At 37.9% G+C, this 144179-nt stretch overlaps 2 protein-coding genes and 1 pseudogene across 12 annotated transcripts in view; 2 read left to right on the top strand and 1 right to left on the bottom strand.

Moving 5' to 3' along the window:
* USP8 (ubiquitin specific peptidase 8) overlaps positions 1–33601 on the bottom strand; it is a 74273-nt gene extending 40672 nt beyond the window's left edge. For 4 of the 5 annotated variants that reach the window (XM_032417166.1, XM_032417169.1, XM_032417168.1 and 1 more), the window contains exons 1-6: positions 33457–33601; positions 12781–12949; positions 9771–9915; positions 4312–4397; positions 2848–3007; positions 583–625 (exon numbers count right to left, since the gene is read on the bottom strand). In XM_032417166.1, the coding sequence (XP_032273057.1) occupies positions 583–625; positions 2848–3007; positions 4312–4397; positions 9771–9915; positions 12781–12884 (538 nt within the window). In that variant the 5' untranslated portion in view covers positions 12885–12949; positions 33457–33601. Of the gene's footprint in view, positions 1–582; positions 626–2847; positions 3008–4311; positions 4398–9770; positions 9916–12780; positions 12950–30053; positions 30117–33456 lie in introns of those variants that run through there. The other variant, XM_032417167.1, reaches the window with a different exon arrangement.
* A 39850-nt stretch (positions 33602–73451) lies between these two features.
* On the top strand, positions 73452–138682 carry GABPB1 (GA binding protein transcription factor subunit beta 1). Of its 7 annotated transcripts, none has more exons than XM_032417334.1 (9): positions 73452–73869; positions 111864–111971; positions 115279–115446; positions 116757–116951; positions 118224–118335; positions 118720–118833; positions 125903–126088; positions 128929–129044; positions 135830–138682. In XM_032417334.1, exons 2-9 carry the CDS (start codon positions 111864–111866, stop codon positions 135980–135982), a joined length of 1152 nt encoding a protein of 383 aa, XP_032273225.1. In that variant the 5' UTR covers positions 73452–73869; the 3' UTR covers positions 135983–138682. The 7 variants fall into 7 exon arrangements, with proteins under 7 accessions (XP_032273225.1, XP_032273222.1, XP_032273224.1 ...); XM_032417331.1 differs by having other exon boundaries at positions 118224–118371; XM_032417333.1 differs by lacking the exon at positions 73452–73869 and adding an exon at positions 73880–73930 and having other exon boundaries at positions 125906–126088.
* Positions 92570–92953, top strand: LOC116640349 (annotated as a pseudogene).
* Positions 138683–144179: the final 5497 nt, after the last annotated feature.

Genomic DNA, 144179 nt, shown 5'->3' with positions numbered 1-144179 from the left:
AAATGGGGAAGACTTTTAAATAATTAGGTCTACAAACTAGAGTCATAAATCATAATAGCTAATACACATATCCTTTTATAAAGTTCACTTATATAAAGTCACTAAGAGTTTCACATATATTAACTTATTAAATCTTTACAGTAAGTTTATAAAATAGATACTATTAGCCTCACGTTGCAGATGGGGGTTAAGGTAGAGAGGTTAAGTAACATGCTCAAGATCACATGGAAATTCAAAGGAGGAGACAGTATTCAAAATCCAGGCAGTCTGACTTTGGGGAGTTGTGCTCTTAACCGTTATGCTAAACTACAGCTTGAAAAAAAAACCACTGAAAAGTACAAACCGTGGCTTTGATGTTTTTAATTACATATTACCATAAATATTCCCCACGATATATGCAGATTATAAACATGTTTTCAATATAATTGTACAGACTAAGAAAAATGATAAAGCTTACATACAAAATGTATGTAAACATTGTTTGCTTACATACAAACACAATGTAAAATCTGAAGCTTATTCAGATTAAAAGAAGATCTCAATAACAACCTACAAGGACTCCCTATTTCTGTATACACTTACCTTTCTCTGTGGTCTCATTTTTTTCACTCTTTTCACCATTTATCTGTTTCATAGAAAAAAAAAGTTTCAACTTTATAATAGAAGTAAAAATTTTCATAGAAACAGAAAGTTCAACTCTACTACTTCACTGAAACTGAAAGCCTAGAAAATCAAGTGTGTGGAGTACTGGCATTTTATTAAAATACAGATGAAGAGTCATGGCTTCATCAGGTTATCTGGCAGCAGAAAACAGCTAAAATAACTAGCAGCACATCAGAATCATGCAATACTTCCTTGAAATTTCCTTCAGTTAAAGGCTAAATATAATATAAAAGCACAGACTGTTACAGAAATTTAATATTTAATTTAATGACAGAATATTTCTTACAATGAAATAAAAATTCCGGCTATTCCTTTCAGAGTTCAGTAAAAATACAAATTTGTATTTTCTAACCAATACAACATGGGATATTTCTATAAGGTACTAACTCATTTTATAGATGAAAAAGCAATTACCCACTTGGCCTAGTGGTCAATTTTAGCTTCACTAAAATTAAAAAAGAAGTGTATATAATGTGCCTCCTAATACGATACAGTATGAAGTGCACAGGATCCCCTATGAAGCATTCGTGCCAAAAGCAAAAACTGAACCTGAATCCTATTAAGCTTCTAGGTTGAACTTCCAGCCTACAAGAAATATAGAAGACAGAATTATAGATTAAATGCTACAAGGAGGAAACAATCAGATAAGACAGAATGTGGTTGGTTCATTTCACAGACCTGATCTATATTAAAAAGTCAAATGCATGAAATAAAAAAAAAATGAAAGGGGGGACTCAAGCAGAGAGTACTACAGAGACTCAACTTAAGAGACAAACAATCAGAAGACTACAAGTAGACTTTGTCTGAATCCTAATTCAAACAAATCAACTGTAAAATATCATTATGAGACAGTGGGAAAATGTAAATATAGACTGGGTATTAGATTATATCAGGGAATTATTGTTAATTTTGTGAGGTGAAAAAATAACATTGTCATTATAAAGAATATGTCCCCTTCTTTGAGATGCACACTGAAATATTTAGGAGTAAAATGGTATGCCCTCTGGAACTTACTTTGAAATAATCTAGCAAAAGGGGAGAGGTGCAGATACAAAATGTGACAAATGTTAGTTGGTTATTGACACTGGATAAGAGTGTCTAATTACACTTTTTTTCAGTATAAACAGGCTAAACAAAAGTAAAAGTAGTAAAAAGTAGTTGACTCTCCTGCTGGAAAGGCAACAAAATGAAGAGATTTAAAAGTCCCTTTCATATAGTTCTTTGAAGTCTTGTCATTTACCTGTAACAGCCATTTGACCTACAAAAGAACATCCCCCTAAGGCAGTGTTATTTATCTTACATTATGAGTTCCTAAAATCAACAAACCATATTTCTTCACTTCTTTTTACATAGTGCCTAGTACAATGTCACAAGTATTTCAACAACTATTTCTTAATGAAACCGATGATGATTCACATACAAATGATAGCTGAAAGCTACAAAATCCTTAAGAAAAAGTAAAGCAGAAATCTTTCCATGAATTTTGACAGTGCATAAGAAATTATATTTTAGGAAACACACACACAAAAGAAAAGAAAGAAATTATATTTTAGGAAGAGTAGTTTCTCAGGAGGTGAAAGGAATGAGATACAGTGGTAGCTGGCAGGTACAGATTGAGTCACAGATTTGGCAAACAAATGATGTGGCTAGATTACAAGTAGTCACTGAATAAAATGCAACAAAAGAGGAAGAAGAAAGGGAAATGGTCAGAAAGGAAGAAAAAGTGAAGAAGAGAGTATGAGACCCTAGAAACAGATAAGGCTGGGCATCAAATTAGTAGTATACCAAATCTTTTTCAATGTAAATTACATTTATTAGAAAGAAGAGACCTTAAAGAAGATCTATTTCAAGATCTTTATTTGGCAATGAGGAAATGAAGTCCTAGAGGGTGAAGCAAGACTTGACATGGGACCGGAACTCAGCTCAAATGCTCTTTCTACTGCTCTAATCAAGTTGATAGTAATGGCAAAAAACTAATTAATGCACAGAACAGAGTTCTGTAAAGCTCCAAAAGAAACCTGGAATCAAATGAAACTAGAATATTTAATTCAATTTCTAATAAAAACACATTAAATTTTACCCTTGTTGCCTAAAAGTACATTGTAGTGGTAATCTCAACTTGCCTTAAGCAAATCATCTGAAAAAAGAACCAGTCTTTTTACTTCACGAGTATGTTTGAAATACCTTTTGGGTTTTGTCTCTGGAATCCATTACATTTTCCAAGGACCTTTTAGGTGATGTGCCACCATCCTCTCTTCCTGTTTCCTGCCTTTTCTGTTTCTGCAGCTGCTCTTCCTGTCTGTCCTTTTCTTCAAGTTTTTTCTGAACTTCGGCTTCTTCGTATCTAGTTAAGAAGTCAAGATGTCTTTCATTGACATGATCATGAAAAATAAAGAGTTCCAGTTCCATAAAATTAGTACCCTATTGTTGGGTATTTTATGGCAGCATACTTTCTCCCTCCAACTGAAATTTGACTCTGCCAGTGTTCTGTTACAAACCACAACTCATAAATTTGCCCTCTGTAGATTTATTTCAAATTGCCCAAAAATCTTGAAAAGAAACACTATGCTCTCAAGTTAAAGTTGTTTAATGCTCTTTTTGTTCTTTCCCTTCCACTAATTTCAACCTTTAAAAATTCCAAATCTCCTGCAATTTCTTTTTCAAAGGACTTACACTTTTAAAATGAACTCTAAAGACTCATTCACTTATAAAATAGTTCAAAATATAAAAAAGTAAAGACAACAAATAAGTGAGAAAATGGGCTTAATGACCAAAAGATAAAGGAGTATCTTTGGTAAATACAAGTAGGGAAAAACTTCTCTTTCCAAGAGAAACATCAATAAAGGGTAATCCAAAGATTAGGAGAAATTCTGTTCTACTCAGTTGATCAACTGGTGAAAGGAGGAAGAGAATGGTGATTCTAAATTGTACCAACCACCCTAACATATTCCAGCCCCAAAATTAGTAATTTCTGAAAAGGACAGAGGGAATATATTAATTCAAAAAGATAATTTCTAAGTAAAGACTATGATGTATATAACTAGAATAGTTCATTGATCCAACCGTGAAAAATCATTTAGAAAAACAGTTCCCTTTTTATTTTCGTTAAAGAATGACTAATAACTAAAAATTGAAATGTACTGTTTTTAACGTCTAATTACTTTATAAGCCTGGTAAGCCAGTCATGGGGTAAATACTAGAATTAGATCTGTTTTTAAACATTCATAGCTACTGCAAACTAGGCAGCCTATTTCAAAACTAACAGTAAATACTTCATTCCCATAAGACCAGTGTCCAGTAGCACATTACAACCTAGGGCATATGAGGAATTACATTTTTCTGAAGAATCCTGTCAGAGAATTAGAAAAAAATTGAACCTGAGCTCTGATATACTACATCAATGCTTACCTTAAAAATCTATCACTCTAAACATTTTTAGATTTTTAGTAAAAAATATGAATGGTAACACATGAACACAATAAAGGTAATATGGCAAAAGATTCTAATTTTTGTGCTCCAGTTAACATAAGATTTATTTCTAAGAATTGGGATTCATATGCATGGTCAGATATAAATGAACAAGTTCTAAATATTATTTTTATCTTCGAAATTTATGTTCTTTTAAAGATTTTATAATAATATCTGTACCTGAGTTTAAGGCTTTCAGAGAGTCTTTCAGCTTCTTCAATAGCTTTTTTGATGTTTCCAAGTCCAAGTATTGAATGAAAATAGTCCTAAAATTATAAGAAAACCATCCCATACTTTTAGTACTGGCCAGTGTACACAGCACTAATGCTAAAAACGTTAAAATCACGGTGCTATGTAAAGCAAAGATTGGATGAAAACATTATGATGATTGAATGAAGTATTTTTTTAAACTTTTAACCTACATCAACACACAACTTGTTCTCCAAATGTTTCAAAAACATCTCTTCATACCATTAGTTTGCAAAAAAAAAAAAAAAAACCAACCCTAAAAGGTAATAATTTTGTTTATTTGGAAGACGCCTTTAAGAAGTATAAATACTGGGGCACATGGGTGGCTCAGATGGTTAAGCGTCTGCCTTCGGCTCAGGTCATGATCTCAGGGTCCTGGGATCAAGCCCTGCATTGGGCTTCCTGCTCAGCAGAGAGTCTGCTTCTCCCTCTCCCTCTGCCTCTCCCCCTGCTTGTGCGCTCTTTCTCTCAAATGAAAAAAAAAAAAAAGAATAAATACTATTCCTATTATTTCTGAATAAGTTCCAAAAAGCAAAGCTTTCAGAAGCAAAATATATTTTCCTATTGTAAATATGTTACTTAGGGTTTTTTTCTCGAGAATCAGAAGCAGTCAAGCAAATTGTATATTGACGTACAGCATGGTATTTATTTTGTTTCCCTTGTTTTAAACTGAGATGTTTTTGCCTCCACCTTTATTTTATAATAGCGACCCACCTCTCAACTGGAGTCAAAACACTTTTGACATAAACCAAGTTTCACACTTGAGGAAACCTTGAGTAAAAATCAAATGGTAGAAATAAATCATTAATAATATAATCTTTTAAAAAAACACAAAAGGTTTGGCACATAACTTACTAACAAGCATAATAAAGTTAAGAAAAATAATTTCTCTAAGAGGTCATTCATTAGATCCTGCAATCAGAGATATTTTCAAATCAAGGTTGGTTGGACATGACAGTAGCACAGTGAGACGCAGCTAACTGATTTTTGGATCTAATTATCTAATTGGCCACAACCTGTCAGTGTGACTCTGAAACAGAACATAGTAGCACAGTTCATCACAAATGATATAGTAATAAAAAATTTATAAAAAGAAAGACCAAGAGGCTAGATATCCATCATTGGCTCTCTGAGAAGCAGTCACTAAGAGCTGGTGGAGTAAACCTATTGATAACAGCTATCATATGTCTATCTAGCCGAAAAGAAGATCATGTTTTGGGGTTCCTGGCTGGCTCAGTAGGTAGAACATGCAACTCTTGATCTCAGGGTCGGGTTGTGAGTTCGAGCCCCATGCTGGGTGTAGGGAATACTTAAAGTACATAAATGAAAGTACATCATGTTTTGGTAAGGCTTATTCTTCTAAATAAAGACTAAATAAATTAAAAGGCCCTTCACTATGTAATTTCAATAAAAATATATTGTTTTTTCAATATTGTATCAACTGAAAATTTCAGTTGCCACAATGTCCAGACTTTTGATGCAGTATGTTTCTTTTTTTAAGATTGTATGTATTTATTTGTCAGAGAGAGAGAGTGAGCACTAGGAGGAGCGGCAGGCAGAGGGAGAAGCAGGCTCCCCGCTGAGCAGGGAGTCCGATGAGGGGCTCAATCCCAGGACCCTGGGATCATGACCTGAGCCGAAGGCAGATGCTTAACTGACAGAGCCACCCAGGTGTCCTGATGCAATATGTTTTTAATAGAAAACAAAATTTAATCATTATGGTAAGATTTCTCTCATAAAAATAAAACACAAAAACAAAATTACTGTGACTTGTTTTATTAATTTTTTGACATGAAATCATTAAAAAGCCAGCCTGTAAGCCCTGTTTAAATCCTGAAAAAATTGTTTGTGTTTGGGCACGCCTGTCACAAACTTCCACAAGACACTCCCCTAATATTAGTGAGGTTTTTTATCAATAATTCTCTCTCTGTGTGTGCTCTTAAAGGAGCACAATTAATATTTTCAAGTTTACAATAGTATTGACAATTGGCAGAATAGAAAAATAACATCCAATTCTTACACAACTAAAAATGTTTTTCAGGTTTACCTAAGTAGAACTTTCTTATTCCTGAACATAAAAATTCAAACAAGTCTCATGATTTCCCAAATAAAAAGGCTTACCAATAATATTTAGGATTAATTATCATGTATTCCATGCAGATTTGAAAATATAATTCTATCTAGACTTTGCTACACTAATATTTTCAATATTTTCTCCCTTTCCAGATAACCCTGAAAATAACTGTTCATAAACAGATTTTTTCAATGACTAAGAAATATAATGTGTCCTTTACTAGTGACCTTGCTAAATTAACGTTTTATCTAAATCTTAAATATTCCCTCATGTAAAACAAAAGTGAAAGATACAAGTTTCTGAAGAAGACTAGTGACATTATATTCTGCCCCTACCCGATTTAAAGTGTAAAACCTAGAAAATGCCTAGTTAGTAAATTTAACACTTCACACATTTAAAGTGCACTGGAGATGTTGGGCTAAATAAAATAAAACAAAAAAACAGTTCTTTTTTTTTAAGATTTTATTTATTTGACAGAGAGAGACACAGCGAGAGAGGGAACACAAGCAGGGGGAGTGGGAGAGGGAGAAGCAGGCTTCCCGCTGAGCAGGGAGCCCGATGTGGGGCTCGATCCCAGGACCCTGAGATCATGACCTGAGCTGAAGGCAGACACTTAATGACTGAGCCACCCAGGTGCACCAACAAAAAAACAGTTCTAAGGCAGAAGCAGAAATGTACCCTGGACAGAGGAAAGAACAACTACAGTGTATGAAGTAACAGCCTGAGTTACCTGAGCCCTTGCAGAGAGCTTCCTATGCTGAACAACTCCTGCAACTTTCAACTATTCCCTTTGGAAATGTAATAGATACTCTGTGGAAATGGAAAAAAATTCTTACCGATTAAACTTCACTCCTAATCTTCTCAAGTTAAAAAAGTAGCTATAAAAACACTCCCAATCTTCTCAAAGAAAAAAAAGTAACCACTAACTTAGAAAACTTCAGCAAAAAGTCCAGGTGCCTGGGTGGCTCAGTCAGTTAAGCGTCTGCCTTCTGCTCAGGTCATGATCCCGGGTCCTGGGATCAAGTCCCGCATCTGGCTCCCTGCTCAGCAGGGATTCTGCTTCTCCCTCTGCTTCTGCCTGCTGCCCACCCCCTCCCCTCCGCCGCCCCGGTCAAATGAATAAAATCTTAAAAAAAAAAAAAAAAAAAAAGAAAGAAAACTACAGCAAAAAGTAAATACATAAAAAATTGGCCCTACCACAATAGACAAAGCAGCAGACACCAAAACTACCAAGTTATCCAAAGTTGCAAATCTTTCAAAAATATTTACTAAACACTTTTACACTTCTTTTAAAAGCAATTCCGCTTTGGGATGCCTGGGTGGCTCAGTTGGTTAAGCGTCTGCCTTTGGCTCAGGTCATGATCGAGTGACCGTGATCAAGTCCCACGTCAGGCTCCCTGCTCAGCGGGGAGCCTGCTTCTCCCTCTGCCTGCCACCCGCCCCTGCTTGTGCTCCCTCACTCTCTCTCTTTGACAAATAAATAAATAAAATCTTAAAAAAAAAAAGCAATTCCACTTTAACAGATACTATAAAAACCATCAAAGAGCATGCAGAAACTTGTTTGAATTTGGGCAGACCTCTGTATCTGCAGATAGGTATGCCCAAGAATGTTCTAAGGATAGGACCAATCTAGCCATCTGTGGACAGAAGGATGAACCTCCAAACGTAAGGGGTCACCTTTCCAAAGCTAGATCTAAATCCCTGTAACTATTATTAACATAACTTTGCTGGTGAAAAGAAATACCAGCAATGATTTATCCCTATTAAATAAAACACTAAAGTCATCCCTTAACCAACAACCAAAAGAAATTATATTGGTCACACTACTCTGAAAAAAGAAAAAAGTTATTTCAAAGAATAAGAGAACATTTTTCCCTTCTGTAAGTCAATTTAAATAAGGCAAGCCAATTCAGTGAACAACAACAACAACAACATTAATTCAAGAATGGTTTCTCAACCAGGTAAGAAATCTATAAGCAGTATAGGTTGCTGCTATTGTCTGGAAGCAAGATTGCTGGTGGAACCACCAACACAATACTCCTCCAATTTCTTTAACCTATTTGCTATGTTCTTCTTCTGCCCATTTCTGGTGCAGCTGATATGCAACCATTTTCTCTAGCAAGACTTACCCTAGTCATTAGTTCTCTTTATCCATTTATACCTCTCCCACCTTCCCTCCCCGCCCCATGGCTTCAGCAAAGTGGAAGAAAGGAACTTGCTCAAAGGATTAAAAGGAAAAGTAATAATAATAATAATAAATAAAAATGGAAGCAATCAATATTAACTGATTCTTTAATATGGCTACAATATCACTCAAATATAAAAAGCTGTCACATAAAAACAAGTGACTGACCAACCAGAGACTGACAAATGAAATAGGAAGATGTGTGTACACACACACACACACACACACACACACACACACACACGAGCATTACACAGCCATAAAAAGGATGAGACTGTGTAATTTGTGACAACATGGATGGACCTACAGGGTATTATGCTAAATGAAACAAGTCAGATTGAGAAAGACAAATACCATATGATTTCACTCACATGTGGAATCTAAAAAAAACTAAACAAATAAACAAACAAAATATAGAATCATACCTGTAAATTCAGAGAACAAACTGATGGTTGCCAGAGGGGAGGGGGTAGGGGATGGGGAAAATGGGTGAAGGAAAGTGGGAGATAGCCTTCCAGTTATGAAATGGATAAGTTCCAAGGATAAAAGGCACAACATAGGGAATGTAGTCAATGATATTACAAGAGTGCTGTAAGGTGACCCATGGTAGCTACACTTGTGGTGAGCACAGCATAATATATAAATTTGTCCAATCACTATGCTGTATACCTGAAACTAATGTACATTGTATGTCAACTACACTCAAATAAAAAAGTTAATAAAAACAACGAAACACACACACACACAAAATAAGTGACTAAATCTTGAATCCTGAGAAAGTATGATTGCAGTCACATTTTTCTTATTTAATGCATGAGTAAACTGAATCCTTCCACTTGACCTGGTGATCATTTATTGTAACAGAAAACTTATGTGTCTGTACATTGCTATACACTTGTACTAATCTAAGGCAAATTAGTTATGTGTATATAGTGTGATTACATCCACATATATACATTTACAAAAAAAGAAACTAAACATTTAGTTTGCTTTTTCTATCTGCATAAGAGTTTGAACTCGATGCTGCATAATGTGATCTAAACTTCAGTATCAGTTAAAACTTTCAGAGGAAATCAATAGCTCTACTGTGCAAAAATAAATTAGCAAATAAAAATGCAGAAATAAAGGTACCTGCTGTTGCTTGAAATCAGGCCTTTTTTTGATAAGATTATAAACAGTCACATATTTCATATATAGTACATAGGCCTTTTCCTCATCACGATCTAATCTGCATTCTTCTGCTGTCTTGAAGATCTTGAGGGCACTCTGTACATAACTTCAATCAGAGAAAAAAATCATTAAAACACCTGACATACAGGCGGGGGGAAATCATGTTTAAGGTCTACAGAGAATCTTGATAACATGAATTTTGTAATTTAGACTGCACGACTTTGTAACTAACACCAAGTTACATAGACATTTGGATGCAACCTGAAAATTCCCCTATCCTACATATATACTTCTGCTTCCTAATAGTTGTTTATATACCATCAAACTGTTCAAAATGCATTGAGCCCAGTTTTAAAAGATTTGCTATGATAATCCTGAGACAAGTGGTCCTTGGGCAGCCATATAATAGTCATACTCTACGATTAAAGAACATAACTCCATACCATTTGTACTGAAGTAAGGGGAGCTAAAATCTTTAGTTAATGTTTAATGTTAAGATACTCCTCAATTCTCTTCACCCCTTTCTAACTATGTTGTAAAAATCTCCCCACCTAAAAATCCAAGAAACTAGGGACAGGGAAAGAGACATGAGTTCAATCTTTTTACTTGGTTAAAGTTTTCTACAAAATGACCAAATTGCACCCTGGTGCTGGAAGGAAAAGAGATTTAAAGTCTAAAACAAGTCTAAAAACAAGTCATCTTAAAATTCCACTTTGGTAAAATATTTGAGGATTCTGTGGCATTCATTCTAAGGTCATGTGCCTGGTTAACAATCTTTAGAAAGCAAATTAATAAAATAGGCATTTCTGCAAGAGGAATTCAATCACTGAGGACTAAAGTTTTGGCAACCTGGTTATAGTACTAATGCTTATATATAATGTGCTTTATCAATAACATATATACAGAGCAGTATTTCTTGTTTTCTATAATTTTCAATCTGCTCCACAAAACATGGATTAATGATGAAGTTGGCCATGCTAAGAACACCACATAAAGGAACAGGGCCAAAGTTATATTTAGGACCAAAGATACACGCTGCCTAGCATATGTACACCCTGCCTAGCATGGCATCACGGTCCTAGGATAGAGATAAATCAAACCAAAGCTAGTAAGGAGATTCTCTAGAAGAGTTTAGGAGTAGGAGCAAGTTTTATCTAAACTTCTTTCTAAACTTTTATCTAAACTTCTTTCACTCTGATGCATGTGTATCTCATAAGCTTATATGTAGCAGATCAAGCTGAGATGGCCACAGTGCCACTGTGAGTATAGTGAAACAGCTAAAAATCCTAAAAGGATTCTATCATTCTTTAGAATAGTGCTATGCCATAGCAAGAACATGAGTTTGTGGTATATTCAGGGAGTCCTGCTGACACACCACTTCCTATGGGATCAGGGTGGTCCCAGAGCTAAACGAGACATTGCTAGAATGAACTGATTTGTCTCAAGATTAGATGAAGATCTCAGAAAGCTTCAAGAGGCTTTATCTTTCCCATTGTTTTCTATTTGAAAGTCATTCAGAAGTTTTTATTTTATTTATTTTTAAATTTTTATTTATTTTAGAGAGCACATGCACTCAAGAACGGGGGGGTGGGTGGAGAGAATCTTAAGCAGGCTCCACGGTGGGGGGGCCAACTCTCCACAGGGTCCAACATGGGGGTCAACCTCACGACCCAGAGATCATGACCTGAGCCAAAATTAAGAGTCGGACACTTAACGGACTGAGCCACCCAAGCGCCCCATCAACAGAAGTTAAACAGAACTGTTTCCTCTGTTATCCCATCAATATTACCAACTTAGCTCAAGAAGTAGGCCAATCCCTCTCTTATTCTTCCTGTCTCTGAAAAGATCTGTTTTTTAAAAGCCCATTTTGTTCACTGTAATACAAATGTCAGTTCATTTTGGGATTTTCTTTTCTGACTTTCTTTAAAGTTCCTACTATTCTCTCCTCTTCATCCCTGATGTTTTGTTTTCTTTCCACCTTCTATTTCCTTTAGAAAATGACTCATAAAGATGTCCCTGTGCATTCATAGGTCTCTTCAGATGCCTCTTCATAGGTTCATTTGGGATCATATATATCATTTTTTTAAGAGCCTCCCATTTATGGAGGAGCCATGGAATACCTCTTTTCTCTCTGATTTCTAAAATCTGTTTGCCCCAAGTCTGGGATATATGGCTGGCTAAATCCACCTTTTTTTCTGAAACTTTTATTTCCAACTCTATTAATAATATAGTTACTTATTTATCTCCAAATCTTCTCCTTTGTCAGTCAAAATTAATTTAGAGGAAAAGTTCCGCTATTGCTTTTTTGTCCCTTAACAGAGATAAAACTATCAACAAGTTAACAATTTTACTGATACCCCAATATTACTTTCAGTAAATACCAAAATTCCTCCCTATTATATTTTATCTCAGTAGATTTTGTAATCATTATCAGTGAAGTATCATCTCTAGCCTCTACCTCAGCAGGTAGATAGACTATGTCTTCAAAAATAAAAACACATAAAACAAATCATTAGATTGAAAGTTCATGTCAAATTGGCACAAATTAATGCTTTGCTAAATATTAGACAAAAAAATACATGTTTCTCCTCTTTTAATCAAAGAAAGACTACGCTAGGGTAATACCTTATATGTGAAATATACAAGGATAAAAATGATCTTTAATTAAGAAGTGTATCTATACTGTTTTAAGAAAAGACATTAATTGTGGCTGAATGAGTTTTGTAGAAACCTTGTAGTCTATACCTCTTAAACTTATAATCTGATACACTGTCCAGAGAACAGAAAATATGCATTTTAGCGAATATATTCTGCCAAGATAAAGTTAAGAACTTCTCTAAGGAGGTCTTACTTTATTCATGTGATGATGCCATTTTTCAAATAAACTTCAAACTGACTACTTACTAACACACTTAAGGAAATGAACTAAAAATTAATATATGATTCAGTGAAACTAGCAAAGGATACATACTTCCTCGTGCTTATTTTCTCTGGTTTAACTTCTGTCTTCTTATTGAGGTCTTTTAGTGAAGAACTGAGGTAGAGTTCTTTAGGAACTGAAGCCACAGCAGGCATGATGAATAATCTTTACTTTTCCACTTTCACAATGGATGGTATACTTCATTAAAAGCAGTTCTTTTCTGAAACAAAACGAACACAAATAATTCCTTGACAACAAAACAAGTGAACCGTGAAAAAGCATGAAAATCCTAAACTAAGGAGGGCACGTGTTGTAATGAGCATTGGGTGTTACACGCAAATAATGAATCATGGAACACTACATCAAAAACTAATGATGTAGTGTATGGTGACTAACATAACATAATACAAAAATAAAATAAAATCTGAAAAAAGAGAGTGAATTTTAAATTATCTTGTGTACCCATTTTGAGAATTCAAGACATTCAAGATATCAATAAATTAATTTTTTCAAATATTCATTAACTAAATGAATTATTTTATCACTTTGCCTTAAGTATTAAGAATTTTCCTGTCAAAGGAATTAACAGAATTAAGAGCTTTCATATTTTTCTACAGCTAAATCTGCATTAATGTATAGATCACAAATAGAAGTTTCATTTAGAAGTATTTCCCTTTCGGGGCACCTGGGTGGCTCAGTCGTTAAGCATCTGCCTTCGGCTCAGGTCATGATCCCAGGGTCCTGGGATCGAGCCCCACATCGGGCTCCCTGCTCAGCAGGGAGCCTGCTTCTCCTTCTCACTCTGCCTACTTGTGCTCTCTGTCAAATAAATAAAATCTTTAAAAAAAAAAAAGAAATATTTCCCTTTCTCATTGATAATACCAGTTAATAAAAAGAAGGGGAGGTGAGGGGGAGGCAGAGGGAGAAGGAGAGAGAAAATCCTAAACAGGCTCCATACTCAGATTGGAGCCCGATGCAGAGCTCAATCTCATGACCCTGAGATGATGACCTGAGGGGGTATCAAGAGTCAGATGCTTAACCAACTGAGCCACCCAGGCATTCCAAGATTTCATTCTTTTTATATGGTTGAATAATACTCCATTATATATATATACACACATATACCACCATCTTCCATTCACCTATCAATGGACACTGGGTTGATTCCATAATTTGGCTATTGTAAATAATGCTGCAATAAACAAAGAGGTGCATGTATCCCTTTCAATTATTGTTTTTGTATTTTGGGGGTAAATATCTAGTAGTGCAATTGCTGGATCACAGGGTAGTTCTATTTTTAACTTTTTGAGGAACCTCCAAACTGTTCTCCAGAGTGGCTGTACCAGTTTGCATTCCCCACCAACAGTGCATGAGGGTTCCTTTTTCTTCACATCCTTGCCAACACTTGTTTCTTGTGTTTTTGATTTTAGCCATTCTGACAGGTGTGAGGTGATATCTCATTGTAGTTTTGATTTGCATTTCCCTGAAAAGTGATACTGAGCATCTTTACATGTGTCTGTTGGCCATCTATGTCTTTGAAGAAAAGTCTGCTCATGTGTTCTACCCATTTTTTAATTGCATTAGTTTTCTGGGTGTGGGGTTGTAGGAGTTCTTTATATATTTTGGATACTAACCCTTTATTGGATATGTCATTTGCAAATATCTTCTGCCATTCAGTAGGTTGCCTTTGTTTCTTTACTTTGCAGCTTTTTACTTTGATGTAGTTTCAACAGTTTATTTTTGCTTTTTTCTCTCTTGCCTCACGAGACATAGAAAAATGTTGCTATGGCCAATATCAGAGAAATTACTGCCTGTGATCTCTCTAGGATTTTTATGGTTTCAGGTCTCACATTTAGATCTTTAATCCATTTTGAGTTTATTTTTGTGTATGGTTAGAGAAAGTGGCCCAGTTTCATTCTTTTGCATTTGGCTGTCCAGATAGTCCAAAACTATTTGATGAAGAGACTGTCTTTTTCCCACTGTATATTCTTGCCTCCTTTGTCAAAGATTGACCATGTAATTGTGGGTTGATTTCTGGATTTTCTATTCTGGTCCATTGATCTACTGTCAAAACAGTATCACACTGTCTTGATTACTACAGCTTTGTAACATAACTTGAAGCCTGGAATTCTGGTATCTCCAGTTTTGTTTTTTCTTTTTCAAGATTTCCTTGGTTATGTGGGGTCCTTTGTGTTACCATACAAATTTTAGGATTGTTTGCTCTAGTTCAATGGAAAATGTTGTTGGTATTTTGATAGAGATTGCATTAAATCTGTAGATTGCCTTGGGTAGTATAGACATTTTAACAGTATTTGTTCTTCTAACCTATGTGCATGGAATGTCTTTCCATTTCTTTTTGTCGTCCTCAATTTTTTTCATGAATGTTTAATAGTTTTCAGAGCACAGGTCTTTCACCTCCTTGGTTAAGCTTATTCCTAGATATTTCATTGGTTTTGGTGCAAATGTAAACGGAATTCTTTTCTTAATTTAATTTTCTGCTGCATCATTATTAGCATATAGGAATGCCAACAGATTTCTGTACAGATTTTGTATCCTGTCACTTTACTGACTTATCAGTTCGAGTTCTTTTTTGGTGAAATCTTTGGGGTATTCTATATATAGTATCATGTCATCTACAAATAGTGAAAGTTTTACTTCTTCCTTATCAATTTGGGTGCCTTTATTTCTTTTCGTTGTCTAATTTCTGTGGCTAGGACTTCCAGTACTAGGTTGAATAAAAGTGGTGAGAGTGGACATTCTTGTCTTGTTCCTGACCTTAGAGTAAAGCTCTGTTTTTGCCCATTAAGGATGGATATTAGCTATGTTTTTCATAGATGGCCTTTATTATGTTGAGGTATGTTTCCTCTAAACCTACTTCGTTGAGGGTTTTTATTATGAATGGATGTTGTACTTTGTCAAATGCTTTTGCCGCATTTATTGGAATGACCATATGGTTTCCATTCTTCTTTTTACTGATGTGATGCATCATGTTGATTGATTTGTGAATATTGAACCACCCTTGCATCCTGGGAATAAATCCACTGGATTGTGATGTATGATTTTTTTAATGTATTCTTGGATTCAGTTTGCTAATATTTTGTTGAGGATTTCTGCATCTATGTTCATTGGATATATTGGCCTGTAGTGCTTTTTTTTGTGGTGTCTTTATCTGGTTTTGGTATCAGGGTGGTACTGGCTTCACAGAATAAATTTCAAAGTTTTTCTCTCTTCAATTTTTTGGAATAGTCTGAGAAGAATGGAATTAACGTTTCTTTAAATGTTTGGTAGAGGGGCGCCTGGGTGGCTCAGTCGTTAACCGTCTGCCTTCGGCTCAGGTCATGATCCCACAGTCCTGGGATCGAGCCCCGCATTGGGCTCCCTGCTTGGTGGGAAGCCTGCTTCTCCCTCTCCCTCTCCCCTTGCTTGTGTTCCCTCTCTCGCTGTGTCTCTGTCAAATAAATAAATAAAAAATCTTAAAAAAATAAAAAAAATGTTTGGTAGAATTCTGTGAAGTCATCTGGTCCTGGACTTTTGTTGGGAGTTTTTCATTACTGACTCAATTTCCTTACTGGTAACTGGTCTGTTCAAATTTTCTATCTCTTCCTGCTTTAATTTTGGTAGCCTATATGCTTCTAGGATTTTATCCATTTCTTCTGGGTTGTCCAATTTGTTGGCATATAATTTTTCATAATATTCTCTACAATTGTATTTCTGTGGTGTTGTTATTTCTCCTCTTTCATTTATACTTTTATTTGAGTTCACTCTTTTTTTTTTTTTTGTCTGACCAGTTTACCAATTTTGTTATCTTTTCAAAGAGCCAGCTCCTCATTTCATTGATCTGTTCTATTGCTTTTTCTGCTCTTTATTTCCTTCCTTCTGCTGGTTTTAGGTATGTTTGTTCTTCTTTCTCTAGCTCCTTCTTTCTCTAGCTCCTCCTTTCTCTAGCTTCTCTAAGGTTAGGTTGTTTGAGATTATTCTTGCTTCTTGAGGTAGCCCTGTATTGCTATAAACTCCCCCCTTTGAACAGCTTTTGCTGCATCCCAAAGATTTTGGATCATTGTGTTTTCATTTTAATTTGTCTCCATGTAATTTTTTATTTCTTCTTTGATTTTTTTGGATGACCCACTCATTACGTAGTAGCATGTTATTTCACCTCCATATACTTGTGGTCTTTGCAGATTTTTTCTTGTGGTTGATTTCTAGTTTCACAATGTTGTGGTCAGAAAAGATGCATAGTATGACTCTGATCTTCCTGAATTTGTTAAGGCTTGTTTTGTGGATTTATATGTGATCTATTGTGGAGAATGTGTATTCTACTGTTTTAGGATGGAATGTTCTGAATATATCTGGTAAATACATCTGGTCCAGTGGTCATTTAAAGCTACTATTTCCAGGGTGTCTGGCTGGCTCAGTTGGAAGAGCAGGTGACTCTTGATCTCGGGGTCAAGAGTTTGAGCCTCACGTTGGGTGTAGAGATTAAATAGCTAAAAAAAAATAATAGTAATAATAATAACAAAACTACTATTTCTCTGCTGATTTTGTTTGGATGATCTGTCCACTGATGCAAATGGGATGTTAAAGTCCCTTATTGTTCCTGTATTACTACTGATTATTTCCTACAGTTTTATGCATTTGGAAGCTCCCACGTTGGGTGCGTAAGTATTTATAATTGTTATATCTTCTTGCTGGATTGTCCCCTTTGTGATTATTTAATGTCTCTGTCTCTGTTACAGTCTTGTCTTAAAGTCTATTTTGTCCAACATAAAGTACTGCTGCCCTGGCTTTCTTTTGGCATCCATCTGCATGGTAAATGTTTCTCCATCTCCTCACTTTTAATCTGCAAGTGTCTTTTGGTCTGAAATGAGTCTCTTGCAGGCAGCATCTAGATGTACCTTGTTTTATTAACCACTCTATCTATGACTTTTGATTAGAGTGTTTAGTCCATTTACATTCACAGTTAAGTATTGATAGATATGTAATTACTAACATTTTGTTACTTGTCTTGTGGTTGTTTTTATAGCTTTTTCTCTTATTCTTTCTTCTCTTGCTCTCTTTCATAGTTCGTTGGCTTTCTTTAGTGATATACTTGGATTCCTTTTCCTTTGTTCTTTGCGTATCTATTACTGGTTTTTGTTTTGTTTTTTAAGATTTTATTTATTTATTTGACAGAGAGAGACACAGTGAGAAAGGGAACACAAGCAGGGGGAGTGGGAGAGGGAGAAGTAGGCTTCCCGCAGAGCAGGGAGCCCGACGCAGGCCTTGATCCCAGGACCCTGGGATCATGACCTGAGCTGAAGGCAGATGCTTAACTGACTGAGCCACCCAGGTGCCCTATTACTGGTTTTTTATTTGTGGTTACCATTAGGTTTGTATATAACATCTGCATAGCAGTTCATATTAAGTTGATGACTGCTTAAGTTTGAACCTATCTATTCCGTACTCCTCTCCCACCCCAAGTTTCAGGTATATTGGTGTGACAATTTACATCCATTTATTTTATGAATCCCTTAACTGATTTTTAAAGAAATACTTATTTTTACTGCTTTTGTTTTTTACTTTTCATACTCTCATGGTCTTTCCTTTCCACTCAATGAGTTCCCTTTAATATTTCTTGTTGGGCTGGTTTAGTGCTCATGAACTCCTTCAGTTTTGTCTGAGAAACTCTATCTCTCCTCTTCTGAATGATAGTCTTGATGGATAGAGTATTGTTGGCTGCAGATTTTTTCCTTTCGGGACTTTGAATATATCATGCCACTCTCTTCTGGCCTGAAAAGTTTCTGCTGCAAAATATGCTGATAGCCTTATGGGGTTTCCCTTTTATCCCTTTTCTCTGCAGCTTTAAAATTTTTTCTTTATTACTACTCTTTGCTTTTTGATTTTTTTTTAAAAAGATTTATTTATTTGACAGAGACACAGCAAGACAGGGAACACAAGCAGGGGGAGCGGGAGAGGGAGAAGCAGGCTTCCCGCAGAGCAGGGAGCCCAATGCGGGGCTCGATCCCAGGACCCTGGGATCATGACCTCAGCCGAAGGCAAGTGCTTAAAGACTGAGCCACCCAGGCGCCCCTACTTTTTGCTTTTTTAATTACCATGTGTCTTGGGGTGGACCTCCTTGCACTGAATTTTTGGGGACAATCTCTGTGCCTCCTAGATCCGGATATATTTCCTTCCTCAGATTAGGGAAGTTTTCAGCTAGTATTTCTTCAAATAAATTTTCTGCCCCCTTACCTCTTCTTCTTCTGGGATCCCTATAATGTGAATGTTATTACACTTTGATGGAGTCACCCAAGTTCTTAAGACTCATCTCAATTTACAAAATTTTCTTTCCTCTACTTTGCTCAGCTTGATTACTTTCCATTATTCTGTCTTCCAGGTCATTAATTCATTTCTCTGCTTCATCTATCCTGCTACTTATTCCATCAAGTGTATTTTTTTTTTTTTTTAAAGATTTTATTTATTCATTTGGCAGAGAAAGAGACAGCGAGAGAGGGAACACAAGCAGGGGGAGTGGGAAAGGGAGAAGCAGGCTTCCTGCCGAGCCGGGAGCCCGATGTGGGACTCGATCCCGGGACTCCAGGATCATGACCTGAGCCGAAGGCAGTCGCTTAACCAACTGAGCCACCCAGGCGCCCCAATCATCAAGTGTATTTTTAATTTCATTTATTATGTTCTTGATATCTGATTTTTTTCTCTCTTTAAGGGTCTCACTGATGTCCTCCACTCTTTTCTCAAGTCCAGTGAGTATCTCTGTGATAATTACTTTAAAGATTTTATTTATTTATTTAATTGACAGAGAGAGAGAGAGACAGCGAGAGAGGAAACACAAGCAGGGGGAGTGGGAGAGGGAGAAGCAGGCTTCCCGCGGAGCAGGGAGCCCAATGCGGGGCTCGATCCCAGGACCCTGGGATCATGACCTGAGCCGAAGGCAGTCGCTTAACCCACTGAGCCACCCAGGCGCCCCCTGTGATAATTACTTTAAATTTTCTTTTTCCTTTTTTTAAAGATTTTATTTATTTATTTGACAGAGAGAGCGAGAGAGCACAAGCAGGGGGAACAGTAGAGGGAGAGGGAGAGGCAGGCTCCCTGCCAAGCAGGGAGCCCAATGCAGGGCTCAATCCCAGGACCCTGGGATCATGACCTGAGCTGAAGGCAGATGCTCCATCTGAGCCACCCAGGCGCCCCTACTTTAAATTTTCTATCAGGCATATTACTTAGGTCTCTTGGTGTGGTTTGGTCTTGTTCTTTCATTTGGGACATATTTCTCTATCTCCTCATTTTGTTTAACTCTCTGTGTTTGCTTCTGTGTTTTCGAAAAGTCAGCTACATCTCTTGCTCTTCACAGTAACGGCCTTATGAAGAAGAGGTCCTGTAGTGCCCTATGTGCAATGTCCCCTGTTCCCCAGGGCCTGGTGCTTCAGAAGTGTCTCCTATGTGTTATATGTGCTCTATTGTTGAAAACTAGCCTCTTTTTCCTTCAGTCCAGTTGTCAGCAGAGGCTCTTTGCCTGTTGTAGGCAGGGCTTGGTCCAGGCTGGGTGGGGTGTGTTTTAACAAGGTGTGTGGTGGTCTGCTTGCAAAATGAGATGTACCACTGCTGCTGGCAGAACTGAGGTCCCACAAAATGCGAGGGTCAAGAGACAAAGTGTTGGTGGGGTCTGCACCAGTATTCTAGGGCAGGGGGACTGCAGTGCCCAGACTGAGCCAAGTATGACTGGGAAGGGCAGATCTGCCGAAGCATGGGGCTGGGGCTTGGTGTATGCAAGTTAAGTAGTGAATGTTGGTGCTGTGCTGGTTCCTGCAGCTGGCAGTGTGTTTATACTGGGTGGTAGGGGAAGGAAATGGCATGTACCAGCTCCTTTGTTCCTGATGCGGTCTCCCCGTGATCCCCTGCCTCTCCAGGCCACACTCTGAGATGAGCAAATTACTCTCCCTCCTGTTTGCCCCCAATATTTTTCACTACTGCTTCCAGTCTGTATCTCTGCAGGCTGATTGTTGTGCTGTCTCTTCAAGGTTGGGGACTCACTTCCTAATGCCCTCCTGGCTCTTCCAGAACCAAGCCTGCTGATTTTTAAAATTCCAGGCTGAGGGGGTGCCTGGGTGGCTCAGTCGTTAAGCATCTGCCTTCGGCTCAGGTCATGATCCCAGGGTCCTGGGATCGAGCCCTGCATCAGGCTGCCTGCTCTGCAGGAAGCCTGCTTCTCCCTCTCCCACTCTCCCTGCTTGTGTTCCCTCTCTCGCTGTGTCTCTGTCAAATAAATAAATAAAATCTTTAAAAAATAAAAAATAAATAAAATAAAATTCCAGACTGTAAGTCCCACTGGTTGTAGGAACTCTGAAAATGCAGCTCCTCTCACTTTCAAAGCAAATGGTTATGGGGAATCATCTTCCCTGTGGGCTCCCTGGTGTGAAAGTCTGTTTTTCACCCTTCTCACCACCAGTTCCCTCCCCAACACAGACAGCTGCAGGCCATTTTGCTCTCAAACCGTGTCTTTGCCCTTCCTACCATCTTTGATGTGGCCTCTTCTCTATCTTTAGTTGTGGAGTTTGTTCTGCCAGTCTTCAAATTGTTTTCTGTGTTATTTATGCTGATGTGAGCATTATCTAGTACTACCCCTGGGACAAGGTGCGCTTAGGGTCCTCCTACTCCACCATCTCCCCAGGCAGCAATAAAGTATTTTTTTAATTAAGGACTGTACATTTTTTTTAGACATAATGCTATCACACACTAACTAGACTACAGTACAGTGTTAACATAACTTTTATATACACTGCAGAACAAAAAAATTCATTTGATTCTTTTTATTGTGATATTTCTTCTATTGCAGTGGTCTGGAACTGAACTCATAATGCCTCCAAGGTATGCCTGTAGTTACATAAATGCATTTAAGAGATTATAACTTTTTTTCCCTATCACTTCACTATCTTAATGCTCTTTATTTTACCAATTCACTTTTATTAGATGAATGGTCATCCATAAATATCTAATCCTGAAAAGCTAAGGTACAACTTCGGGGGGGGGAAGGCATCTGTTCACTTACGTGAAACTCCAAAGGTGCCCTGATTTGCTTTGATTTGAGTCATGTTTTATACTAATACTTTGTGATTTGAAACTCATCCCTTCTAACCCTGTGAAATTAACCCACTCTTAGTCACCAAACCTAGCTGTCTATTTTTCTCTATATGTTACATTTTTAAAATGTTCATTTTTTTCGGGGCGCCTGGGTGGCTCAGTCGTTAAGCGTCTGCCTTCGGCTCAGGTCATGGTCCCGGGGTCCTGGGATCGAGCCCCGCATCGGGCTCTCCTGCTCAGCGGGAAGCCTGCTTCTCCCTCTCCCACTCCCCCTGCTTGTGTTCCCTCTCACTGTCTCTCTGTCAAATAAATAAATAAAATTAAAAAAAAAAAAAAATGTTCATTTTTTTCCATCTATACTTGCTCTATGTGTCTACAAACATGTTTAGCCACTTTATTTAGTAGTTTCAGATCTATGCATTTAGAGACAATGATTTCATACATAAGTACTTTCTACACTTTTCACTCCCGGCTGTGTTCTGTGTCTAAAGCTATAGTGATAGGAGAGGAAAAAAACTTCTGGACCACACCATTACACCCAAATGGATCAACAAACACTAAATATGTCCTTCTAGTTAGATATCTAATTCATTAACAATTCATCACCAAACCAGCTAAGAGCACCCATTAAGTAAAGAGTATGATAGGGATCCCTTGGATTTCCTCACAATTACAGAGACAACAGCATCATCTGAGTATCTTAATTTGCAAAAAACACTAAGCTATGTGTTAAAGATACAACAAGTATATAAGACATGGTCCTTGACGTCACAGGATAAACAGTTTAACCAGAGAACACCCTCTCCTCCCCACACCCACCATATTCTCACCTCCTGCTTATCCCCTCAACTCTGAGTGAAAAAACAGGAATACATATGGTGTGTATGGCATATACACCATTTGTATAAAGTTTAAAAACAAACTAAATTGAACAGTGTATTGCCTAAGGATACAAATAAAGTAAACCTATAAAGGCAGATAGGAAATGATAAACAGAAAATTCTATTTCTGGGGAGGCAGAGGATGTAATCAGGAGGCACATAAAAGGAGCTTTAGGGATACCAATAAGGTTTTATTCCTCAAGTTGGGTGGCACACTCAAAGGTGATCACAGGGTAATCATTTTACTATAATGCTTTATAACATATAAAAAAATATAAGTAACATACTTATTATATTTCATAAAAATTTTTAAAGAAAACTATTAACTATATTGTATAACAATGCAAATACGAATAAAAATGTGCAATTGTTTATAAACATGAAAATACCCAGACACATGTGAAAGTTAGAAGTATGGGTAAAACAAGCAAACACAAAATATGTATGTTTTTAAATATTTTTATTTAAATATTTAAATATTGATTTAAAAAATATATTTGGAATATTGGAAGAGCCTGATACATAAAACTTTTGGAGTACAGACAGCTTCCATACAGTGGTGTGAATGGAAGCAAGAACATGAGCATTAAGGAATGAAGAAATGGAAGCAGGCTGTAGATAACTTAAAACAACAACAACAACAACAAACTGGCAATAAAAAAGAGAATGCTGGGATAGAGTGGGATGGTTCTCCAGAAACATGATTTCTACTGAAATAATAAGAAGCAACAGTTGAGGAGAAATACATTTGACTAAGGGAAAGCAAAGTACGGTCAAGAAACTAACTCTTTGGGAAGGTGTTTAAGGAAACCTGTGGTATGCGCAGGGGACATTGGAGTTGGGAATATTATTGAGGGCCAGAAGACAGTAAGATAACAGTAACAAGAGCTACTCTTGACTTTTTTGCCCTCAACTAGTTCAGCTAAGATCTGAAGCTTACTTAACCAAGAGAAAGCCAATATTTGCTCCCCTGATACAAGCTACCTCTTGAAATGTAATTCCCCAAAAGCCCAATCACTTTTTGTTGGTGATACTACTAAGTGTACTAAGAAAGGGACTGAAGCCAGAATTAGGCAGATTAGCCAGGTACCAGTCTGAAAGTATCTGTTTTTCCAATTCTATCCTCTATCTGGGTCACAAGTGATAGTGGTCTAACCACAGAATGTATGTTCAAAAAGTTAAGAGTCTATTTTGTTGATTCATGACAATTAGGTTTCTTGGCTGGGGAAAGAAAGCTATTGATTTGAACCTTCTAAAATAAAGGTCTAGAATATATTCTCAGGTGAATCTGTTTCTCATGTTTACCTTTAAAGCTTGGCTCTTGGAAAAACTAATATAAAAACTACATGTGCTACCTAGGTAACTTAAAATTGTAAACCATTACCTATCTCAAGGTTAATTCAATTCAAACATTCACAGATATCCTGCTGTATAGAAGACATTGTGCTTCCAGGAACTCAAAGATTAGATGTGATACCTTTCCCCAAAAAGTTTAAAAAAACTAATGTGAAAGAAAAAGTTGTAAGCAGTGGTAATACAACACAGTAAGATATCTAACTCTAAAGAGTTATAAATAACATACAATAAGACAAATTAAGAAGAAAGATTAAGTATGACTAGAGGGATCTTGGAAAAGACAACATTTACATGAATCTTGGTAGGAGAAGGTTTTTAATAGAGAAGAGGTACTGTATGAGGGGAAAAAACCAAGAGAGTAAAGAACATCTTTAGGAACTGGCCAATACAGAGAATGAGCAAGGATCTACTAGACAGGAAAGCCTGAAAAAATAGTCTGGGAACAGAAAATACAAGACCTTAAATGTCACAATAAAGCATTTACTTTGTTTTCTAAATGTAATAGAAAACCATAAGGTTCTGAAGAAGAGTTATGTGTTCCAAACTGAAATGCTACAGAGTTAGGCTTTAAAAGACAAGACAAGAAAGACACTAGTAATCTATGATAATGATCCTAAGGAAAGATGATGAAGGTCAGAACTAGGGCAGGAGAGATGGAAATGAAGGAGGCAGATACATGAGACACTGCAAAGATAGAGGACTTGGCTAACGATTAGACACATGGAGGGAAGGTATAAGATTATAGTGACAAAGTTTTTACTGACAGTTTAAAGTTAACTTTTCTATCCTTAGTTGATTTTTTTAAAGATTTTTTTTTTTAAGATTTTTATTTATTTATTTTAGAGAGAGAGAGGGAGAGAGGAAGCACGAGCAGAGGGAAGGAGCAGAGAGAGGGACAAACAGACTCCATGCTGAGTGCGGAGCCCGATACAGGGCTTTATCTCACAACCGTGAAATCATGACCTGAGCTGAAATCAAGAGTCAGAAGCTCAACTGACTGAGCCACCCAGGTGCCCCTCAGTAATCTCTACATCCAATGTGAAGCTCAAACTTACAATGCTGAGATCAAGAGCAGCACGCTCTACTGACCTGAACCAGTCAGGCTCTCCTGTCCTTATATGCTTTTTGAGAACAGCTGAAATAAGTAACAATTTTCTCTGATAATGTCATCAAAGGACTACAGTTGTTTTCATTTTCATTTACAAAATTATATAAGTTACACTGTCAAATAAGATGCCTGGTGTTAAAAATACTTACAGCCTTACTTTAATTGCTGTTTCAGCCTCTACAATCACAGATTTCTGTAGAAGTCAAAGTACAATGTACAGGGTATTTTCCCCTAATCAAATGAGAAAGCAAAGAAGGATACACATGCACTTAAATTTATGTGAAATAGGGGCGCCTGGGTGGCTCAGCCGTTAAGCGTCTGCCTTCGGCTCAGGTCGTGATCCCAGGGTCCTGGGATCGAGCCCCACATTGGGCTCCCTGCACCGTGGGGAAGCCTGCTTCTCCCTCTCCCACTCCCCCTGCTTGTGTTCCCTCTCTTGCTGTCTCTCTCTGTCAAATAAATAAATAAAATCTTTAAAAAAAAAAAAAACTATGTGAAATATAATGTGTTAAATTCTCGATCATTCTGCTGCACTTTGCCTTTAAAAAGATTTCAAAATAGGTTGACATAAAATATATGACTGAATGAATTCACAATTTCTCTATTTTGGCTGCAACAGTAAAAACAAGGAAAAGAGCAGCCGCAGTTTTTTGTTGTTGTAACAATCCTGATACTTATAAAAGAATGTTCAATAAGTATAGAACTCAAATAATTTATAGAACCTACTTGTTTATATCTAGAACTAAATATAACATACAATCTATTAAAACTATATTATGCTTCAAAAAGGATTGTGCGTTAAAAAATAAAAACAAAGTATATGTGAGAAAAATTAAAGTTCTTCTAAAAAAATAATTTTCTTAAGATGTGTAAATCTGATAAAGATTAAATACTTTGGCTTTAGTCACACAGCAATGCTCCAAAAGTGAAATCCAGACAGTGCTGAAAATTAGTTAACAAAATGGGGCGGGGGGTGGGGGGAGGAAGGCGTATGTATCCCCCTCTCTGTTTATGACAGCCTTCTGATTCTTCCAAAGAGAAAGAGTAAAGATAGATGACTTGAACCAGAGTGAAGACTAAAAAGTAAAAAGGTGAAGACTGAGGTTTGTGGTCATTCAAACTGGTCCTGATATCTTAACTAGGGCTTCACACCAGCCACTGCCTAGGTCCTTGGCAATGCTCAAAGTAGAGCAAAGTTTGTCTCCATTGGGCATCCATCATCTCAGTCCATCTCTCCCCTTAAACAGCAACAGCACTCATTATATCTTCTGATTGCCTTAAATTTCATATAATGCAATCTATACTCATTCTAGTTTAAATGCCACAGACAAGTAAGTAATCATGAACTATTTTAAAGTAATCCTAAAGTATTAAGAAGGCTCAACCCTTTTAAGAATTAGTCACTGCTAAAACTTCTGGTATTTTCTGAGTATCTACTATATGTCTAGCACTGAGCTAGTAACTGTGTGAGAGCAGTGTTTTTTTGTTTTTTAAGATTTATTTATTTATTTGAGAGGGACAGGGAGGCAGAGAAAGAGAGAGGGAGGGAGGGGGAGAAGGAACAGATGGAGAGAGAGAGAGGGAGAGAATCCCAAGCAGAATCCCCACTGAGCACAGAGCTCCACACGGAGGCTGGATCCCACCACCCTGAGATCATGACCTGAGCTGAAACCAAGAGTCTGATGCTTAACCGAGTGAGCCACCCAGGTGCCCCAAGGGCAGTGTTTCCAAATCCATACGGTCACAAGCAGCATTTAAAAAAATAAAATTGAAGAGAAAATATCAGAGCATGTCACATATAGTAAGGTTAAGTATTGTTTCATGAAACTTCAGTTTGGGTTGTGTATGTGTATGCATATAACACTGGATTGAAATGTAAAATGTTATTTCTTACTATAGGTTACAACTGAAAAAGTGTAAAAGTTCTGCAGAGCAATGCTACTTCAAGTGTGGCCCACAGACCAGAGACAGCTGGGGAACTGTTACCAGTCTGTGATAAAATAAGAAATCTATGACAGATGTAAATTAATTAAGCACACTAGTAGCAAGACCTTCTCTGTGAAGAAAGCAATCCACTAATTTATACTGTGGTACAAGCTTCAAGACTAACACAGAGCTTCTGATCCAAATGTCTTAGTTTAGTTACCAAGACCAAACTAATACCTATTAAATAATAAGCCAACAATTAATTGCTACACTGTATATTAATATGTGACTCCAGTCACTGGGAAGTCAGAAAAAGCAGAACATTTTTTTTTTTAAGATTTTTATTTATTCAGGGATGCCTGGGTGGCTCAGTCGGTTAAGCGTCTGCCTTCGGCTCAGGTCATGATCCCAGGGTCCTGGGATCGAGTCCTGCATTGGGCTCCTTGCTCAGTAGGGAGCCTACTTCTCCCTCTGCTGCTCTTCCTGCTTGTGCTCTCTCTATGTCAAATAAATAAATAAAAATCTTAAAAAAAAAAAGATTTTTATTTATTTATTTGACAGAAAGAGACACAGCGAGAGAGGGAACACAAGCAGGGAGAGTGGGAGAGGGAGAAGCAGGCTTCCCGCAGAGCAGGCAGCCTGATGTGGGGCTCGATCCCAGGACCCTGGGATCATGACCTGAGCCGAAGGCAGACGCTTAACCGACTGAGCCACCCAGGTGCCCCAAAAGAAGAAGAAAATTTGGTGTAGCTTCATCCAGCCTAGAGTGCACTCTCTTTGGTGCTGGTCCCTCTTCCTTCAAGGACCAACTTAAGTTCCACTTCTTTCATCCTTGATGGTCCCAGCTATTGGGAGTTCATTTCTTGGTCTAAATTCTATAGTATGTACAATCTATGTCATTGCCTTAGTATACTATTTCAACCAAATGACAATTATGACTAGGTTTTAAGACCCTCATAAGTATGAAGTGCTCATGATGATGTGATGAGGCAGAGACAAGAACTAGCCCTAAGGATAAGATTTAGCTATGAATTGAGTGAGAAAGGAGGGTATTCCAGAAAAGGAAACCAACATGAACAAAGACACAAAATGAGGAATTAAGTATGGAAAGGCAATGAGAAAAATAAGGAATACTATAGGGATTACAAATCCTTCTCAATTCATGAAGGGGTTATGTCCCAATAAATCCATAAGAAGTTGAAAATACCATTAAGTCAAAAATACATTAATACACCTAATCCAACAAACATCATAGCTTAGCCTAGCCTACCTTAAACATGCTCAGGACACTTCCTTAGCCAATAGTTGGGCAAAACCATCTATCACAAAGCTATTTTATTACAAAGTGTTAATATTTCATGTAATTTATTGAGTACTATACTGAAAATGAAAAACAGAATAGCTGGAAGTCTATCAGTTGCTCACCTCCACCACCACATGGCTGACTGGGCACTGTGGCTCACTGTCACTGCCCAGTACCACACTGCCCAGTACCACATATTGCTGCCTGGGAAAAGATCAAAATTCAAAATCTGAAGTACAGTTTCTACTGAACGTGTATCACTTTTACACCATCATAAAGTTGAAAAATCCTAGGTCAAACCACTGTAAATTGGGGACCATGAGTACAGGGAAATAATCAATTTGATCAAGGGATTACGAGTACATATCTTCTTTACATGTCACCACTCTGACATGCTAGATCCCCAGCACTGACCTCAGTCCTTACTGTCAACACTTAATAACTGTTGGCTAACAATAAATTATATTAGGTAAGGAGATGGAGTCATATTATGGAGGGCTTCTGAAGCCATCAAGAATTGTTTATAATTTATTCAACAGGCAACAAGCCAGTTCTTGAAGGGGAAAATGATACCTGAGGTCGGGTCAAAGTGGGGATATGCAAGACGGATTTGAAGGAAATAGGAACAAGGAATAATACTTTGGATAAGAACAACCAGCAGGCCATTGCAAAAGAGAACACAAAAAGGGAGAAATATGCTTTTGTAACAGAAGACTGACTGAATGAAACAGAAAATCTTGTGTGTACACACACACAGAATGGTAGTGCTGTTTAACAACAACAACAACAACAACAACAAACCAACACTAGTTTAAAAACTGATCAGTGTACAAGCAGCATTTCTCAACCTGGGCATTATTCTTATTTTGAACCCAAAACTTTGTTATAGGAGGCTGCCCTGTGCATTGCAGGATATTTAGCAGCATCCCTGGCCTCTACCCACTAGATGCCAGTAGTAATTCATCCCCTCCAGCTGTGACAACCAAAAATGTCTCCAGACATTGCTGAATGTCCCCTGGTGGGCAAATTACTCCCAAACAAGGATCACTGATTCACAGGAAATGTTAAACATGTATGCAAAAGGAACATCTAAAGATGCCTTGATAGAGATGTAAATATGTAAGTAGAGATCAGGTCCACAGAGAGACCAGACAAATATTAAACCAACTATTAAGGCATTAACGTTAATTTTGATAATCCCTATTGTTTTGGGAGGTAACAAAGCATTGATGCTTAAATGATATATTATCTGGGATATGACTTAAAATAATCTGATTTTCTTGGCTTTTATGTATATTTTTAAAAACACAGACATTATTTATACTAGTAACTAAAAGCAGGAGAATGAATCAACAAGAAAATGAAATCTTGTTTCTCTACAACTGACAAGATACTTGAAGGGCTTGGTGGGGAGGAGGATGAAGGGGAATGTTCCCCAAAGAGGAAGAAACAGATTGAAGAAAAACCAGGAAAGTGTGATACTTTGGAAACCATAGAAAAAGAACTTCAAAGAATTTTCATAAAGTTCTTACAAAACTAAAAAAAAAAAAAAAAAGGACAATAACTAGTCCTAGTTCTGAAGATTGACTATATAAACTATCTTCTACTTGGCAAACATTTAGAGTATCTACATCTATTCAAGGTGTAGTGTCAGGAGCTATAGGGAATATAAAGAATATACCTCCTGGGGTGCCCGGGTGACTCAGTAGGTTAAGTGTCTGACTTGATCTCAGCTCAGGTCTTGATCTCAGGGTCGTGAGTTCAAGCCCCGTGTGGGGCTCCACGCTGGGCATGGAGTCTACTTTAAAAAAAAAAAAAAATATATATATATATATATATACCTCCTAACAAAGTTTCTACCTCTTAAGATGAAAGATAAGTTAACAATGTTAATAAAAAGCAAAGTACCATCATAGAGGTACTAACAAACCATGCCAAAATCTGTAGCTTTTATTAAGACTATCCCAGAAAAAAACCTGAAGGGTAACTGTTTTCCATAACAGGTGTCTACTTATATTTATAACCATAACCCATTTCATACATTCTCTCCCTCCTTATCGCCTTAATTTTTTTAGCATACGCAAAATAAATGAGTAGGGAACCAGATCATACTTAGTATGTAGAAAAAAAAAAAAAAGACATGGTTCTCATTCTTAGCCATATATTAGAATCACCTTCAGAACAACAAAATAACGATGCTCAGAACCTACTCCTAAACGGTTAAATCAGAATCTCAGAGCATGGGACTTGCACCTAGATATTTTTTAAAAGCTCCTCAGGTAAATTCTACCATGCAGTTAAGACAGAGATCCATGGACATAAAAAATGGATATAAACATGTTACTAGAAGTAGTGAAACGGTATGAAGATGACAATTAGGTTCTAGCTGAAATCAACATTTTAAGTCATATAATTTCCAAGGTATAAAAATTATGAGAAATCATTTTCATTTTTAAAATTCTGTAACTGAGAAAATAAAGCGTTCAAGATTCCTAGACCCATAACTGTTTAAGGTCTTTGTTTTGAAATTGGTATTATAATATGTAACAATTTCATTTCACTATATTAGAAAGACATACAGGTTCACATCATTATTTGTATGTTTCAGAGAATTTAGGACCATGAAAAACTGAACTGTAATGTGTTAGAGACACTGACTTTATTCACTACACCTGAGTACGATTTTACTTGAATTAGTATGGTGATAAATATGGAATTCCAAATAAGCTTAATTATAACATTTCAACATTTACTATAAGCTTTATATTATGAAAGCATTGTAGGTCTTAGTCTCACTTTCCATTATCACATGACTCTGAGCAAATTCCTTAAATCCTCCCCCCAACACCCACTGCCACTCCTCAGTTTACCTCCATCTGCAAATGGGAATGAGTCACCTGCTTCTACAGAGTTCTCATAGGTATCAAATGAAAAAGTACATACAGAAAAATGCTCTGAAAATTATAATGTGCCATGAAAATACAAAATATTATGGTTAAAGAAATCAGAAGTGTACCTTGTTCCGCATCTATTAAATCCAAAATTACTTTAATACAACTTTATCAATAAAATTATGGTAGGCTAAAGATGGCCACAAACTCTTTGATATTCTTCTCTCCAAAATATGTAGGGGTCTATCATCTGTGGGACGGAGGACTCTGGCTGCTCTAACAGAGAATGTTGGAAGTAATGCTATGCCAATTTCTGGGTTCAAGCTAAGAGACAGCTTCCACTTCTGTTTCTTCAAATACTTGCTTTTGAAACTCAAACTCATGCTACGAGAAGTCCAAGCCCCATGAAGAGGCCATGCACAGGCGCTCCAGATGACATCCCTAGCTGAACTACCAGCCAACATCAACTGCCATTCATGCAAATGAGCCATCTTGGATGTCCAACTCAGTTAAGCTTTCAGATGACTTCAACCCTGGCTGCCTATCTGACCACAAATGCATGAAACTCTAAGTGAGAACCAACCAGCTGACTCCAGTTAGCCCAGAGAAATATAAAAGTTTGAAGCTACTTTGTTTGGAGTGATTTGTTATATATCAATAGGTAATTGGGACAATAACCAAGATTTAAAAAAAAAAATGTTTCCTTAAGTATATCCAATATGATTAACAACTCATATTTGATGGGCACATTTTTCTTTTAATCTCTACAAAAATAACTGTATCTTCATGTAGAAAAATTCATAATGAAAATATAATGCTAGACATTTTATGGAAAAAAATTTGATGTGCTGGATTTATTTTCAAACTGTCTTACTTTACAAAAGCCATTTTGGATCTTTCCCAATATGTTCATATTAATAAACAAATAGTTATAATGATTATTAATCAGGTAAATATATAAAGTTAAATACTAAAAAGACATCTTTAAAATGTTTTTGTTAGTTTTTCTCATGCATTGTTTTCTCAAAGAATACAATACATACCTACACACTTATGTGCAATTAATGCATATTTATGTCATTAATAACAAGTTGTTGTTTTACTAAGGTTCCTACTATCTAATTTTAAAGATGTACTCAATGTGTCACAAGAAAAAGAATACACATTTCAAGGCAGCCACTGCAATAGGATAAAGGCATAGCACAACCTACATCACCTTTCAGATAAAATGGCCCAGTACTGTGGAGTCACGACAAACTATCTAAATCCATCAGGAAAGACATTCATCAGTGAACCTTAAGCAGAATGTTGAAATGCAAAATCTGCTTACATAGCAAAGCCACAGAGCAAGCCTAGAACAGGTACAGTTCCTTAACAAATACCACTTGACATTTTTAATGGCTTCAGCAAAAGATATACAAAACTAACACTGCTGGCAGATTCAGAAACAGTAACATCCCTTTCATCTGAAACCCTCAGGGTGCTTAAGAAATATTAAATTCCTTCAGGTAAATATTTTGTTAGTGATTAAGTGACTTGCTTCAAGGTCACAGAATGAACTGGAGAAAAGAATTAAACCCAAAGTGTAGTCTGCAGCTTTATGTATAAATGAACATCACTCCGATTCAGGGTTCTGAAATTTCCAAGGTGGAGTGGAGGTGAAATTTACTTGTCCCACAACTAGGAGAGGCCACATTTTAGCAAAGAAAAGCTTTTATTTACGGAAGTCACAGTTTTAACTGATGAGCTTATAGGTTCTTTAAACTCATACTTGGACTGCACTAAAACTAAGTTTGACTGAGACAAAGAAGGTACTGGGAAACACTGTGAGGGGCTGTATTAAAGGCCTGGGACTGTAGCTCGATAGCAGAAAATCAGAAAACGGAGGCCAGAGGAAGGAGGTCAAAGTCGGGTTTAAGTGTTGAAGAAGAACGAGGGATGGTCAAGGCCACCTTCTAAGACCGGAAAACCTGAAAAAACTACACGAAACTCACTGGACAACCCTGGGGAGGCAGCGGGAAAGACTCGAGGTTGGGCCCTTCCTCTAAAAGCCGATTCTATGTTCGGGGCTGTACCATCCCTCTCGGCGGACAGGACCTGTCTCCCCGGTGACGAGCAGGTTGTGAAAAGAAAAGCTGTTCAATGCAGACGGCTTCCCGAGGAACAAAGGCCAGGACCCAGACCTACACTCACCGTGGCGCCAGGCGCGCTTGACTAACGCCGGCCTCCTCTCCAAAGGCCCATCTTCCACCAACTCGAAGAAGAATTAGCCTTCGCTAGCCCGACGGAAACCAGCCCACCTCATCCCCTTTTCCCAGTTTTCACTGCGTTACGACGCGTCGCGTCTTTGACGTCACGGAGAGGAGGGGCTGCGCCCGCGCGCCCCCGCCCGCCCGCCCGCCCGTGACTACTTCCTCTTCCGCAGTCTTGCTCACACCAGGGAGGTGGGAGGGTTAAAAAGGACGTTTTGGGTGGGCGGCGAGGGCAGGGCCCAGGCTAGACTAAGCTTCCGTGCGCTTTCCCGCCGGTCGCGTTGGCCCAGTGTTTGTCCGGGCCTGTTCGATCACCCTGGTGTTATTCGCATCCTGGCCTTTGCCGCGGAGGAAGCAGGGACTCTTGTGCCTGTTACCTACTACGTATTTTACTTTTCAGAGTGGAGATTTAGGACTAGAAGAGGGATTTCAAGCCCCTCAAATTCTGGCTAAAAGTTAACATTCTCCGAAGCCACGCCTCTAGTCAAAGAGGGAACATGATCCTAAAACACATTATATATACACATTTTAACACCAGTTAAAGGCCCAGTCTTACAAAAAAACAAAACAAGAGGTCTGAACTTTCTCGCAAGGTGATCTTTGTACTGTCTTAGAGAAAAGTGATTGGATGCTCCAATTATCTGTAAACATTAAGTTGCGTGGATGGAGTTGCTGACCATGGTCACAAAGTCCCCAGGGACAGTGCAGGTGTCTCATGGTTGGGAAAACTGGAGGGTGAGGTCTAGTAAGTGCCTTAAGTAAAAGTGTCTGCCAGATAGGGGTCCAGTAAATTTGTAATTTATAAATATAGTGCTTCACATATAGTAGTCTTTCAATAAATGTTAATTTCCTTTCTGTTACAATGAAATACCCGCAAAAATATGGTAGTTCTTTTATACCTAAGCTATGCACTGTTTTCCCAAAAGATTTAAGACTGATAACGATATGAAATATACTGTACTGCTTAGAACTACTAACCTTAGCAAACTTTTCATAACTAAGAAAACAATTGCATCTCCTTTGAAGATGTATCTTAAGAAAGGAAGTTGGTTGTTGGAGGTTTTTTGTGTGTTTTGTTTTTTTCTGCTGAGTACCTTGATGAATTTGAGTATTAAAAAACAAACAAAAACACCAACCCAGAGCTGAGTTTGGGAGTAGGAACCAAAGACAGGGAGAAAAATGTGAAGTTCTCTGGAGACCATCTCAGAGAGAGGACACCAGGAATGTGAGGTGATGGAGAAAAAGAGAAACCATAAGAATGAATTAACCAATCAAGAGTTTCTTATGGTGGGGTAGCAGAAAGAGTTTAAGAAACAAGACTCTTTAGGGGCGCCTGGGTGGCTCAGTTGTTAAGTGTCTGCTTTCGGCTCAGGTCATGATCCCAGGGTCCTGGGATGGAGCCCGCATCAGGCTCCCTGCTCAGTGGGGAGTCTGCTTCTCCCTCTCCCACTCCCCCTGCTTGTGTTCCCTCTCTCGCTGTGTCTCTCTCTGTCAAATAAATAAATAAATAAATCTTAAAAAAAAACAAACAGTTGTGCAGAAAGCTCTAGATGTCAACCTTCCCTTTAAAAAAAAAAAGAAACAAGACTCTTTAACATTCACTTAAAGTTGTTTTTGTTGTTCTAACTGCTCCAATTGCCCTGCCCCCCATAAGTGGAATTTCTCCCACTTCCTTAAAGTGTCAGTCAAATTTGCTTGAGCTTTTTTGAAAACTAGGGAGAAGTTCCACATGTGATTCAACAGGTGCAGAAGACAAACCAGGCACAAGATGATGAGATGACTACAAAACTGAACGAAGGTGGTGAAAGCAGGAAAAAAATCAGAATCTTCCTAGGAAATTCACAGAAATCTGGGGGTGGGCTTTGGATTTTTCAGTATTAGCTGATGAGAGTGCTTAAGGGGCAGGGTTACCTTGATGAAACTGTTTATTGAATTGAATCATAAACCCTAGCTCTTCTTCAGATTTGTTTTGTAACAAGCAGAGCAACAGTATCTATGTTACCCAGAATCTAAGTAGTAGGTCATTAGCTGTTTAGAAGGCATTTGTATTTGACGATACCTTTAATTCCTTTGCCATCCATCATAAGCAGTAGTCCAAAATTTACTGAACCTGGTTCATCCTCCACATTCAACAAGTATTTACTGAATGCATGAATGCATGTTCTATGCCGGGCATTGTTTTGGACTTGGGATATAAAGTCCCTCCTCAACACAGAGCTGACTTACATTCTAGTGGGGGAGACACAAAAGCAAATACATATATATTATATCAGGTATTGTTAAGTCCTAAAGGAAAAAAAAAAAAAAAAAAAAAAACAGGGGAAAGGACCAGCAAAGACAGTGGTATTTTTGATGGGAAAGTCGGGGAATAGCTTTCTGACAAAGTGAGATTTCCATACAACCTTTGGTGAAGAAAGGGAGCAAGCCATGGCTAAGTGTGGAAAAAGAGCATCCAGGCAATGAGGGCAGCACAGGTGAAGGCAGTGAGGCGGGAAAAGGTGAGTGTGCTGGAGAAACAGCAAGGAGGACAGTGATAGATGATAATCTCAGAGGGGTGGGGGAGGGAATGATGCACAGATTACATAGGACCTATAGGTCTATAGGACATGTTTATCCCACAATAGTGCAAAAAGTGAATCACATGCTAATATTATATGAAAAAATTAACTTTCATATGTATGATAAAATTTACAAATTATGTACAAATGTTCATTTCAGTTGTTTGCACAAGTATCCTGTGGTTCTTTTACTAGTTACTTATTTTTCTCTATTCTTCTGGTTTTTATTTTCTAAAATCAGAATGATTACCACATTGACTGATTGCGTGGGCCATCAAACATTTTTTATCTCTAGGGTTTGCATCACTAGACAAGGGGTGGCCAGTCTTGGCTATCCTCTTGGATATCAACTTCTGAGTTTAGGAACTCACCACTCTTTGCACCTCACTAAGACTCTATCAGCCATTGGTTTATCTTAAGTTGTAAATAATCAACTATATCACCACTTAGAGTAATTTGAGTTCTATTTTTTTACATGAGTTATACTTCTATCTAGTTAGCCTAAATTTACCTCAATAAAGTTTTAGAGATGCACTCTCATTCTATGATTTCAGGATTTAGTGAACAACTATGCTTACCTTTTTCATCCCTTTATGATTTCACACATAAGTCTTCTCTCCTTTCTGCCTTTGTTTTTCTGAAGAGTTTTAATCTGATTATTATGTACTCCTTCAGTGGTTCCCCATTCAAGTTGTTATTTTGTCTTCTTCTGGATCTTCCCTCCTTTAGTTTTCCTTACAGATGTAACACTCAGAATACAATATTACAAATGGTGATGCACATGGTTTTATCCCAACAAGAGACAGTTTTCAATCTATTGACCCTATTACAAAATTTTCACCTACTTGACTGAGGTCATCAAAGAGTTACTTACACTTCTTAAGAATTGCCTCTGCAATTTTGTCATGCTAACATTAACTGGCAAAAGGAGAATCTTATTCAATAGACACAGGAACTGTTGAGCTATAAATGTATTGAACTGATACCATAGAATCAACACCCATGCTTAAGAATTCACTACATTTTTCCAAAAAGTAACTATCAAGTTTTAGCTTAAGGAAGCATCTAAGTTAAAGCAGATACTTCTTTAAGTAAAATTTCCAAAAAATATTTCTGCTATTTATTTATTTATATGCAATTTATTTCACTTATATGACTTCTAACTATCTAATATGAGTCATCTACAGGGGCGCTTGGGTGGCTCAGTCGTTAAGCATCTGCCTTCAGCTCAGGTCATGATCCCAGGGTCCTGGGATTGAGCCCCACATTGGGCTCTGCTCTGTGGGAAGCCTGCTTCTCCCTCTCCCACTCCCCCTGCTTATGTTCCTTCTCTCACTGTGTCTCTCTCTGTCAAATAAATCAATAAAATCTTTTTAAAAAAATAATCTAAGTCATCTATGGGCGTAAGGGTATGATTTTTGATGGGCTGTTTTCTTCTTCCAAATCATAGGTAAATATATTAAATAATACATACATAGTGGTTTTCAAACTTTGGTATTATCAAACAATATGTGGCCTGAATAAATACAAAAACACACAGTGCAGGCCCCAAACAAAAATTTACAGAATCAGAGCTAACCAAATGCACAGGATCCCCTAGCTGCTCACCAACTGGTGGAGAGCTGTGCCTGGCCTGGCGCAACTGGATGAACTTGGGGAAATGTTCCAGAAGAGGAATCCTGACTCCCTGCTACCTCACATATTTATGGAGGAGTAGGGCGGGAGCAGGGATCACCTAGTCGATTTGGAAAACTTTGTGCTTTTCTTTTGGGGTTACAACCTTATTTGTTTAAAAAACAAGCTTTTGACACCACTTGCCTGAAGAGTTTTTCTTATCGACTCGTTTCTGTCTGCAGACCTCACAGCCTCTCTACCGAGCCAGCTTGTTGCTAGACTGCAGGAGAAGAGTGAGCACCCAAGCACCGGGGTCATCCAGAGACAGACTAGTGTGTCTTTCCTCAAGTGTGCATAAAAACTAACCTCGAATTTGCATTCAGTAGATAAAGGGAGGGAGCCACTAATTTGCATTTTAAGATGTCCATGATGATTCTGATGCTGGTGGTCATGGACTCCACCTGAAGAAATGTTATTTCGCCCAGTCATAAGAAAACATTCTCTTCAATCTGAATTTATTTTTTATTTATTTTTTTATTAAAGATTTTTATTTATTTATTTGAGAGAGAGAGAGTGAAAGAGAGAGAGACTGAGAAAGGGGAGGGCCAGAGGGAGAAGCAGACCCCCCGCTGAGCAGGGAGCCCGACGACGACGCGGGACTCGATCCCCACACTCCAGGATCATGACCTGAGCTGAAGGCAGTCGCTTAACCAATTGAGCCACCCAGGCGCCCCCAATCTGAATTTATTTTTTAAATGGCTGTCTGTGCAGACGTCTGGGTCCTGGGATCGAGTCCTGCATTGGGCTTCTTGCTCAGCAGGGAGCCTGCTTCTCCCTCTCCCTCTGCCGCTCCCCTGCTTGCACTCTCTAATTTGCTCTCTCTCAAATAAATAAATAAAATCTTAAAATAAATAAATAAATAGCTGTCTGTGAGAAACCTTGTGGAAGATTTTTGCAATTTTAATTAGATAATGAGATTCTTGATATAGTTACTGGGGAGTTTATAATCTTATCTCTGGAATATTTTAACATTCCAAATCCATCAGAATGTCATTCTATAATCTACCAAGTGCAGAGGTACAAGGCTCCAGTGATCTTCAATGGTTCTTCTTGTGTGAAATCAGTTGCCATTGTTCTGGTTGATGTTTCTTCCAATGCCTCCTCCCAGCAGGTCATATTAGTCTGTAAACAGAGTACGTACCTCAGTGAATATGCAGTATCTCTACAGAGAAGTGAGGGTATTTCAGAATATAATAGAGTGAGTGTCTCTGTGTCTGTCTTTGTATAGTATATTCATGAATAAAAATGGGATGACTGGATGAGCCTATTTATCTATGTGTGTTTAGGAATGTGATGATTTGGGATAGGGGAAATGCATAATTAGATTTTTTTTCACTGCTTCATGATTGGGCTATATGGAAAAGATATAGCAGTCAAGTGATTATTTTCTTCCTATGCAGGATAAATGTGCATAATGTCATTCATAGATTATATAGATAATTCCTAGTGTTACAACTTATGTTTCAATATAGATAAACGCAAGACTTTCATATGACCTTGCATATGAAAAAAAAATCCTGTATTTATGTCACAAAAGATTTAACAAATGCCTGGCATGTTACAGGTGTTCAATAAATATGTTCCTGACTGCAAAGGTTTCTGGCATCTAGGAGGGAAAATTGAGGAGTGGTTTAACACTTTTCAATAACAGCAACCCCCCCCCATTCTTTAATGGGGTCAGTTAACATTTTTATCAATTTTGTTTTGTGAAGTACTCTGTGAAAGCAACTCCAAGCCTGCCATTCGAAAGAGGCATTTCTATATACAAACTACGGAATTGGCAATGGCTCTCTGACCCACTGATGTGTGTCTACCTTTGAAATAATCTTGCTTTCCATGATTTATTTGTTTTCCACAATTTGAAATAATCTTGCTTTCTTTTGGGGTTTTGAAATAATCTTGCTTTCTTTCCATGATTTATTTGTTTTCCACAATTAATTTGTTCTTCTGTTTAGTAGCAAGACCAGGCAGACAAAGTCGTTTTTAATCCCTGTATCTGCAAATCTCTTCCTTTGACTTATCATGGAATCTGAAATGCCATCATTAAAGACTCACCCCTTCATATGAAAATGTTATTATATCCCTGAGAAAACCTTCTATCTCCTAGCATTAAGCTATTATCCAAAATCAGGCAGCTTTCTACTAACAAGAAAGGATTAATCACTGGGCAGGTAAATTCTGATAGGATTTGGAAGGTAAAAATAAGGAAGATGGGAGTGTTGTGAGAACCAAGGTTTCAGAAGGAGGCTTTGGGCAGCTGAGAGGCAGCATGAAGGGATTTGCATATATGAACTCCTCCCTACCAGAGGAGAACACAGGGGAGCACGAGGGAAAGTACCTGTGCTAAAGGTCTCCCAGGTTTTTGTTTTGTTTTGCTTTTGCTTACAACCAATTTATTCAGTTTATTACTTGCCCATAATAAACTGAATAAGTTCCCAGCGAAATGCAAAGATACAAGCTATGCATTTCTGGGTTAATGCAGGAGCCAGTGGGAGACATGGGGACTGGGCACTGAGGGCAAGGAGAGAGCACGAGATTTCAGAGTCAGACCTGGTCAGAGCCCCTGAGCCCAGGGTGGGCTAATGTCCCAGCATGGACAGCTGCTTTCTTATCACAGCTGGGCATACTACAAGGCATGTCTTCAAAATCACAGCATTTCAGTGATGTCAGGAGAACAGATACTAAAGAAATGGGGACCGTGTCCTGGTGCACCTCAGCTGTTGTTGCTTTGTAAGTCACACACTAGCAAGTTAACAAGAATTTTATAATATTCTAGGAGCAATGTGCCACAGAGCAGTAGAACCTCTGTGTTTCCCTCTCAGTGCCTCCTTGCTTGTTTTTATTCCTACCTGAACCCCCATCCTTAAGCCACATACCCTGATGTTGAAAGTCTCTGGTAAACAACAAAAGTCTGTTGGATGACAGATGCTTTCTTCAAAGCAGCACCTTGTGTAGAAAAGTCTATGACATTGAAGAAAGAATGTTTCTTTGGTTGGCCGTCCTCTGTGAAGTCATCCATCCCTGACCAATGTCTAATTGAAAGTATAATTTAGAAGACAGATTTAGATAGTGGAATGTGGGTAAAAATAGGAAACAAACTCCAAAAAACTATAGTCTATGAGGGCTGGGCAGGATAATGATCAATTCACAAATGGCCTCACTTGAAGGTTATGTAATTGTTGCTTACACAATCATTAGGAACATATTAGAGTCCACAGCGGATAATCTGATAATCTGCAATTTTCTGGGTAAAACTCCTTGTCTATCAGCATGAGATGGTCAGAGTCTAGCTCAAAACTTCTCTAACCCCCATGAAAAATGCTGAATTGGAAGGGGAGTCACACCACCGATAGTATTTTAAAGGGAATTAAGTCCTGTTAGAAAGTATACATACAATATTACAATTTCAATTTTGAAGGGCACCTTGAGTTCCACTTGTCACTTTTCTGAATTTATCTGTCAGGAACAGACTTAAGGACATTTTAACTTTTTGGAAGAGTAGAGACTTTGGTCATAGCCATGGTTCTATAAAAGTGTTTTAAAAGGGTTATTATTTTTTATTAAAATAATATTTTTAACAAGTGATACATAACAGTAACAAGAAAGTAAACATCTTCACGTCTAATGTGAGAGCAAAAACTCTTTACTAGATTCTTATTTTATTTTAAAGATTTTATTTATTTATTTGAGAAAAAGAGAGAGAGAAAAAGAGAGGGTGGGGGGAAGAGCAGAGGGGAAGGGAGAGGGACAAGCAGACCCTGTGCTGAGTGCAGAGCCCGTAGCAGGGCTCGATCCCAGGACCTGAGATCATGACCTGAGCCAAAACCAAGAGTCAGACACTTAACTGACTGAGCCACCCAAGTGCAACTAGACTCTTACTTTATATACTGCCAAAGAGTCAGTAGTGCTTATAAGTAGTAGTGGGTTCTCTTACAGAGAATTGGAAAAATAGCAAAATAAGGCATAGCCTGTTATTTTCACAGATTTGTGTTAGGCAGTATTGTTCTTTCTGGAAGGCAAAATTGGAAATCTTATTACCCAAAGGTTTAAAATATGGTTCTGGGGGTGCCTGGGTGGCTCAGTCAGTTAAGCATCCGACACTGATCTCAGCTCAGGTCTTGATCTCAGGGTCATGAGTTCAAGCCCTGTGGTGGGCTCCATGCTGGGTGTGGAGCCTACTTAAAATTAGAAAAATAAAATTAAATACAGTTCTGAAGATAATATCATATGAGTAGGCAAACTATGGACTCTTGGCCACAGCCATCTTATTTATCAAGTGGAGACATTAGCGCACTACTTGACTAAGTAAGATATTCTAAAGTCCACTCCAACTTCAGGATTTATTATTCTACTACGGTCATAGAACCCTGCCTTTCTATGAGAATTGTTATGTATCACCACCCATCTTATAGTCCTAGGATATTTGTGTTCTAGATCTCATCCCCTCTTGCCTTATCCAGGACCCTGCTTTGTCAACTAGCCCCCTTTCCCCCTTGTAACTTCTATCTCTGTCTCTGTTATTGCCCTTTCCTCTCTGAACATGAACATGTTATTCTACCTTAACCCCACCCCCACCCCACATACACACAACACAAAACCCAAGCTTTTCCATCCCACATCCCCCTTTACCATCACTGTCTCACCCTCCTTCTGTTCATAGCCAACCTTCCTAGAAAAATGCCTAAGTTCAGGCAATCTCTTTTCTCACCTCTCTCTCAGGAGTAACTCTTCTTGCTGAAGTTGCCAGGACCTCCTAAATGCAAGATCCAGTGGAGACATTTCAGTCCTTATCTCCCTTGGTCTTTCTCTAGCAGCTGTTGTAACTCTTTCCTCTCTTGATTTCTGTGACTTCGTGCTCCCTTGGTACCCCTCCAGCTTTGTGGACAGTTCCTTCTTGGTCTCCTTCAAAGACATCACTTTTCCTCATCTACCCCATCCCTAAGATGTTGATGTCTTCTACCATCCATCCTTAGTGCTCTCCTTATCTCACACTATTATTCTTTATAGTGTATTTCATTCATCTCATAACTTCAACTACCACTTATTCACTTGGCTGCCAAGTTATTCAGCCCGCTACTCCTTCCAGATCTCCAGATACATAAACAAATATATAAACTTACCACTAGTCATCTATGGCCATATGTTTCCCCATTGTGGTGTTTACTTTTCTTTTTTCAGATATAATTAACACACAATGTTATATTAGTTTCAGGTGTACAATATAGTGATTCAACAAATCTATACATTACTCAGTGCTCATCATAGGTGTACTCCTAATCCCCTTCACCTATTTCACCATCCCCGCACCTACCTCCCCTCTGGCAACTACCAGTTTGTTCTCAATATTTAAGAGCTTGTTTTTCTGGTCTCTTTTTTTTCCTTAAATTCCATATATGAGTGAAATCATATGGTATTTGTCTTTCTCTGACTGACTTATTTCACTTAGCATTATGCCCTCTAGGTTCATCCATGTTATTGCAGATGGCTGGATTTCATTCTTTCTTATGGCTGAGTAATAGTCCATTGTATATATATGCCACATCTTCTTTGTCCATTGTGATGCTTAATTTTATGTATTACTTTGGTTAGATTATGAGTGTTTTAGATGTGATTCACATTTTTTATTTTTATTTTTTGAACAACTTGACTGAAGTATGATTGGCATACAAAAAGCTATACATATTTAATGTATACAGCCTGTTGAGTTTGGAGAGAAGTATATACCTGTGAAACTATCACCACAATCTATGCCATAACCATACCCATCACCTCAAAAAGTCTCTTGTCCTCTTTATTTATTAATTTTTTGTATGTGATAACATTTATAAGATTTACCCTCTTAGCAAAATTTTAAGTTTATGATGCTATATCGTTAACTACAGGCTCTATGCTATGCAGTAGATCTCTAGGACTCCCTCATCTTCTGTAACTAAAACCTTGTACCTTTTGACTAAAGGAGTACAAGGTACTCTGTACCTCTTTTTTTTTTCTCCCTTCGCAAACCCCTGGTAACCACCATTCTATTCTCTGCTTCTATGACTTTGACTATTTTAGATTCCTTATAGAAGTGGAATCATGCAGTATTTGTCCAGATGTGATTAACATTTAAGTATAACAGATTATATCTATAATGTGGGTTGGCTTTATCCAATCATTTGAAGGCCTTAAATGCAGAAGATTGAGGTTCCCCAAAGAATTTCAAAGGAATTCTGCCTCCAGATTGCAGCATAGAAATTCTGCCTGAGTTTCCAACTTTCAGACTCAAGACTACAATATCAAATCTATCAAATCTGACCTGAATCTCCAGTCTGCCAGCTGGTCCTATGGCTTTTGGATTGCCAGCCCCCACAATTGCATGACCCAATTCCTTAAAATCTATCTATCTATCTATCTATCTATCTATCTATCTATCTATCTAATCATCTCCTATTGGTTCTGTTTTTCTGGAGGACCCTGACAAATACACCCGTCATCTGCACATCATGTCCAAATCCCTTAGCATACTCACAAGGACCTTCATGAACTGGCTGTCATCAATTTATCCAGCCTCACCTGCCTTTTTTAGACACCTATCCTCCCGTCCTTTCATACTAACTCCTTGGTCATTCCCAGAGCTTGCCACACTCTTTTGTACCTCTGCCATTTGCACTACCTGTACACCTAGAAAATTTTTCGTCCTTCAGAACACAGCTCAAGCTTCACCCTGGGCTTTGTGAAGGAGGATGGCAGAAAAAGCCGCTTCTTCTATGACCCTATTGCTCCTTGCACGCATGCTTCCTTTAAGCATGAGTCATATTTATGGAATTATTCCTTATAAATCTTTTCTCACCTCTGTTAACACTCTTGATTTCTAGCATCTAGTGTTGAATCTGGCACATGGTAGACAACTGGCAATCAAGAAAAATTTGATTGGAGCACCTGGGTGGCTCAGTTGGTTGAGCGTCTGACTCTTGATTTTGCCTCAGGTCATGGTCTCAGGGTCATGGGATTGTCAGGCTCTGCACTCATCAGGGAGTTTGCTGGAGATTCTCTCTCCCCATCTCCCTCTGCCCCTCCGCCTTGTCTCTCTCTCAAAATAAATAAATAAATATTTCTTTAAAAAGAAAGAAAATTTTGATTAGTTGACAAGTAAAGCCTCTCTGCTTAGGATATTAAATAGCTGCCCATCACTTTCAAGATAGTCTCCTCAGTGCAGCATATAGGGTTCTCATGTTCTCCTCTCCAGTCTCATCTCCTAGCAGGTTTCCACAGCACCTGAATTTCTAGTCATGCTGAACTAGTTGTATGCAGTTCTTTCAACAAGCTTAGCTTCCTTGCATTTACTTCTGTACCCACTGATCACCTGAAACATCCCCCTGTCCAACCATTTGGCAATTTCCATTGTCCTTTTAATCTTTTTTTTTTTTTTAAGATTTTATTTATTTATTTGACAGAGAAAGACACAGTGAGAGAGAGAATACAAGCAGGGGGAGTGGGAGAGGGAGAAGCAGGCTCCTGGCTGAGCAGGGAGCCAGACGTGGGGCTCAATCCCAGGACCCTGGGATCATGACCTGAGCCGAAGGCAGATGCTTAACGACTGAGCCCACCCAGGTGCCCCATTGTCCTTTTAATCTTCACCTCAAGTTTTCTCTCTCCCGTGAACTCTATTCTCATCCCTGCCTTAGTTTTTCCTCTGTGTTCCCTTAGCCCTGTGTACTTATCCTACTTAGTGTATGACTTGCTTCTTAGTCTATCAACTGCAGAATATAAATCGCAGTCTGTCTTTCCCTCCTCTTCTGCAGCTCCTTGAGGATTAATTGTAACCCCACTGCTGCCACTGTGTTGCATGTGAACTGATTTGGGGGGCGAGGGGTTACCAAGAGTAGAAGGGAGAAAGCAAAGTGGAAGCGTTCTGCTGAAGACAGTTCCCTTACTATACAGCGTGCCCAAATCTTGCCTTGGCAGCCATTAGTCTGAAGACGAGATACTTGCCTTAAGAAGTACTCAGCAAATGTTGTTTTCCAAGTGTTGGTTATCTTGCAATGATCCCGCAAGGTTTGGCAAGTTCCAGCGATTCAGAAACAATTCTCTACTGTAATCTAAGTAAACATATATAGAAAGATTAAAAAGCCACAGAATGTCTCTGAAAGATTTTAATTTAAACTTGACATGGGGGAAGCAATGAAGGGACTGAAATCATTCCTTCTCCTTCTTTTCCCCTCCCACAGGTACTTTCTGCCTTCATGCTGCCACCCTGTCATTCCCAGCTCACCCAGCCTCCTTTCTTACTCTCCGCCCCCAGGGCCTTTCCTCTTCACGGACCTTTTAGAATCCAGACTCTCCACCAAAATGAATCTCTGTATCCTAGTCTATCAGCCAGATGATCTGATGATCTTTATAAAATATTAATAGATGATCCTCTGAAAATCTTCCAAAACATAGCCTTTGAATCAGACCCTTCTGTTAGTAATGTCTGTGTTTTACCACGAGGTACATGTTTCCCCATTGGGACACAGAAGTGCTCTAGATTGTCTGTAAGAGTTTCATAACATTTACTAAAAATGCCTTCAAATTAAATGTATCCCTGCCAATTATTTCTTGCCACATACTAGTATCTTGTACACTCAGTGTTTCTTCTTATGCCCCTAGGCCTTTCAGGAAACATCTTCCCTGTGCAAATGGTGTCAAACCGGGGGCGCCTGGGTGGCTCAGTCCGTTAAGCATCTGCCTTCGGCTCAGGTCGTGATCTTGGGGTCCTGGGATCGAGCCCCATGTCCAGCTCCCTGCTCAGCAGGGAGTCTGCGTCTCTCTCTCTCTCTCCCCCTCTGCCCCTCCCCCACCCCACTCACTCACACTCTCTCTCCTTCATTAATAATTAAAATCTTTTTTAAAAATGGTGTCAAACTGAGGAAGCTAAACCTTTGGCCAATCCTAAGAGAAAATCTCAAACTTGGAAGACAGAAATCAACTAGACTGTGCAATTTGACATGCATAGGCAAAGAAGCTCTTTCACTTTTTTTTTTTTTGCCTCTTTTTTCTCTTTCCTCCCTTCTTTCTTCCTGCCATTGATTCAACAGGTATATTTTGAGGTCTGCAGCAAAGATTTCCTGGATCAAGTGGCAGACCTGTATAGGGTAATATTTAAGGCACAGGCTCTGGAACCAGATGCCTGTTTTTGAATCCTGGCTCTGCCAGCTAGTAGTTATGTGACCTTGGCCAAGCTTTTTCACTTCTCTGTACCTCACTTTGGTCATTTGTCAAATGGAAATGATAATAATAGTATCCACTTCCTGGAGTGGTTGTGAGGACTAAATTATTCATTAACTAAGAAGTACTTAACATACAAGTGCTCCCTGCAAATATTAGCTACTGTTAGCTGCTGCTTAATTCTAGATGACTAATGGGAATTAATTAGGAGTACAGTGGAGTGGAGTGAGGAGAGAGCTTTCTGCATAGAGGAAACATTGTATTTACAGTCCCTGAGGCAGGAAGGAGGTGCTGGGTATTTGGGGAACCAGTAGGAGCTAAGAATGGCTAGAGAGGTGGACGGTGCCAGGTCATTCTGGACCTGGAGATATTGGATTTAGGATTTAGTTTTTATCCTAAAAGCCATGAGAAGTCCCTTGAGGATTTTAAGCAAGGGATAATGTGATCCAATTTGCTTTTATAAAGATAAACCCTGCTGCTGTGAGAGAGAATAGTTGGGAGGCAGGTGAGAGGAAATGGGGGGGGTCAAGGGGAAGGAAACAACATGATGATCCTGAAGACTCTCACTTGTGCCATGGGGTAGATGATGGAGATATTCGTTAAGGACACTAGGGATGCCTGGGTGGCTCAGTCGGTTAAGCGTCTGCCTTAGGCTCAGGTTGTGATCCCGGGGTCCTGGGATCAAGTTCCTCATTGGGCTCCTTGCTCAGCGGGGAGCCTGCTTCTCCCTCTGCCTGCCACTTCCCTTACTTGTGTTCTCTCTCTGACAAATAAATAAAGAAAATCTTAAAAAAGAAAAGATGGGGACACTAGAAGAGGATCAGGTCGAGGGAGAAGAGGAGAGATCTCAATACTGAATGTGCAGATTAGAAGTGGCTAGCCGACCTCCAAATGGAGTTAGATATTTAGAGAAGTTGGATATATGGGTCCAGGGCTTAGCAATAAAGTGTGACTTGGTCTCTCTTAAATTGATAGAATCAAGGTTGAAAAGGAAATTCTCATTCAAGTTAAAATAGACAACTTCAGTTAGTTAGCAATGGAACAGTGATGAGCAAATAAATACATTTGGTAAGGGGGGAAAACATTCCCATGGCTATTGGTTGAAGCAGGAGGGACAATTAATGTAGAAAGGCTGAATCTCAAGCAAGCATTTCAGAAAGTGACAATTTAGCCTTTGATAACTGTCAAATAAACAGCTTATCAATTTAAGGAATATTTTATTTACTTGAAGAAGAACAAAGGGGGCAAATGGAGAGTTTCTGTGTCTAGTTTTGAAACAAGTTTTATGCTGCAGGTCAGAACTTACCAACCAAGAACTGTTGCAAGATCTTTTGCAAATTGAAAACTCCCACAGTCTTACATTTTAAGTGGGTACTTGAGGTAAGGTTCTGGAATCTGAAAGGTCTCTAGTAATCTTGCTTAAACATTCCAGGTTAAATGAGCAGAGGCTGGTATTTATTGTATAACTTTGAAGTCAATCTTTTAGAGACTCTTCAGGCATTGGACTAAGTCTTTCAGAGATCTTGAGAACAAAGCACCAATTATGGTGAAAGACATGGATTCATTTCAAGACAGAGCAAGCTATATAAAATATTGCGTCCATAAGGGTGTCAGAAAAGATACATTTATTATAGAAAATCTCAAACACAAAAAAGGAGAGTAGTACAATACCCCTGTATCCATCCCCTAGCTTCAACTACCATCAACTGTCTGCTTGTAAAAAGATATATTTTAGAAATAATTGTTTTTTTTCTTTTGCAAAAGTAATGCTTACTCATTGATGAAAATATAGAAAAAACGGGGACGGCTGCGTGGCTCAGTTGGTTAAGTGTCTGCCTTCGGCTCAGGTCATGATCCCAGGGTCCCAGCCGGGAGCCTGTTTCCCCCTCTGCCTGCAACTCCCTCTGCTCATTCTTTCTCCCTCTCTCTCTCTCTCTGTCAAATAAATAAAATCTTAAAAAAAAAAAAAAAAGAAAATATAGGAAATACAGACTGGGCAGAAGAAAGTATGTACCGGTCACAATCTCAGTCCTTCTGGTAGGGCTCTCAGTAGTCCAACTGATGCTTTCGAACAATTCAGAAAAAGGTTCCTCTTCCCTTGCAGCCCTGCGCATATTACATATGATAAAAACCACTGAATATAAAAATACATATCCTTCTGTATTTGTCACATAAATATTAGTGCACATCCATGATTAAATTTCTTAGAATAAATTTTCAGATGTGAAATTCCTGGGACAAATGGCATGGCAAATCCCAAGCTTGTTTTATACCTGTCACCAAACTGCCTTCAGTGAGGTTGAACTAGCTCATACCCTGACAGGCTTTTGCTCACTTTTCCAAAGCTTCATAACATTAAATGTGATGATGAAAGATATAGATTCATATTTTAAAAATAAAAAAACCCTAACATTTTGTCACTTTGAGTATTGAAAAATAGTACCCCATGTTGCTTTGTGTGAGTTTCTTTTTGAGTGGCAAAGTGAAAAATATTTTTATATGTATATTTGTCATTCTTCCTGAATTTCCCACATGTATTGTTTATCCTATAGCGCTTTTCTACTGCTATATTTTTCTGATTTGAGAAATCTTTTTTGGATAAAAGTTGAATATATGTGTCGTACTTACCCAGACATTACTAAATGTATAAAAAGGCAATTTTTAAGAATTTTTTTAAGAAGCAACGCATACCATATTTAAAGAGATATATTTATTTGATTTGTTGGCAATGAATATCTTGAGGGAGGAGTCGTATATTAGATTGAACCATCTGAAATTGCCAACCCTGTGCGGTACTGATTCTCAAATTGTGGTCTGGGATCCCAGGAGGTTCCCAGTTCTGTTTTTTGGGGGGGCCACAAGGTCAAAATTATTTTCACAATAGTGTTAAGACATCATTTGCACTTCCACTTTCGTTTTCTTAACAAAAGTACAGTGGAACTTTCCAGAGGCTGTTTGATGTGTGATAGTCTAACAAATTGAATGTAGAAGCAGATGAGAATCCATCTGTCTTCTATTAAGCCAGACATTGAGGAGATTTGCAAAAATGTAAAACAATGTCACTCTTTTTTTTTTTTGAAAATAGAATTATTTTTCATAAAAATGTATTATTTGTATTAACATGCAATGGGTTTATTACTTCTAAATGACTTAATAAGTATTTTTTTCAGTGTTTAAACATTTATTTTATTATTATTTTTTAAGATTTTATTTATTTATTTGAGAGAGAGAGAGCAAGGGGAGGAGCAGAGGGAGGAGGACAAACAGACTCCGTGCTGAGTGTGGATCCCGACACAGGGCTTGATCCCACCACCCCGAGATCATGACCTGAGCAGAAATCAAGAGTCAGATGCTTAACCAACCGAGCCATGCAGGCACCCCTGTTTTACTGTTTTGTTTCAATTTAGATTTCAGTGAATGTCGACAGATGTAACTTACATAAACAAAAGCTCTTTAGGGCCCTCAATTTTTAAGTGTGAAGGGGTCTTGAGAACCTCTGCTTTGTGGCATCTGAACAAAGTGGCCCTTTGTTTCAGAGACAGAACTCGAGATGTGAAATACTTCCCTGGGAGCTAAATGAGTTTAATTATGGGACTGGTTGTTGAGGGTTTCATCCAGTTCTGAGTGTCAGAGGCACCTCTGTGTTCTTTAGTAAAATTTTTTTTTTTTTTTGTGGTTGGGAGAATATGGGGCCCTCTGCTGCATGGAACACACAGCAGAGACCCCTGTTTCCTGGATCTAAAGGTGGTGCTATAGAAGAGCAATAATAATGAGAAAATTAGTTGATTAGAGATATTAATATTTTCCCCCCAACCACAAAAGTGGTAAAACACAACCATGGGTTCCTTCTTGCCTTTGCCCCAGTCAAAATAAAAATACAGATTTATCTGAGGTTATATGAGTAGGAAGAGTTTGTTCCTTCCTGAATTGTACTAGGAGATGCACAATTTGAAGAGGAAAAAGGAAAAAATAAAATAAAGAGGAAAAAGGACTCACTCTCCGCCCACTCAGGCTCCTTTGGGAGCAGAGTTCTAGGAATCTCAAAGTCTTCACTTAGGTTGACTTAGAAATTAATTATCCTAATGAGAAATAGGCAGGGTCTAAATGAGAAATCCTTAAAACTTCACATAAAAGGACAGGAGAATAAATGAAAAGACACACCATGTTGCTGGATTAGAGAATGGAACATTATTTAAAAGGCCTATTTTAAAAAAAGATTTTCTAGGGGCACCTGGGTGGCTCAGTCGTTGGGCGTCTGCCTTCGGCTTGGATCATGGTCCCAGAATGCTGGGATCGAGCCCCGCATCGGGCTCCCTGCTCGGCAGGGGGCCTGCTTCTCCCTCTCCCACTCCCCCTGCTTGTGTTCCCTCTCTCACTGTGTGTCTCTCTCTCTGTCAAATAAATAAATAAATCTTAAAAAAAAATAAAATAAAAGATTTTCTATTTATTTATTTGAGAGAGAGAGTGCGTGTGTGAGAGAGCACGAGCAGGGGTGAGGAGCAGAGGGAGAAGGAGAAGCAGACTCCCTGCTGAGTAGACTCTAACGCAGGGCTTGATCTCAGGACTCAGAGATCATGACCTGAGCTGAAGGCAGACACTCAACTGACTGAACCACCTAGACACCCCTAAAATGCCTATTCTCTCCAAATCACGTTTTGGGTGAAATGCAAGACCAATCAAAATTTGCATACCTTCTGAACCAGCAATGTACTGTTTAAGAAATCAAACCCCCATGATGTTAAGCTTATTTTTACTCTTAAAAACTTTGTTCTCATTTCTTTTTTTCTTATTTCTTTTTTTCTCTTGTACCCAGATGTCCATATTGAAGGTATTTTTGTATAATTGTCTGCTGAATGGTGAGTAATTTATCAAAAAGGATGCTTCCAAAACAAGGAATTCTTGACTTCAATCCTCCTTCCACTATCATTACATCCTCTTGAACTTGATGATAATGCCCGAATGTCCTCAAGGAGCCTGGAAGACTAGAATGTGGCAGCAAAGCACTGAGGTACTGACCAAATGTGGATGTCTCTAATTAGAGTAGTGCTGGAGTGTGAACTTGAAACTAAATGGATGTTATTATCCATCTAGTTATCTGAGCAATTTCATTGGTGTTGTGGATTTTAAGGGAGATACCCTGTGCTCTATCACACAAAAGCGAAGACCACAAATTACAGAACCTGCTGTAATACTCTTCTTGTGTAGAAATCACTAAAGAGTTACAAGATGTGAGGAACTGCGCAGTGAGAGATTTGGAAGGTAGAAACTAATGAGAAGCAAGGACAGTTCTAATAAATAGATAAATCAGAGGGAAATTACAATCTTGGTCTTGTCTTGATTAAAACCTATTACAAAAACCTGTTATGACAGACTTCAGACCTCTGACTTAAAAAAAATCTTGAGGGGGCACCTGGGTGGCTAAGTCAGTTAAGCGTCTGCCTTCGACTCAGGTCATGGTCTCTGGGTCCTGGGATTGAGCCCTGCGTCAGGCTTCCTGCTCAGTGGGGAGTCTGCTTCACCCTCTCCCCCTGTATGCGTGCTCTCTCTCTCAATTAAATAAAATCTTTAAAAAAAATCTTGAGGTATAACATGCATACAGAAAAGTGAACAAATCACGAATGTACATCTCAACAAATTTTCACAAATTGAATACACTTGTGTAACGATCAAGAACGATAATGTTACTATACCCCAGATACCTCTCTTGCTCCCCTTTCTAGTTACTACATTGCATATACCAAAGATAACCACTATTCTCTTTTCTGACAGAATAGATTATCTTTGCTTATTTTTGAAATTTATACAAATGGATTCTATGGTATGAACTCTTTAGTCACTGACTTCTTTTGCTCATCATGTGGTATAATTCATCCATATTGTTATGTGTAGTTGTGGTTCATTAATTCTCATTGTAGAGTCATATTACATTGTATGAATATACCACACTTACTCATGTATTCTACTGTAGGACATTGGGATAGAATCCAATTGTTTCTGCTGGGTATGTACCTAGGATTGGAATTGCTGGGAATAGAGTATGTGTTATTTGTTCAGCTTTAGTAGATACAACCAGTTTTCTAAGGTGATTGTAACAGTTTATACTTTTACCAGCTAAGTATGAGAGTTTTATTTGCTTCAAATACTTGTCAACACTTGATATTTTCTGTTTTCATTCTAGCCATTTTGATGGCTAAAATATCTTGTGGTTTTAACATACATTTCTTTGATGACTAATGAAATTGAATACATTTTAAGATGTTTATTGGTCCTTTGAATCGTCTCTTTTATGAAATGCCTATTCAAATTCTTTGCTCATTTTATGATTGTGCTATCTTTTTCTTATTGATCTGTAGAAATTCTATATATATTCTGGCAATCAGTCTTTTTTATTTACATATTGAGAACATTTTTTTCCCCCTCTGTCTCGTCTTTTTTTTTTTGTCTTATTGGTGTCTTTGGACAAAAAATTTATAATTGTTTAATAGTTCAATTGATCACATTCCCCACCCCTCTTTATGGCTAGTATTTTTTATGTCCTATTTAGGAACTCTTTGGTCAAGAAGCTATTCCTGTGTGTTTTCTTCTAGAGGCTTATTGTTTTACTCCTGACTTTTAAAATGTCTGAGTTGGGAAAGTTATGAAAATCAACATCTATCCAAATTGAAGAGCTATTTTTGAAGAGCCAGTCACAGAGTACTGTGATATCAAATCTGAAGTAGTTGAACAAGCAGCTCTCTGCAGCAGGAATACTAGGGAAAGCAATTACACAACTCCCACTCTACTTCAGCGAAGTGTCTCTTATTAACTAGGCCATGTTGCAAGCTAGTCAGAAATTCGTTTAATTGCCAAGGGACTGGAAAAAAAAAAATAAAACAGGGTGAGATTTTCCACACAGGAAAAGAAAAAAAAACCACTTTGAGATCATCTGAGGTAGAATCTGAGATCCTTTACCTCTTATGCCTGGAAATTCTTGTCATGGAGGTATTTCATATCTTTCCCTCCACTAATATCTCTCATACTATGACCTCGCTCTATCACTTATCCTCTCCTCTTTTCCCTTCAGTTTCCACTCTGCTATTTGTTTTCCCTTTACATCTACAAACTCAGTCTCCCCAGTCATACACTGGAAACCCTTGACCCCTCTCCTCATTCAGGCTTTTCCTTCATTGCCAAAGTTTGCAAAAATCAGTCACATTTGCTGCCGCTGTTTTCTCACTTCCCCTTTCCCCTTAACAACTTGTACCATGTTGTCTATTGTTTCTACCAGTCAGACAGCTCTCTTGAATACTCTCAAAATTAGTGTGTCCAAGTTGAATGTTTTCACTTTCCCCAAGCCTTATCTTTTATGTTTTTTAAAAGATTATTTATTTATTTGAGAGAGAGAGAGAGTGAGAGAGAGCAGGAGCGGGGCGGGGGGTGGGGGAAGGAGACTTCCCGCTGAGCAGGGAGCCCAGCGCAGGACTTGGTCCCAGGACCCCAAGATCACGACCTGAGCCAAAAGTCAGATGCTTAACCGACTGAGCCACCCAGGCACTGCACGCCCCCCCCCCCACACACACACAGCTATCTTAATGGTTTGACTGCTTTCCTTGTTCCTAATGTGCCCTTATCCAAACTCTCCTGTACAAAACTGGGATTAATCTTCTTAAATCAAAGTTCTAACCTTATGTCCTAGTTTGAAGATCTTTAATAGTTTTTCTCATTGTCTTAAATCCCACCACAAACTGGATCAAATTCATTAATTCTTCTTATTCACCAATACTATAGTCAGAACTATTTCACTTCATGCTTTCTTCTGATTTTGCTACCTTTGTGGATGCAGTTCTAGATTTCCCTCACTTCTGAATGTCTAAATTCTTCCCCTTTTTTCAAGATAGAAAGGCAACTCATTAATGACTATCCTTTCCCATCTTCTCTGTTTGATAAACTCTTTACACTTCAAGACACAGTTCAAACATAGTTTCTTCCTTATACTATCCATATAACTGAGTTAGTCACTCTTGATCTCTGTTTCCAAAGCAAACCGAACATACCACTATAAAAACAAAACAGTCCCTACCACATAGTACTGCAATTATTTTATCATTAAACTCCTGAGCTCTTAGCTTCTCAAAAGCAAGTATAATCTTAATCTTTGCATTCCTAGTGCCTAACCTAGTACCTTGCACAGAGACATCTATGATCAATCTCTATTGACTGAATGAGTGCAATTTTTCCTTATTAAACCGAAATGGCATTTTTATATACATTTCTTTTATGTCATATCATCACTTTCTACCATGTGTAATTGTTATCTATGTAGGTAGCTTATATTCTGTGATAGATGGTTATCATCGAAAGGCCAGAGACTCTGCCTTGTCATATCCAAAGGCCTCATGGAGCCTAGTAAGAGGAATCATTACATACCTACATCATTGTCACAACTAGACTTGGCTTTTGATCAGGACATACTATGACACACCTGAAGAACACAATGCTAGAGACAGGCCAAGAAAAGCTACTAAGAGACCCGATTTGCCCCTGTCTTCAGAAACAGGTAGTGCAGGTTTCTATAAATAAGGTGAGTGTTGCTGCTTGGGAAAGCCATTCATTTGTTTTTTCATTAATTTGTAAACCACTTTGTGGAAAAGAAGGGAGTGTGTCCAGAACAGTAATTATATGCCAGAGATTTTCACATACTTAATCACTGTAATGACATTATGAGATGATCATTATTATTCTGAATTTATAAATAAGGAAAACAAGACTCAAAAGTGCTTTAGTGACTTAATTCAGTATCATGGAGCTGGTGAGTGACAGAACTAAGATTTGAAAGCAGGCACATGAGACACTCAAGGGTAAGCTCTTTTCCACCTCATCATGCAATATACTCAGGTTTCTGGAGAAACATCTGGAGAAACCCTTGAACTAAGGGGGATCATAACCTGTCAGCACCAAGGGTCAGGCTTGTATCAAACCTTGTATTGAGGAAATTCTGAGAAACACAAATAAACTTGCCAGATTTTATTTTGAGAACCGGGGAAATACCTGCTTCCCAATAGGCCTAAGGTTAGAGAATGGGAATATTCCCAGAAGGGATAGAGGCAAGATGGTAGTTATGGTTGTGGGAAAAGGAAATGGAGGCTATAGGATTTATAACTGGGAATCAGAAACTTTAGAACAGATGGGAAATCAGGCAAAACTCTCTCACATTGGAGGGGACACATCTGGACCTTAAGTATAGTGCGTGCGTGGCCTTAGACATGTTTGGTTCAGTTCAGTTAACATTAAATGTGCTGCGTACTGTAGCATGTGCTAGGAATACAAAGAGACAAATGGTTCATGCCTTCCAGACACTAACAGTCTGGGCCGGGGCAGTCTGTTGATAGAAATATGAGACAGGGTGCCAGGAGAGAGTCTTTTCTAGAAGGTTCCTGAAGACCCAGATTGATTCCCATCTCCAGAAGGTTATCTATGGGTTATAAAGAGCAGGAAGGCCAACATTTCTCTCAGTTTACCTAAAACTGGGATTGATAATCAGTACTCTTGTCCACCTAACATCTATATACGAGCCACAGGATGTATGTCACCTCCTGCTTAGGCCTTACCCCAAGAAAAATAATTAAGAGAGTAAATTTAAATATGGCTGTAGGTGAATGAATTAGAGGCTTTATTGCCTTTATGTTTAATGTTTTTTATTTATTTATTTATTTTTAAAGATTTTATTTATTTACCTGAGAGAGAGAGACAAAGATAGCGACAGAGAGCACAAAAGAGCACAAGCAGGGAGGAGAGGGGGAAGAAGGCTCCCTGCTGAGCAGGGAGCCCCACGTGGGGCTCGATCACAGGACCCTGGGATCATGACCTGAGCCAAAGGCAAGTGCTTAACCGACTGAGCCACTTTGGCGTCCCATATATTCAATGTTAAGAACAAGGATTAAAACTTCTACTTCCGCTTCCAATATTCTCATCAACAGCTATGCATTCATGAAACCCAACAGCGTACCTGGAATTTAGTGTGCATTCGATATATTGTTGAACAAATGAACAAAGCAATTATGGGCCACTGTGTGAAGTGCTACAGAAAATACAAAGAGATACTTGGAAGATGTAAACATTTATGAGAAGAAATTAAGATACATGAAATAATCAGCAAACAAGGTAAGACATCGGTGAGTTAATAAAAAGGGAGATCAGCAAGGGTTAGAGTAGACAACATCTATCAAGAGATCGAAGAGAAAGAAACAGAGACAGAAGGAAAAGTGCTCATCAGGAGACCTGTATTCTAGTTCTGTCATAAACTAGCTATGTCACCTCATGCAGAACATTTCCCCCTTATTTTCCTTCCTTTTCTCACTTTCACAATGAGGAAACTTTCAGGTGATCTCTGAAGGCCTTCCCAACTCTTAATTTTTATGTTTCTACTTATAGATAGGGACTCCCCATCCCTTTTTAAAGGAAATGCATTTATGTGGTTTAAAAAAACCAATTATCAATAGATACATTGAAAAGTTCTGCTCCCATCACTGTCCAATGCGCTAACCTTTATGGGTAATCAGTTTTATTATCATCTCAGGGATCCTTTGAGGGTTTTCAAAATACAAATATAAACAAATACATATTTATATCTTTCCCCCCCTTTTTTTTTTTTAAAGATTTTAGATTTATTTATTTGACAGAGAAAGAGAGACACAGCGGGAGAGGGAACACAAGCAGGGGGAGTGGGGAAAGGAGAAGCAGACTCTCAGCCGAGTAGGAAGCCCCATGTGGGACTTGATCCCAGGACCCGGGGATCATGACCTGAGCTGAAGGCAGACGCTTAACCGACTGAGCCACCCAGGCGTCCCTTCTTCTCCCTTTTTTAAGAGGTAGTGCACTATATACACTTTCTGCACTTTCCTTTTTAAACTTAATGATATAGGGACGCCTGGGTGGCTCAGTCGGTTAAGCGTCTGCCTTCAGCTCAGGTCATGATCTCGGGGTTCTGGGATTGAGTCCCGCACTGGCTTCTTGCTCAGTGGGGAGCCTGATTTTCCCTCTGCCTGCCACTCCCCCTGCTTGTTCTCTCTCTCTTTTTTTTTTTAAAGATTTTATTTATTTATTCATAAGAGACAGAGACAGAGAGAGAGAGAGAGAGAGGCAGAGGGAGAAGCAGGCTCCCCGCTGAGCAGGGAGCCCGATGCGGGACTCGATCCCAGGAGTCTGGGATCATGACCTGAGCCGAAGGCAGATGCTTAACCATCTGAGCCACCCAGGCGCCCTGCTTGTTCTCTCTTTAAAAAAAATTAGCTTAATGACATATATATTTAAAGATTTTATTTATTTGACAGAGAGAGCAAGAGAGCACAAGCAGGGGGAGGTGTAGAGGGAGAAGCAGGCTCCCCGCTGAGCAGGGAGCCCGATGTGGGACTCAATCCTAGGGTCCCGGGATCATGACCTGAGCCAAGGCAGACACCCAACCGACTGAGCCACCCAGGCACCCTAAACTCAATGATATATTAAGTTTATATTGAGTTGGAGATGTTTCCCTATCAGTGCTTATAGATGTTTTCCCCCCATAGATGGACTATACACTAAATATATTGCCCCAAAATTCATGTTGAAACATAATCCCCAAAGTGTAGGTATTTGGAGGGTCCTCTGGAAGGTGTTTAGGTTATGAGGGCAGATTAGTGCCCTTATTGGGGCTTTATCATCTACTATCTAGCAGATGCCAGTCTCTTTACCACTATTTTTTGCCAGGGCTTTCTGGTCATTTTTAAAAAAATATTTTATTCATTTATTTGAGAGAGAGAGTGAGTGCACCCACAAACGGGGGAAGGGGCAGAGGGAGAGGGCAAGGGATAAACAGACTCCCCAATGAGTGCAGAGCCTGATGTGGGCTCGATCCCAGGACCCTGAGATCATGACCCAAACCGAAGTCAGCCACTTAACCAACTGAGCCACCCAGGCACCACTTTCTGGCCATTTTTACATTATGTTTTTCCCGTATGACCTTGAGAATCAGCTTGGCTACCTCCCCTCCTCCCATTTCCTTTGCTTCCCAAAAAGCCTTGTTAGTATTTTGACAGGTTAAATATAGAAACAATATTTTTATGATGCTGGATTTCTTAGCCAAGAACAAAGTATGGTTTCTACTTGTTCTTAATCTTCTGCCCTTGAAGACTGTGTTAAAATTTGAAGGTTTTTTTGGAGGCAGAATAATCTGAGGCAGGTATGATCATTGGTAGTTTTGGGGGTAGTAACTTGGTAAGAGGAGGGAAAAGAAGCTAACAGTGTCTGCTATGCGCCAGGAATTAAGCTAGGTGTTTTTCACATTCTATCATACTTAACGGCCAACCTGCCCAAACCTAGGACCGGATGGGGCCAGATCAAGGATTAGCCTAGATGTCCTCCTAGATACTCTGTAGGGTAATGCTCAGAGGAGTATCAAGATGAAAGCAATATTTGAGGATGATCATAGTGGTAGTGAGACAGAATAGTCTGGGAGTGGGTAGGAAAGGTTAAATTCAGAGTGCAACAAGATTCAGCAATCTAAAAGAAAAGTGATAAAAGCTTATTAGGATTAAGTCCTTATCTGTGGAGATAAATGTATAAATACAAAGGCGATTTCTTTCCAGGGAGGACAAGCAATTTGGACTGAAGAATTAATAAAGTTTGGCTTTGTAGATGCCCATGCCGCCCAGACAGTCAACTCCACTGTGTTCTTCGACATCACTGTCTATGGCAAGTCCTTGGGCTATGTCTCCATTGAGCTGTTTGCACACAAAGTTTCAAAGACAGTGGAAAACTTTCATGCTCTGAGCACTGAAGAGAAAGGATTTGTTTATTTGTTTATTATTCTGGGGCTCATGTGACTTCATACACCAAAATGGCACTGGTGACAAGTTCACCTGAAGGGAGAAATTTGATGATGAATTTCATCCTGAAGCATATGGGTCTGGGCATCTTGTCCGTGGCAAATGCTGGACCCAACACAACTGGTTTCCAGATTCTCAGGTACGCTGCCAAGACTGAGTGGTTGGGATAGCAAATGTGATCTTTGGCAAAGTGGAGGAGGGAATAAATATTGTGGAAGCTGTGGAGTGCTTGGGTCCAGGAATGGCAGGACCACCAAGAAGCTCACTATAGCCGACTTTGGACAACTCCAATGAATTTGACTTGTGTTTTACCTTGACCTCCAGCCCATTCCTTCTGAGCTCAGGAGAACATCTTCCTACCCTCATCTGCTCATTACATTCTATAATATTTGTGCTCTGACTTCATTTCTTTGGGTCCCATATTTTTCTTATTCCCCTCCAAGTCTAGCTGAATTGTAGCATTAAGTTTATGTATGAAAGAAAAACTAAAGAAAAATAAAGAACATTTTGAGCCTGGACTTTTGGAGAAGGGTGGTACCTTGTTAAAGATAAAGAAGTTGGGGAGGGAGAAAGCAAAACGAGTTTCATCTGAAGAGCTTAAAGGGAAGTGGGATACTCAAGTTCCTTCTTCTAGGTCCTGTATGCAAGTGAAGTGCGTGCAGAGGACAAATCAATTTTTAGTACAAAAATCTAGATTTAAACCAAAACTTTGGGCTTCACCATTTTGCTAAATAACATATTACTCCACCTATTGTTGCCTGCTGCTGGGAGTGGGGAGGGGGTTGGGTTAGCCAAGGGGAAAAAAGCAGCTCTCAGCTTTCCATCCTACTGGAAGCCTTCTCAGAGGGTTGGACAGTAGCATTTTAAAATTTATGCCCTTAAGTACTCCATAGGTATTCTCTTGCTCAAACCTGAAACTCAGTTTCTCATTTTCTAGTTTTTCTATCTCTTTGGGATCAAGTATTAAATCTTTTTTTTTATAATCAAACACGATATAGCTTCTCCAGGGATTCAGTGTTTTTGCCTCATCAAAGAACATCTCTGGATAAAAGTGTGGAGTTTGTGCTGTTAATCAACTCAGTCATTTTATCTTTCCCTGGCCTAGAGATGCAGCAATCCAGGGCCAGGGCAAGTATACCATGGAGCTGCAAGTCTATCCCATATGACCCACCCTGTGGGCTAGTCAACAAGGAATTTTTTAAAGCATAGTTGAGTCTAGATTTACCTAAGTATGGTGCTTTTTATTTGAGGGGATAGATGGGTGAGGGGAATATAAATACCCAAATCCCACAGAAGGCCTCAATGAATAGACCCTTTTCTTGGACTCGAGTCTTGCTTTAGCCATCAGTGCTTATAAAACCTGGTCTCTTTCCTCCACACACTTCAGGATGGGACTTTTGTTAAGCTCTGCCATACTATACATAAGTATTTTTTTTAAAAAGATTTACTTACCCATTTGAGAGAGAGGGAGAGAGAGAGAGAATCTAAGAGGGAGGAGGAGCAGAGGGAGAGAGAAAATCCTCAGACTCCCCACTTGAGCAGGGTGCCTGACATGGGGCTTGACGCAGGGCTCAATCCCAGGACCGAGATCAGGACCTGACTGAAATCAAGAGTTGGCTGCTCAACCAACTGAGCCACCCAGGCGCCCCGTACCTAAGTATTTTATTTTTAAAGATTTTATTTATTTGACAGAGAGAGACACAGCGAGAGAGGGAACACAAGAAGGCGGAGTGGGAGAGGGAGAAGCAGGCTTCCTGCTGAGCAGGGAGCCCGATGTGGGGCTCGATCCCAGGACCCTGGGATCATGACCTGAGCCGAAGGCAGACGCTTAACGACTGAGCCACCCAGGCGCCCCTGTACCTAAGTATTTTAAAAGCTCCAGTGTTATAACCAGCTTGGGAGTAAGGGGTTGTCCCAAGCACCCTTAGATTGCAAACTTGGCATGTCCTTAGGAAGAGAAAGGAGAGAGGACTGGCTGGGCTGCTCAATATTAGCTGGGCGATGTTTCTACCTTGCACTTACTTCATTTCCTGAGCTGCTTAGGCATGGCTTCTAATTGAGGGGATGTAGTTGAGAGTGGGATGTAGGAGGGAAGACAGGGTTAAGTGTGTCAGGACTGAGCCTCACCCCTAACCCCTCAGCTTTTTTGAGATATAACTGACATATAATATTGTATAAGATCTACAACATGATGATTTACTATACATCTATATTTCAAAATGATTACTACAATAAGGATAGTTAACAAACACATCCATCACCCTAAATTTTTTTTTTTTTTTTTGTGGTGAGAACTTTTAAGATCTACTCTTCTAGGAAGTTTCAACTATATGAGATTATTAATTATAGTCACCATACTGTACATTAGACCACCAGAATTATTCATTCTTATAACTAGAAGTTTGTGTCCTTTGACAACTTTCACCCATTCCCCTGCCTCTTCTCCACTCCAACCCTGGCAACCACCAATCTCTTTCTATGAGGTTGTTTTTTTTTAGATTTATGTGAGATCATATAGTACTTGCCTTTTTTGTCTGACTTGTTTTATTTAGCGTAATGTCCTCAAGGTTAGCGTAAAGCTCTCAAGGTTGAGCTCTTAATTTATGTTCTGAAAGTGAGACGAGACTATCAGTGAGGTATCTTAAACAGTGACCAACACAAATACATGTAATAATAGTCAAATGAATTCTTTTTTTTTAAGATTTTATTTATTTTGACAGAGAGAGAGAGACAGCGAGACAGTGAACACAAGCAGGGGGAGTGGGAGAGGGAGACGCAGGCTCCTCGCTGAGCAGGGAGCCCGATGCGGGGCTCGATCCTAGCACCCTGGGACTGACCTGAGCCGAAGGCAGACACCTAACGACTGAGCCACCCAAGTGCCCCTGGTCAAATGAATTCTTGGAGAACCAATGCTTGGTGAGTTAGGTCTAGAATTTTATCAGCTTAGTGTTCCATGGTTTCCTTAAGGTGTAGGACACCTTTAACTCCTGAGTTGGGACTCTAGTCGCCTTAACAGGAGAGGACAAAGACCCCAGAAATCTTTCACATTTTCACATGTGAGTTTGTCTACCTGCCATGTTACGCTTTCACTCTTAAAACAGCATGGAAAAAAGGGTAGTCAGTCATGTCTGAGAAGCAGCATGGCAGAGAGGAAATAAAACATGAATTTTGGGAGGTAGACCAATTGGGGGGAAAAAAAATCTGAGTTCTTCTATTTTCTACCTGTGCATCACTAAAGTCTGTATTTTCTCATTTGTAAAGCGGGGATAGCACCTATCTTTAAATTTTTTTAATTTAAATTCAATTTAATTAACATGTACTGTATTATTAGTTTCAGAGGTAGAATTCAGTGATTCATCAGTTGCCTATAACACCCAGTATTACTTCAAGTGCCCTCCTTAATGCCCATCACCCAGTTACCCCATGCCCCCACCCTCCCCTCCAGCAACCCTGTTTTTTCCCTATATCTAAGAGTCTGTTATGGTTTGCCTCCCTGTTTTCCTCTTTATTTTTCCTTCCCTTCTCCTATGTTCCTCTGTTTTGTTTCTTAAACTCCACATATGAGTGAAATCATATGGTATTTGTCTTTCTCCGACTTATTTTGCCTAGCATAGTACCCTCTAGTTCCATCCATGTTGTTGTAAATAGCAAGGTTTCATTCTTTTTGATGGCTGAGTAATATTCCATCGTGTGTGTGTGTGTGTGTGTGTGTGTGTGTGTGTGTGTGTATACACACTATATCCTCTTTATCCATTCATCTGTCAATGGACATCTGGGCTCTTTCCATATTTTGGCAATTATGGACATGGGATAGCACCTATCTTTGCAGAGATTAAATGAGAAAACCTACTTGAATGCATTTAATAGTTACTAAATAAATGCATGGTAAGTGAAGTCCAATGTGTACTAATGCCTAGCATTTTAATTTATATGCTTGGTAAGTTGAAGATTCTTTAATGTTAATTTTAGCAGATATCATCAGAATCACTCAGGATAATGGAAGGTAAGAAAATGAAAGCATAATTGCAGTCATTAGTTATACAAAATCAAAACTATTTTAACAATCTTTTTAGTATAAAACATATACAAAAGTAGAATATAAAGATCCTCCATGTATCCATCATCTAGCTTAATTATCATCCTTTGACTACTTGTTTCCTTGATACCGCCAACAATTTATACCCTGTTGCAACTCCAGATTATTTTGAAATCCCAGATAAAATAGCATTTCCTCTTAAATTTCAATGTCTCTCTGCAAGATTGTTTAAAAAACTTAATCACAACACTAATCATAACAAAACATCATAACTCAACAAAAGTAATCTGATTCTTTGGTACCATCAAATATCCAATCATCGCTGTGCAACACGTAATGCCATTAAGTGAATGAATTTACATCTGCATTATATACCTCTTATTTCAACTCAAGAGACAAAAAGATTCCAAATTCCAAGCCACTCCTGAGATGCAAATTAAAATTTAGGGATATTAAATTGAAGGATTTCCCAATAGTTACTTGCCATGCCTAAAGGTGTCAGTTTCCAAATTGCACAGGAACTACACAAACAATATGTTGGTTGTCGATAATTTGAAGAAAGAACACTATTAATAGTTATGACAATTTTTTTAATGAACCTTTATAGATCTGCGGAAAACTAGAGATACATTCTTTCCCAGGTTGGGCTACCATAACAAACTACCATAGACTGGGTGGTTTAAACAGGAGAAATTTGTTCCTCATAGTTCTAGAGGCTGGCAAGTCCAAGATCAAGGTGCTGGCTAATTTGGTGAGAGTTCTCTTCCTGGCCTCCTCACTGTGTCCTCCCATGGCCTTTCCTTTGTGCCCAAGCTGAGATCTCTTTCTTCCTCTTCTTCTAAGGCTACTAATTCCATCATGACAACTCCACTCTCAGGGCCTAATTTAACCCTAATTACCTCTCAAAGGCACAATCTCCAAATACCTTCACATTAGGGGTTAGGAGACATGGATTTTGGGGGGACACAAACATTCAGTCCATAACAAATGTACACATTTATAAAATGATTACTAAGTTTGAAAAGTCAGTAAGCTAGCATGCTACATCTCTTTTCCTCTCCCTAAGTTACTTTGGCTCTAAGAATCTGAGCTCATCATTCCTGGAAATCTTTCTTCACACCCTAACGTGACCCTCAGGGCAGGTGGAACCCATAGGCTAACTTTCTCCATGTGCCACCTCAGCACCAAAGCAAATGTAAGTAAAAATCATTTTTAGCTCCTATCAGGGTAAGTTTTTCATGCAATGAACATTTTTTACTCTCTTCCTAGGTTCTCTGTAATTCAAAGGCTGAAGGATCTTTTTAAATCCTGCTAAGCTTGCAAATTTGCCAAAAAAAAAAAAAGTGTGGATGGAGCTGTTTGTAGTCATACTTGGCCCTTCTCCAGGTTTGCTAGCTGCGCTGACTGCATAAGCAACCATGTTTTTACTAGTTATGTGTGTCACTGCAGGAGCGGCAGCAAAGGATTTCAGTATCCTGAAGAAATCCTGTAAACCAAACCCCATTTCCCCCAGTTGAACCAAATGATTTTGTTGTTGGTCCTGAAAATATCAGGACTTGAAATAATCTGCCCTTCAAAAGTTGGCAGGGAAAGATCCAAAAATTTGCTAACACTCTAATCTATTGACAATGCTGTGGAGAAACATCTGGTACACAGAGGGCAATAGGGCAGAACCGATCAAAATTAAAAATACATACATGCCCTTTTGCAGAACAATTCCACTCTGAGAACGGAGATGAGACATACTTGAATATACAAGAAAAGATGGTGTGTGTACAAAGATATTCATCTAAGCACTAATTAGAATATAATAATTTAGAAATTCAATGTCTCTCAATTGGATGATGACTGGTTAAATAGTCTGCAGGGGTAAGAAAAAAATGATGTATCTTATGCATTGATATGAAAAAGTCCAAGATGTCTTAAGTGTAAAATGCAGAAAAATATATGTGGCATCCTCCCTTTTATATAAAAATTGGGAAAAATAAGAATATTCTTTCTTACATGTATAGGCATGAAAAAAATTCTGGAAGAATACACAAGAAAGTAAGAGTGGAGGTTACCCTGGGGGTAGGAAAAGTATGAATGGAAGACAGTGATGATGTTTAAAAAGTTTTCTGTACTAGTGGATGGATTATCTATTCAAATAATTTTTGAATTATCTGGCTGGAAACCATAACCAACCAACAATTATTAAATGTCCACTGTCTTACAATATGGTAAGACATAAAAGTTGCCCAAATGCAAAATATATGTAAAATACAAGGTTGAGTGAAGTGGCTGTACCTAACCAATTCCTGGAAATAAAGTTTTTGGTCCTTCTGGGGAATTCTGAAATCAGTGACTTTCCCATAGGACTTTACTTGCTTACTGGAGGTCTTCTCCACCACTCAGAAAGAGGGGGTACAGAAAGACAGAAGACATCATGCTTTTGCACTCAATTTAAAATTCTTCAGCAGTCTGCCAAAAAAGCACATTATTCATCTGTAAATCTAAAAACATGCAGGAAGAAGCCAGTAATTGTACTGATAGGACATTTTGTTCTCTTACTTTTCTTAATGTTAAAATATTATCTTAAGAGTAAATAAAGTTTTAGTAAACCTAGTAGGGGAAAGTCTTCCTTGTCGATTACAGTAGATAACTCAATTTTGAGGAGATACTCCTTCTTTCCAAAAGACATGTGTTCACCACCAGCCTTAATTATCTTTCATTCCAAGTTTTAATGACCTTAACTGACAAAGCCATCTTGATCTTTACCCTTAGAATTTCAGGTGACTAAAAAATGTACAATAAACAGTGAACACCATTATATAACATTCCAGTGTTTCCCAACGTGAATTACCTGTACCACTGGTGATACTCCTGGGTCTAGGCAGTACATGAAGAAAGCAGCAAACAATGTCACATCATATAGTGAGTTACTCCTGTTTCGCTTTTTCAAGCCTTCAGAATCAAAGCACTTGGCTGGCAAGAGTGTTTAGCTAGGCCTTAAAAATTGACTTTGTTTTCATTATACTAATTTTTAGATCTTTTTTCTCATTGCCAGAGGTGTAGGGCACAAACGTTTGCCTGGATTACCCATGTTCACAGAAGCACAACAAACAGGAAGTGCAGGTGTTGCTACATGTGTTTCAGGAACCCCTTGGTCACAAATCACAAAAACCAAAGGTCTTTTCTCAGGGCTTATCCTTCCTTGACTCAAATTCTCCCCATAGGCTTCATAAAACACTTGGCTCTTCAGGAATGGTGTAGTGTACCAGATAAATCGGAGTCAGGCTGGTTTTATTTTATTTTTTAATGCAGGCTCCACACGCCGCATGGAGTCCCATGCAGGGTTTGAGCTCACAATCCTGAGATCAAGGCCTGAGCTGAAATCAAGAGTTGGATACTTAACCAACTGAGCCACCCAGGCGCTCCTCAAGCTGGTTTCAGATGCTGCTTCTTTATAGTGCTTTGAGTCTATAGTCCTCTACCAAATGAGGACAAACTGGCTACCTTGGACTTGGAGGCGAATAAATGATACCACATGTAGAACAGCTGGCATGCAGTTTAAATGCTGATTTCCTGTCCTCTTTACTTCTCTCCTTCTCTATTTTCTGTATTCTCTCCCAGTGAGCTCATTCACTCCCATAGCTTCAATTATTACCCTGATGTGGATAACTTCTAATTTTCTATCAGCAATTCTGAATTTGTTTTCAGAGAACCAAGCATTAAGTTCTGTATCTGTTTAATAATACCACCCTGATATTCTGGCATGATGTTAAACTCAATACACATAAAACAGAGCATCTTTCTCCCAATCTACTCCTTCTCTTGGTTTTCTCATTTTGTTCATGTTATCACTATTACCTCCTTTGCTCAGGCTTAAAATCTGAATCATTCTAACTCTTCCCCCTTTCCCATTACATTGAATCAGGCATCAACAAAAATCATATAAGGCATTTTAATAGCTTAGGGGGTTATAAAAAAGTCTGTTTCATGAAACTTGCCTCCCCTGCCAGGTGAGAAAAAGGAAATTAAGGCAAGTTAGGAGATATGCTCAGGTTACATGCCTAGAGTGGTTAGAGCCTAGACTAAAAGCCAGTTAAGACTTGAACTTAGAGCTCCTCACTCCCAACTGCCAGGGTCTTTCACCTTCCCCTACTGCCTCAAGTTCTGCATTTTTGCATCTGTCTCTCCTCTTACCGTGGCCATTCCCAGAATTCAGGCCCACCTTATGTTTCACGTTTATAATGTACAGATAGAAAGATCGGCTCAGTCAGTGAGGTAATAATTGGTAATATGTATCCAGCATTGCCCATGAAAATTTTTCCCTACTTGTTAATTCCAATAAATTTTTAAAAACCATTAAATATATAATACACATACTGAAAAGTCACCTACCCCCAAAACTACAGCTCAATGAATCACCAAGTGAATACCCACGTAACCAGCACTTACATCAAGAAACCAAACATTGCCAGCACCCCAGAGGTCCCTTTGTGCCCTCCTCCCAAACATCACTCCCCAACCCAAACTATTTCTTTTATTTACAGTTTTTACTACCTAAACATATACCCCTAAATCTAGTTTGGTTTTGCCTGTTTTTCGAACTTTGAACTTTCCAAAGTGGCTATACTAATATACATTCCCACTAGCAATATAGTTTCAGTTGTTCCAATTCTTGGCCACATTTGGCATTTACTGTAATGTAAATTTTAGCCACTATTGTGGATGTGCAGCCATATCTCATTGTGGTTTTAATTTGCATTTCCCTAATGATTATAAAAGTTGGGCGACTTTACATGCTTATTGTCCATTTAGATACCCTTTTTTGGTAAAGTGTTCAAGTCTCCTACTCATTTTTCTATTGGGTTGTCTTTTTATTTTGTATTGATCTGTGGGAGATTATAAATTCTAGATAGGAGCAAAACAGATATATTTCTACTGTAGAACACATTTGCCTGGGTCATTAGAATACCACCATCTCCCTTTACTCTGGCCCCAAATTCCCTAATGAATCCTCTGGGAGGTAATGTAGTCAACTTCATGTATTCTAAAACAAAGTAGAACCATTGTGCCAGGGAATTTGCTAGCTACTGGGAATATAATGGCAAAAAAAAAAAAAAGTGATAAAAACAATACTTTTGAATGAGACCTGTATTGGAATCCTATCTAATGTTTATCAGCTTCATGACGTTAGGCAAGTTATTTAGCTTATTCCGGCCTCTGTTTACTTGCTGAAAAAAATGGGGCTAAAAATACCTATTTTTTAGCATTGCTGTGAGGGTTAACTGAGACAATATATATAATAGATTTTGCACAGTGGCTGGCAAACAGGAACATTTAATAAGTGGTAGCTATTATAGCTATTATAAATTTGGTTATATCCTTGCAGTCTTCCATTTCTGTCTGAAGGGAGAAACTGAGTAGATGTCCATTCCTCTCTTAGCTGCTATATTATAAAGTAAAAAAAAAAAAAGCATTTGTTTTAGGTAATCTTCTGAGAACTTGGTCCTTGTGACTCCCTTCACCTCAGTGCCTCTAGAGCAGTGCTTCAAAAATTACCTGTGGCGCAGTGTAGAAGATCAGACAACTGTTGCACGACAAACTGAGGGACCATGAGAAGAAAAAAAATATGGGTAATGTAGTTTGTGAACTTATATTTAAACCTGGACAACCAGGAGGTGCTGGGGCTGATAGTGATGGCCTGGAGTGTGCTCAGGAGCACGTGGTGCAGATGGAAGGTCTCCTCATCATCCTATTCATACAGAAAAATGTCTAACATTTGAAGTCACTCTGAAAATCCAATAAATCAAACAGGTCTGGAGACAACAAACATAGTACAGTGAAGAGCATAACTATGTGGACAAGGGCCAAATGACATGTGATCACGTCAGTGAGCTTAAACCTGTGATTCAGAAGTGTGCAGATGTGAAAAGTAAATAAAGGAGTTGGCTGAGATTTCACTGACAGCTTGAAAAAAGGCACTATTTAATAGTAACATAAGAGAAAAAAAGATGACCTTAATGGCTTAGAGGATATATAGTTTGTATATCTGGGTGAAAAAAAACAAACCCAAAACCTCTCATCATAAAAAAAAAATATTATCGCTGGTGAAAGATCACAGACACTTCTATAAAATATGAATTACTAGTAAAGGAAAATAAAAAGAAGACATATACAACAATACAGATCCATAAACATGAAATTTGTCTTAAGTAATTGCAAGCTTCTAAATTCTTACTCAATTTCTATAAATGCCTTCTCTAGGACCAGTAACAAAGGGTTTGCAGACTGGCACTGGCCTGTGGACCATACTTTGGTGGCACTGCTCTGAAGCACTGAAAAAAAAAAAAAATCACACTTCTGAATCTGAAGGGTTGAGGTTAGAGCCTGGAACGTGGGGACTGAACTGAAGGGTTGCTCTTGGTCCTGAGCCACCAGCTGGCCACCTACTGGTCTTTTTCTAGCCTTAAGCACAACCTTGAGTCACTCCCTAGCTCAAAAATCATTTATTGTTCCCTTGTATCTAGGATAAAATCCCAACCCTTTAACATGGTATCCAGGGCCTTCCAGGCTGGTTCCACACTTTAGTCTGATTTTCCACTAGACCGCACTGTCCAATATAGCAGCAGCTAGCCACATGTGGCTATTGAGCATTTAAAATGTGACTAGTTCAGGAATTAAAATTTTAATCTTTAAAATTAAATAACAAATCCGATACATAATTCAATTACTGCAAAACTTTTAAGTATGTTTGGAATGACCTGGGTATGTTAATCTGGTTTTTCAACTGTAAATTTTATGGAATCAAGTACTGAGATATGCTCACAGTATAAAATACACACCAGATTTTGAACACATACTTGGTAATGAGAAAAAGACTGTAAAACATTTAAAAACATTTACTATTGATCACATATAAAATGATACTATTTTGGCTATGTTGGGTTAAATAAACATTAGAATTAACTTTTTACTTTTTTAATGTGGCTACTATAAACTTACCTATGTGGCTGGTGTTGTATTTATATTGGACAGTGCTAGCCTCGACATCATGCCCAAACCTAGGAATCACTCTTGATTCCTCCCTTTCCTTCACTCATGTCGACTCATTAGCAATACAGGTCAGGTCTAATCACCAAATATATCTTCAGTTCATCCACTTTTTCTCTGCTGCTACTATTCATGTTACTCCCTTCCCTCAATGGCTTCTATAGCACTTAAACTTACCAAAGCAGCACACTTTTACCATTCCTTTCTTTGGTCTCTAAACAAACTCTCACCTTAGGATTCTGCTCTGTTATTCCCTTTGGTCTCAAATACTGCTCTTAACTTACTCCCATTCAGGTCTTAGTTCAGAGAATACCTTCTCCGTGAGGCCATCTCTGATCAACCTCCAAAATTTTGCCTGTTCTCTCCCCCAAAGAAATGCTTTATTCCAATACCCTTTTATTTTCTTAATGGAGCATATTATATTATCTTTCCTCTTTTTTTTTTTTTTTTAAAGATTTTATTTATTTGAGAGAGAGCATGAGCAGGGCAGGGGGGTGGGTAGCGGGGAAAGGGAGAGGGAGAAGCAGACTCCCCTCTGAGCAGGGAGTCCGACCAGTCCACTTGTCTCGGAGCTCGATCCCAGGACCCCGGGGATCATGAACCTGAGCTGAAGGCAGACGCTTAACTGACTGAGCTACCCAGGTGCCCCTTATCTTTCCTTTCATAAAACTTTTTTCTGGTTTGTTCCCTCCACTAGCAACAGGAACAGGGACCTTATTGGTTTTGTTGCTGCTTAATCTATTCCAGTATTTACAACAGTGCCAGTTACAGACAGGTGCTCATGAAACTTTATTAATACCTAATTAATTTCATTAGGTATTAATTAATACCTAACTTAAATTAATACCTAATTGTCTGCCAGACATATCTGCTTAGTTGGCTCACAAGTACTTCAAATTTAACAAGGTGAAAGAGGTCAAAGATGACTTCCTCTCAGTCATTCCCTTACCGGCTCAGCCAAATGACCAAACTCTCAATAACTACTTTGGTCATATTCTTCACACTATTTGCCACTATCTCAGTCCAAGGCATTACTCTCTCACAGATTACTGTTTTTTCCAAACTGTTTTCCATGCCTCTGAGTTTTGCATAACAGTCTGTCTAAAATGCAAATCCAATCCTGTAACACTTCTACTTATGGCCCTTCAACAGTTTCCTCTTAGCTCTCAAAAGCTAATTTCTGCACATGGCATTCAAGGTTTTCATGATTAAACCTCTTCAGGAACATCTCTAGGCACTCCTGAAACAGCATTATCTTCTTTACTCAATAATCTCTCCAAAGTTTGCCTCCTAACCTTTGCAGGTATTGCTGCTTCTCTCTAGAAGGCTCTTCCCCAATTCCCTTATTAAAGCTAATTGCTTCTCCAGTCCCATTTCATTCCTCCAACCCAGGTGAGTAAGGGATTTCTCCTGTATGAGATTTCGCAGTATTCAGCAGTTTACCCTCATTATACTACTGATGATACCTATTTGTCTGCAATCTACAGTGTAAGATCAATGAGGGCAAGGATTCCATAGCAACCATTAGCTCAATGTTTACTCAAATAAATTCAGTGTGAAAAAAAAAGCATGTGATATAAAAAATTTGACAAATTTTTATCAACCGAAGCACTGAAAATATTATATTAAAAGAAAATAATATGGCTCCTATAACATTTACTTTGCTTCCGTTTTAGGCAAAATGCTTTAATAAGTCTTTACCACCTCAATATCACAAAAGGATAAATGGAAAGAGAAAAATTACTTATCTGAGGCCTCACAAAATCAATGGGTAATACGGATTTCACTTAAGCTTGTAAACACTCCTGGATTAAACTCTTGGCGCTGTCTCAGATATTCCCAACTCCTAACTATAGGAAGCCAGAAGCTGCAGGTTAGCAGCTTTCCCACGTGGGAAAGTTATTCCCAGGCTCACCTGTTAAAAACATACCAGTGTGTTGGGTTTCTTAGCAAATCATCACAAGTAAATTAACTTCCAAAGATTATCTCCAAATAAACTTTTGCGCCTTAATACAACACAACAGAAATCTTGACACTGCAGCCACGAAGAAACAGACCTCCACCTCTGAGGTGACAGAAATCCAAGGCAATTCAGGGCGCAGTTACTGGGGTCTATTAAGTATGAGACACCTGTGACACCACCGGCATGTTGAAAAAAAAGGCTACAGGAATAACTACATCTTCGTCATGAACCTGACAGCTCAGTTTCAGCGAAGAGAAGGACCATCCTTCGTTCCTCCCCTTGCACCTCAACCGCCACTCCTGTCCCAGTCGGCCTAGTTGAATCTAGGGTCACTTTAAGTTAAATCCTAGCTTCCCGGCTGCCCTTCCGTCTCCCAGGAATCTGCTACGCGGCTCAGCTTAACCTCGGAGTTCGTATTCCCCCTCTCTCAGCGGTCATGTCGCAGAGATACGAACGGAGGAACACGGACTTTAGTTTCCCAACTGCCAGCCCCCGCAGAAATAGGCGGGAAGGCTCGGCCACCAGCCGGGCTGCTCCGCCGCGCACATGGCCGGCCGCAGCTCCCACCCCCGTGCCGCGCAGGCGCCGGGCGAGCCGGGACTTGCGGTCGCCGAGAGCGGATCATTCCGCCGCTTTCTTTGTGTGGCTCAGGCTCTACAAATGGCATATTTCCTTTCCATCGGTTAAAAACAAAAATCAGATTCTGTTGCCCCTTTCCTCTCGCCGGAATGGGGTTGGGGAGGGAGTGGGAGAGCGATCTGCTGCCGAGGGCAGGGGCGGAAAGGCTCAGGCGCGGGCTTGACAGGGGCCGGGTCCGGGAGGGATGCTGGGAGCTTTGACTCACTCGCACACCATGTGTCCCTCCGCGCGCAGCACGGGGGACTTTTCGGTGGGGATTTTGGGCGCCGACCAGACGCGGCATTTTCGGAAAATAGCGCCCTGTGCAGCTGAAGCGCTTTGTGTGTAGCGGGGCCGCGTCAGCCCGGCCGGGTACGAGGCGCCTCGGGTCCCCGCACCACCTCCTGCTGCTCCCCCGTCGCCGCTCCCGAAGCTTTTCCAGGTCAGTGCGGGTCTGTGTAGGGCCCTGTTACCACCGGATGTGGAAGTTGATCTCTTCGCTGGTAAAAAATAATTCCACTTCCCCCGGAACCCAGATCATCCCCGCGATTTCCTGTTTATTGCATTAAGGCGCCGGGTTTCCGGGGCTCCTGGCCCCGCTTATTCCGCGGGGGTCGGCGGGGTCGGCCTGGGCGCCCGCTCCGCCCGCGCCGCCGCCGCGCTTTGTCCGCTGGGCACCCCGCTTCTGGGAGGGGCGGGCAGACATGGTGGCGGCCGCCGCCCCCTCCTCGGCCCCGGCGCGCCGTGGCCTCCGCGCCGGCCCTGGCCCGAGCGGCGGCCCCGGGGCGGGGATGGGGTCGAGCAGGGGCGGCGGGGGCTCTGCGGGCGCCGGGAGGCGGGAGGTGGGCGGGCGAGGGAGGGAGACGGGCTGGCGCGGCCCGGCCCGGCCCCGGCGCACCGCCATCCCGGGAACTGCCGGCCTCTTTGTTTGGGCGGCCGGGCGGCCCCACCGGGCTCGCCGGAACCGCGAAGAGGCGGCGGGGGCGGCCGCCCCGGGGCGCGCTGTGTTGCGGGGCCTGCGCGGCCGGGAAGCGCTCGGGCCGCGGCGGGAGCGACTGGCCCGGACAGGGTTAACTGGAGGGCCGGGCCCGGCCCGGCCCGCGCGGGGCCGATCGCGGCTACTGCCACGACCTCGGGGACTCAAGTCCCTGAGGGGACAAAGCCCGCCGCTCTGGATGCTCGGGACTTCTGCTCTTGGGACTTGGCCGCCGGGATCTGCGGGTGCACGGCTTAGGAAAAAAGTTGAGAATTTTGCCAGGTCATTTCTGCCTGGACACAGTTAATCAGTGTGTATTTAGTGTGCTTCGTTGAAGCTGTCCTGCCGTGTAGAATCAGCGTGTATAGCCTCGGGTGCATCGTGAAAACTGAAACCAAAGGAATTATATAGGCCTGCTTTGTGTGTGTTTTCCCACTTTAAGCTTGTTTTCAGTACACATACTCTTGCTTTAAACCTGATTGGATTGTGGCGAGCAGACATCTGTTCAAAGGAGGGGTAGCGACCACAACAGTACTTTTGAAGGGGGCTTGGTAATGTGGAAATATTTTAAGTGCTCTCTCCGAACACTGATTTGCTGTCTCGATTCAGGCAAGTTACTTTCTGAAGTACAGTTTTTATCTGGAAAATGTTTTGATGTAGTCAGTAAATGATCCTTGTAAAGTAATTTTCCATTCCAGAATTAAAGATGCATTATAATTTATTATGCAGATGTTAGTGGTCAAAAATTATTTTTGCAGATAGTTATTTCACGTACAGACCCACCCAGCTTGATTTAAATTTCTTCGCGCTGACCTATAACCATCAGCCTTGACACTTCCACTTTCAGGTTCAGACTCTGAATTTAAGGAAATTAAAAATGGCTTTATGCTTTTTTTCTTAATTTTTCTCTTTTTAAATATTTCCCCCCAAATAACAGCGGAAACAAAAATTCATTACACGTTAATACAAGTGACATATTAGGTAAGAATAACATTGTTTTGCATTTCTTCAAGTCTTTTAAATGTCTGGTTTAATAGAAGATACCTAGATTCTTAAGTCTACTGCATTAAGTCTGTTGTGGTATCACACCATGTAACCTCTGGAAAACTCCCAAAACTCCATTGTATGTTCATTTTTTTTTTTTTTTTAAACTGAGATTTGTCATTTCCATCCTCTCCCCATACAAGTCAAATAGGATAATACAAGACACATTTAAAAAATATGGATAGGAGCGTTGATTTCTATACTTTTTTCTTGCACTCTTTTTTTCAGTTTGGGATTTAGTTGCATAAACAGTATGAAAAGTAAGGATTGTGTAATCTGCATATGATCCTGGAGACTCAGGAACATTTGCAAATATTTTAAGTGACTAAACTTAATTTTTAATTTCACAACTTAATTATGTATGCAAGTAAAATGTGAATTTCATATTAGATGTGCTTGTGAAAACTAGTGTGTAAAAGCAGTATTTGAAGATAGGACACTGTCAAAGCACTGCAGGAGCTCCAGATTTGAAAGGAATCCTGCAGTGAAACATTTGGTCAAACAATACTTTTGTAATGCATATACATACCTTTAGAGTTAACTCTCCTAACTTAGAGTTTGAGTTCTCTCTTTCAGTCAATCTGGGTATTTTAGGTTGGAGGCCAGTTATATTGTAAATGTGTGAAAATGTTAAGGCCATACTTTGGATTAATGGTTTTGAAATGAAGCTAAATTCATTTCCAGTTGTTTCTGTGAACTCTACTTTGATTCTCTCAGACTATAGTTCTCTACTGTTCCATCAACAGGAAGCATCTGGTCATTCTTGACATAATTGTTTGAAAATGCCAGGTATATTTTTGATGTTTGCTATGCAAATGAAAATAAATATCAGATTGGTTCTTGGTTAATTTTACTTGTCTCCCTTTGACCCAGCATCTCTAAGATTTATTTATGATGGACCTCATCTGTAGAATGCCCCCCTCCTTTTTTCCCCCTGTCTTGAGTACCTCCTAAGTTAGGAATAGTAACAGGTAAAGCAAACAAGTCAGGAATTCAGAAGTCATTACATGAAATTTTGAATCATGAATTTATTTTGAGGGTGTATTTTTGAGGGTGCAAGTTCCCTTTGCAAGTAGCCTGAGTGTGGGTGAATTCACCGATGGGTCCATCTCCTCCCTCTCTCATAAATGTTAAAAAGCAAAGGGAAACAAAACCTTAAAGATGAGGGTAACTTAGTTTTCTAATGACTATCATTTCTTTGGCCCCAGAGCTTTCCAACTAGTAATCGTAGGTTTCTATAGTATGATGTCTCTATCTTGGTATTATACTATTTTGAAGGTGTTTGTTCCATCATGCTTCCTAGAAGGTCTGTCTACTAGTATTAAGGACTGTGTTTCCCCACTGTGTGGACGACAGTGCTTTGCATAGAGAAGATGTGTTGGTGCAGTTGCCTGTCAGTTCAGTTGTTGGTGGGCTAGTATATTTTCATTTAAGCTAAGTATGTCCATGAGGTAAGTGTAGAGGCTAAAGCGTGAAATGATTTCTCTACTGAAGGTAAATCATATGTAGAGCCGTTGATATATTTAGAAATAGGAATTTGAAACTCTTTGTCCTGGTTCTCTTACATTTTAATGGGAATAGTTGGAAAGGAAGGCAGATAGGGCCCAAGACGCTAAAGCACAAATACAGAATGTGCAAAAGACTCGATCATTTTAACTGTACATTTAATGTGAATCAACACTATGGTATAATTTTTTAAAAAGTAAATGTCATTTTTGAATTTGGTAGAACAACATAGAACAGGTATTGGGGCGCGTGGTGGCTCAGTCGGTTAAGCGTTTGACTTTTCATCTTGGCTCAGGTCATAACCTGAGGGTCGTGAGATGGAACCACCGGTCTGGCTCTGTGCTCATCATGGAGTTGGCTTGAGATTCTCCTCCTCCCTCTGCCGCTCCTGCTCCCTTGCTTGCGCTCTCTCTCTGGAAAGAAAGAGCAGGTATTAGCCACACTTTACTTTGTACTTGTATTATACCTGGGATACTTATATTGTGTCAGCTTTTTAGGTAGCATACTGTCACATTATGAGTGGGCCCTTAGATCAGTTCTCAGACTTTATATCAGAATCACCTGCAAAGCAAAAACACGGAGGCCCAAGCTTAAGTGGGATAGGACCTGGGCTGCTGTATTTTTCTCAAGTTCCCCAGGTGATAGACACCTGTTTGGCTCAAAGAAGAGAAAGAAGCTCATCCAAGGAATGATAGCTATCTTTAAATATTTAGAGGTCTGTCACACAGAAAGATCAGGTTTGATCTGACTAGAAAGAACTAGGTAGGATCAATGAGTAGTAGTTAGAAGGAGGATTTCAACATTCTTTCAAGATAAAATTTCTACAAAACCGTAAAAATGTAATGGGTTGTGTGGGTGGTAGGCGCTCTGCTTTCACTGATAATGTTCAAGTTAGGGATTCTAGGGTGCAGAAATTGATATGCTGAATGAGGAATTGGGCCAGGTGTCCTAAAGTTCCCTACAAACTTTTGAGATTTTATGATATATGTCTAGGTTTGCAGGTACAAAAGTAGAAGAGCAAAAGTCACGAGTGAAACAAGCTGGTTAGCTTAACTGGATCATAGTTTTCACCTTCTTGGATAAAGAGAAATGAGTATTAAGTGAGAGAGCTATTTGATGAGGGCTTTAAACCCAGCTGTAGGGGCACCTAGGTGGCTCAGTCGGTTAAATGTCTGCCTTCGGCTCAGGTCATGATCCGGGAGTCCCAGGATCGAGCCCCATGTCGGGCTCCCTGCTGGGCAGGGAGTCTGCTTCTCTCTCTCTGCCCCTTTCCCCTCCCCCCTGCTCCTTCTCTCTCTCTCTCTCTCTCTCTCTTGCTCACTCTCTCAAATAAAGAAATAAAATCTAAAAAAATAAATAAATAAACCCATCTGTAATTTGGGAGACTCAAAGCCTTAAAAATGGGCATATCTTCTGACATGGAAATTCTCTTTTAAGGGAATTTATCTTGTTGTAATAAGGATGTGTGCAGAGATTTAGCTGTGAGCATCCTGATTGCAGTGCTGTTGATAGTAAAAGCTGTGTATTAACATTTGACCCCACTCCCACATTAATCATATGAAGTAGATAATATTCTCCATTTTTCAGCAGAGAAAACAGGCGTAGGGAAATGAGGTAGCTTGCCTAAGGTAGCAGAGTTAGCATGTGGTAGAGCCAGGACTTGCATCCAAGCTGTTTGACTTTAGAGTCAGTAACTCTTGATCACTGTGCCGTACATAACCTAAATATTTCACAGTGATTGTTAGGATATGTATTCACAGTGGGGTGAACCGTGCCTAGCTGTTAAAATGATGTTAGAAGAACGTGAAGACATGAAGAGATGTCTTGGTATATGTTAAGTAAAAAAAGTAGTTTTAAAAACACAATTCCATTTTGGTTAAAAAACAAATATACAGTTGATCCTTGAACAATAGGGCTTTGAACTGCACGGGTCCACTTATACACAGGCTTTTTTTTGACAAATACAGTATAGTACTGTAAATGTATTTTCTCTTATGATTTTCTCAACATTTCCTGTAGCTTGCTTTACTGTAAGAATACAGTGTATAACACACAAAATATGTATTAATCCACTGTTTATGTTATTGGTAAAGCTTCTAGTTGGCAGTAGGCTATTAATAGTTAAATTTCTGGGGAGAGAAAAGTTATGGTCAAAATTTTCAACTGTGTGTCTGGGAGTGTGTGGGGTGTCTGTACCCCTCAGCCCTGCATTGTTCAAGGGAAAATTGTATTGACCTCTGGAAGGATATGTGCCAAATTGTTAAGTGGTTATTTCTGAGTGTAGTTTTATAAGTGATTATTTTCTCTTTGCTTATCCAAATTTTCTGACTTCTACAATGAATATATATTTTTGTGTATTATTTGTAACTAAAAGCATATTAAAATGTCATATTTCAATAAGAAATTAAAGATTAACATAAACTGAGGAGCTTGGATTTTATACTGTGCAGTTTATGCACTTTGACTTAGAAATTGCACATAAATGAGAATTTGTAAGCACATGAAGTGTTTTGTATTTTTTTAAGTTTGATTCCTTACCATTCTAGAAGTAATATGTTAATTGCATAGAGAACAATCGTGGACTCCTACCATTCTGTCATAATCAGTTCTCAATTTTGTGTTTTCTTCCTCTTATGTGTAATATTTTAAATGTTGTATTCATCTCAGCTTGGTCACTCTCTGGCTTTCTGACATTAGGCAATTTACTTTAATCTCTCTGCCTCAGTTTCCTCCTTTGTAAAATTGGGATAATTATAATACCTATGTTGCGGTGGTTGGGAGGATTAGATGAGTTACTGCATATAAAGTGATCAGAACAGTGTCTGACACACATTTAATAGCTCAGCAAATGTTAGCAATTATTATTATAGGATCATAGCCCACTAAAACCCTTGGGTCTAATAGGTTTTGGAATTAAGAATTTTTTTGATATAGGCAAAGTAATAATGTAACCTTTCAACAGAGTCCAGTCCTCTTCAAACACATTACTATTTCTGCAGCAAAACATATGAAGGTTTACACCAAATGGGGTAAATAAAGGCTATAAATAGCTTTATGTCAGGTAAGGTTTTGCCACCAAAAGAGTTTTTGTGTTTTGGAATTGCAATTAAGGAACTTGTAGAATATTTATTTAGCTTTGAGTCCTATTTTATTTTAATGTTTCAACACATACCTTTTCATGTTGTTATATAGCTTTATAATCCATGATAATTTAAAAATTAAAAAAATAACAGAATGTTCACTTCTATTTCCTTTTATTATAAAATATGCTAAACCTCCGCCAATATTGTTGATTCTGTTACATAGTGTAGAATCTTTTCTAGAAGAGGCTTGAGAGTTCCTCTAACCCAGTTAGCTTTCTTTCTGTCTCATTACACTTGAGGAATAAGACATTTCTTGTTTTTTTCTATTTTATTTAAGTTTTTAATTCCAGTTAACATACAGTGTGTTACAATAGTTTCGGGTGTACAATAGTAATTTAATAGTTCCATACATCACCCTGTGCTCATGAAAACAAATGCGCTCTTTAATCTGTATCACTGATTTAACCCATCCCCCCATCCGCCTCTCCTCTGGTAACCATCAGATTGTTCTCTATAATTAAGAGTCTGTTTCTTGGTTTGTCTCTCGCTTTCCCTTCGCTTGCTTGTTTTGTTTCTTAAATTCCACATAGGAGTGAAATCGTATGGTATTTGTCTTTTCTCTGACTTATTTCACTTAGTATTACACTCTTTAGCTCCATCCATGTTATTGCAAATAGCAAGATTTCATTCTTTTTTTATGGCTGAATAATATTCCATTGTGCATACACACACACACACACACACACACACACATACACATCTTTATCCATTCATCAATCGATGGACACATGGACGTGGATACTTCCATAATTTGGCTATTGTAAATAATGCTGCTATAAACATAGGGGTGCATATATCCTTTTGAATTAGTGTTTTGTATTCTTTGGGTAAATATGCAGTAGTACCATTGCTGTATGGTAACTTGTTTTACTACAGCAGTAGTTCTTTATAGGAGGTGAGTAGAGGCTACTATGGTACCTCTCTTTAACGTGCTCTCCCATTCTGTAGATGTGGGCACTGAGGTGGATATTTATCCTAAGTCATAGTATTAATTATAGAACTGAACATTGGAATTAGGTCACTTCCTCTCATGATAAAATTATGGGCTGTGCAGCCCTTCTGATTCCTGTACTCCTTTGTGTCTATAGCACTTACCATGTATCCAAACAGAGGGAAAAAATTTAAACAGTGCAAGCTGCTATAATAAAAAAACAGTCCAAGCTGCTATAATAAAAAAACTGGAGGCTTCGACAGATGAATGGATAAAGAAAATGTGGTATATATACAATGGAATATTATGCAGCCATCAAAAGGAATGAGATCTTGCCATTTGCAACGACGTGGATGGAACTGGAGGGTATTATGCTGAGCGAAATAAGTCAAACAGAGAAAGACATGTATCATATGACCTCACTGATATGAGGAATTCTTAATCTCAGGAAACAAACAGGGTTGCTGGAGTCGGGGGTGGGGTGGGAGGGATGGGGTGACTGGGTGATAGACACTGGGGAGGGTATGTGCTCTGGTAAGCACTGTGAATTGTCCAAGACTGTTGAATCTCAGATCTGTACCTCTGAAACAAATAATGCAATATATGTTAAGAAAAAAAAAAAAAGGTAGCAGGAGGGGAAGAATGAAAGGGGGGAAATCGGAGGGGTAGACGAACCGTGAGAGACGATGGACTCTGAAAAACAAACTGAGGGTTCTAGAGGGGAGGGGGGCGGGAGGATGGGTTAGCCTGGTGATGGGTATTGAGGAGGGCATGTTCTGCATGGAGCACTGGGTGTTATGCACAAACAATGAATCATGGAACACTACATATAAAACTAATGATGTAATGTATGGGGATTAACATAACAATAAAAAATTAAAAAACAAAACAAAACTGGAGGCTTGGTAGCTTATAAACAACAGAAATCGATTTCTCGCAATTCTGAAGGCTAGGAGGTCCACGATCAAGGTGCAAGCATGGTTGGGGTCTGGTGAGGACCCTCTTCCAGTTGCAGACTTCTCTGTTGTATCCTCACATGGAGGAAGGGGCATGGGAACTCTCTGGGGTTTCTTTTTATAAGGGCATAAATCTTAATGATCCTTCCTCATGACCTAATCATCTCCCAAATATCCCACCTCCTAATACCATCACTTTGGCCATTAGGAGTTCAACATACAAATTTGAGGGGTTGGGGAGAGACACACAAGCATTCGGACCATAGCAAACAGTATGTTGTTAAAATGAACTGAAAAATTTCCCTTACATCCTAACTGGCTTAGATGAACTCTTATATCTTTGCCCATGTGATTACTCCACCTGTGCCTTTAGCCATTCCTTTCATACAGACTCAGTTTCTCTCCCTTCGTTTATTGCTATATGCATTAGATGTAGCCTTGACAGAACTTTTGACACCCACCACTTCTTTCATATTTACCTGTTGTCAAATCTTTCCACCATCTATCTCCTGTTTTTTTTCACAGGTCACAGCATATTTATGGAGGAAGGTGGGTAATTTAGAAGATTTCTTGGCCATTATGAATTTATGCTGAACAGTTCCCAGTGGGCCCTTGCTACTCTTGGCAATTATTTTATTAATCTCACATTTTTCTGTTTTCTCATACATCTTCTTCCTCTCTCGCAAAAGATGCCGTTGATTTCTTCTTAACTGAGAAAGCAAATAGAGTACAAGCTTGCTTACATTTTTTTTTCGTCACCACGACGAGTCTATTCTTTCATCTTATTTTGTGAACTGAATGGAAGGAAGAGGATTTTTTTGCTTTTCTAGGAATCTTGCTGCCACACTTACTTTTCCTCTCTGATCACTTTGATCATTATCTACAATGGTTGGGTAATAATCGTCATATTTAAATTGTAAAATTTTTGTAATACATGTTTCTCTTTTATTATTTATATCCATCAGCACAGTTCTTCAGATTACTCTTTACTGGGTCTCAGTTTGTCCTGAGGCTCTGCAGTGCCTATTTCCCATCCTCACTTTGGAGTCTGTTCTTCCAGTCCATCCTGCATATGGCTGCCAGAATATTTTCCTAAAACTTCTTTTGAACCCACTGCTTTTAAACCTGAACAGCCGGAGGAGAGAACATGTGCTATTGACCTTTGCGCTCTCCATCATGCCAAGCAAAGTGAATTGAACTTGTACTGAATAAATGTTTGAGTGGATCACCGTTTGCTCAAAACATTGAATGACTTCCAGTTGTCTGCAGAATAAAGTCCAAACTCTGCTTTCTGACTTTCAAACCTTTTCATATTCTGCTTCTTCAACCTTACTTCAGTCTTGTTTCCTCCGTAATATACTATGCTCAGGCACGACTCCGTCTTCTTCCTTTTCCTTTTCCTTGATAGGCCTGTCACAGACTATTCAGAAGTGTTTGCTTCGTGCCAGCACTGTCCTGATCTCGGGATACAGTAGACAGAGTCTCTGTTTTCTTGGGGCTGACATTCAGGATGAGGGGGGAGGAAACGCACAGTAAATAAATATCAGGTGGTAACGAGTGGCATGAAAAGGAATAAAACTGGATAACGGGTTGGGATGGTGGGAGGTGGTTGCTATTTTAGGTGGTGAGGGAAAGATCTTTTTGGGTGTCCTGGAATGAGGGAGTAAACAATGAAGTTACATAAGTGAAGAGCTTTCTGGGCCAAAGAAACGTGTTGAAGACCCTGAGGTGGAAGCATGTTTGGCTTGTTCAAATAATTCCCAAGGCTTGTGTACCTCAAGCAGAATGAATAAGGGGGAGTAATAGGTGAGATTAGAGAGGTAGTGAGGAGCTAGAGTATGCTCCAAATATTGTCTTTCATTGAAGAAGCCTTCCTTGACAACATCATTTTGTTTGTTGATTTAAAGCTTCTCTGAACCCATATAGCAACAATGGAAGTAGCTTTCAAGGTATTTTTTTATTGTGACCTACAGTAAGAAATGTATTTTGCATCAATACCGTACATACACATTGTTGTATGTGTATGTGTGTGTGTGCATGTGTATAACTGGAACAAAGGTTTCATGAAATGATATACCTTTGATATATGCCGATATTTTAAAAAATGTTGACTTTAGCCTACTAAATGATTTCACAGTTAAAAACTTAATACTTAAAAAAAAAACCTACGGACTGCTTTTATTATAATCCACATATTCTTCCAGGTTGTGAAATATCTTCAGTTAAAGATCATGATTTCAGGGCGCCTGGGTGGCTCAGTTGGTTGAGCAACTGCCTTCAGCTCAGGTCATGATTCCGGAGTCCTGGGATCGAGTCCCACGTCGGGCTCCCGGCTCAGCGGGGAGCCTGCTTCTCCCTCTGACCCTCTCCCCTCTCATGCTGTTTCTCTGTCTCTCTCTCTTTCTCTCAAATAAATAAATAAAATCTTAAAAAAAAAAAAATCATGATTTCAATTATTTTGGTATAGGTTTTTAGTGTTTACTGCTGAATAGAGAGGACTTGTTTAATTTGGCAAATAGCTATTGAATTGGATACTAGAAACTGCTGAATACTAAATACATAAGAATAAGATAAACTCAGCCTGACTTCCTGAGACTTATAGGAGAGGAGAGCTTGTAAACAATTCTGTAACAGAGTGGAATCCACATATTAATGAAAGTAGGTTCAGGCCACAATGAGAAAATAGAGAAATCATTAATTCTTTTTGCTGAAAAGGTCAGCGGGAGCTTGTTGGAGGAGGTAATGTCTGAACCGAGTTTTGGAGGAAGAATGTGAGTATGTGGTGAGGTAACTTGGGGTAAGGAGAAGACTTCTCAGGCAGAATAACACATAAAGGAATGGTATCACAAAACAGAATAGTATGTGGGGGTAATTATAGGTCACTGTGTATTGTTGGAGCATAAATGCAAGTGGGAAGTGGTGAGTTGATGAGGCTTGAGGGAGGCACGGGCCAGATCCAAAAAGGTCTGAAATGCATTGTAGGAAGTTGCTACATGGGAAGTAGAGATACCGTCTCTCAGTAAGTCCAATACAGCCAGTTTTTCCTCAAGTGATGAAATACATTGCTGTTTCCTCAATTGTGCCCTAGAGAAAGTTGGCTTACATTTATGGGCTCTGTTGTACCAAAAAATGTTTTTTAAACATTAAACTTGCACCCATTGCAAAGTTAAGTTTACTCTAGAAGAAGTAATTGAGATGTACTGAGGAAATGGGAGATTCACATTTCAGGGTAATTCTGGGATCTATGTTTATGAAATAGAATGGTAGGGGGCCAACTAAATTATTTTTCACTTCAAGTTAAATATACATATGGTTAAATTCTGTATTCTGTAGGTGACTGGAATACATGATTGTATGTTTTAGGAAGATATTTTGATAAAATGGATCAAACCACAGTGTAAGACTTTATGACAATGTTCAAAATATATAAATTTCAAATAGACTGGGAGGAATATTTGCAACACATATAACAAATAAGATATATGTATGATGTACTTCTACAAAGAAACAGTGACAGAAAAACAAGTGAAGTATACAAACAGGTAGTTTCAGGCAAGGAAACGTAAGTGGCCAACAAATACTTGATAAGTTATGCAGTCTCATTAGTAATTTGAGAGATACATATTAAAGCAGAAAGTTAATAGAGGCAAAATTTTAAAAGCTTGCTAATATTAAAATTGGCTGTATTATGAGGAAATAATAAACATTATAAACTGTTGTTGGGAGTATAAATTGGTTTGGGGGTGTAAATTGATATGGGCAGTTTGTTAGTATCTATTAATTTGAAATGGTATTCCCAGCAAATCTGCCCATTTTCTGCACTAAAGGAACACTAGTGTATGTACATAAGGAGGCACGTACAACTCTGTTAATTGCAGCAGTTTATGTAGTAAAAAAACCTGGAAAAATAAGTAAAACTGGTCACAATACTAAAATGACCAAGTAGATTGGTATATTCATACTATGGAATAACATGTAATAATTCGAAGAAATGAATATGACATATCTTGAGTACTTAGAGCAGTGTATACAGTATGATACTATTTATATACATAAGGAAAAAAACCCAGAACAGTGCTGTGTTTTGGAGGGGCAGGTATACAAACATGCATGCAAATGCAAAGAATATGGTCTGGTAGGGTAATCCTGAACTGATAATAGTGCTTATCTCTTGGGTGGTGGATAGAGGATTGGGTTTTGGGAGCAGAGATAGGGATGATTAGAGGGAACTGGCTTTTTCAGTAATCTTTGGAATTTTAAAATTAGAATATTATAGTGTATATTTACAAATTCATTAAAATAATAATGACCAGTTGACAATAGGATGGACAATAGTTGGGGAAGGAAGGAAGCCAGGTAAGGAGGTACTTCATTAATATAGGCATGAAAATGCAGTGGCAAAGGCGGTGAGAAGAGGACTAATTTATAAATGGCATGAGGGTAGTTTCGCAATATATATCAAAATTAGAATTGTATTTACTTTTGTCTCAGCAGTCCTTCAGGGAATTTATCCTACAGTTATATGAAACAAAATGATACATTTACACAGTTATTAGTTGCAGTGTTGTATATAATAGTGATAGTGTCCATCCATAATAAACCAAGACCTATCTACACAGTAGCATACTAAGCAGCTATACAGAAAATGAGGAAGTTGTCTATGAACTAATAGGAAAGATCTCCAGGATGTGTTAAGAAAAGCAAATGGAGAACAGTGTATGTAGTAATGCTATCTTTTGGTAATAATAGAAATAGTGGAAGGTTACCCATGAAACCAGCAAAGGTGATTACTTGTGTCTGGGGGGAGTGGTAATAGTGTAAATGCTTCCACTGAGACTTTTCCGTGTATGCATTTCTGGGTTTGGATTTTTGAGCTATACAAAACTATTGCCTATTGAGAAAAAAGAATGTAAGATAAAAAGAGATGCGAAGTAGACCTTACAGTATTTGATGACCAACTGTATGTAAAGACAGGGAGAGGAGAAAGTTAAGGATAGCTCTCAGGTTTCTAATTTGGGAGGTAAAAAGGGTGGTAGCAACATCAGGGAGGATAGGAGGAAGATTAAGTTTTGGCAGGTGCATGGGAAGTTCTAGACATGCTAATTGATGAATCCTTAGCCCTGTTTAGTGTTTTTGTGTGTGTAGGTATATGTGTGTGTAATTTATGTGCTTTAGATATGGAACTTGAGCTTATTTTATTTATTAATTCATTTATTTATTTATTTATAAAGATTTTGAGAGAGAGCATGAGTGAGGTGTAGGGGCAGAGGGAAAGGGAGAAGCAGACTCCCCCCTGAGCAGGGAGCCCAACATGCAGCTCAATCTCAGGCGCATGGCACTCTGGAACTTGAGATTATTTTAAACATTACTGTTAAATAGTCATCAATAGGGGTGCCTGGATGGCTCAGTTGGTTAAGTGTCTGCCTTCTGCTTGGGTCATGATCCTAGGGTCGTGGGATCGAGCCCCACGTTGGGCTCCCTGCTCAGTGGAGAGTCTGCTTCTCCGTCTCCCTCTGCCCCTCCTCCCCATGTGCGTGGTCTCCCTCTCTCTCTCAAATAAAAAATATAGTCATCAATAAATATTTTTTATCCCAGATCACAGCCATTTATAGTCTAGGTTTTATGGAGAACAGCTTTGTAATGATGTCATAATTTTACAGTTAAATAGGGACATTGGTATACACAGAATGTAGATAGAGAAATAAAGAGTGTATATCTGATAAATACATAGCTTATGTGGGGATCAGGAACTTAATTTATTAGCATGGTTCCAATTTAATTACATCTTTTGGTACCTGAAATTCAAAGAAATAAAAATAGCTTTGTATGAGGATGTGATCTTTAGAGTAGCTGAGATTATACTGTAATATTTAAAACAATATTAAAACTGGTTTAGAGAAGTTTATAGTAGAGCATGAAAATTATTTTTTCATATATACTCGTCACTGTATATTATACAAGACAAGGAAGTTTAACATAATGGAGGAGTCCCAGCATTCTGGGTGCTGCCTAAAATAAGCTCTTGCTATATAGTTTGGGATTTAAAATTTATTTGAATGAGTTTTATTTCAGAATCTGATTTTGAGGCCTTAATGTATCCATACAACTTTTATCTGATTTTTATTTGGCTAGAGTAAAAAAAAAAAAAGAAGAAGAAAAAAGGAGGGGAGCACAGATAAAGCACATACATGCCAGGACTTGCAGGTGAATTTAGTAAATCTTTTCTAGGTTTATGTTAATAAGGATTTGGGTGTGGAATAGCAATAAAATAAAGCTGTTAAGTAATTCTTGCTGGAGATTTAAAATTTTAACCGTTTCATATCTGAAGAAAAGACATTTTGCTGGCAGTAGCTTTCTTTTAAAAATTATAATTTATATATATAATCCTGTAACAGTTGGAGATGGTCTTGCTTTAGTGAGGGTGAAACTGTTTTGTCACCTCCAACCTATGCTTACCCATTTACCCACTGTCTTTCTCAGTACTGCAGTCCTCCGGTGCTTTGGGAAACATAATTTGAGAAATGCTGGTTTGGGGTGGGCTATAGTTTGGGCTTAGATAGATTTTTACCTCTTGTGTATCTTTGTTGTGTCCAGTTGAGTGAAAGGATGGTATATAAATTAACTTTAAGAAGTGTTAGTGGTTCTCAGTCAGGGATATTTTACCTCTAGGGGACATTCAGCAATATCTAGAGACATTTTTTTTTGATGTCATAAAATGGGGGACAGGATGGTGCCACTGGCATCTAATGGGTGGAGACCAGGGATGCTGCCAATATCCTACAATGCATAGAAAAATCTCCTATAACAAAGAATTGTCAGGCCCGATATGTCAGTAGTACTGAAGTAGAGAAATCTTTAGTTTGTTGAATACCAACTATGTGTGCAACACTGTTATAAAGTACTTATGGGTGTGAATGGCACTAAAAGAAAACCTTGTCCATACCTATAAGAAACTTATAATCTAGCTAAGGCATCTCAAACTTAGGTCTGTGACTAAACTCTTTACACCTGACCTACCATATCCCACTTTGCCATCTTAATTTTGGCACTTTTCACCAAGTTATTCAGGCCAAAAACCTGGATGTCATTTCTGACCCCTCTTTTTCTTGTACCCTGATATCTAATACATGAGGAAGTTCTGTTAGCTCAACTTCAAAATAGATGTTACATCTGGGTAATGGTGGGCTAGAGTATTTAGACCAGTCTCTTTTTGAAAAGAATTGCAAATGCTGGATAAGATCTATAAACACCACCTTAAGAGTTTTGAAGAACTGGAAAGATAAGGGAATCTGGTAAGCCAAATTCTGGAAGAAAGCCTAAACCAAGAGAGGTTAGCAGAATATCTGGAGAACTGAAGCCACTGTTGGCCTGAGTATGTTTGCAGATTTTAAGAAATTTAGGTTTCTTTTCATTACACTTGTGGGGAAAGGTGGACAGAAACCAAGATTCAAAATCTACCCAACATGTGGACATGTGTCTATACCTGTGGGAGAAGGATAAATCAGAGCTAATCCCTGTTCCCCTTTCATTGCTTACTTTCCAGCCAAATATCAAGGGACTTCAAGGCAAGTCATCTTGGCACTGAGCAGAGCAGGAAAAAAAAAAGAGAAAAGAAATAAGTCTCTATAAAGTTGTGGCCATAGCCTAGCAAGGTAAGGGAAATTTAAACCATGACTTAATTTAGGGCAGTCCCTGATTTGTCGTGTCCCGTAGGTGCTTGGCAGAAGCAAATGCAAATGTTCCCTGGAAGAACACTTCTTCATTTTAGACGTCTCTACAAATAATTTTTTTAAGGACACTGACCAGCACATAGTCAAAGATAAGCTGGCATACAAGGAGACAAAGGAAACATGAACAGAAACAACAGCAGAAACAGATATTCATAGGCATCATATATTAGAATTAAAAGATACATGATAAAACAACCATGCTTACTGTATTCACAGAAATAAATGGCAAATTCGAAGACAGGAAACATGAAACTACAAAATAAAAAAGTGGCATCATAGATTTGAAAATACCAAACCCAACTGCTGGAAATAAAAAAAATATGATAACTGGATTAAAAACTTAACGATGCAATTTACAGCAGATTGCACATCAGAAGAATTAGTGAACTGGAATATAGATCAGACAGAATTATCCAGGATGTAATTTAGAGGCAAAAAGATAGAAAATATAAGTGACAGTGTAAGAGATATGGAGGATAGAGTAAGAATGTCTTAATTGGAATTCCAGAAGAAGAGGAGAGAGAAAAGGGGCATTTAAAGACATGATGGCTGATATTTTCCAGAACCAACAAAAGATATCAAACCAGGATACAAGAATTCTGGTGAATCCTAAGGATAAAAATAAATCCATACCTAGACACATCATGAAGAAATTGCAAAAAACAGTGACATAGAGAAAAATCTTAAAAGTATCTGGAGAAAAAGAAGATAACCACCAAAGGAGTGAGAATTAGACAAACGTGGTGACTTTTCAATAGGAGCAATGGAAGTCAAAAGATCGTAAAAATGATGCCTGCAATATGAAATGAAAAAAACCTTGCCAACCTAGAATTTTATATCCAGTGAAAATATCTTTTAAAAATGATGGTGAAATAAAGATATTTTGGAGAAAAACAGTTGTCACCAGCATCTCACTCGTTAAAGATAATTTAAACCAACACTGTTCAGTAGAAGTTTCTGTGATGATGGAAATTTCTTTATCTGTGCTGTCCAATATTGTAGTCATAAGCCACATAGGGCTGTTGAGCAGTTGAAATGTGGCTAGTGTGATTGAGATACTGAAGTTTTAATTTTAAATAACCAATGCACCGTATTAGTGCAGTTCTGTAGGATATACTTTGGGAAGAATGAAATTGATTACCACATGGAAGGAAAGAAATGTATGAAGGGCTGAAAAGTAAAGAAAGTAATACATATTTGGAAAATGAAAGTGAATCTTGACTGCATATAATAGTAAGACTCTCCAATGGATTAAAAGACAAGGCAATAGCAGAAGAGGAATAAGTGGGGGTCTAGGTTTTAAGGTCTTTGTATTGTCTAGAAGGAGGGTAAGTTTAAAAAAACCCTTTGTAGGGCGCCTGGGTGGCTCAGTCATTGGACGTCTGCCTTCGGCTCAGGTCATGATCTCAGGGTCCTGGGATCGAGCCCCACATCGGGCTCCTTGCTTGGTGGGAAGCCTGCTTCTCCTTTTCCCACTCCCCCTGCTTGTTTTCCCTCTCTCGCTGTCTCTCTCTCTGTCAAATAAATAAAATCTTTAAAAAAAATTAAATAAAAAAACCCTTTGTATGGAAAACTTTAAATATGTAAAAGCAAAGAAGAGTATAATGAACTCCCATGTATTCATTACCCGGTTTCAACAATGATCAACTCAAGACTACAATGGTTTCTTACATATTCCTCATTATTTTAAAACAGATCTCAAGTATCAATTATTTAATCCATAAATATATTGTTTTTATCTCTAAAAATATATAAGCTTAAACTGTAATTATTATATCCAGAAAAAAATAAACATAATTCCTTAATATCACTACATATTTAGGCAGCATTCACTTTCCTTAATTATCTGCAAAATGACTTTTTTTTTTTTAAATAAATGCAACATTCACCTTTATTGAAATGTCTTATGGAACCAAAAAAGGGAAGTACTGAACATCTAACAGCTGGGAACTTTCTCAAGTATTTCCTTAACTATCCAAAATGGTTTTTTTTTTTATTATGTTAATCACCATATATTACATCATTAGTTTTTGATGTCAAAATGTTTTTTTTTTTAACATTTTTTTTTTTTAAGGCAGTTTTAGGTTCACAGCAAACTTGAGGAGAAAGCACAGAGATTTCCCATACACCATCTGCCCCCATACATGCATAACCTCTCCCATTATCAGTATCGTCCACCAGAGTGGTACATTTGTTACAATTGATGAACCTACACTGGCACATTGTAATCACCCAAAGTCTGTAGTTTACAGTATGATTCATTATTGGTGTACATTCTCTGAGTTTGGGCAAATACATGATGACATGTGTCCATCATTATGGTATCATACCAAATATTTTCACTGCCCTAAGGAAAGTTTTTAAAAAATTTACATTTAGTTTCTTCAAATTGGAATCCAGACAGGGTCCACACATTGTCATTGGTTGATGCTTGCTTAGTCTTTTAAAACAAGATTTTCATTAACTTTGGACTTTAATGCATGGTGTAATTTCTAGGGAACATCTACAAGAACAAAAATAGAGAATATAACTTCCAAATCAGTAAAAGAAATAGATAAAATGTTAAAAAAGAATCAGTCCAAAAGAAGGCAAGAGAGAAAAGAACCTGAACAAGTAACGAATAGAGAGCACAAAATTAGATGCTAGATTTAAGCTTAGATATATAATAATTAAAAGTAAAAAGTCTAAATGATTACGTACGTATCATCCTAGCCTAAGGCACTATCAGCTCTTGCCTGGAATAATTTCCCAACTAGTATTCCTGCCTCAATTCTTGCTTTTCTCTATGGACTACCCATATAAAACAGGAGTAGTTTTTAAAAAATATAAATCAGATCTTTCTACCATCTTTCCATAATGGTGCACATGAATGTCCTGGCAGATTCTCTCAAGAGCATTAACAATGCCAAAAAGAGAGGCAAACACCAGGTTCTTATTAGGCCATGCCCCCAAGTCATGTCTGGTTTCTAACTGTGATGATGAAGCATGGTTACATGGGTGAATTTGAAATCATTGATGATGACAGAGCTGGGAAAATTGTTGTGAGCCTCATGGGTGGGTTAAACAAGTGTGGAGTGATCAGCCCCAGATTTGATGTGCAACTCAAAGATCTAGAAAAATGACAGAATAATCTGCTCCTATCCTGCCAGTGTGGTTTCATTGTACTAAGCTGGCATCATGGACCACAAAGAAGCAAGACAAAAACATGCAGGTCGGAAAATCCTGGGATTCTTTTTCTAGGGATGTAATACATATGTGCAAATAAAATGCCTCAATGGACAAAATATACATACACACACACACACACACACATATAACATATAAATCATATCACAACACTCTCCTGTTTAAAACGTTCCAGCAACTTCCTAGTAAATGAAATCCATACTTCTTACCAGTGCCAAAAGCCCTATGTAATGTGATTGCATATCCTGCTCTCCTTTTTCCCTCTAGCCCAGGGCCTTATACTTGCTGTTCCATCTCCCTGGATCACCAGGAACAGTCAGAATTCTTAGTTCTTAAAAAAAAAGGGGGGGTGCTTAATTCTAAAAACTGGGAACCACGTCTGGTTAATTTAGCAGAAAAGGAATTGTCACAGAAGAAACCACTACCACTACTGTCATTGGAATCTGCTTCCACTCTTGCCATAATGGATTCTGTATACTTCCTGCTTTTTTATGCAGTATCTTCTAAGTTAAAGTCCATCATGGATGCTTTGTTGGAAGGAGGTCATAAGACTGTACCCTAGCTGCATGGGAGGCTGGGAAAGCAAATACTTAGCTTCACTAGTAGGTGGAGGTTCTGGTTTCTTTCAGGACTCATCAGAGGGGAATTCCCTGGGCATATGAAGATGTTCTGATGCTGAGCAGCCAAAAGAGTGACCTGTCCTTCATGACGCTTTTCTTTGGAATCCTACCTTGCTCTCCTTTCTCTCTTAATTCACGTTTCTACTCAAATGTCTCTCCTCAAAGAGGCCTTTCCCTAGACTTTGTCTAAAATGGCAATTCCCCATCTCTAATCCAGTATTCTCTTTTATTAACCTGCCTTACATTTTCTTCATAGCATTTATCCTTACCAGTACTACTATTATTGATTGATTGATTGATTGCTATGCTCCCCCCAAGAACACAAGCTCTGTGAGGGTAGGGACTTCTTTTTGTTCACTTTCTGTTGGCACATATATGCTCAGTAAACATTTGTTTAATGAATGAAGGGGAAACATAGATTATGGTATAAATCCCTGAGAAAATTTAAAGGGAAGCATTATAGAGGAATTAGCTCATTTAAGGAAGGATTATTGGAGAAGAGTAATTTTTGAAATGGGCTTTGATTAAAGTATCAGATTTGGAGAGAAGATATGTAGCCATCTAAACTGGGCAAATAGTACGAGGGAAGAAGGTATTGGGTCTGGAATAAGGTGAGCACATATCGAATAAGGAAGAATTGTTTAAAATCTGATGGCTGGGGCGCCTGGGTGGCTCAGTCGTTAAGTGTCTGCCTTCGGCTCAGGTCATGATCCCAGGGTCCTGGGATCGAGCCCCGCATCGGGCTCCCTGCTCGGCGGGAAGCCTGCTTCTCCCTCTCTGACTCCCCCTGCTTGTGTTCCCTCTCTTGCTGTGTCTCTCTCTGTCAAATGGATAAATAAAATCTTAAAAAATAAAAAAATAAAAAAAATAAAATCTGATGGCTGTTGGGTCCTTTATGAAGTGGGAGTTGAGAAAAATGGATGAGGTGAAGGTGCAAGGTTGGAGCAGTTGATAGAGGGCCTTGAACTGTAAGGTGGTCTTTTGACTTGATTGCTAGAGAGTAAAAGATTACTAGTGTTTTTTTTTTTTTTTTTTAATTAAAAATAGACTGGTATTTTCTCATAGTACTCTACAGGTATAAAACAGAATGAGGTAAATCTCTATGGAGAATTTTCCAGGATATATATTAAATGGAAAAAAAAAGTACAGAACAGTGTATGTAGTATGCTCTTTTGGTGTAAGAAGTGTGTGCATGGGAGTAAGAATACATACACCAATTTGTTTCTGTTGCAGAAAGAAAAACTGAGAAGACAGACCAGAAACTAATAAAATGGTTACCTTGTGGTGGGGGGAGAGGGTGAGTAGGAAAGGTGTGAAGGAAACAGGAATGGGAGTGAGATTTCTGAGTTTATTTAGTTTTGACTTTTGAATTATGTAAATATTTCACACATCAAAAATTGTAATGAAATGAAAATAAAAATCTCTAAAATTGAGAACAAACTTAAACAAATGATCCTATGTGTATATCAAAATAGTTACTTAAATACGTGGAGGAAAACACAATTTCAAGTGACTTTTGAGCTCAATATCAAATGGCATATATGCTAAGGACAAAAAGAACTAAAAGAAATCTTAAACTTCATTCGTTTTATTGCTAGTTGTAATATTGGTATTTTTATTTTGATATCATTTGGTACCTGTTGTTGGTTAAAGCCAGTAAGTTTTTATGCTTATATGTTAGAAACCGATAGAAATACAAGTATAAAATCAAAGAAGCTAAGCAAAAAGAATATTTATAATGATGAACTTGAATTATAGATGTCAGTTTGAATTCAGGATTTAATATATATATTAATTCCATCCAAATATATATATTTCTTTCTTAGCTCTGTACACTGAAAGGATTTAGAAGCAGTATGTTACTTTGGTAGATGTATTTGTATTACCCCAATTTTGGTCTTTCAGTACTTTCATTTAGAATCCAGGGCTCCTTGAAGAAATGACTGATTGCAGGACTGGGGCAGGGAACATACCTAGTGAACCTGGAACATCTTGTGTCAGAAGCAAGAAAGCTTTCACAGACCCAACTAAAGCCTACCTGAAGAGGCTCTTGTTGGCCGAAATTGGGACAGTTTGAACATAAAAGAGAATAAGGAGAGCAATTTGAAACCATATATAACAATAAAAAAACCAGACAAATGGAGATGGCTGTTACACCTATCCTTTACTCTGAAAATTGGTAATTTAACATTTGAACTGCTTTTTTAGTAGAAATGTATTACAGTTAGTGAGGAATGCCAGATAATAAATATAGAAAGAATTATAGAATTAGAAAGTCACAATTTGTTACATCCTTTTATGAAATATTTGACTTGGGCCAGGATCATTAATGGATGCTAAAATTGTTAGGCAAAAGGTTCATTGGGAATTGGATATTTGCATGGTGTCAAAGTACTCCACAGAGTACTAGTTGGTCTCAGAGCAATAAAACTTTACAGTGGAAGGATCAGGCGATTACCAGCCTAGTTATTAATCCTAGTATCACTAAAAATGAACCAAAAAAAAATACGTGCTTCCTGATGGGATTCAGTATCAAGTATAGTGCATCAACTGAAGGTTCTTTGTGCCAAATTTAAAATCTGAATTTAGTCAAACTTTTCAGACTGACTTTCAGTTTATAAGAGATACGGGAGATGAAAGAAATTAAGTACTACCTTGGATGAAGCAACCAGAAAAATACAGAATGTGAGATACAGATGAACTGGCCATTTAATGTCATGGGAAAGGAAAACAAGGGTGGGTGTGGGGGGAAGGGAAGCTGTCCTAGAATATAATTAATCTAGAGATATAACAACCAAATGCAGCATGTGCCAGCTGTAAAGTACATTTTTTTTTAGAAAGGAGTAGGATGAAGCAAGATGGCCAACTTTTAATTTAGAATGTGGGTGATGGGCATATGGGTGTATGTGTTTGTGTATACACACATATATTCATTTATATGCATACACATACACTTTTCTATATTTGAAAGATTTTATAATAAAAACTTAATATTTTTCTGTTGATGGACACTTAGGTTTCTTTTTTTTTTTTTTCTATTACAAATAATGTTTCTGTAAACGTTTCTATATGTGTTTCCTCTCTTTGTGTGTGTGTTAAGGAGATACGGCAGCTTCCTAGTAGTGGAATTCCTGGATCGAAGGGTAGGCATACTTCAGCTCCACTAGATACTGGTAAATTGTTCTTCAAATGGTTGTACTGAGGAGGATTTTAGAAAAGGGAATTATGAGATATATGTCTTCTCTACTAGGTGATGAATTCTTTGAGGGTAGGGACCATGTAGAGATTCATACAGAAATGTTTGAGTTGAATGAAAGTGTATTGTAGTGGGATTGCCTGGCAGTAGAATGGAGGAATTAGAGTTAGGTCAGCCAAAAGGCTATTGTGATGTTTAAGATATGAGGCAATGAATGTGTAAGACTAGAGGTAGTGGAGAGGAAGGGATGAATATGAGAAGGTTTGGAGAGAAAGGATCAAAGTGTATGTGTTCTTATTGTTGGGGAGGATATTGATGATTCACTGTTATGGCTTATAACACCCCGTAGTTTGTTGGCTTCATTTTATAGTAAGTAAGTAAGTTATGCTTCCCTATTAAGTCAAAACCATCTACTGGCCTAGTTCCAGCAGAGTTCTAGCCTTGTCTTCATCTTCTGCTTGTATTCTTTTTAAGCCTCAGTCTCTTCCTGGGATAAATCTGTGTGATTAGAAGAGAATAGTCGTTGATTGGGATAAAGGTGCAGTGGGTTGCAAAGAAGAGAAGAATTTATGTAGTAGTATGGGTAGGATTTATGGGTAACTTCATCACCAAGTGAGTTTTTGAAGTCTTCCAAGGACAAAAGATATCTTCCTATAGTTTTTAAAGGGAAAGTCTATCTAGTATTATAACAGGGATAATTCATCAGATGCAGTTTTTCTTAGAGAATGTCCGATATCTTATTTTCAAATGTTGCAACTTTTTGTAAATTCTAAAGTTGGTGCCTTCAAGAAGTTTTTGTTTGTTTGTTTGTTTTTTAAAGATTTTATTTATTTATTTGACAGAGAGAGCACAAGCAAGGGGAGTGGCAGGCAGAGGGAGAGGGAGAAGCAGGCTTCCTGCCGAGCAGGGAGCCCTATGTGGGGCTTGATCCCAGGATGCTGGGACCATGACCTGAGCTGAAGGCAGATGCTTAACCGACTGAGCCACCCAGGTGCCCCAAGAAGTTTTGATTAATGGTTCTAGAATAGCTCTGTCCAACGGAAATATAATGTGAGCTGCATATTTAAAGTTTTATAGTAGCCACACTTAAAAAAATTAATTTTAATAACATTTAAGCCCATATATCCAAAATACTACCATTTTAACATGTAATTGATATCAAAGTTATTAATGAGATATTTTACATTCTTTTTTGATACTGGTGTGTTACACTTAAAGCATGGCTCCATTTGGACTGGCCACATTTCAGTGCCTAATAGCATTATGGCTAGTGGCTACTGTATTGGACAGCTTAGTTCTAGAACATACTCAGTTGAAACCTTTGAATTCAGTTTGGTACTGATTTGACCCACAGTCACTGAGGGTGGCCATGAGCTGATCTTGCTTCATAGACCTGTTGCTGGTTATTAGATAAATTCTGGCTTCCTGTCCACATTTTTTATACTAATGTGCATGTGCAAGAGTGATTTTGAGGGTCCCAGACAAAGCCATTATCCAGATTTACTGATTATGTTCACAATTTTCCCTTTTGCCTCAGAAAACATAGAACTGACCTCAGATTTTTTTGGATCAACTCTGTCAATTTGAGTTGCTGCCAATAAAAAGAATATTCAGGCAAGTTCCAATCTCATTCATTTGTAAGGCCTTTAGTTACAACAAGGCTGCTAGGAATTCAGCGAGCATTTTATTAATTGTGACATTTCCTAGAATTTGTGAAGCTGTCAGCTTAATTTTCATTTAAAAAGTCAAATGTTATATGACTGGTGGTTATCCCAAGTATTTCTGGAGTTTCTGCTGTGTGTCTAATGTTTATTTATTCAATCAGTGTTTGTTGAGCCATTTACCAGGCCCCATAGTTCAGGCATAGTGACAACACGTAGCCAAGTAAACAGGCACATGTAGTGTGGTCTGATAAGTGCCAAGGTAGAGAGAAACTTAAGATGCTAGAAGAATACACAGGAAGGACACTTCATTTAATTTGGGGGGGGGGCGGGGATCAGGGAAGGCTTCTCTGAGGAGATAAGCTGAACTCTGAAGGGCAGGTAGGAATAAATATGGCAAAAGTGGGCATGGAGAGCAGAACATTCTTCCTGGCAGAGGGAATGTTTTGTATAGATGCCCAAAGGTGAGAAAAAGGGCTGAGTATGGCACATTGTCTGGAGTATAGAGTTTAGTGTGAGAGGTGGTGAGTGGTATAAATGGGGAGACGGTAACAGATGCCAAATGTGAAAGGCCTTGAATCTAATGGCAAAGAGTTCGACTTTATCCGAGGTAACTGACAAGAGGCATGATTTCTGTTTAAGAATGACTAAGAAGTTTAGTAGTAGAATGGAGAATAGATTAGAGGAAGGCAAGACAGGCACAGATACTAGTTTAGAGGTGCTCTAGGAGAGAAAGGATGGAGGCATGAACAAAGTTTGTGGCAGAGAAGAAAAGACTGTCAACATTTATTTATTTATTTAAAAGATTTTATTTATTTATTCATGAGAGACAGAGAGGCAGAGGCAGAAGCAGGATCCCCGTGGAGCAGGGAGTCCAACACAAGGCTGGATCCCAGCACTCCAGGATCACGACCTGAGCTGAAGGCAGAGCCTTAACCGATTGAGCCACCCAGGTGCCCCTATTTATTTATTTTTGAGAGACAGAGAGAGAGAGAGGGAGGGGGAGAGAGAGAGAGAGAGAGAGAGAGAGTTCGAGCGTGCACAAGCAGTGGGGGAGGGGCAGTGGGCGAGGGAGAAGCAGACTCCCTGTTGAGCAGGGAGCTCGATGCAGAGCTTGATGTGGGGCTTGATCTCAGGATCTTGGGATCATGACCTGAGCCGAAGGCAGACACTTAACCGACTGAGCCACCTAGGCGCCCGCAACATATATTTATTGAAGACCTACTCTCTATCACTGGAAAGAGGTAGAAGGATTTAAGAGACATTTAGGAGGTAAAAGTGACAGGTCTTGACTGATTGGAATCGAGGTGGGTGGAAGAAGGGGTCCAGGATGATTCCAAAGTTTCTGAACTATGGAACAAGCCACTACTTGGACAATTTGACTTTTGAAGTGCCTTGGCATCTACTGATGGAGGTATCTATCCAGTTGAATATTAGGGTCTAGTGCTTAGAGGGAGGCCTGGACTGAGATAGATTTGGAAGTCATCAGGTAATCATGGCTAAGAAAGATAAACTTGCTAGAAGAGAGAATGTAGGGAAAGAAAAAGAGGGCTGAAAGATGAAACACTGAGGGACCGCCAGTATTTAAGGGGAAGAGAAAAGGGATCCAGTTGAAAGACACATAAGCTACCATTCTTGCCTCCAAGCATTTTAGAATTTAAGTAAGACACATAAATATGAATCATTTGGTGACCATTGCAAATCAGAGTCTAATTTGGTGCCAAGTTTCATTGTACCACCTCTTGTATTTTATGTGAAATGAAGTTAGGTATGTAGAGATAGTGGTTAGTGTTTAGGCCAGGGAGCAGCATTGGTAGTGCATGCATTCAGTGGGGACATCTAGCCACTAGGAGGACTCAGACCATGGGGTATAGCATAGTGATTGTGACTTTGGACCCTGGAGCCAGACAGCCTTGGTTCAGATCTCCACTAGCAGTATGACCTTGGGCAGTGTAACCTTCTGTGCCTCAGTTTTCTCAACTGTACAATGATGATGATAATAATTCTGCCTTGATGGTGTTGTGAGATTGAATGAGTTAGTATGTGGAGATTCTTAGACTGTATCTGGCACAGTCTTTCTCTTGTTCTTTGCTGTCTCTCTGTGTACATACATACGTACATACACACACACACACACACACACACACAGCTGTGTTATACCCTACTATGTTATACCCACTATTGTGTATCGTAGTGTTATATAAATGTTAGGAATTACCATAATTTAATAATTGATGAGTCAAATGAGGGCTCATGTTTTGGACAGTATAGGTAGGACCCAGAGAAGGAAAAGTTTCCCAGAGAAGGAATGTTCCCTCTATGATAAACTTAATGTGAAAGCAGATGGTTTTAAGCAGGCTTTCACTGGTAAAGTGGGTGAAAAGGTGATATGAGAATCCCCATTCCCCCTGATTCCCAGTTGGAGGCAAAGAATGTCCTTTTAATAGAAAGCTTTAAAGATGTTAAAACAGTTGTGTGTGGTGCTCTCCCTGTGTGGTAGTGGGATTTCCTCAGGTCACGTTTTCTTAAAGTTATTTGAAAGGAAGTGTTTCATCAGCTTTGTGTGTATGAGTTCATTGGATCCTTGGCCTTGACTTTGGGAAGATCTAGATCTGGAATCAAGGTTCTGGCTTTGGGGATTGGGGATCTTGTGGAGAAGCAGTCATTGTATATCGATGGTGGGAGTGTAAATTGGTATAATCTTTTGGTAGATAATTTGGTAGTGTCTGTCACAATTATACTGTGATTTAAAAAATCTAGCAATTATACTTCTTAGAATAATTTTCATAAAAGTGCTAACCCAAGTGTATAGGTGTGTTGTAGCACTATTTGTAAAGATAAAGATAAAGGGATTGAATAATTAATGTACTCATACTCCATATGTTTCCTATTTCTATAGTGTAATAGTTTCCTATTTGCTGTAACAAATTGCCACAGATTTAGTGCCTTAAAACAACACAAATTTATTATTTTACAGTTATGGTGGTCAGAAAACTCAAAATCAAGATTTTAGCAGGGTTGTATTCCTTTTGGAGGTTCCAGGGAAGAATCTGTTTTCTTTCCTTTTCTAGTTTTTCAAGGTTGCCTGCATTTCTTGGCTGGTGCAGTACCCACTCCCCTAGCCCCCACCTTCAAGCTAGCAACTATAGGAACTTCAAATCTCTCTCTCTCTCCCTCCTCTGATCTCTGCCTCCTTCTCTCTGACCCTCACCCTCCTACATCTTCCTTATAAGGACCCTTGTGATTACATTAGGCCCATCTAGATTATCCAGGATCTTCCTATCTCAGGATCCTTAATTTAATCACACCTGGAAAGCATTTTTGCCACATAAGCTAACATTCACAGATTCCGGGAATTAAGATCTAGACATCTTTGGGGGGCCATTATTCAGCCTACCATAGTTCGTGATACTGTGTAGGTAGTAAAAAGTATGTTTTTACGTGTGCACTTAGAAAGATGTCACTGATAAAACAAGGGGATCCCTGTTAAGTGAAAAGAAGCAAGTTGCAAAACCATTATAATATGATCCCTTCTTGTGTTTTTTATTTATTTGAAAAGAAGCATTGTGCCTGTGTCTATTTCTATAGGCATAGAAAAGATCTAGAAGGCTACACACTAAACATTTAAATAGTGGTTATTTCTGGGGAGTAAGACCATCAGGAAGTGTAGGGATGACTTTGAATTTGAATGATACATTTTTTATATAATGTGAACATGTATTTATTGTAATTTTATTTTTATGAAAGTATACATGTACAAAATTGAAAAGTAAAAATACAAGGTTTATGGTAAAAACAACAACCCTGGAGTCCCTTATGTTATTCCTTCCCACCCCAGAGCCTTCTTTTCCAGAGGCATCCATTCTCTTTTTGCTGTATTTTTCCCTAGTACTTCCCTCCATATTTCTAAATAACAAGCTTATGCTATTTATTGATTTTTCTGTATTAGATATCTTTGACTTCCCACTTATGAAGATGAAGCTTTGGCTATCTTAAACCAAACCACCTCTAAGCATATTTTCCCGTACTCTTTATCTTTTTTTATTTTTTATTTTTTTTAAGATTTATTCATTCTATTTATTTATTTATTTATTTTAAAAGATTTTATTTATTTATTTGACAGAGAGGGATACAGCGAGAGAGGGAATACAAGCAGGGGGAGTGGGAGAGGGAGAAGCAGGCTTCCTGCTGAGCAGGGAGCCTGATGTGGGGCTCGATCCCAGGACCCTGGGATCATGACCTGAGCCGAGGGCAGATGCTTAAGGACTGAGCCACCCAGGCGCCCCTAAAGATTTATTCATTTTAGAGAGAAAGAGGGAATGTGCACATGCATGAGCTGGGTTCTGAGGGGTGGGGAGGAAGGGCAGAGGTAGAGAATCCCCAAGCAGAGCAGAGGTAGAGAATCCCCAAGCAGACTCCTCACTGAGTGGGGAGCCCAATGCAGGGCCCTGATTCCACCACCCATGAGATCATGACCTGAGTGGAAACTAAGAGTTGGCCACCCAACCCACTGAGCCATCCAGGTGCCCCTCAGTCTTCATCTTCTTAATACGAGTACACCGAAAATTTTGCTTGGATTAGTATTCAGTGGTTATTGCAATCCTGGAACTACTCTTCTTCACTAACCCATGCCATGTATATATGTTGGGATTACATTTTCTTTCTTGTGTAGGTTTTTTTTCCCTCCCTCTGAAAAAGAAATTGTGTACTCTTTTCTTTTGCTTACTTTTCTTGTATCCATCATTAACCCATGTCAAATTCCCCACCGGAAATCTCATTCTTTTTCTGGGAGTCTTATCAGCCTATCTTTTCCTTGGAGACCTCCTTTTGGAACCTCTGTCCTCCGGCTCCAATCTGGATTTGCTTTCTAGGTCTCTGATACAGCCCATCTTGGGGATCCTCTTCCACTCTGTTTATGTTGGATCCCTTATTTCCTGAAGCCCTTGATTCTTGTTATTGTTTATTCCTGGTCTTGGAGGAGTACATCTTCTGGTGGTTTTCTGAAACAAGGGTCTATGGGAGATGATTTTTCTTTAGATAATTTATATTTGAAAGTGTCATTTTTAAGTTAAAAAAAGTAAAAAAAAAGCCCACTAGACAAAATGGAAATGGGAGAAAATTCCAAATATACCAGAGTTCATATGATTATTTTTTCTTCAAAGGAATCACACAGAGAGAGACTTGAAGGGCATGTTCTTTTATATCCCTGCAGATTCCCAATGTTCTCTAATTTAGAACAGAAGAGTTAAGAATATGGGTCTTATCTTTAAACTAAAACTAGTGCTCTTTGGTAAGTCCTTTTATTCTTTGTCTCCTTTGCAAAATGGAGACCATAACTGTTATGGTAAGTCTATTTAGATTACATGAGACAATGTAGGTAAAGATTTAGCAAGATGCCAGGTACTACTTTTATTATCCAAGTTATTGTCTTCCCCCCTTTCAGAAAAAGATTTTATTTATTTATTTTAGAGAGAAAGAGAAAGAGGGCATGAGCAGGGGGAGGGGCAGAGGGAGAAGCAGACTCCCCGCTGAGTAGGGAGCCCCACAACATGGGGCTTGATCCCAGGACCCTGGGATCACGACCTGAGACAAAGGCAGAGGCTCAACCGACTGAGCCACCCAGGCACCTCTATTTTCTTAAGAGAATGTAGGCAACTAAATTCTCATGCCCAAGAATATTTTCGTATGTACAGTTAAACACATGGTTATCATATGCTTAATTTTAGAGTCACATTTTACATGCTTTTACTATTGAAAAATCACTTTCAACATCTAATTTCTTACATTAAAAATGTTTTTTTATCTGTAATCTAGTTTTGATGAAAAGCTTTTTAATAAAAGGCTTTTGTGCTTATTCATTTTTTTAACTACTATTCTTTACAACATTCTACTTGTCTCTTTTATAGATCTATTAAATGCAGGCTATGAGATGTTCACATTTTTTCACTGAAATGACATTACTTAGATGCAACAAATTTCTATTACTATTAGAAACAACTAATAAAAGTTTGTTTTTAATTACAGGAGTAATATGTGCTCCTTATAGAACACTTAAGAAATAGAGAATAGAAAAAAGGGAAAAATCTATAATTTTCATTATCATGGTATATTGTATATTGCTTCTGGGTACTTTTCTATGCACTTTTTACATAGTTAGGATCATGGTGTGTATTCAGTTTAGAGGCTTGATTCTAATACTGTTGCATATTATTTATAAATAATCTTAAATGACTACAGTATTGGTTATCTTTTAGCCATACATACTGGAATATTTACAGATAAAATGATGTCCGATATTTGCTTCAAAATATGTGTGGGTGGGAAATGGACTGTCCATAAATTGATAATATTGAAACTAGTTGGTGGCTGTGTGGAAGTTCATTATACTGTTGTGCCTATTCTTATATTTGCTCAATTTTCCATAATAAAAAATAAAAGCTTGCAGTATTCCATTATGATCTATCTTAATTTCTTTTTTTTTTTTTTAAGATTTTATTTATTTGACAGAGAGCGAGCACAAGCGGGGGGAGCGCAGGCAGAGGCAGAGGGAGAAGCAGGCTCCTTGCTGAGCAGGGAGCCCGATGCGGGGCTCGATCCCAGGACCCTGGGATCATGACCTGAGCCGAAGGCAGTCGCTTAATCAACTGAGCCACCCAGGCGCCCCTAATTTCTTTATTACTTGTATTAGTCCATTTCAGTTTTTCCCTATTTTAAATAACATTACTTATAATATGGTTCAGATAGTTTCCTTGTGATAGATTTTTAAAAATTTATTTATTTGTCAGAGAGAGAGAGAGGGAACACAAGCATGGGGAGCGGCAGGCAGAGGGAGAGGCAGACTCCCCGCTGAGCAAGGAGCCCGATGTGGGACTCCATCCCAGGACCCTGGGATCATGACCTGAGCCGTAGGCAGCCGCTTAACCGACTGAGCCACCCAGGCGTCCCCCTTATGATAGATTTATATGAGTGGGATTATTAGGTCAAAGTATGATCATCTTAAAGGCTTTTGATGCATAAATAGTACTAAGTTGCTTGGTGAAAAACTTTAGAGGAATTTTATTGGATTTATAATTGTTCTCATTGAGCATAGGAGTGATATTGCAAATTTATGCTGAAGTTTTTAATGAGGCAATCAAGGTTCATTATGTTGTAATAGGATTATATTTTCTAACTTTTTATTCATATTCTTTTTTAGGAGTGCTAGTAACAATTTATATGGAATTAATACTTTACAGTTTTATAGAGAGTTTTCATGTCCAGATATTATAATCCTCAAAACAGCTCTGTGAGCTATTAATTATGGAAGTTCAAAATAAAATAGACTCTAAGCTTTAAAAAATGTAATTATAGTTAGTAATTCCTGTTACCACTAGATGGCTCTCTCAGCATGTACTTTTAAGCAAAAGGAGTTAATTTGTGGATATTTTGAAGTTCCCCTATAGATATAAAATTCATATTATTGAAGTTAAAAAAAATAATGGTTTGTATCAGATTGTGATAAACTTTTTCGGAAGTAGTAAAAAAAATTCAGGATGGAATTTATTACAGTGAGTTTTTAGATTACTTTTCTTAAGGAAAGGGGTATTAAATGGGATGGCATTCAGTGCCATACGTATAGTGTATTTTCAGTAAATATATTTAACACTCATTAAAATTTATTGAATTGGATTATGCTTCTTTATTTGCTTGGGCAAAAGTTACTTACCAAAAAAGCAACATTTATTGCTAGGCCCTTAAATGGTTTTATGTAAATCTAATACTTTATCTCTGAGAAGTTAATAGATAATGAACAAAGTAGATTGAGGGGGCTCTATCTGGAGCTCTGATCCCCTCAATCAATTTGTTGTCTTAATGCTGTTGTTCCTTTGAGGATTAGAATTATTCTGTGGTGTGTGCTGTTCCCTTTAGGTGAGAATCAGAAGTGAAATTGCTACATTTTGGTATTTTCATTGTTTTACATTTTACTAATTATCTTGACAAAAAAATTAAGAGTGCCTTTGATTTCAGTCTTGATCTCACGTGTATTTTCTTCCATTGATTTTTCAATCTTATTAGATCCAGTGCTGTCTTTCTATAAAAAGAAATGTTTGTATTGCTCCTTTTGCTAACTTGCAATGAAAATTATGGTTATTATTACCTATCTGCATAATTTCAAAAAGTCATTAAAATACTTATAAAGGAGAAGTGGAAGGAAAGCAGTTTTTTTTAAAGATTTTATTTATTTGAGAGAGAGAGAGCAGGCGCAGGAGCAGGGCAGAGGGAGAGGGAGAAGCAGACTCCCCGCTGAGCAGGGCCATGGGGCTCCATCCCAGGACTCCAGGATCATGACTTGAGTGGAAGGCAGACAATTAACTGACTGAGCCACCCAGGCGCCCCTGAAGGAAAGCACTTTATAATAAATTGTATATTTCGGTATGTAAATCCTCAAGCAGACTACCCTAGATGACAGAAGAGATTATCAAATGCTTGTACCTATACATAGAATTACTGTGAAAATGATAAGCTGTAAAAGCTGATTGTTACAGTGTTTTATATTGGTGATTCAGATACCCAAGTAGCATCAACATTGGTGACATGATTTTTGAAAATGGTGACAACTCTTAGTAAAGTTCTGAACAAAACAAATAGATTTATAGTATGGTTGCATTCTGGGAAATTTGGGATACATTAATAACTATGGAAAAATACATTTGTTTATATATTAGTTTTAGCCTTAGATATATTCGGTGGAGCCTTTGAAAGTCACCCAGGACATGTGACAATTCTTTGCCCTACTGGATTGTTCCCTGCATTGCTGGACCTCTAATATCCCTGACACATGCCCATTAAATGCTAGTAGAGCCTTCACCCCATTCCTCCCTGCATCAGTCTCCAAAATGCCTCCATATATATCCAAAGGGCCCTCTAGGGGGCGGTACTGCTACCATTTTGAGAACTGCTGATTTAAAAGTACCCAGCTATTTATTTACTACATAGCTATGTTGCTCATGGAACTTTAAAAACCACAATAACTTAAGTATCGTGAATCTTTAAATATGATATGTTTTGGATAATTAAGGCAGTTACAGAATTGTGATAGAAGTTGATTTAAGTGCATTGTTTTGTTGCAATTCTTGTAATCAGATCAATAAGTTTGCTATTTTAAGTACCCAATACCATACATTTTCTTTATTTTTTTCCACTTTTCCTGTTTAGTAAGTCAGTAGTATTTAGCTTTCTTTAATGTCAGCATTTAGTTAGTTGATAGTCATACAATGTAATTTGTCCCTTATAAAAAAGAAACCACTTTTTAAGTTAGGAAGATAATTTAGTAACATTATAGAAACTTTGTAAAATGGAGGCAGAATTTCCTATAATCTTGTCACTCTAACAATTGTTGGTATTTTTCTTTGTTTTGTTCTCTGTGTATGTTTTGACATTCAAAAATATAGTATCTTTTTCCTTAACGTGGCATAAATTTTTAATGTTATATAACTTTCAACTATTATTTTAAATTACTGTGTATTGTCTTATTAGATTCCACATTTTCCTTCCTCTAGATTGTTCACATGATACAAATGATTATATATAATATATGTAGATTTATGTGAATATATGTGTATACATATATTGATAAATCTGTTTAAACATATTTTTATTTTTTCTTTAGGATAGAGCTCAGAAGTGGGATCATTTATTTGATCATTAGGCTTGAACATTTTTGTAACTTTTATGTGTTGCCAAATTGACATTTAAAAAAAAAAGCTGATCCAGAAAAACCCCCAGCTGATCCATTTATATTGCTATCGATATATATAAGATGTCAATATGTGAAAGTATCAGTCTCAACTCATCCTTTTTAAAATTTAACTTTTAAATTATTTACATTTATTTGACTCTTAGTGACACTGAACATTTTTTGTGTTTGTGAATTATTTCTGTTTTCTCTTTTGGAAAATATATGGTCATGTCCTTTGACTTTTTTTTTGAAAATCGAATTGGCTTTTATTAAGCAATTCATGAACTGGACAAGTAGAAAGGAGCTCTGAGGAGGTGTACAGAATGGAAGGTTTTTATAGGAAGGAGGGTGGGGCAAGGAAGTTATTAGCAAAAGAAAAGATTGTTCCCGGCCAAGACACCTTTTTTGGCTAGGGGAGGGAACAGCAGGGTTTTAATCTTGCAGATGACCTCACTAGTGCTGATCAGAAAATTTCAGGTTGGCTTCTAAAAAGGTCGCATTCCTGGGATAGTTTGAAACTGTAGTGAACTCTTGGTTTGCTGTTGTGCGGGAGCAAATGACTCCTATTTGGGCTTGCTTTTTTCTTTCTTTCTTTTTAAGTTTATTTATTTAAGCAATCTCTACCCTCCACGTGGGCCATGGGCCTCTGAACTCAAGCTCCAGTGTCACAGGCTCCTCTCTGCTCCTCCCCCAACTGACTGAGCCACGCACCCCCGGGCTTGTTTTGTTTGTTTTATTATTTTTTTTTAAACACCAGGTTGTGCATATTTGTCATGGGAGTATATCTGCTTTATCAGGATAAATACACCCAGTGAGCTGTGGAGGAAGGTGTGTCACTTGCCCCCATAGACCCAATCAGCCACCCTCCTCTAAATTTGTGAGTTTAGATCTCATTCTAGAACCAGGCAGTGTGCAATTCCAGAGGCCTTCCTGATTATGTTTCAGAGACTTGCAAATTAAACCCAGGGGATCCTAGGCTCTTTATTATTATTTCTTGCTTTGTCCTTTGACTGTTGCTCTGATGGGTTCATGGTGTTTATTTGTTTTCCCTTCTCATTTTGAGTCAGACCTCTTACATAATTAAAATTATTAATGTTTCTTACATTCATTTTTTTGGCAGACATTCCTTTGCTGTCTTTGATTTTATTTTTGTTTTTTAATACATTAAAGTTTCATTATCTACCGATAGAAGATAGTATGCAATATCAAAAAAAGGGGTGGAGAGTCAAGAGATCAGGATTCTGCAAGGAGATACTTATAATACATATTATATCTGACAAAGAACTCCTATCCAGAGTGTATGTTATGAATGCTTACAAATCATTAAGAAACAGGCAGACAACCCAGTTTCTAAAAATGAGGAAAAACCCTAAACCACTACTTAATAAAAGATACCCAGATGTCTAAACCATCTGGCAGTGTGTATGCTCAATGAATGCAAACTGATTTTGTATTACCTGTGTAAGACATAAAAGGGTGTATTTTGGGTGAAGATTTATTTCATTGTAAAACCACATTTATATTAAATTTTGGTCATCCAAGTGGAGTCACTGTGTTTGCTAGTGTGGCCAGTTTAAATTTTACTGTACTTTTGTGGAGGAGAGGTCAATTTCTTTTTGCCTTATCCTGCCTTTCATAGGAAATGATTGTAGGTTCTCCACCTTTTGAGTATGATGTAAATTTTTACTATCCAGCTGGTACATATTTCCTAGGAAAAATCCTTCATTAGAGATCAGTAATCTCTTTAGATCATAATGTCTTTAGCATGATTAAGGAGTATCTTGGGTTCCAGTGACTCAGTCAAGGTATGAGAGGGAACAGGAGGAAAACAGAAAGGGTGAAAGTGTTGTGTCACACGCAAAAATACATGTAAAAAACCCCACATAAAACATAAATTCATGTGGTTGTTTTTCTTCTTCGCCATGGGATATATTATGAATTATTTTTATCCTTATAAATGGAATGATTATAAGAAATTCTTTCCTGCCTTGTGACAAATGCCCGTTTTGGACATACTCATCTCACTTAATCATCATGCAAGGATCCCAGCATTAGCACCTGTTATTGGTTACCCTATGTTTGGTTGTTCCCATGTTGTAGAATGTACTAAAAAATACAGTAATGTAAACATAAATCTGTTCTTTCAAGGGACATATATATATATTTTTAATAAGCCCTTCTACATTCCCTAACATCTCTTCTAATTATGTAATGCAGTCTATCCTTCCTGGCATCACTAACCTCTCTAAGCTTGAACTCCCTTCTCACATACATACATACATACATACCCCTCTCCTTCTTGAGTAATACCTGTTCATACAAGATTGGAATACACTAATCAACCTAACATCCCCTTCTTTAAACTTCTTTCCCCTTGACTACTTACCCAGCTCTCAAAGGGTATTCACTTTTTGAGGCAAATTCATACCGCAGGCACATTTTTTTCTTGTATAAATCTCGGGGGTTCAATATCTTCCCTTCCTCACAGGCCTTAAATTCTACCTCTTTGCCTTTTTTTTTTTTTTTTTTAAAGATTTTATTTACTTATTTGACAGAGAGAGAGAGTACAAGCAGGGGGAGTGGCAAGCAGAGGGAGAGGGAGAAACAGGTTCGCCACTGAGCAGGGAGCCTGATGCAGGACTCAATCCCGGGACTCCAGGATCATGACCTGAGTGGAAGGCAGTCGCTTAACCAGCTGAGCCACCCAGGCGCCCTACCTCTTTGCCTTTGCTCAGGATACTATGTAGCATCACTGAATAGTCTTCCAGCTGAATAGTCCTTCTGAATTTGGGACCTTTCATCTCAGAACCATCATCCCTTGAATTTGAGCATCTCTGATACATTCAAATCTTTCTTCATCTGTGTACTCTTGTCATGATCTTTCCCTAACACGTATTTCAGTATTTCTTAATCAAGAAGACACTCCACACACACACACACCCCACACCCCCAAACATACACTTTCATACACCCTGACCTGTGACATTAGTCTTTTCGGGTATCTTGAATACAAGATACAAAGTTATACTTACTTTCTAGCTTCTCAGTGAGACAGGTAGCCTATTGATAATACTGTTAGACTTTCTTTTCAGTATTTTCATTGAATGTGAATTGTGTCCCTTTTCTGGAAGAACTTGAGTGTATATTGACTGTGCAACAATTGAAAATTCTCTGATTTACCGTTGCAAAAAACAGTTACGATATATTTATTGTAATTTGCACCAGTTACAGAGGATAGTGTCTTGTACATTATTTCTGTTTACTTTTATGAAAAACTTCGTTGCTGCGCTCCTCCAGTGAAAACAGTTTCTTGCCAGTTTTAAATATTAGGCAAGCCTTCTCTGCTACTTACCTCATTATCTTTACTAGCTGTATTTGGAGAATTCAAACTAATTTTATTATCCTAGGTAAAAACTTAATGAGAAAGGATAATCTGTTCCCCAAATTCAAATACAAATTGCTTTTGCGTGATCTATAGTTTCAGATTAGCCATATCACAAACTTTTAGAGGGATAATTGAGAATTGGTAGTAATAAAGATACATGGGGAGAAAGTCATGTAATACTGTATCAATAGAGGGTGGGGGGATGGGTTAGCCTGGTGATGGGTATTAAAGAGGGTACGTACTGCATGGAGCACTGGGTGTTAATACGAAAACAATCATGGAACACTACATCAAAAACTAATGATGTAATATATGGTGATTAACATAACATAATAAAAAATAATATATCAATAGAGATGTTAAATTCATCTTTGTTTTGCTTAGATGTCCCTGGTAGATTTGGGAAAGAAGCTTTTGGAAGCAGCACGAGCAGGTCAAGATGATGAAGTTCGTATTTTGATGGCAAATGGAGCTCCTTTTACTACAGACTGGGTAAAGAATGATTTTAATGTTGTGCTGGTTTGTTTTTTTTTTCTTTCTCTCATTTATTAGTTTTTCCAGATAAAAATTTAGTCAGTATTTTGTTTATATGTGGCAAAAATTAATTTTTTTTGCAAATTTGTTTGTAGTTTTAGAATTATAGCTATCATTTAAAGAGAATGGTTTGTATCTTTGTAAGTCATATATATATATAGGTATCTCTATATATCTATATATAGAGATATCTAGATATCTATATATGGCAACCTTATTCAAATATTCTGTCCACAAAAGGATTTTTCTTTTAAACTATGGAGTTCAATATTGTAGGATGAATATAAAATGTAGCTGCTTGGAATTTAATTTAAAGGTTCTAAATAGCACAGCTAGAATTTATAATTCAGAAAATAACAGATAAAGATCCCAGTTAATGTTATAATTGCTTCTAAAAAGGAAAAATGTTTGCATTTCAAGTGATACTTGTAACACTATTGCAAACATGACCAAAGAGGAAGAAAGGAGTGGGAACATGTCCTAGTAACTACAGAAGGCAATTGTGAGGACAGCAAAACCCATAACTCTACTTAGTTCCTGGGTTAAGTCAAGAAAGAGATGGTCTTGGCAGTATGGAGGGTGAGGAATGTGGATTAACCTGCCTACTGGTAACAACTAAAAATTCCAGATTTTAGCTTTTGTTGTTTTTGGCACACTTGTCCTATGTTCTTTTTTATTTTTCATTAAAAACAAAATAAAAAAATTTTTTATTATGGAAGATTTCAAACCTATATCAATGCCTACATACCCTTCAGCCAACTTCAAAAATTATCAAATCATGGTGAGTCTGTTTCCACTGTAACCTCATCCACTTTCTTTATTCTGTATTATTTTAAAGCAGATTTTTTTTTTTAAAGATTTTATTTATTTATTTGACAGAGAAACAGAGAGAGAGCACAAGCAGTGGGGGCAGCAAAGGGAGAGGTAGAAACAGGCTCTCGGCTGAGCAGGGAGCCTGATGCGGGGCTCGATACCAGGACCATGGGATCATGACCTGAGCTGAAGGCAGACTCTTAACTAATCACCCAGGCACCCCTTTAAAGCAAATTCCATGAACTATTTCATTCCATCCATAAATATTTCAGCATCTGTCTTTAAAAGATAAAGAATTTTTGATTAACAATTAAAAAAATCTTTAGTGCACTGATGAGTTAGAAAGAAAATAAGGGACTATGAACCTGAAAAACTAAGTGAACACCAGAACCTAAAGAAATTTCACCCTAAGAATATTTGCTAACTCGGTGAATTTGCCTGTTGGTTTTCCCACCTCACTGGCATGGGTTACTGAAGACAGAGACCCGAGACTGCTCATAGAAGTCTCCTAGGAGATCCTCTCCTCTTAATTCAGGAATCCCAAAGAGATGTGCATTCTGTATAAGGTAAACCAGAAATACCCCCTCCCTCTTCCTACCTGCTTCTGCCCCTGCCCCTATTGTTAGGGTACTGCAAGGAAAATGAACTGACTTGAAACAAGTCACTAAATGGAGAGAGAAAAAAAAATTATTGATGAGGATTTGGAGTCACAGGCCATCCCTTGCACACATTTGTGACCTGAACTCATAAATACTTGTGCATTCTGCAAAACTGTACACTAAAAAATGGATTTAAAGTGATCTTTGGACTGAGGTTACCCCAGGTTCCTGGCAGAAGCAAATGAATTTTCTTTCTGGGGGAACCTACCTTCATCCCCCCAGTATCCACAAATGAAATTCCAAAGAAAATGAACAGTCAAAAGTAACTAAATGCACAAGGACACAAGGCCACTTGGACAATAACCCACTGAAACAACTAACAACAGAAGCAGACTGACAAGGATTTTAGATAATATTTTAAGCAGATTAGGAGCAGCTAAGGAGAAAATTAGTGAACTGAAAGATACGGAAAGAAATCCGGAGTGCATTATAGAGAAAAATAGGTAGAAAATTTAAGATCTCAGGAGTCATGAAGGCTAGTGTGAGAAGATGTAGCGTATCTAATCAAAAACCCAACATATGGCTAGTGTGAGAAAATGTAACGTATCTAATCAAAAACTCTTGCTCATATACTTGAGTCATACATCAAGTAAGATGTATGACTTGATGTATGACTTGATGTATGACTTGATGTATGACTTCAGGCAAAAGAGCAACCTCTTAGTGCCTTAGGTTCTTTTACTACCAAATGAGGATAGTAACAGTACTTTAAGCGGGGAGTAAATTAGATAATATGTGTAAAGGTCTTAGAATAGTGCTTGCCACGGAAAGTGCTTTAACAAAAACCTTAGTTGCTAATATTATAGTAGTGGTCTTACCAAATTTCATGTTCTAGTGAACCATTTTTTTTTTAAGATTCTATTTATTTATTTTAGAGAGAGAGAGAGAGCAGAGGGAGAGGGAAAGGGAAAGAATTTCGAGCAGACTCTGTGCTGAGTGTGGAGCCTGATGCAGGGCTTACAACCCCAAGGTCATGAACTGAGCCAAAACCAAGAGTTGGACGCTTAACCGCTTAACTGACTGCGCCACCCAGGCTCCCCATCTAGTGAACTATCTTGATTCTTAGAACAGCAGTGCCTTGGTAATCAGATTGATAGGGACTTTCTGTGCCTCTAAATGCTTGTATTTAATTCTAATTTTCACCTGTTAAACTGTATGCCTCTGATAAGGTTCTACATTTAGAACTTCCCCTGCATATTGTGAATGTATTGTTAATGTAACTCTGTTTTGGTTCTGTCCTGACTCACCTTTGGCAAGTGTACCTCAGATTAGATTTTTTCCCTTGAAAAATGACTACATAAACTTACTTAAAAAGATCACTGAGTTGCTTTAATTTATTTTTTAAGTCCTACAAAACACTTTAATGTAAAAATCTACACTATTACATTTATTTGATACGAATTTCATAGATGAAAAGTTTTGTGTGATGGATATGTGGAAAACCTTCCAGTACTCAGAAAAATTTCTCACACTGTAATTATCTCTAATTCCTGATGGAATTAATTTTATTCAGGCTGTTTATCTGTTAAAAAATAAGAAAGCAAGATTGAATTAAATGAAGTACCAACTTTGCTTTGTCATTGACAAGTGTATGGGAATTTGTGAAAGCCTCTATGAAGAGAATGTGATAAGCATACATTATTATTTTCTTGAGTTTTGAATTACTATGTAAACAGATAATATGAAGATAATCTGTTTGCTATGTAAAAAGAAAATATAGAAGGTAGTAATAGAAGTGTGTTAAAAATGATTATAAATGTGGGTTTTTTTTTTTTTTTTTTCTTGCGGGATAGCTGGGAACCTCTCCACTTCATCTGGCAGCACAGTATGGGCATTATTCTACCACAGAAGTACTACTCCGAGCTGGTGTAAGTAGGGATGCAAGAACCAAAGTGGACCGAACGCCATTACATATGGCAGCTTCTGAGGGCCATGCCAGCATAGTAGAGGTTTTGCTTAAGGTATGTGTTCTCTTTTTGCACTCTGCTTTTGAAAGTAAGTCCCCGAAGGATTTATGGTTTTATAAGAGGGAGAAGAGAACTACTTTTATTGAATGTCTCGTTTTTTTTTCCTGTGTTATCTCATTTTTTTGTGTGTAAGCCCATCAGATGAAAATTATCTTAAAGTTTACCTTTGTGGGAGAAAAAGAACTTCCTCTAGGTATGTTCTTAGTTGACAGACAGACAGTTGATTTCTTAGACCTTGGTTTCCGTTATGATGAGGGTCTACAGCTTTGTCTTACTTGACACAGTTAAAATGCTTATGGAAAGAAACATAGGGCTTGGATGATTAACAAACAAATTAATGATACAAATAAGGATTTTTATTCTGGCCTTTAGATCAGCGTATCCAGAAGACATACAGTGTAAGCCACAAATGTGAATCACATGTAATTCTAGATTTTCTATTAGCTACATTAAAAAAAAAGTAAAAACTAATTTTAATATTATATTTTATTTAACCTCATATATACAAAATATTATCATTTCAACATGAAATCAATATAAAAGTTATTAATGAGCTCTGTTACATCCTTTTTTTGGTGTTAAGTCTTTGAATTCCAGTGTGTGTTTACATATACAGTACATCCCTGTTGGGACTAACCATATTTCAAGTGCTTAATAGGCACATGTGCCCAGTGGCTACCATATTGGACAGTGCATCCCTGATAGCTCCCTTTTGATTATTTATATTGTACTGGCTTTGAAAGCAAAGGATATTTTTGTATAAATAAGGAACTAGAATTAAAGAGGGTTTTGGAGGAATGCTCACAGTTTTCCTTCACTTTTTTTTTTGAGAGAGAGAGAGAGCGTGCACACGCGCAAATGGGGGTGGGGCAGAGGGAGAGAGAGAGAGAACCTCAAGCTGACTCCACACTGCACAGAGCCCGACGCGGGGCTTGATCTCAGGACCCTGAGATCATGACCTGAGCTGAGATCAAGAGTCAGACGCTTAACTGACTGAGCCACCCAGGCGCTTCAACTTTTCTTCACTTCTTATGCCATTGTATCCCATGATGCTCACAGCTTGGTGACTGAAAAAATCATTGCTGCACTCCTAAGGAATTAGAAGGAAAACAGGAAAGTTAGCATGATAGAAAGCTGATTAAGTGATGTGTGGAGATTCGTACAGATTATTCAACACAAAAAATAGAGAGCTGATCATGTTGGTAGCAGATTCTTGCTTTAGAGCCTAATGGCTAGTATTTTCATATTAGGAATTCTTTATATTTCGTATTTTAGAAATCTCTTATTTTGTAATATTTTTATAGCATGGTGCTGATGTTAATGCAAAGGACATGTTGAAGATGACAGCTCTACATTGGGCCACAGAACACAATCATCAAGAAGTGGTGGAACTTTTAATCAAATACGGTGCTGATGTACACACGCAAAGTAAATTTTGTAAAACTGCATTTGATATTTCAGTAGACAATGGGAATGAAGATTTGGCAGAGATATTACAGGTAACTTTTGGCTTTTAATTTGTGAAAATAAAAGGATCTCTGTCTTGTGGATGATTTGAGCTGTTTAGCTTTTCATTTTGGACTTGGTTATTTTGGACAGTCTTTCCTCTTTCACTTCCTCTTTGTTCATTTACTGTTCATTTTTCTGATTGTAAGACTGTAGTCTTTACATGTAACATTAGAAGATTAGATAAGGTGATTACTTTCTGTGTTTTTAAGTCCCTGAATTCCCCTTCTAGACATTTCATTCTATTAATTATTTTTGTTGCATATTTGGATGCAGTATGGTTTTTCAAAGTCTGTTAAACTTCCACTAAAATTTTTCTTTAGTAGCTATAACAGTGTCCCCTGAGTGAGTAATATAGTCTCTATCACTCTGATTGGTTTCCTTTATTTTTCATCATCCTCAAAAAAATCTGGGAACATAGTTATTTATGGTTTTTGGGCAAGTTTCTTTCTTTTTTTAAAAAATTTATTTAGTTATTGGTGGAGGGGAGTCTTAAGCAGAGTCTGCACTGAGCGTGGAGCCCCACATAGGGCTCGATCTCATGACCCTGAGATCATGACCTGAGCCAAAACCAAGAGTCACATGACTCTGACTGCACCACCTGGGCCCCCCTGGGCAAGTTTTTCTAATAGCCAGTACTGCTTCTCTTTTCTTCAGCTACACAACTTTGATATAAATTATCTTCTTTACTCACTGCCTCTTGCCTGTCTTCTTGTTCTCCTTCCCAGTAGAACTCTTCTTTAAGACCATCTTACTCTATTGAATTTCAGCTAGTTACTTAAAAGATTCTATATGTCCAGGAAAATGAATTTTGTGATGCCTCTTGCAATTCTTTTACTCCTAGGAGTGCAATTCGGGAGCCAGGGTTGAAGATTGAGAACGGTTAATTGGGAAGGACATGCTTTATATGTATAATGATATATATTGCTGAATATGGTAGAGGAAATATTTAAGTAATTTGATTTCTGTAGCCACAGGGCAGCAAAATATCTTTTCAACTGTGTTCTGTAAAAAGCCTTCCAGATACCCATTTCTCTTCTCATGGGATTTTGCTGCTTTCCCTAACGGGGGAATTAGGATGTAAATTCCTACCTGTGATTTACCACTGCACTCTTAGTAGACCATATACAAAGATTTCCATTTGTTTTATATGATTCTTCTTAAGTTTTAGAATTTCCTTTATGTTTGTGTTTGTACTACATTGAGAATCTGTGCTGTATGTTCCGGTTGTAATTCTGAAAACGCCGTGTTGATTTGTGCTCTAGATTGCTATGCAGAACCAAATCAACACAAACCCAGAGAGTCCGGACACAGTGACGATACATGCCGCCACACCACAGTTTATCATCGGACCTGGAGGGGTGGTGAACCTAACAGGTCTGGTATCTTCAGAAAATTCATCCAAGGCAACAGGTATTGAGATGCATATAGGATAGCTGTTGGGACTTTATGCTTTACTAGGTATCCTCCTTTTAAGAAAGGACTGTTGGAGAATGAGGGTAAGATTATATCCGTCACCTTGGTTTTCTTTGGTATTGGCAAAAACCGATTTTTATGAGACACAAGAATTTGAAGAAAGGTGATATTGCAAAGTGTACTGCAATATTATCTTTCAAAAACTAATGCTACACCCAAGCTTGTTTTTCACAAAACGATGATCCAAGCTTCATTTAAGAGTTGAATTAAGTGAAATAGAGTATCAGAAAAGTGCATTAGATTAAGCTCCTTTAAAATGTAAATCTGTCTTCTCTTTTGTCACAGATGAAACCGGTGTATCTGCTGTTCAGTTTGGAAACTCGTCTACGTCAGTATTAGCTACGTTAGCTGCCCTAGCTGAAGCATCTGCTCCGCTCTCCAACTCTGCAGAAACGCCAGGTTAGAGAAACAAGGCAAATGTGCACATTAAAAGTTGGAGACTCAAATAGTAACAAAGGCTAGGAAGGTAATATAAAAGGCTAAAGTGAGCAGATTTCAGATGATGGCCATCCGAAGATAGGGACCCAGGGCAGGGGGGCATCTACTACTTAGCTCTAGCTGATTATGGTCCTATGCACAGTGTTGCCAGATTCCGTTTTTCATGGGAAGCTGAAAATCTGGATTTTAAAAGAATGTTAAATCCTGTCAATTAATTAAAATCTGATTAAAATTAAAAACAAACTTGTGTGGTTCACAGGAAAACGTCTCTGATCCAATTGGCCTTGTCTGTGACTTTTTGTATAAAGTAGATAAATATATATGAACTTGCTGTCTTTTTTATAACTTTTAATTTTTGTCAGTTCTATTAGAATGACCTAGAATCTTACTGACTGACAGAACTAGGAAGTAGCATGCCAGCTCCGCCATTAAAGGATGACTTGATGGTGAACGATGATAAACAGTATCAATAGCTGATTTAGACCAGGTTTTACTTTGACACGTAAGCAAAATAGTTCTTGCTATAATTATTATGTAAGTAAATGTCTTTTTATTTAGGGAATTTAGAAAACTTCACAAAATTATTATTCTTACTGTAGTTTAGGCCATTATATTTGGCTTATAAAAGTGCTTATAAAAGAATAATTTATTGTCACTCATTATTTAAATTCATGTTTTTTTTCAATTTGTGCCCAATAATAACAGTAATGACAACAGATCATTGAGTGCTTACTTGTGTGCTGTGCCCTGTGATAAATGTTTTACTTATGATCTCACTGAATCCTCACCAAAAAGCTTGAAGATCTATATTACTGGATTTGACTCTTTAAGATGCTACTGATTGAAAGATGTGTTTTTTTCAGGGAGAAAAATGTATCTATTTCTCTCTTCTCTCTCTCTCTCTTTTCATTATTAACTAGTGATAATAAACATTTATCTGTTGTCCAGCTTCTTCAGCAGCATAATCAATGTTGGAATCTAAGCCTTTGTATTTGGGACTTGTAAGATTTTTCAGAATCACTTTTGGCTGTTAGCAGTTATGATATGCTGCTTCTATAACCTGTGCCCGGATCTCGTTAGCATCTTTGTTATTGCATAGGCATAGCAAAGAAAATTAATTTTATTGGTGGTTTCTATTTCATTAAACTCCCTATTTTTTTGTCTTTAATTAAAGGATATATCTCTGAAAATTAAGCAGCTTTTCTTGAAGGTCAGCTGAAATTTTGACATTTAGGTATTTGGCTTCATGAATTAGTCATACCAACTTCTCTGACTTCTACTTTTGAAAATGTTATATATGGTCTAGTCTGAAAGACCAGGAATTTCAGTTGACTTTTATCGCATGTGATTTACAATCTTTTGTGAGCGCAGTAGTTTTTCATTTCAATGCTATGTCATAGTGGAATCTTTTTGAAGGTACTTTAAGAGCTTGAATTAAGTTAAAGTTCAGGTGAGTACATTGCCACCAGTGTACATAACTCAGCTGAGGTGTGTAATCAGATAAAGAAATATCTTCTCAGAGCTCAGTTTCCACATGCTCACGCTAATTATTTCTCTGCTTCATGGCTGTTCAGTTTCTCTTAACATCAATTGTCAGGCTCATCCTGATTTTAGAAAATATTTACATATATTTTTTCAAAGACATCCTAGTTAGGATCTGGGAAATAAAGTAGTACTCTCATTTTATATATGATGAAGCTGAGATTTATGAGGTTAAATAATTTTGCCCAAAGTAGCATGGCCATTAAGTGGTGAAAGGAGTTTTGTGCTCAAGGTCTGATTGAGTCCCACGTTGTGTGACTGTGACCACTATAATATATTGCAGTTTCTTGGTGATCAGTGGAGTGGTCTCTTCTACAATGTTTATAATTTGGTTTGTGATAAGAATAACTATTTATGTGATTATCATTTTGTCTTCTATCAAACAAAAGCATCACTATTCTTGCCTTTACTCCTGAGGTGTGTCTGTTGAAGCAATCTGCTGAAATAAATGTTTTGTTCCTTTGTCCTTCTTTAATGGATGGGACATAGGGATTTAGATAGATGAGAACTCATTCCAGTTCATTCCATTTTGGAAGTTACTCCAAAATGAAGATATAGAAAAGTTAAAAAAATTTCTTTGGGAGATTGCAGCTGCTTTTTCCTCATGAGGAAAACCACTGCCATGTAGTGGTATACTGTATTAATGAACAGAGGCAGTTATGTTATCCTCTTTCTACCAAAGCTTACAGGCCACTCTGTTATAGGTATTTTCCCTTTGAAAAATCAAAACTCTAGGAAACTCACACTCTTACTCCCTTTCTTTTTGCTTTAAAACAAAACAAAAATGTGCAAACAGTAAAAATTCATGGAGGGATAGATCATGTTTTGGGTTAAAGGAATAGCTCAGAACTGTTTTTGTGCTAAAATTTCCACTTACTATTTATAAACAGCTATTCATTTATAATGAGAAAAGTATTATTTATTCATGCATTGAACAGATTTTGTTGAATGTCTCTTATGACCTGGTTACTCTGCTTGGTGTTAGAGAGAAAATGGTGAACAATCAGATTCAATCCCAGCCCTTGTCAAACATGTGGTCTTTGGGTAGAACAAGATGTCCAGCAGTTACCCAGGTAAATAACGGTGATCAGTGCTACCTGTAAAGAAGGCAGGATTTTTCACCTAGTCTGGTGGTTCAGAGAATCTTCCTAGAGGAAGAGACATTTAAACTAAAGATGAAGTAGGAATTAGTAGAGCAAACATTGGAGAAAGAACATTTGAGGAAGAGGGACACTTGTAAAGCTTTTGAGGTCGGGAAGAGCTTGTCCTTTTCAGGGCACTTCAGAGGCCCATGTGGCTGAGCCCAGTGAGTGGGAGAGTAACTCATGGTGGTTGAAGGTAAGGTTATGAAAATGATTACTTTGGCAGGCCCTGAAAGGGAGTTCAGTTAGGACTCTTAATGCAATCAACCAGGGAAGAGATAGTGGTGGCATGGATTAGGATTTGGCAAAGAGACAAGAAGTGAAAAGATTTGAGAATTATTTGGGATGTAGAATTGGAAGTTATAATTGATTCGTTGTAGGCCTTACATCTGCAGCATAGTTTGTCTGACCCTTTAAAGTAAACTCTTTCATAAAACACTATTTTATGGCTCTAGCCTGAAGTCCTATATTGATTTTGTTTTGCTTAGCCTTAATCTTTTTTGTGGCCCAGCTATATAATCTCTTGATTAAATAGACATCTGTGACCACCCTTCTTTTTATCTTTAGGGCAACTTCTGTTTGTTAATATGGTGTTTTTCTAGAGGAGTAATGCATCTGGTAGTTGTTTCCCTCCTTTCTCCTAATAGTGAAATTTGATTCAGGTCCTCTCTGCACATTGTTTTTCTGCTGTTCCTAAAATAGATCAGTAAAAGTGAATTGGCTTTAAGGGATAAATTACTGGACTTCATAAGATTGTTTTGGTTTTGCTTTTTTGTTTTTAATTTCAGGTTCAATTGTAGGCCCAATACCTTTGAAATGTTTTCAGTGAACACAGTTTCTCACATTGAAACATTTATATGTAGAATTTTCAATCCTCAGATCATCTTAAAGACAGTTTTTTCTCTGTCTTATTTGAATTCTATGGCATTATAATTAAGTCTTGTTGAACAAGAGATCTCCGATATTTTCAATGATGCTGTAGGCTATCTAGGCTCTCTTTATATATTACAATCTAACTTTTGATTTAGATCAATGAATATTACACTTATTTATTTTTTTTATCCAGGGGTTTTACATTTAGAGGGGTGTGTGTGCATGTGTGTGTATTTTAAATAACACTCTTTTTAAAGTTTTTAGGTTTTCTCTTTTATTCTTACATGTTTCAACATTTCACTGTTGGATTGTTCTTAGGGTTTCTGGGGGACACTTTGTCTTCTTACATAATTGGTTTCCTTATAATTTTTTCTCAAATTCCTTAGTATAGCACAACTTAAAAAGAAAACTTTTTAGATGAAAGGGAGGAACTCTATTATTTTAATGATAGTCATTGGGAATAGTACAGAGATGAAAGTTCTTGAGTTGTGCCTTGATTGTGTGTGATCTCAGAAATTTCTTACATATGATTATGCTTTAAAGTATTTACTTGTAGTTAGCATTCAACCAGACTGAACATTTCTTTTTCATATGGATATTTTTAAGAAAAATCAAAGCAATAGCTAATGCATTTGAAAACCTTAGTAGTTGTTCTATTGAATATATTACTATTTTATGCCCTACATTTCATTTTATAATTATCTTCCTGAAATTTTCTTAAGTGCTTGGTGATAAAGCCTAATTATAGTTTAAGAGAAACAAAAATGAGAGAACTCAAAACATGAAGGTGTTTTGTATTTTCAGTATTCTCTTCTGCAGTTTGTACTGTGACCTTGATTATTACCAAATAACAGAATCACAGGGTTGCAGCCAGGGCTGTTGCCATACCATGAGTACCTCTTTGAAAACTAGGGTCCCCATACTTGTCTTTTCTTTAAAAGGAGCTCATAGATACCCATGGTGTTCTGTTGGGAGTTGGTAGCAACTTAGCACGTTTCAGAGCACCTGTGCATCTGAATGGTAGGTAACAGGACTCAGGAGAGAATGGTTTTATTTAATTGCACTTTTTGTAAAGTGTTACCTCAGATAATCCATGAAAAAAACCCATATTATTTAGAAACAGTTTTCATGTGATTTCTTTTTTCAGAATTATATTGTTCTTTATTTTGTATAATTATTTTTCAGAATTATATATTAAATGTTATATTAAAACATTTTTTTAGATTGACAGTTTTCAAGCCCATAGAAAAATTGGAGGATAAACTTTAGACCTTTCACCTGTACTTAACCACCTGTTAAAATCTTGCCACACCTACACACACACACACACACACACACTTTTATTATGCCCAATTATCTGCAAGTGGGCTGCAGATATCATGACATCTCACCCTTAAATACTTCAGCATATATCTCCCAAGAACAAGGACAGCGTGTTACATATTCATAGCTCCATTGTATTTCCTAAAAACATCAACATTAACTTAGTAACAGTATCTGACATGTGGTCCACATTCAAGTTTCCCCAGTTATCTCCAGAATATCCTTTAGAAAGTGTTTTTCATCCAGGATCCAAGGTTCACACATTGTATCTGGTTGTGTCTCTTTCGTCTCCCCCAGCCTAGGGCAGCCCCTACCACTTCCCTTGTTCTTTTTGACATTGAAATCTTTGTAGAGTCTGTGCCCATTGTGTGCATGATCATTTCGTTCTGGATTCATTTGCTTAATAATAATTAGATGCAGGCCAAACCCTTCCAGGAAGAATACAAGTGCTATTGTGTAATGTCCTGTTGCATCACATCAGGAGGCACATGTAAGGCCACCCCTATCATGACCGCTTGGTGAGAGTGGTCACTGCCAGGTCTTTATAGACACCTTTCCCCTTACTAATCTTCGAGAATATATGGATATCTTGTTTCTTGAAACATTTCAGTGGTTTTAACATCCATTGGTGACCCTTGTTTGAATCGATTATTACATTGGAGGTTACGATGATAATTTTTATTTTGTTAATTAGATGTCATTCTTCTATCAAGAAGATCTTTAAAGAGGGCACGTATTGAATGGAGCACTGGGTGTTACATGCAAACAATGAATCATGGAACACTACATCAAAAACTAATGATGTATGGTGATTAACATAATAAAATAAAATTTAAAAAAAGATCTTTCCTCTTTCCCCCTTTCTCTCCTTTTTCATGAAGTATTATTATGGACAAATGGATTTTTAAAGATTCATTGTGTTATAATCCATTATTGTCATTATTCCTTTTTTTTTCTTTTTTTTTATTAAGTTCAATTAGCCAACATATAGTACATCATTAGTTTTTGATGTAGTGTTCAGTGATTCATTAGGTGCATATAACACCCAGTGCTCATCACATCACGTGCCCTCTTTAATACCCGTCATTATTCCTTTTGATGCTTCTTTGTTGAAGTGTATGTAATATGCATACAGAAAAGTGCACAGATCATAAGTGTATAATATAATGAATTATCTCAGTGTGATTACTCCTGTATAATCACTGCTTAGTTCATAAATGGGAAGAACACAGTATATATTTTGTATCTGACTTATATCACTGAGCATGATTTTTGTCAGATTTATCCATGTTTTGTATTTAGTCATTTTAATTGCTGTGTAGTATTCCAGTGTATGAATCTACCACAGTCTGTTTATCCATCCTCCTTTTGATGGCCATCTGGTTGGTTTCAAGTCTTTTACTATTAGGAGTAAAACTGCTATGAATGTTCCTATACATATGTCTTTTGGGAGCAGTAGTTGGGCATAGGATTGCCTGTGGGAAAGGATTTTGGCAGCATTAAATTGTGATTTCTTTACCCAGGCAAAGCCAGGGGTGCTGTTTTCAGCTGCCAAAATCCTCTCTGGGCCTCTCACAAAATATTAAGAACACAGTTTTGGATTTTATTTATATAAATGTTAATATATTGTATTATTCATTATCATACGGTACTCGATCTATGTGCCGGTTACTATCACGGCAACCCTTGCTCATACAATCCAAAAAGGGAATACTGTTTATTCTGCTTACTTGAAAAAAATACAAATCTTCTTGTTTCATCGAATATGGAAATGCATATGAACTTATGTAAATATAAATGGAGTATAACCACATACAAAATTCTCTTTTGGATTATAGAATTTTATTAAGCAGGTGTAACGTTTGTTATATCTATTACCTTAGGAGATTTTATAAATTCTATACCTCAGATAACTAAATGAAGAGATACACGTGCATAGTTAGCACTCACTTAATTGTAAATTTTGGGACTTGTAGTCGATGGTTTACATAGATATGTACAGCACCACTGCAGAGTGAATTTAATAAAAACCATGTAAAAGCTTTTCTGTGTCACAAAAAAAGGGAAAACAAAGTAGCAAAGCGAAAATAAACTTCTAGTCATACTTTTATGTATGTTCACTGATTTTTACATATATATTTTTTTTCCAGTAGTGGCTACAGAGGAAGTAGTTACTGCAGAATCTGTGGATGGTGCCATTCAGCAAGTAGTTAGTTCAGGGGGTCAGCAAGTCATCACAATAGTCACAGATGGCATTCAGCTTGGAAATTTGCACTCCATTCCGACCAGTGGAATAGGTCAGCCCATCATTGTGACCATGCCAGATGGACAACAAGGTTGGTAGTAGGCATGTGGTTAAGTTGGAATTTATTCTCAATGCTTGGGAAATTGTGATGTTTCTCAAAGCATTTATTTTTGCCTTAAATTATATTTTTGTAACCTTCTGCAACAGGTTTGATTGGCTAATTTTATTTGCTTGGATTAGTATTGAAATTAACTTGCTTTTTCTGCATATATACTAGGTGGAAAGAAGAATTGGCTCACAAGTATTCTGGTTGGCAAATGAGCTTAAGTAAACAATTCAGAATCTGCTTTAGATAATAATTCCTTATGCCATTTATTGCTATTCAGATATCATACAGTCTTTTAAAAATACCATGTAAGAAAAGGCTCCTTACAAAGAAGATGGACTTAGGACTTGTAGTAGGAATGTGGTAACCACTTTTAGCAGCTTTGTTGGTAATTTTCCCATTTTTTCCCTCTTGGAAACCACTGAGAGTAGTAAGATAGATTAAACAAAAGGCTGAGAAAACCATAGAATTCCACATTTTAAGTGCTGCCAAAACCATCTAAGACTGTTAGAGCCAGGGCAAGAGAACCTTCATGAAAACTCACAGTGGTGCATCAGGAAAAGAAAAGAGATTGATTGAGCTAAAAAATTCTCAATAAATACACACTCAACAAGAGAGGGCCCAGTCTGCGTAGGAGGTGCTGTAAGCAGGGCTGAGGTAGAACAGGGCATGAATGCTGGGGGAAGCAGAAAGAGAAGGTGCAGAAAATTCCTATCCGAGCAAGCATTGCCATGTACCCAGTCCACCCCCCCACCAAAAAAATGTGTGTGCACATGCATAACCTTTTAGAAATTGATTAAGATTGCAGAGATTGTGTCCCTTCATGGCTAGTGAAGGAATTGGGGAAGTGAAGGGCTAGAGCTAGAGGTTTGGTTTAGAGTGACAGAGGAGGTATGGCACTATAGAGCGACTGGGTCTCAGGGAAAAAGTTTGTCTCTATAGCAGAAGAGGAACCACTTGACTTGTGAAGCCTGGGAAGCCATTCTCTTCTATTCTGCAGAAATCTCTGATGGCTAGTCCAAGATTTGGATCAGGCCCAGATGTTTTCACAAAGCTTCAAAGAACTAATTCTAATTATATAGAAATAAGAAAACTTTCACAGTTTGTATCAAGCAGATCTAATGTTTCTAATACCTGACCATTATACAGACAGACTAATCTCATCCCAGGAACAAATGGAAAGAAATGTCACGTTTTTGGTTGAGAAGATTCACTACCATAAAGCTCTCCATTCTTCCTGAGCTAATTTATAAATGTAATGTAATATGGGAAAAAAAAAAAAGACTGTTTTAGTTTGCTAGGGCTGCCACAACAAAATACCACAGACTGAACGACTCAACAGAAATTTGTCTTCTCACAGTGCTGGAGGTTTGAAGTCCAAGATCAAGGTGTTGGCAAATTTGGTTTCTTCTGAGGCCTTTCTCCTTGGCTTGCAGATGGCTGCCCTCTCACTGTGTCCTCATTGGTTGTCCCTCAGTCTGTTTGTGTTGTCTGTGTCTTAATCTCTGCTTCTTCAAAGGACACCAGTCATATTGGATTAGGGCCCACCCACATGACCTCGTTTCACCTTATTTACCTTTTTAAAGGCCTGATCTCCAAGTAGAGTCACATTGTGAGGTACGGGGGGTTAGCACTGAAGCATTTGAATTTTGAGGAGGACACCATTCCTCCCATAACAGAGACCAACAGGTTTTTTCCTGGAACTAGTCAAACAGATTCTGAAGTTTATATTATTGGGGGGGCAGGGAAGAAGAATAAGGAAAATTGGGAAAGAAGAGCAGTGAGAGGAGCTTACTAAATATTAAGATAAACTTTTAACTTTTAAAGCCTTCACAGTTCAAAAGTGTGTAACTGACATGTGAATATATGCGGACTATGCAGACAGTCCAGTGAAGCACATACAAGGTTCTCAGTTCTTCTTGGGTTAATTTATAAGTGTGATGTAATATGAGTTACAAGAAATAAAACACGTTAATTCTCAATATCACTAATGTTTTAAATTACAGTGTACTAAAAATTTTACTTTTTTCATTTCTGCTTACATTTATAAATGACGGAGTTTTTAATATTTTGATAAAAAACTTTAACGGCTTTACCACAATTGTAATTTTTCCCTTGATTATTAAAATTGCTATGAACGGTTCCAGCTTGCACAGTCATTTGTATGGTCCCACACTGCTTGCTATGCAGAGCAAGGACAGCCTCTCTCTCTCTGTACATATGTCTACATCTGTATAAAGAACTACTAAAAATTAGGGACAAAGTCCAACAACCCAAAAGGAAAACAAGCGAAGTTTATACACAGACAGTATTCATAATGGTGTGTCCACACAGTGGAATATTATGCAGCTAAATAAAAGCAAGCGCTATATGTACTGATGAAAGATACCCTAGGTACCTGGAGTGAAGAAAGCAGAGGCAGAACAGTGTCTCTATTGTATGTATGTCGCCTTTTGTATAAGACAGAAAAGTGAGAATGTATGTTCATGTTGGTTTTTATATAAATTAACACAAGAACAATAATAAGAAACCAATAAAAGTGATTCTCTGTTATGCTTATTGTTTTGATTTTCAGCCATATAATGAGTATGTTATCTGTAAAAATTTTTAAAAAATAGGTACTTTAAACAGTAAATAGTATTCATTAAAAATGTACCCTGAAGACAAATATGGATATCCTCATAAAAAGAAAATTAATGCTTTTAAATTATTGTTTTGGGACATCTTTATTTTAGATGAGTTGCATCAACAATGTCACGACTAGTTTTATTTCTACTAAAACCTGTCTGAAAATGAAGTAACGTATACATTTTTTTTAATTTTAGTATTAACAGTACCAGCAACTGACATTGCTGAAGAAACTGTTATAAGCGAAGAACCACCAGCCAAGAGACAATGTATCGAAATAATTGAAAACCGGGTGGAATCTGCAGAAATAGAAGTAAGGAGTCTTTTACCCGGTGTGTTTTGCTGCAGTCATCCAAAATAAATTCAGTTTGCTTGTCTATATAATTTTTTTTTTTGGTCTTTTATATTTATTACTGACAGTGCTGTTTTGATACAGAATGAAAGTACATAGTATTATTTTGTCTAATTATTTGCTTATACGTATAGCAAACCCTCAATAAATACATATTGAATGAATGAATGAATGAGTGAAGAATTTGTTTATAACAAAGTCTGTCATCGTGGTAACATTGTAACGAATTTGGTTCTTGCGCTCCATCCTTTATTTTCTGTTAAATTTACATGCATCATTCTCGCAAGTCACTAAAGGAAATGTCACTGTATATTGATAAAAAACATTCTTTTCTTTTGAAAGTGAAATGTAAATGCCTATTTGGTCTGGAGGATCCTTTTAGAAAAGGTTGATATTTGTTGACTAGGTTATTTTTTAAAAAGCCATAAATAACTGCTTATTTCACTATTAAGTTCTTTAATAAGGAATTTAAATTTAGATTAGTTGTTGATAGGATTCAGCTTTTTCCCCACCTCCCAAACTCGTTTGGAAGTGTAACCAAACCATAGTGCCTCACGGGTTTTTTTCTCACATGACTGTAAACAAAACTGTGTTCCCTGAATTTGGTATTAACTCATATAAAGTGAAAATAAAATTATTCCTGAATAACTTTGGAAGATCAATTGCAGTGTAAAGGACACTGGACTTGAAATTAAATGAGCTGGATTTGAATTCCACCTCTTGCCCCTATTAGCTTTGAGGCAAGTTATCTTACCTTTCTGAATTTCAGTACTATTTTCTCTCAAATTGGAGTTTTGGATAACAATATCTGTATTTTGGAGATTTCTATCAGAATTAAAAAAGTCAGCATACTCATTATACAGATATTCATAATATCTGATACATGTAACCAGTAAATGTTGCTGAATATCTTAAATAGTAATAATGTTGGTGAACATCTAGGAATTCTTAAGTATCTTGTTTCATAGAAAAGAGGATTTTTTTAATTTTATTTATTTATTTATTTATTTTTTTAAAGATTTTATTTATTTATTTGACAGAGAGAGACACAGAGAGAGAGGGAACACAAGCAGGGGGAGTGGGAGAGGGAGAAGCAGGCTTCCCGCTGAGCAGGGAACCCGATGCGGGGCTCGATCCCAGAACCCTGGGATCATGACCTGAGCCGAAGGCAGACGCTTAACGACTGAGCCACCCAGCCACCCCAAGAGGATTTTTTTTAAAGTCACTAAAAAGCAACATAAAACTCTGACTGAGGACAACTAGAATATATCTTTGCTCCAGTTCATTTAAGTGTAATGCTGGTACATCTTTAAGCGATAATCACAAAGAATATATTATTGAGTTAACAAGAATCTGATTCATGGTTTAACCAGAATGTTTGGTAAAAGTAGGACTTTAATTATTGAGGGTAAGGTGTTCTGTTTCTTCAAAATTTAAAATGATATTTAGCACACAGAAATTCTTACAAGCTAGCAATTTATTCCATTGAACAGTATCAATATACTTATTATTTAGTAATCTTTTAAATTTTTTTATGTCAGATGATCTTTTCTGGCACATAAGGTGAAAAAGATTTGTCTTGTACTTTGCTTTAACTATTTTTTTTTTGCTTTAACTATTTAATAAAACATTTTTAAATTACTTGAATTTTTATTAAACATAAACTTACTAAATTCAAATTATATATTTAAAACAATGAATGTGCAGCCTGCACCTTTATTTACCTAATAACACGTAAGAGTTGCTGTTTTCCTCAAAGGTCAGCCTGATTCCCCTCTTAGTCTTTCAGAGACCAGGAAGAATAATTACAGGTAACAGGAAAGTATGAATTGAGGTATATAAATTAACTAGAACCAAGGCTAGAACTTCAGGGAGATAGAGTTTTAGCTTGGTTTAAAGAAGTGTTTTGTTTGTTTTGTTTTGTTTTTAGTAATTAGAGCTTTCTGGTCATGGAACTCTCATTCTCCATCACCAGAAATGTTCAAGCCAGTGTTGCACGATCTCTCTGCAGCTCTTAAAGAGAGACCTTGAAGCATACAGTGAGTCTAGATGGTAGAGGGGGGCTGGGAATATAGAATGAAGAGAGGCCTCCAATGTTTTCATCAAACCAGGTAATCATTTCCTTATAATACATAAAGTGGTGCTTTTGAACTTACTTCCTTAGATGACCAATGGAGTTGTCTTGGGGGCAGACTTTTATACTCTAAGTGACAACTTAACCATTAACTAAAAAAATTTCTTGCAGGCAGTGATTCTCAACTGGGGCATTTTTGACCCCAGGGTACATCTGGCAATGTCTGGAGACATTTTGTGTTGTCACAACCAGGGGTGTGCCCCTGACCTATAGGGGATAGAGGCTGGATATGCTGCTAAACATCCTACAATGCACAGGACAGCCCCCACAGTAAAGAATTATCTGGTCCAAAAATATCCATGTTGAAATTGAGGAACTCTGCTCTATGGGAATTAAAAAATCAACTCATTATACAGAATCTAACATGTTTGGATTTTCTCTGCATGTGTGTGTCCACAACTACCAAAGTGACTGTTTATAAATCAAATGTTAAGAATTTATATTTACAGTTTCCCAACTAACATTGGAAAGGTTTATTAATGCTCTCTACAAAATTGGTTTAAGTTGTAGAAAATGTATTATAAATGCTGAAGCTTTTATATGTGCATTATAGCAATATAGGAGATGAAATAGATCTGTTTTTCAAAGGGGAGGTATGAATAAGACACCAAATTGCAATAATGTATATCATATCACCCCCTTGCACTAAAGATATTTTTGGAAGCAGTGTGCTATATATGGAATCAGTGAATTCTTTTGTAATGTGGGAGGGAAGAAATATATAATTAGTGCGTTAGGAATAACAGGTTTTTTCTGTTAACTTAGTTGTGTGAAATCAGGAAATACCTTTACCTTTTCTTTGCTGTGGAGGTTAGAGATGAGTATGTTTATTAGCAAGTTTGTTTATTTTTAATGAAATATTTGTGTCTTCTAACCAGTGATAGATTGAGATCCTTAGTGTTCTTTTAAAAATTGTTTCCTGTAAACTTTACACAGTGTTTTATTTGATGCAATTTTTTCAGTCTATTTTCCTTTTATTGATGTTCTTTTGATCTATCAAAGTTGAAAATTTTCTATATTCCTCTCTTTTTTTTAAAGATTTTTATTCATTTATTTGAGAGAGAGAGTGAGCGAGAGGAGAGAGAGCACTAGCTGGGGAAGAGTAGAGAGGGAAAGGGAGAAGCAGACTCCCCGCTGAGCAGGGAGCCCTACTCGGGGCTCGATCCCAGGACTGCAGGATCACTATCTGAGCCGAAGGCAGATGCCTAACCGACTGAGCCACCCAGGCGCCCCTCCTATCTCTTTTTGAGAAGTTTTTCCTTTAGGGCTGGAGTAGGCAAAGGGCCAAATAGCAAATACTTTCAGCTTTGTGGACTGTCCAGTCTGTGCTTCACTACTCACTTTTGCCATTGTAGTGGGAAAGTAGCCATAGACACTTTGAAAATGAGTAGGCATGCCTTATTTCAGTAAAACTTTATTTATAAAAACGGGATCATATCTGGTCCATGGCACTTGGAAAATTGATGTTTACACACAAGGAAACAGCTCACACGCCCTGCCCAGTTTCTCCCTCTCTCTTTTTAAAGATTTTATTTATTTATTTGACTGAGAGAAAGAGAGTACAAGTGGTGGGGGGGAGGGGCAGAGGGAGAAAAAGACTCCTGGCTGAGCAGGGAGCCCGATGTAGGGCTCGATCCCAGGACCCTGGGATCATGACCTGAGCCGAAGGCAGACACTTAACCGACTGAGCCACCCAGGTGCCCCAGTTTCTCTCTTTTTAAACAAATATTTAATGGTTAAGAATATGGGTATATTTTAAAATTTTCTGATTGTGTTATCTTGGTCAGGTTATTTAACCTTTTAAAGCTTCGTTTCCCCATAAATAACAGGGAGGAAATAACAGCACCTACATTATCAGATTGTTGTAAAGCTTAAATGAGAACCATGTAAAGGACTAGTACAATCATGGGCATATAATAAGTGCTCATTAAGTGTTAGTTGCTTTTATTATCTTCCAAAATTTATATAGAAGTATGGTGAGAGATAAACCACTATAATGACTTTTTGCCTTACAATAGCTAAGGTAAAAATAAATTTGAATAGTAGAAAATTAAAAATGATAACATTGTTTCGAGAGAATTGCTGCCAGCTGAAGCCAAATTCACGAATTTTGTTTGAAAATAAAAAAGCAAACTCAAATCTTCCCTTGCCCTGTTATTCCATTGCTTGGGTTTGGAATTGTGGTGTAAGATAAGTATCTTCTCAATTGCTACCAAATCGAGATTATCATCAGAATTTACTTTTTTGGAATTCTTCAGTGTTAGACTGTTAAAGGAAAAATACTTTAGTATTACATATTATTAGGTGAAGGTATGTTTATTTACAAATGTCAAAGTCCTTTTTACTGTGCTTTTATTGCAAAAGGTCAAAGCTATATGATTGGTATTTCTATTTAAATATAAATCTCAAATGTCAGTCTTTTGGACTATTCATGTGTGAAACAACCAAATTACTGTTTACGTTAAGGAAATGTCTTGCATATAATATATGTTCAGGAAACATTTAACAAATTTGTAAACAAAAGATCTCAGTAAAATAAGTGATATTTTCCACTTTTTAGAGATTTTTATTTGCTTTGAAAAGTGAGATAGCAAGAAGATTCTCTCCCCAAAAACCTATATTCTTGAGAAGTAAAAAATGGAAACACTTAAACTTTAATAATGTTAACTATGCTTTCAATCTTGAGGACTAAGTGTACTCAAAGAGTAGTGCTAATGACCTTTATCTTTCAGGTTTTACAGATACAGTCAAGAAATGCAGTGTAACATGAATCTTTTATTTGGCCTAGTAGGCAGAAGGGAGCTGTCTTTTTCATTTGTAGGAAGATATATTCTAATTGAAATAAAAATATGCAACAAGGAAAACAAACTGTATTTAGTGTTAGACTACCTCACTCAGTTTGCTTTCATCTGCTGAGTAATTGTGAATCCCTTGCTGTTTCTAAATGTTAATGAATAGCTAGTACAAGGAGATACCTTTGAGTTAGAGAATGTGTTCCAGTATTTCCTACCAAATTCAAAACTTTGGTTATCGAAGGATCTTATTTCTTAACACACAAAACACTTATGCATGGCCATGAGTGCTCCTGCCAGAGGTGGCGGTCAAGCTCCCGGAGAAGCAGCACCCCTCCCCCACTCTTTCCATTGGCCTGCTCGAAGTTCTCCAGAGTTCACTGCCAAGGTAGTGGTGTTGTTTACTTGAGGCTCGACTCTTAGGTGTCTTCTGACTTGTTTCTACTCTGCCATCTTGCCTGGAGAAAGGGTAAGAAGGGGGTAAGAAAAGGATAGCAGGGTAAGGCGTGGCATTTCTTAAATTGGAGATGAAGGGTGCGTATGTTTCTTCTTGTACATTTTGTGTAAATGGAAGATTTGGAGACTACTTGTGTGATCAATCATTCCCACATTTGGTGGACTCGGGGAAAAACACATGTTGGATTTAGCTTCATTCCCAGTATGGGGAAGGGAATGGGATCAAAGGAAGGAAGGAAGGAAGAAGTATTACATTTGCTCCTCCTTGGAGACCATGTGAATAGTGAAGGGGAGGGAATCTTTTGGTGTTCACAATGGACAAGAGTCAAGGAAGTAGTGGAAGAGACCCTCATACTGTCCTCTTCCCCAGTAGGCTACTGACCCTCACCTTCAGTTGTGTCTTGTCCAGTGTGACCCTGGCGTTTCTTATGATCAGTCATGGTCCTACCCTGAGCCCCCATCCCACTAAGAGATCTTGGGCCTCTCAAATGAAGTTGAGCTTGGGCCTCTGCAGGTTGAGCTTTTGTCCATGTGCATACTAGACACATGAGAAAGGAGTCTTTGAAATGTTTTCCCTTAGGCAACTGAATAGGGGCAGAGTGGGGAGGAGAAAGGGTATCATTTTCATTGGACTAGGTTTATGTTTAGCTCTCAATTTATTGAGGAATTTAATACATATATTTGCATAATTTAATGAATCACAGTAAAGAAATTAGTATTTTGTTGGTTTGTAAAATGGGATAATTTAGGAAACATTAATCTAGACCAACACTCTGTTTTACCGGTGAGGAATCTTGCTTGTTACCAGAGAGGAAGATAGTGTTAAAAGCAGTAATATTAGAATCTCGTAAACCCAACTGTGTTACCCTGGAAAAGCTATCTCATCTCTGAGCATCGTTTTCCTCATCTGTAAAATGGGCATAATTGCTGTCTTAGAGGCTTGTTATTGGCAGTCACCTTATTTAGTCACACAGTGAGTGCTCAATAAGTATTAACTTTTATAATTTATTATACCTTTACATAAAAACGTCACAGAGGTGTGAAGAGGTATATTTCTCTCTTAAAGCAGTCTTTGTCATACATATGAAAGTATAGGTCCACAATCTGGGTTCATTATGTTAATCTTATTTTTAATTAGGGAGTGATTTCTTGAGGTCAGAAACTAATCTGTGTCAGAGCGTGGAGCACAAAATTTGGGGCTTTAATTATTAATGAATTGGTTGACAAGGCAAGACGTCTCGGAAATATCAACAGGTGGCTAGCTACATCTAGCTCCTACGGATTTTTCTGTTTGAAGGATGCATGCTTGTATGTGTTAATTGTGTATTCATGCAAACATTGAAAAAACCTTTTTTTTCAATTAGGAGAGAGAAGCTCTTCAGAAACAGCTGGATGAAGCAAATCGAGAAGCACAAAAATATCGACAGCAGCTTCTAAAGAAAGAACAGGAAGCAGAGGCCTACAGACAAAAATTAGAAGCTATGACTCGTCTTCAGACTAATAAAGAAGCTGTTTAATTAACTACGAACACATAGTTTGAATTTACTTTTGGTTAAGAAAGAACACAGTCTTGAACTGTACACCGCAGGAAGCCAGGCAGAAGAGACTACGGATTGACGATCGGACTTAAGCCATGAGCTCTGAATCCTTGTAACATAAAACTCTACTTTGGAAGTTGTGAAATGTATTTAAAACTGAATTCTGTAAATAGTTTTTGTTTTTTTACAGTTCCAAATGAGTTATAAAGATTGTTGAAGAGATCCAAAAACACAATAAGCCACTGTTTTTGTGAATTCTTTTTGATTTTAGTATGAACCTTAATTTCTCAGAAACAGAACAGTTTTAAGGGTGATCGTTGTTGATTAGACCAAATGTTATGTAATAATTATGTGGTGGACTGATGCTGGAATTACTCCTGTAGGTATAAACTTCTATATGAAAAGAAGATTTCTCCCAGGAAATCTTTGTACAGCTTTAAGTTGTCTCAGATTCTCTGAAAACATTTTTTAGAAAGCAAATTTTTATATTTGTTCAATTTCAGCTATACCCAAGTAGATTTACATGTATATGAAGCAAATATTTTTTAAACTTTCTGTTTGTACATATTCTGCATGTTTTATAATTTCAAAATGCATCACTTGCATAGGTATTTTTCCCACAAAGATGATGAAAGTGAACAAGGGGGAAAAATCCTTTTATTCTGTAGGTCATTGAAAGTTAAGTAAGCTAGCAGCTGGTTTTATTGGAATGACAATGTTCTTAGAAGGAGCAGCTTACGCGATAACTTGAATTTGCAAACTGCAAAATCTATGCTTTTTTGAAAATTTCATAGTGGGGACGTGAAACTGTATTCTGTGCCTTCCATCATGATTTCCACATGAAAGCACTTTAAGGCACTGGATTTTAAGATAATGTTTTTGGAATACTCAGAGCATATGGGTTTCTGAAATATTTCATGGACTCATTTCTCCCCAGGAAATTATTCTTATGGAAAAAAAAATGCTTTTGTATGTAGAACAAGAACTTTTTGTACTACAGTGATGCTAGATATGTCTAACATAACTTTTACTTTTCCCTGTGAAAGCTGTATGTCTGTGCTGTGACTTGCTCTCATCACAATATCGTTGAATTCCACAGTGTATGGACATTAAACTCTGACATACTCTTCATTCTTTTTTGTAAAACATAACTTCAAGCTCTTTTTTCTTGCTTTATTTTTTAATGTCTTAAGCTTTATGAACATGTTTAACCCTAAGACCCTTCTAGATTACATATCTGTATAAAGAAGCAATTACCCTTAAAACTGTACTCTGGCCTACTTTTCTATTTTACAATTAAATATCTTTTCCACATACATTCAGTGTAGACTTATATTTTGACCACACATTAAAAATCCTGTTCTGTATGTTACAGCCATATTCCACCAGAATGAGAATATATATAGTCTTCACACTGTGTCTTACAAATCCTTGAGGTAATTTCTTGGGAAGTTGCTCGCTCTCTCACTGGCGTTATTATAGTTGATAAGGTAATAAAAGGATCTGTGAACTCTCAGCTTCATACTTGCTATTGGGAAACTTAGAAAGGTTTGAGAGCAGATTTAAGAACTCTAAAAAGAAGAGAAAAAGACCTTTTCAGTTTTCCACTAAATTTGACACATATTTCAAATTATCTGAATAGGTTTTACAAAAGTGAAGCCATATTTTCTGTAGCATGAAGCTACTTTTTCTGTGTCTTTTCTTACTTTAGTGCATTTATGGGTTTGTTAGGCAGAGTGCCTTTGGCATATGCAGTGCTGGAGTGGAGAAGGACCAGTATGTTTACCCCAGAGTGCAAGCCACTGTAGACTTTGCTTCCAGACTGGATTGGCCCCAAAGAGCCCTGAGACAGTGTTGGAAATGAGCCCCTGAAAGCTGATTTAATACGCTCTTTGATTCCTAGTCTCCTCTTGTGCTGGAGACTTTATCTGGTACAAGAAGGAATTTTGATTTATAGTAGCATTTGATGTAGATGGGAAAAAATAAATTGGTACTTGAAAGGAGTAAGTCTATGACAATATCAGGTAAATACTCAGATGTCTTGGGGAGAAGTTCACTTTTTTCAGTGTTACGTTGGACTTGTATAATTCCTCAGTCATCTACACCTGATCCAGTGTGCTGCGAAATCAATAGTTAGACAAGAATTTATAAGAAATTTAAAATGGGTTTATTTTTTTCTTTCTAGCTTCTGTTTTCAGTTGGGCTGGAAAAGCTTTGCATTCTAATTCTTGATGGTGTTTTGAACAGAAGTTGAAAGGAAGTGACAGAATGAAATAGAAGTTTTCAGAAATCCATACTTAATGTATTTCCCCTACCTAATGATGGTTTTGTCGTTAAAGGTCATTTGGTCACCACATCGATGGTTAATTATTTCCACTGATGTGTGAACAAACACCTTTTAGAGCAGCCTTACTCAACTCGGGTTCTGGGAGGGAATCAAGACCTAATGCCGTAAGTGTTAGGGCCTAAAGAATTACTATCTTATAATGAATTTGCTTCTTTCCTGTGCATCTAGTATACTTACATACTATCTAGACGTGGGGCTCATTAGATGTCTTGATTACCTAATGATTTGGTTCAGATTTAACTTCCCTGTGTATAGTCATTGGAACTCCAGGATTACAAATTCTAAATTGGATCTGTGATGCTCTCGGAAAGCCTCATCTGGCAAGTAGTATCTGCAAGGACTGTGCTTCTTAACTAATTTTAATTTATTGTTATTTATTTTATTTATATCCTAATTACTTCCCATAAGGGCTTGTGATGTCATTTGTCTTTATTGGCTTTTAGGAATAATTTTCTTACGTCAATCTTTCACGATGTGAATGGCAGACTAGTACTCTATTCTTTTACTCTGACACTAGATTGCTCTCTTTCTTTCTGGTGGTAGAGGGAGCTAGGGAGCTCTCCTCTGTGACATTCAAAAGAACAAAGTTAAATGGAGGAGGGAATAAATGTGAAATCTCATGCCATTTTTGTTTATGACAAAAAGATAAGAACAAAGTTAAATGGAGGAGGGAATAAATGTGAAATCTCATGCCATTTTTGTTTATGACAAAAAGATTTGTATATATTTTTATCCAAAACATATCGCTAATGAAAACCTATGCAGTATATTTTTCTTCAACATGATTATTTAATGATGTTAATTATTGAAAATTAGAAGAAACCCTTGCCTTTCTTTGTTATAACAGGAATTGATGAGTTGATAGACCTATTCATGGGTGCTTTGTGCTGATATGACTGATTTTTTTCTCTTTTACTCTATACGTAGCTTCTTCCTGATAAAATCTATAAAATTGTCTTTGCACTTTAATACCTGGAAGACCTTGAGAACTGACTCAAAATATATCAAGAAGAAAAACCTTTTCAGATAGAATCACAAAACCATTGGAGGAACCCTTGTGGATGAGTTCCATATGGAACCCATATGGATGGGTTCCCAAGGCACTAGCGCTCAGGCTTATATAGCAAATAGAAAAAAAAAATCTTTTCTATTCACCTAGCTTCTATTGAATAAATAACTCTTCCAGCATGTCAGATCAACTTAGGAATGAACTAACTAATAAATTTGTTATTTCATTAAGTAATATTTACTGTACTTGGATTCATTATAGATAGCTAGTCTGTTGTAGTTTTGAATGATGTTTGCTATTTGCTTTCTCCGTGTTAAATGAGAACATCTCAGTGCATGTGGATTCAGTATGACGTAAGTAAGCTCCCTAAATTCATTCTCAGATTACTCTGTAGAACTCATGATGGAAAACACAGTATTATCACTGGAAATATGCTTCTGGTCCCAAATCAAAATTTTTATATCAATATTTTTGTGACTTGTTAAAACTATTTTCCAAATATAGAGATATACAGAGAGATGGTCTTAATAGTTTTTTGTTTTTTTTTTTTAATCATTTTGGTACCCTGAGCACCTTTAAAAATATTTCAACTGAATGATAATCAAATATTGAATATAGTTTGGGTATATTTCCGAGGGCTCTTCATTTTTATTTTTTTTTAAAGGTTTATTTGAGAGAGAGTGAGTGCAGGAGTTGGGGTGAGGCGCGGAGGGAAAGAATCTCAAGCAGACTCCCCATTGAGCGCAGAGCCTCACATCGGGCTTGATCCCAGGACCTTGAGATCATGACCCGAGCCGAAATCAAGAGTCAGCCGCTTAACCAACTGAGCCAATCAGGCACCCCTTCATTTTTAGATAAATACTGTAACTTCCAAAAAACTATGATTCACTTTCTGGAAAAATTTGGATGTGGTCTCTGCGATTCTGTCTACTATGCTTTATTAATTGCTTACTTAGTTTTTCATTTAAGTAGCTTAGATCTCATGTGCACAGTTGATATGTAATATGTTTTCTAGATTAAATGTCTGACTTTTCTGAAAGAAAATAATTTTCTTACATATTTTTGTGTGTGTCAGGTAAAAGTAAAGCATTCATTTTTGTATTACCATTTTTCATAATTACTCTAGATTTGCCATCCTTATCATAACTCAGGAGTTATTTCAAATTTAAATTGCATTCACTTATTTTGCTATAGAAAAATAGTATATATTAAGAAAGCTTATACTTGAGTGAGCCTAGTCTCCTTTTTAAAAAAATTGTTGGTCTGCCAGAGAACTGCCTCTACTTCCAAATATTTTTGTCCAGTATCATAGAGACTTTTGGCATCCAACACTGAAGCATATTATTAAGTGTGCTTACTACCTTTCTTAGGTACAATTCAATACTCATTAGTTTTGCTGTTGGCTTAACGAAAACTGTAGAAGAGCACAGAACAACAATATAGCAAACGTGTGCCTACTACCCAAGTTTAATAAATCTTAACGTTTATCTTGTTTGCTTCAAATCTTTTCAGAGACAGAATGTTCTAGAAGTAGTTGAAGTCCCTTTGTTTCCCCTTCCTCATCCCATTCTCCCCCCTCCCAGAGCCACTATCCTGAGGTTGAGATGTTTCAGTCTACCCACATTTTCATGTTTTTACTACACACTGAATTTTTTACACATATGGTAGAGTTTTGTGTGGTTTTTAAACTTTAGTAAAGCTGTCATTCTATACATATGTCATTCTGCATTTTGATTTTTTTTAATTTATCAGAATTTTAGACGTTTATTCATATTGATACTTGAATACTTACTCATTTTGACTATTATGTAAAATTAAATAAGAATATGCCATACTTGATTTATTCTTTGTTCTATGTATAGATGTGTCACTTCTAATTTTTTGCTATTACAAATAGTACTCTCTGTACTATATGCATACATGGGCTAAGTTTCCCCCAGAAAATGGAATTGTTAGGTTTAGGGTAGTCAATTTTACCGAATACTGTCAAATTCCTTTCTAAAGTGGTTGTGAATAGTGAAGAATGATGAGAATTCTCATTTTCCCATATTTTACCAACATCTGATTCTGTCACACTCGAATATTTTTGGCAACCCTCATTGGTATGAAATTGTTCTCGTTATTTGCAGTTTCCTATCACCAGTGAGGTTAAACATTTTTACCCTATTGTTTCTTGTCCATTAGTGTTTATTCTTCTGTGAATTGCCAGTTAATGGCTGATTTTTTTTTTTTTTTTTTTAAGTAGGCTCCACACCCAGCCTGGAGCCCAATGTGGGGCTTGAACTCACGACCCTGAGATCAAGACCTGAGCTGAGATCAGGAGTTGGATGCCTAACCGACTGAGCCACCCCGGCACTCCTGGAAACTGATCTTTTGCTGGCTGGTTGTATGAGTTGTAAATATCTTCTCCCACTGTCTTTTTTAGAAATTTTTTTATATGGTCTTGATAAGTACATATTTACTGGATGTCTACTATATGCGATTCTCAATGCCAGGCTGAGGTAGCATCCCAAGTTTGATAGGAGTTTAACACTCAAAGAGTCTATAACTAAAGGTGGGATGAAATTTTAATTTATAATTTGATCCTTTTTAGTTCAATACAATTTCCTTTTTATAATGTATGCAGTAAGGGAAAGATTTAAGAGATGTAATATATTACCTAAGATAATTTTTTTTTCAATACTTCCTCTAACTTTTGATATTTTATATCATTTGTATTTTATATATTTATATTTGGATATTTTATTGTCTATTTCAAATTATATTTGAAAGGACAAGTGTTTGGATTATTGCACATGATGTTTAATAAAGCCTTTGGGAGCATTGAACAGAGCCTCCCAAAATTAGAATTTCACTAGCCTCCTACTCCTAGAGGTCTGGTGTCTTAAGAGTCACAGATAACAAAATTGAGTGACATGTTGGTGTGATGGAAAGAACATAGGTATTGCATCAGATAGTGCTGGGTTCAAATTTTGGCCCTTCAATTATTATTGTGTGTAATTTTAGCCCAACGTTTTAATTGCCTTGAGATGCAGTTTCTCTAGGATGGGCTGGAAGATGACCTTCACAGGTGGTTTTGAAGACCGAATCCAATAGTGTGTATGAAAACTACAAGGCATAGTGGTCAGGACAGTAAACATTCGTTACCTCTACTTAGAGGAAATATGTAGAAGAGGCAGAGCTCTATTGAAAGTATGCAAAGGGCAGTTATTCTAGCCTTACCCTCTCCCTCTGGACAAAAAAGTTGTGATTTTCTGCTAAGGCACTATTTGTCTACCAACTCTATCCTTTTGCTACTTTCCCAAGTGAACTCCTCAACCTGATTACTCTTGGTACAGCTGGTTCCTCCCTGAAAGAAGGTGGACTTCCTTTTCCTCCCCACCATGAAGCCTCTTGTAGACGGACCCCAGCTCACATCTGGACCCAGTGCTTATTTAGGGGGCAAAATACAATGTTATATGTCAATTATATCTATAAAGCTGGGGAAGAAAGAGGTGACAGGAATTGAAATGATAATAAACATGAGATAGTTGCCTCTATTTCTTACCAAAACCAGTAACAGTAGCAAACAATTACATAGTACTTGCCTGTTCTGAGCCATTTCCAGATATTAGCTCATATCTGTCTAACTTGACTTCCCCTTACTCAGGTGTCCAGACATACAGCCCAGGAAGTCTCTTATAATTGCTCTAACTTCCTTTTCCACAACGCCACACTCAAACTAAATCTTTGCTTTTTTTCATCATCATTTTGAAAGATATGTGCAAAAATCAAACTACAAGGATGTTCACTGCTGCATAACTTATAGCAGTAAAATACTAGGAACAACCTAAATGCTCAAAATAGGGATTGGTTAAATAAATTATGGCTATTAAAAAACATGCTGTAACATTTCTCCAAAGAAAACATACAAATGGCCAACAGACACATGAAAAAATGCTCAACAGTGCTCATCATCCGGGAAATACAAATCATAACCATAATGAGATACCACCTCACACCTGTCAGAATGGCTAAAATTAACAAGTCAGGAAACAACATGTTGGCGAGGATGTGGAGAAAGGGGAACCTTCCTACACTGCTGGTGGGAATGCAAGCTGGTGCAGCCTCTCTGGAAAACAGAATGGAGGTTCCTCAAAAAGTTGAAAATAGAACTACCCTACGATCTAGCAATTGCACTACTAGGTATTTATCCAAAGGATACAAAAATACTGATTTAAAGGGATATATATACCCCAATGTTTGTAGCAGCATTATCAACAATAGCCAAATTATGGAAAGAGACTACATGTCCATCGACTGATGAATGGATAAAGAAGATGTGGTGTATGTATATATACATTATTATTATTTTTTTAAAGATTTTATTTATTTATTTGTCAGAGAGAGAGAGCACAGGCAGAAGGAGAAGCAGGCTCCCCACTGAGCAGGAAGTCCGATCGGGACTCGATCCCAGGACCCTGGGATCACGACCAGAGCCGAAGGCAGATGCCTAACCGACTGAGCCACCCAGGCATCCCTGTATATATATATTATGAAGAATGAAATCTTGCCATTTTCAATGACATGGATGGAGCCTTAAGTATATTGTGCTAAGCAAAATAAGTCAGAGGAAGCCAAATACCACAGGATTTCACTTACATGTGGAATTTACAAAACAAAACAGATGAACCTTAGGGGAAGGGAAGGAAAAAATAAAGATAAAATCAGAGAGGAAGGCAAACCATAAGAGACTCTTAACTCTTGGAAACAAACTGAGGGTTGCTGGAGGGGAGGTGGGTGGGGGGGATGGGCCAAATGGGTGATGGGCATTAAGCAGG

The sequence above is a fragment of the Phoca vitulina genome, unplaced genomic scaffold (assembly GCF_004348235.1).
Source record: "Phoca vitulina isolate PV1807 unplaced genomic scaffold, GSC_HSeal_1.0 scaffold20, whole genome shotgun sequence".
NCBI classification, from domain to species: Eukaryota; Metazoa; Chordata; class Mammalia; order Carnivora; family Phocidae; genus Phoca; species Phoca vitulina.
The sequence above is the reverse complement of the archived record's forward strand: the minus strand, read 5'-3'. Positions and strand labels throughout refer to the sequence as shown.

Coding starts and splice junctions, on each gene's coding strand:
- GABPB1 (XM_032417328.1), top strand. CDS start 73,907: ATGTGGAAGTTGATCTCTTCGCTG. Junction 73,931..111,863: donor GGAAGTTGATCTCTTCGCTG/GTAAAAAATAAT, acceptor TGTTTTGCTTAG/ATGTCCCTGGTAGATTTGGG. Junction 116,952..118,223: donor ATTTGGCAGAGATATTACAG/GTAACTTTTGGC, acceptor TTTGTGCTCTAG/ATTGCTATGCAGAACCAAAT.